This window comes from Topomyia yanbarensis, chromosome 2 (genome assembly GCF_030247195.1).
Source record: "Topomyia yanbarensis strain Yona2022 chromosome 2, ASM3024719v1, whole genome shotgun sequence".
NCBI classification, from domain to species: domain Eukaryota; kingdom Metazoa; phylum Arthropoda; class Insecta; order Diptera; family Culicidae; genus Topomyia; species Topomyia yanbarensis.
The window spans coordinates 315,386,609-315,497,977 of NC_080671.1; the positions used below are offsets into that span (position 1 = coordinate 315,386,609).

General features: G+C 37.5%; 1 protein-coding gene across 3 annotated transcripts; it reads right to left on the minus strand.

The window, feature by feature from the left end:
• Nucleotides 1-245: 245 nt before the first annotated feature.
• Nucleotides 246-110,818, minus strand: LOC131683647 (sodium-dependent phosphate transporter 2). Of its 3 annotated transcripts, none has more exons than XM_058965798.1 (7): nucleotides 110,186-110,818; nucleotides 13,782-15,086; nucleotides 4,826-5,251; nucleotides 4,178-4,769; nucleotides 3,749-4,108; nucleotides 3,505-3,690; nucleotides 246-2,696 (listed from the first exon to the last, which is right to left on the minus strand). In XM_058965798.1, exons 2-7 carry the CDS (start codon nucleotides 13,972-13,974, stop codon nucleotides 2,375-2,377), a joined length of 2,079 nt encoding a protein of 692 aa, XP_058821781.1. In that variant the 5' UTR covers nucleotides 13,975-15,086; nucleotides 110,186-110,818; the 3' UTR covers nucleotides 246-2,374. The 3 variants fall into 3 exon arrangements, with proteins under 3 accessions (XP_058821781.1, XP_058821782.1, XP_058821783.1); XM_058965799.1 differs by lacking the exon at nucleotides 110,186-110,818 and adding an exon at nucleotides 58,930-59,341; XM_058965800.1 differs by lacking the exon at nucleotides 110,186-110,818 and adding an exon at nucleotides 21,550-21,695.
• Nucleotides 110,819-111,369: the final 551 nt, after the last annotated feature.

A 111,369-nucleotide genomic window follows, 5' to 3' on the forward strand; every position in this document is an offset into this window, starting at 1 on the left:
CATTACCTAATTCAAGGAACTGGGCTCCACCATAAAAACATTCTGCAGAATAGCTTTCTAGGGTATGGTACCTTCTAGGAAATAGTACATTCTAGCGGATGGAATTCTGGGGACTATCTTTCTAGGGAATGGTATACAATCATTTTTACACCATAATCGAGGAAGGTTTAATAGAAAAGATCCATCACATTAATTTATTTTAATGGGACTCTTTATGATATATTTCGGAAATCAAAATGATAAACTTTTCGAATCGGGTTGAGATTTATTTTTGTCTGGTTTCCTTACACAGCTAATCACGTTACAACTTTTTTTTTGGTACAACTTTCAATGTTTCGTTACTATAATTAGTTCACGTCCGCAGCAGCAATGATCGCTCTCAAAATGTTCACAACTAAATGGAAGGGAATCGTGCAGATTATCAATCGCTGAAATATATTCTATAGCGTTTTCCCAGTCGTGCTGATCAATCTACATCTGATTCTAACCTCACCATCTACGGTTACTATAAGTACAAGTGTTAAGCATCTCGTTGACTTTGATCATTTATGCCTAAATCTTTTTTAAACGCTTAAAGTTCGAAACCGAAAGATGTTTTTGACGAACTTGAGAAGACATTTTTACCGTATGCTCTATTTTCATTTTAATTGACTCGACGGTTGAAAATTGTGGCATAACCTGGAACACCTCGTATTGTAGAAGTTTTTCCATAGTGCCCCATTTTGGGAGTTCCGGAGTGATACTTAAACACTAGGTAAAAATGTCTTCGTATCTTAATTGTTCTCGCTGTACTATTTGTAGGTTTGTTTGCCCTGTTGTCATTTCCTCTTTTTTATTTAATTTGAAGTATCACCCTAGCAATAATATAAGTAATTAATAATTCTAATATAGTTTAAATTTCACGATGTTTCTGTAATGTGCAGAATTTTGATCTGATTGGTAGTTTAGGTGAGGCTGCTTTATCACGTGTTTTTCTGCTGTCTGTGGGACGAAATATGCAGTGTAAAATGAAGAGAAAATTTGATTGGTAGCTTCTGTATTCAAAATAGGTATGGTTTTCGATTGTTTCTGTCTTGTAAAATTATGAGCTTAACCATACAGGAATTCAAAATTAGAACTACCATTCCATCGCTCGAAAAGTAGGAAAGTGTCATTTGCTCATTACCCCTGTTAATTTATTCACGGGTTTGATGGATACTAAAATCAATATTTAATGCCGAATGTTAAGTTGAACCTAAACCTATCAAATCACTCCATTACTACGAAAAAAAAAATTGAAATGAGAAATTTAGCGTGAAGCCCGTTAGAAAAATGTTTTGCTTTTCTGGTGGAATTGGCTCCAAGCAGAAGGAACGATGTAGGCTAACATCTAACGTCATTTGCTGAAACGGATCTGCAATCAGCTTCTATTATACATTTAGTCCTATAAGGATTATTTTTGTACGCTTTTGCGTTTCTTTGCCCACGGAACTACACAGCGTTTAGTCAACATTTAATGTAACAACAATTTCTTATGATTTAAAGGAATCCCACCAGTAACACATCCACGGATAAACTTTATTTGTGCTCACAATACCGCCTAAAATAGCATGTGTTTGTGCGCCTATACTAGCGACTGGTAGGATCCGAAACGAGCACCTCTAACAAGTTACGTGAGACAGTTTGTGTCACACTAACGAAAAGGACTGTTTTTGTCTTTCACTTCTCTAGTAAACGACATAACGAAAATAAAGCACATCGAAATGAAAAATTGTGGGTTGATAAACTTGAACATTAGTCCATCTATTAGATAGACAAGTTCTCAGGAGGATATCTTTACTGAAAATGGGCGTTTTCGTTGACAGTGGTTTAGTGGAGATTATTCAAAACAAGTGCAGTACTTCGGTTGTTTGTTTCTGGTTTCTCTTAAACATCATTGTTTATTTTGTTTTTAAACTATTGTTATCACTTCTGTTATTGAGAGACACACTTAAAAATTAATTATTATTTAATCGATCCGTAAACATGTTCAACATTGTTAAGAATATCTTCTAAGTTATTCATTCTTGAAGACCTGCAACAAAAAATTAAATCCGCTCCTTTATTCCATTGGAGATTTATAAAAAGAAACGAATCTAAAAACTATGAAATACTTTCGTTCGTTATTTTCCAATCAATCAAGTGCCTATACTTTCTTTCGCTTGATTAAACAAGTGCTGAATATAGCTCTATTTAGGACAAAAAGTATTCTTCACTACAAAAAGATTTTAAATTCCTCAAAATGAAAATATCTTAAAGGATTAAACGTTTAAAACTACGAAGAGATATCCTTCTGCTATTGGTTTGTTGTTGCTGTTGTAGTTGCTTATTCGGTCCTTCCGCTCGTCGATGGTGTTTATAGTACCAGTGCACTCAGGGCGTACATGAAACCGGCACTCAGTAGGCCAGCCACCGGTACCGTGACAACCCAGGCGTACACAATGTTCCGGAATAGACCCCAATCGACGGCTTTCTGCTGTGCCGTTGCATAGTGATGATGTTCATGCGGATTGCGCTGTTTCATTGCCCTTTCCTCGTCCGGCGAGAGTTTCTTCGGTGCGCTAGCTTGACCCACGAACACGACAGAGCCGACTTTACAGTGAGTGGTGGAGATCGGTAGACCAATTTTCGATGCCAGCAGAACCGTGAAGGCGGCACCTATTTCGATGGTAAAGCCTCTGGAAGCAGAAGAATAGAATTGAAACAGAGAATTTAAAAAGACTACAGTCAGTGCCTGAAGTCTAGCCATAATGCAGATACCTAGTATCAAAATATGACACCACCTATGTTATGTGTTCCAAAGACCCAAAATTCATAAATTCCTGAAATTCCATAAATTCTGTCTTCATATGCCATTTCTACCTAGATTCTTGAAGTTATTGATATCAGAATCAGATTGTTTCTTTTCCTCAATTTGTGTTCGTTTGTATTGGATGACCTATTTAGCTTGTGACTTATTATCTAAGTATGGTCCATCGAAAATTACTTTAACCTCATAAATTGATTAGCGTTTGCAACCTTGTTCTAGTATTTTTGTATTATAAGAAATTTTCTCCTTCTTCTTCGGCGAATAGACTATTTGATAAAATTTATTGGGTTTGAATTACTTCAATAGTACAACCATCAGTTATTTCATTTCTTGGTAAAAATGTGACAACAATTTTCAACCATTTTCTTGAGATTAAAGAGTAGAGTTTATGTTGTAAGTAAAGTAGCATCTTGCATGAAGAAACGAGATACTATTGACAACGAAATCAGGCCCCTGCTAGGTGACCATTTTTTCCGGCATCTGCCTTTGTTAAAATCAAAACAACCCAATGCAATAGCATGGGCGGCATGGGCATAAAACCGGCTAGACCCATCATATGTTGACTACTATCAGTCTGTATATTTCCATAGCGGATGACAGGGATGACACACCCCTGCACGAAACACACTGACGAGAACCACAATAAAGCCTTCTATATTTGACAATTTAGTACTTACGTTGATGGGGTAATTTTGGTGAGATCATTGCCAATCGTCTCTATGACACGACGGCCCCACAGCCACAGACCTAGTGAGATACCGATGCCACCGTACAGTAATAATGCAAGGGGAGTTTCAGACTTTTGCAATACTGAGCCTTCCCGGTAAATCATAAAGAGAGCAATGAGTGGTCCAATCGCGTTACTGAAATTAAATCGATTACTTTTAAAAAGAACCACAACCTAAACCGCGCGTCATTTACCTCACATCGTTACCACCGTGAGCAAAACTTCCGAACGTCGCTGTCAGTATTTGCAGGAACGAAAACAGGGCTGACACTTCTTCATTTTCCTCTTCCAGTGGATTGTGTCTGCTCTCTTCCGAACCTTCCTTACCACTAATTAAAGGAACTTTACTCGAATTCGGAGACAGGGTCGTACTGATTAGTGTATGATCCAGTCCAGCTGCATTTTCAATTCTTCCCATATCTTTCCTGAGATCTTTGCCGGTACTGTTCAGAACAATATTTGGCGTCGCCAGCGTGTAATCGGCTATCGGAAGAGTACTATCACTTTTGGGGCTAGTAGGAGACTTTCCATTCTGGATGGTATTCGATTGGTCTCTGTTGAAAAAAAAATTGTTTTGTAACTGGTTAGCATGACGTATCATTCGAGAAAAGACATTAACTTACTTTACTCCGTTGTTTTGCGTAGTTGAATCCGGTGACTTTGGTGACATGTTACTACTATTCCGACGATCAAAGTACGAGTTCAGAGCGACGCGTCCATTCCCATTAATCGTTGTCTGATACTCATCGATGTAATTTAGGCTGGTTATCGTCAGATCGGTGTTATCCAGGCTGATTTTGTTGGCCGAAAGTAGGTTTTCTGCTTTCTTCACAATTTTCGGATCAATCTTGTACGGGTTTGGTTTATTTTTAATCGCATGCGGAGACAGGTCAATCGAAAGCTTCTTAATCAATCCGTTGTGCTGGTGCGGAGAGGACAAAGCTACCAGTTCAGTCGTTTCGGTAATAGCTGGTAGAGTTTTTCCATCGCCTACCAAGGAAAGTGGACGTTTTGTTCGCCGCGGACTTCCGTTTGACGATGAATCACAGTCGGAATCACCGACAGTGAACTCAGTGCGTGTGACTTTGTCCTGATTCAGAATCTTGTTCTTCTGCCAAGGAACGACAAAAAGCTGCACGAGTACAGCAACCAACAGTCCTATGGAAACGCTAATAACTGCCGCCATCCAGGTTGGGATGTTATCCATGTAGAGCACTGAAAAAAGATGTGAGTTTAAATATTTTCTTATCACGTCGTTTGGAGTGACTTACGCTTTGGTCCATCGTGCACAATACTGAATACGTTAACTGCCAGTGTGGCTCCGTAAAACAGCGGCAATGATAACAACCCAGCCTTGAGTGGGTTTCTGGCGTTCAAAATGAACCTACGAATGAACCAGAACAACATCACGCTCATCATACCGCTGAGCACGGGTGAAATGAACCACGATCCGACGATCGTTCCGAGTGTGCTCCACTTGAGTCCCTGCATTCCACGGGCGACCAGACTGAAGCCGATAGTCGAACCAACGATGCTATGCGTTCCGGAAATTGGCAGCTTGAAGAAGGTTGCCACCAGCAGCCACAGGGCGGAGCTTGCCAGCGCTGATAGGCAACCCAACATCAGCTCAACCTCGGTGCCTTTGTACATTTCGACGTCCAGAATGCCTTTCCGCATCGTATCCGATACCTTGTAACCTGGGTAGAACGAGAAAATAAGAGTTCATATAAGGTTAGAAATTACACCTTTTCGAACTTTTTAATTTATTGTAAAACTTTCTGAAATAGTCTTGTATCTAAATCAAGTTTTGTGAAAATGCAGATCAAATTAAATTTTAACGTACACAATCTTGTTGGATCATTCCCACGTGTATCCAAAGAAGTGTTGTATACCCGTGTGATACAATAAAGACACGTTTGTGCATTTGCCTCTTCAAGATTTTCCACATTTTTGTGAGAGTGAAACCTAACCTTTTGGTGATTTTTGCTACTCAATGTTCCTTGCACATTCTTTGGGTGTGCGAAATAAAGACACTTTTGCTAAGTGATCCGTTGCTGTTTTGATGCTCCGCTGCCGGCGAGTCAATTGATATCAACAACGTACACCAGTAGAATGATTAACGATAAGTGTCCACCGCGCTAAGTATTCTAAACATTTCAATAGACCTAGCGAAACGATATTCGGTCACGTCTTAAATTTCAAAACTCGCTCAGATATGCTCAGGGTTGTGTTTTCAAATCTACAACAAGCAAATGACAATGATGGAGCCAAGATTTTTATAAAGAACAGTCGTGTTTACGTACCCACTCGTAAAGTTGAGATAAATGGTGTAGTTACCGATTCTTTTATCAAAATTTCGACAAGTTTCGTCTGCCTGTTCGAACAATTTACATAAGCTCTCGATGTAACCCACTCACAAACAACGTGATAATAAATTGAAGCGTTATTTTACGGAACGTTCCAAGCACTCTTATGCAGAAACGCTAAGGGGCCTTGCATAAATGACGTAGCATTTTGGAGGATAGGGAGGGTATACCAAATTTGTGACGAAATGTGACGAGGGGGAGGGTAGGATCAGAAGTTGTGCGACGTAGCATTAAGTTTAAAACCCATTGTTTAGAGAAAACATTTTAATAATCCTCTATTCCCAAGAGAAATAAATTTAAATTCAAACAAGTTACTTTTGATGCGTTTTTCTCATGAGGTGAATTTTACGATTCGCGGAATTGCAAGTTCGCAAAAATACAAAAAGATGATGTATGCGGATTTAACTTGCTACATTAGTCAGCTACTGTTGCTACCTGGTAGGCTTAGTTAGCGGTGGGTAACCGCTGTAGACACAGCCATTGCCTTACACAATGTAGCAAACCCGCTACGACTGTAAGCACAGTGACAATTTCTCATTGATGTGTATTGTTTACATGCTGTCAAACTCAAAATCGTGTTTTTCGATTCAACGAAAATGAAGGTAAACCAACGCGAGTCGAGAGAACAAATTCTTTCCAAACACCTGGAATTTCCTAACCTGTCGCACCGGCAGTGTAGAAAAATGTTGAACATTCACCATTCAACCGTCTCTAGAGTGTTGAAGCGGTTCCAGAAGCGGTTGACGTTGGACCACGCAAAGGAGCTGGAAGAAAACCAGAACCGGAGAACAAAAAGACGGAGGGAAAGGTGAAGCGGATGATTAAAGCAAATCACTAAGTCTCAAGCCGTGATTTGACTAAAAAGATCGGCATGTTGCAGAGCTACGTCCAGAATGCAAAGAAGAGAGCTGGACTACATACATACAAGGTACAGAACTTCCCAAACCGCGATGAGCGGCAACAATCGACGGCTAAAACTTGGCCACGGAAGCTCTACGAGAAGATGCTGACAAAATATGGCTGCTGTGTGATGGACGACGAAACGTATATAAAAGCCGATTTTAAGCAAATTCCGGTGTTGGAGTTTTTCACCGGCAAGAACAAGTTCTATGTGGACGACAAATTTAAGAAGAAGAAAATGTCGAAGTTCGCCTCCAAATATCTCATTTGGCAGGCCATCTGCTCTTGCGGACTGAGGAGTGAGCCTTTCGTGACAAAGGGCACAGTAAATGGCGAGATCTACAAATCTGAGTGCCTCGAGAAGCGCCTTTTGCCGTTCTTGCAGCAGCACGATGAAGCTCCGCTATTTTGGCCAGATTTGGCATAATGCCACTATTTTAAAAGTGTCCTGGAGTGGTATGAGTCCAATTCTGTCAATTTTGTTCCAAAGGACATGAATCCGCCAAACTGTCCGGAGCTGCGCCCGGTGGAGCAGTACTGGGCAATGATGAAGCGGGAACTTCGGAAGAGCAAGAAGACAGTCAAAGACGAGAAGGACATGTTAAGAAAATGGAAAAAAACTGAGAAACTGGTACCGGATGACACTGTAAAGACTTTGATGGAGGGCATCAAGCGAAAATGCGTTCAATTTTACGCTCAAGGCTCCATCGATTAGCTTTTCTTTTGATTTTTGAAGTAAATATATGTATAAAACTAGCCTAAAATTTTGGTTTGATTTTAAACATTATAAGAAAATTGGCATGACATTTTCGGTGTCGCAATAATTTCGTGTTCGCCCTTTAGTCTAATAAAAATCTATCCCGGCATTCGAAAGGCAAACAGAGATGAACTGCAGCAATCATCATTGATTGATGCTAATCATCGACAGGTTTTCAGTGGTGATCTTGTGTGGCTTAATTTTTGTCGGTTGTCACGATAAAGATGGACATGTCTGTCCATACCAAGACACATGCGAGTGAACTCGGGTGATTCGTAGTTATGCTGCCTAAGCTCGATCTTCATTAGCAGAAGACAAAAGTTAAGCCCGTAAAGACCCTGCCACTTCTAGTTTTCCGATCTGTTTACTTCACATCCTTGCTCTCACTTGTGTACTATGGCTCTAATTTTCATAACTTTCCCTACCCAGTAATCTCTAGCTAATTGAATGTCGTTGAAATGTAAAAAAAGAAAATGTGACTAACATAGTCGAAATAAAAAAGGAAAAAAGAAAAATTCAAAACTAATCTATCAACACTACATTTGTCGTGAAATGGGCTTATTTTGCACGCAATATGCTGTTATAATGAAAATGTTGATAAAAGCCGTCAAACATTTTGAAAGGACATGTATTTAAAATAATTGAAAAACATATGTAATTTTTTTCATCCCCGGGTGCTTTGCATGGGACGAGGGGGAGGGGTAGGTAAATCCTATGTTATTTACGATGGGGAGGTTAGAATTTTGTAACCAAATGCTACGAGGGGGGAGAGAGGGGTCAAAATCGCCGAAAAAAGCTACGTCATTTGTGTACGGCCCCTAAAGAGAGCTACGCCACCGACTAAGACAATTTCGTATGCTTTCTTGGATCAGATCAGAACCCCAGGACTGTGCGCAAAGAGAGGGTGGTGGGAGTTCAAACCCCTCCCATGAGATTTGAATTACTTTTGAAAATTTATTAACTTCCTGATATCAAGAATAAAAAATTTATACCGCGTGCCGTTTTGACACACAATGTCACTTGGGTTCGGTAATTCTAGAAACAGTTATTTGAAGAAACCTGTGTCCGATCCAGGGGGAGGGTCCTGGAGGTCCGGACCCTTCTTGAAAATTTCCATCTTGTTGTGAAATTTTAAATTAGTTTGAATTTTATGTTAGTTTCAAACTCAAAATCTTTTCAAGCCAAATTTGACCTAAATACTGATTTTCATTAAATGAGGTTTTTATGTATTACATATTATACAATGTTCATTTTAGAATAGAAATTTCGAACCCCTTCAGAAATGTTTTTCTGGATCCGCCCCTAGTAGAAGCCCTGCGAGGGTGTCTGTACAAGGATGTAGGACAAGTTGGTCGGCATCGCTGGATCGGCTCACGTCTCGACAAGTTCCGATATTAACAATAATTGTGAGTAGATCAGTTACACTGCAAAGGTCGATCAGCGAGCTAGCAACAGCAACCAAGAAGGAAAAATAATGAACGAATAACACGAACTCGAAAAAAATTGGGATATCCTTGTCCAGAGAAATTTTACCGTAGGTGATTTCTGCGCAAGAGTGGTTGAGAACCAAATTTCTGACATAAACGAGCATCGGTATCGGGAGAAATTTCGCCACCGGGAAACTCTCAGTACAAGTTAGTAGATCATTAGGAACGAGTATCGCAAAGAAGGAAGATGGTTGTAAAAAGATGTAAGTCCTTATGTTCGGCATCTCTGGATCGGTTCACTTCTCGGCAGGTGACGATCTTTGCAACTTATCTGAGCAGGTCAGATATACCACGAAGGTTGGACAGCAAGCAAGAAACAAAACACAAACGAAGGATGAAGATTGAGATAAACAAGAAGTTTAGGTTTAGTCTGTAGGCTTCCTACAAACCACCACAGTAAGAATCTAACACTATGAACCAGCAGGCGGTGGTGTCTGATCAAGTTCCTTCTCGAGAACAGATATTGTTCCGGTTGGTTGAACCAAGTCGACAAAAGACTCAGCCCTCCGGAACTCGGAAAAAACTTCAACGTTTCAGGGTTTCTATACCTTCCTTATATAAGGAACTAAAATATTCAAAACCCCACCCGCGAGAATTTTCCGCGCATGGGCCTGCAAAACCCTAAAAGGAAACATATTTTCCAGTGCTCAAAAGATAAAGGAAGAGGAAGAATATTTCTTCGCCTACCATTCCATATACTGGCCAAAAACTTCCCTTTAAGGGTTCAGAAACTATAAAAAATCGAGGAAGCGTTGCCCAAAGCCAAAGCAAATAACTCTTGATCTTGGAAATTTGAGACCAAACAAGGGGTTCCCAGCGCTACCAGGGGTACCAACATCGCAAGTATTTTTAACAATTGAGCCAAATGTTCAATCGGTTTGTGAAAAAGTCTACGGGAAGGGAGCTGAACATATTATAAATGTACATATACACAATATCGCTGCGGTTAGATTGTATGTAGAAGATAATCGCTGGCATCTACGGTAGCGATCATCCCCTTAAACAATCATTGTTTTTTATATAGCTTTACACGAAACAGAAACAACAAATCTTTCTCCGGAGTAGCACATAATTTTGGCTGGCTTGCTTCTCGATAAAACGCGTACCGTCCCCATCTTCTATCCCGTGGTGCGACAGAGTGAATAGACTTGAACGCGGAGGTCACTTCGGCGTATAAACACTTACAGGAGGCTAGAACGCCTTCATAAAATACGCGACATTGGAAATGAAAATGAAGAGATCGATGGTAGCCACTTCGTCGGCGCGAAACGAGAGCAACATCATATGCGTAACTAAAACAATACCAACGAAGACGAAGAATATTCCAACCGTTGAATTTTCAATTTCGTAAAAAACGTCGCGGAGTGTACCGCGTCGCGTTCCCTCGTGGTATCGACATAATGTTTTTTCAGCAGCTTTAGGTGCTTCTCGGTATTTCTTTTCAACCTCCTTTACTTTCTTGTACATGACAAACGAGTTTGGCAGGGTGTCGCCACCTAATCCTGATCTTCGCTCTTTGAATTGGTTTTTCACCGACAGCGAGGAGACAAGCAGATCTGGACCCTTCAATAATGATTAATATACCTTTGAAACGTTTTCAAAGGTGGCTACTGAATATCAAGTTTCTTCGGATTCAGCACGACAGTCAGCGGTAAAAACCGCGTCAAATTCTGCACAGTAGATTGTAACTCCTGCTGCGTCGTTTTGTGGCAGTCACCCTTTTGCATTCCATCATTTGCTTCTGCACGTTCTGCTGTAGCACTGAGTTCCTAGCAACTCGTTTTTTCGAGACTCTTCATGCGCTTCTTTGCCATACAAAAACTGTCCGGAAACCGAATATATTCTTCTCTCTACAAAAAACCCAACTGAAAGCATTCGTCGATGCGTGTCTTCTCCAATATCTCTCTGGCTCGGTGATCATCTTTCGATTCTGAAATCATGTCTACGGCCACGGCCGAATCATCCAGCACACAATGTGATTTTAAAAGGTATCTAGAGATCTTTGTTGGACAGGGTGGCACATGTATGGTAAACGATTAAGTTGGACTGAGCCTGCGCTTTCCCATGTGGACCCTATATAGTCCATCCCAACGTTGTTCATATCGCTATTGGCTCACCTGGGTTCCCAATTCGGGACTCTAATTAGCAAACAAGTGCAAATGCTTCAATCGAATTAAAATACGTAATGTTTCCATTGAGTAATCTGTCACCTAATGGCCTGTAAGTGCTGGTAGGTTTTCGTAAATTCATTAAACCACAACGTTTGTCTTGGGAGTTTTAGCTCTCTCACTGCATGTTCGTTTTTCACTTCGATCTGCCCATTTTCTCCGCCACAGGGGCTTTGAGTAGCCTGTAGGATAAGTCTTTGTCAAGAAACGCTAGAATTTCCACTGCCTAAGAACCGTTGTACACCGCCACTGGAATCAGACGGAAGATTACAGGTGACGGGAGTAGGCTAACGTGTGTGTTACACGCCAATTATACGTGTAGTTGATGTAGCAGCGTGTTTTATAATCCTTGGCAATCCCCGGATGTTTATTTTAGCTTTCGCATCTCCGTGTACGTGAAGGCAGCTTCTGCAATGTTCTCACCTATCTGCCGCCCTCAATTGTTGCGCTGGGTCGAGCTTCAAGAACTCATCACAATTTTTTTTCACACCGGACTCGCTTCTGCAGCTCAACTTCCCGATAGGACTACTCCTCGTCGTTATGAATATCCACAAAAGCTTCTTGCTGCTTCGGTTTGTTACGCTCTCTTTATCGATCCGTATTGGTTGCACGACTGCTACTACCCTGACCATCCACTAAGTTTACCGCCTCCGTCGCTATCGATACTATATTTGCTAGAAAATTCGCCATGATATGCAATGTGACTTCCCTACCACGGCTTTGCTCGTTGGTACCGAATCCATTCAATTTTTGTTATCGGTAAAGCTTCTTTGCCAACTCACCGATCAACAATGGATTTATCAGGTGTTCCTCCAAATGTATGACCATATCGTACCATATGATCGCAAAGCTGGTGAACAAACCAACCGAATGTGATGAACGAGGCAGGTTTCTCAGCCTTGGGTCTCTCAGCTAATCTTCACCAATAACGCTTAGATTGCCAAAACTGTTCTCGGTGCTCTTGAATCACTTTCGGAACGAACTGCGACAGTAGCAGTCGCAATCCTACCGCTTCCAGTCCCTTCAAGCACTCTTGCGACCGAACGAAATTCCCTAGGTTGAAGAAGCCACACGTATCCGTTGTCGTCTCGTAGCTAGTGATAAAGATCGATCACTTTTCTGCCTTTCCAGTGAACGTTGGTAATCGTCGTTCCGAGAACTGTCGCGCAGACAGCTAGCTTTCGATGGCGTTGTTTCTACACTTTCACTCCCAACAATCAAGCTGGAGTTACCATCGCTTTCACTACCGCTTTCCGGAATCGACTTATTACGCTCATTATCTGCCACGCGAGTTGAGTTTGCCTTGACTTTTAACGAGTTTTCCACATAATAGGAACCATTTCGGGCACCTTTCCTGAGCCTACCTCCTTTGGAGTGGATGTCTTTGTACCTATCGTAGTTTTGTTCCTTTTCTAACTATGGGCGAATGACCAAATGGTTAAAACCAAATGGTTACAATCTTTTCTAAACTCGACACGATTTAACAGAGCTCTGTTTAACCTGCATTGTAGCGAAGACTACATTTCAAGAAGACTGGCAACTCTGTCCAGAATCTGGAGACAGTACCCGGGCTCCAGTGACACAACCGATTCTAACTAGAATCGGTTGTGCCACTGGAGCCGGAATACGAACTGGAACCAGCCAGAATTCCAGTTCATTTCCGGCTGAGCTTAACTGGGTAACAGCAACGCCACTTGCGGGTGAAGGTAGTACTTCCCATTCTGATGCACACACATATACATTTTACATTAAGCTTCCTACCTTCCTCCAATAGAGGCGCTGTAACCTCTGTCGCTTCTCGTTTGTATGGGGGAAGGAAAGAGATATCAGTCTTTAATATGTAGACTTCGATTGCAGTATTTCTTGCTCTGCTTCCTTCGCTTTACTGAACTGTTCGTCAGCTGTAGTCCGTGATTCTAACTCCTGCTTTTTTATTTTCCACAGTGTGCCGCAGATAAATTCGCTTTTTCTTTTCTAACTCTAACTTTATATTTGCCATCCACTTCTTCCGCTCTTTCAGGGCTGACAAACGCTTTTGTTCATGTTGCTAGCATCTCTCTTAACTCGGCATTGATATTATTATCATCATGTTTATCAGCGCTAGCGGTACATACCCAATCCTGATCGGCTTATACCTCTAATGTCAGCTAAAGCGGAACCATTGCCGGAAGTGGTTGCAAAACACCATCTGATTTTCGTCATCATCCGGCAGGTTGCACTTGCTGCAATTGTAGGTGACCCTCTGACCCAACTTAGCAATCTGCAATTACAACCGTGATGTCATAGTATGAAGTAAGCTGACAAATGTCGCTTACACTTTACATGGGCTTCTTCTTCACTAAATCCGCATATTCGTTTGGCTGCAATTTTTCACAGTTCGTATGGCAGCATAAACAAAGCTTCACATCCGTGCTATACTTACAACCTGTAATTCCTACTCCATTGGACGGTACAGTAAATATTCGAAATAGTTTCACGGGGGTCGCTATTTGTTACACCATAATAATACAACAACCACATTCAATAATACTCTTAACTAACGTACTCACCAATCAGCACGGCTCCAGAGACTTCGCACAAAGTCGCCAACCAGCAAGCCTGACGCATTGACAGCACACCAGATCCAACGCTGGTACCGAAGGAGTTGGCAACATCGTTCGCTCCAATACCAAATGCCAAAATAAAGGCGATAATAAATCCAAGTATGACGAGCCATAAAATTTCCGGTGAGAATGGTTCCATTTTTGATGTTTTGCGTGTACTTTTTTATTTGCTTTGTAAAATTTAAAGGACTAAGAGAGAGATTGGTTCTCTATTCGGGATTTTGGATTCTATGGGATCTGTGGAGCCTTAACGAGATGTACCACCAATATAGAATTCAAAACGGTTAATTCATAAAAAAATAGAAAATATTTGAGATATAATTTAAGTAGCTTTCAATTAAGTAACGTATGAGGAGTCGAGAGCGTTTATACGCGGTACAAACAAGTACGTTTGCGCAAAGTATATGATAAAGATATCAGCAAACTCAAGTACTTAGATTACGCACTACAATAGTGGATAGTACTCGGCAAATTTTTAAAATTAAAATTATTAATTATTTATATTCTTACGAGTGTACTTTATACGTTAATTAAATAAAAAAGTGGATTTGGTGAAAAGACAACGATTATGCAAAAACTGTAACGGATATTGTACTTAAAAACGTTAAAATTAGTAAATTCTATATGTGAACTCCTCCAACTCGGGGATGGACAAAGTTTTTACTAACTAGCGTTTTAATTTAACAATATCGGGTAAGCATAGTTTTGTAAAAACAGCCATCATTTTTGGGGGTTTAGGTTGTTTGAAGAAGAGATGTTCGCAAGCTGACGCTTTCCTGCTCGGGTCAATTCAACGCGAATGTACAGAAATGAGAGGATCTAAGAGCAAGGGCTAAAAAATCGTCTTCCCGAAGAAGAACTTCAGGACTGCACGATATTTCTAGTGTGAAACTAAACAAACAAACTTTTTAATGTTTGATATGCGAGCCTGGTTAGCCGATAAAACTCCACGTAATAAGGATAGGAAAGGAAAAGCTAATTCGTCTCGAAATTTGTACTGTTGACTCCAATCTCTAACGTGAGTCGGTGAAATCGAATCAAAACTGATCCGTAATTTCTAATCTCCAAACGAAACCAAACTCGTGTTCAAGTGTATTGTAGGGTGTGTTGTATGTTGGTGCCTTAGGGATGCTGGATGTCTTTACAAACGTAGCGTTGATTAGTGGACTCAAACCGGTCAAAGCGGATGCTCTCTATATCGTATCCTGGGTGAAATCAGACAACGCGTGTCGGTCGAGGATTCGTTCATGTCTGAAAGAAAAACAAAAATACGTAAATTATTTAAGTGCAAACTCTTAGAACACTTGCAACAAATAGAAAAGTATGGATGTATCTACTGATACCACTAAAATATTGCGCAGTAGACTGACAGCTCGTGATTGTACTGAAAAAATCCTAATTGGTGAGCACAACATTTTTTGAAATTAGTATGGGAAGTCCCGCAAGCACAAAAGTTATAATTGTGATGATGATAGCGAATTCGATGTCTAGTTTTGGCTTGCAAGCCAATGCGAAACACATTTTAATTAATTCATTATTGTACATATAGATAAGATAATGAAAAATGAAATAATATTTTTAATTGACGAAACGAAAAGATAAATTTAATTTTTAAGCTGGGTAAAAGACAGTAATAAAGACTTAACTATCAATATTTGGTAAAAACAGCTATGAAAAAAACGAAATTGTTCCGATCAATACAACTAGAGATAGAGAAAATATCCATAGCAAAGTCTAGTTTATAATTTAAGAACTTAAGCATAAATTCGTTGACATTCTATTTCAATAAAGGGGTTTTTTTACTCATTTTAAATAAAATTTTTAATTTTTCACGAAAAATTCCACCTTTTCAAGAGTAAAAACCCCCTAATTAATAAATTATCACAAAAACTCAACGTAGGGGTTAGGTATTTTTTACGTAGAATGTGTATGCAAAGTTTGAAAGAAATCGGTTAAGTAGTTTTTAAATGGCAGGTAACATCACAAATCACGTTTTTTCCTTCGTCACCTGGTCGTTTGTCGATATTTTTGCTGAGAAAAAATACAGTTTTGATCGAAGTTCTGAAAAAAAATCGCAAAAAAAAGTGTTTTTTTTTCACGCTGAAACCCTTACCACCACCCCCCCCCCTTAAAATTTGACTATTCTGTGACATTCTGACAGTGCATGAACCTATTAAACAAACACAATAATATTGTAGACATGTCGGTTTAAAATTTTGACGATATGGGAGGTTTATTAATTTGAGTACAAATAGATTACAAAATCTGGGGTGCAAAATAACCATTTTCTCCATCGTATTTTGAAAAATTGATTTTTGAAAAAATCGTGCACAAAATTAATATCGTCTAACCAATTGTTAATATCGTTTCAAGTACCTATAGTTGGTTCGGAGAAGTTCCTACCTTTATTATTGCGCTTCTACGGATATACAGGTCTAGTGATTAATTCAACAATAAATGAAAAGCAAAATTTTTTTTCCATAGTACAGTTTCGACCCGTTTATATAAACTATAGAATTTATGCAATTTTGGGCGTAGTTGTGCGTGGATTGTGTAGCATCGCGAAGGGCTCGAGCGTTTGTATGTTAATGTGTTCGATCGTGTGGGCGTTTGTATGTCGCATGTGCTAGAGTGTAAGCGAAGACTGCATATCAAGAAGACTGGTAAATCTGTCCAGAATCTGGAGACAGTTACAGCAACGCCACTTGCGGGTGAAGATAGTACTTCCCATACTGATTCACACACATATACATTTTACATTAAGCTTCCTACCTTCCTGCAAAAGAGGCACTGTAACCTCTGTCGCTTTTCGTTTGTTTGTGGGAAGGAAAGAGATATCAGTCTTCTTAATATGTAGTCGTCGGTGTAAGTAACTTCGTGTGTATAAAATCGATTTTATAACCGTGCAGCTGTTCGCATATTCGCGTATGTTCTTGAATGATCGCGCAGACCGTGAATCTTGTACTTAATGATCAGTGTACGGTTCAGATGGTAGAAGAGAGGGAGTTTCCCCATATTGCTAGAGCTTCCGGATATGTCGCCCTGGAACGTGTTGTCAAGTGGATATGATCGTCTTTTTTTATTGACCAACTGAAGGCATGGACACTAGAGTGCCCAGAAAAATAATGAATTTTCTGAAACTCAATCGGATCACCCGTGAGTTGATTCCTAGCATACCAGGAGTAGCTGCTCCGAATTTGAAGCAAATCGAACATGTTTAGCTACCGGACTAACGCGCCTGAAGTTTGTATGGGATTTTTTGACAATTTACGTGGAGAAAAACCCACTTTATAGTATGTTCAGAAGAATTGTAGTAAGGAAAACGAGTCATGTTTTGATTAGAAAATATTAGTTCCACTTGTTACCGCATAGAGGGCGCCAACACTATCTTTTCATTGGAGTGAGATAGAATATCGAGATGTTCAGAAGAATTATTGCAAAATGCCTGTTCTACAACTTTGTGGAAGACACCAAATCTCTATCTCTTTCCGTTGAAAAGTTAGTGTTGGCGCCCTCTGCGCGGTAAAACGTGGAACTAAAATTTTCTAACCAAAACATGACTCGTATTACTTACTATAATTCTTCTGAACACACTATTGACCTAACGATTATTTCACAAAAATGTTTAGCTCGTGTAAATCGAGTACTGATACACAACCAGGCACTGCTAGGCCCCATGCAAAACTGACTCAAACATCACTTCGTTAAAAGTTTAATAACATCTTTTAACAAAGCCGGATTTACTAGCAGTCTTCGACAAAGTTGTAGGCAATTAAATTATATTTCTTATTTTCACTTACAGCGATAATACGATGCATACCGTGCCACCTAGCGGCGAAAATGCGAATTAGAGGGTTTTCTCCATGTAAATTGTCGAAAAATCCCATACAAACTTCAGGACGTTGGTCCGGTAGCTAGACTTGTCCTATTTGTTTCAAATTTGGAGCAAATACTCCTGGTGGGACTAGGAATCGACTCAGGCGTCGGCTGATAGGGGTCATTTTTTCCTGTCACTCTAATGGACACGGGCTGCTAGGACCGAAGGCAGGGGAAGAATCTGACGAATCCGAAAATCTTTAAAATCGTGACCGGTCATCTTCGATTCCGATGAAACTTTACACATTTCACCGGCATGGAAGACTACAACATTTGCACAGTCAATGAGAACATTTTAAATCAAAATTTGAAATATCAAGAGAACTACTACAATTTAGATTTGCTTGCCATGAGCATTTTGATTTGAAATGGCAGTTAGAATCATACTCAATAAGAAAATTGTATTTGTCAATGCAGCCAGTGTATATTTTTGACGCAGAAGTTTACATTCCCTGTTACTCGTTCTCATTTTGCTGTATATCGAATCAGTAATCGAACAAATTATTTTGAAAGTACTGCACGAAAAACTTCTAGGCCCTTTTAAAAAATCTCTCTTGAATTAAAATGCTGCCAGAGAAAATCATGGAGATTCATAAACCTAACACAATTGCAAAGTTTTGTTTGAATCGGCGATGGTCATATTGTGTAGTCAGCCGGTTTCTCATCGAATCGTTCGGAAACTTCCGGGAGTTACCGAGTTATGACCGCGCGAACAAGGTGTTTGTAGGTTCACGCTTGAGACCGCATTTGTAAATCTATAAGTGCTAAAATGTTCTCTTAGTCACCGGAATGTTATCATGTTTGCGAGATCGCGGACGCGGGGGTGCGTGGATGATCGCGAAGGGCTCAAGCGTTTGTATGTTAAAGTGTTTGTCGCGTGAGCTAGAGTGGACGTAACTGAGCATGTATAAATTCGATTTAATAATTTCGAGACCATTCACATATTCGAAAAATGAGTATCAGGCTTAATGTCCCACGCAATCATTCAAAAATATTTGAATGATTGCGTGGGACATTAAGCCTGATACTCAATTTTCAGTGTACGGTTCAGATGCTAGAAGAGGGAGAGTTCCCCCATATACCTAGAGCTCCCGGTCATATCGCCGTGGAACGTGATGTCTAGTGGATATGAGCATCATTTTTGTTTGTTAGGTCGAACTGAAGGCATGGATCTAGGCTGTTAGAACCAAGGGTACGAAGTTCCGGAAGTGATCGACACATTGTAGCGTAAACAGGTAGGTTCACGCTTAACAGCGCGATTTAATATACATTTTTATTCATTATTTCTAGGGTCGTGCAAATGAAGATATGTACCGAGGGTTGATGCTTCCAGGAGCGCGTGATCCGCAATCGTGTAAGAATTGGCGTTCTGTAATCGCAGTTGAGGTCGCGATTATAAATTCGTAGGTTGACTTAATCACAGGGGCGTTGCACAGTCGAATGGTCATCCTGAATTTTCAAAACGGACTAACCGCAAAAGCTAGAGCACCATGCTAATGGGACACGATCAAGAGGCACAGCAAAGCGATCAAAATCAGAAAATATCCTCACGCCTAATGGATCAGAAATGCATGAAACGTCGAAACCCGGTGCCATCTCGAAGAGAATACTTTCATCGAAACTAGCTCGTCCGAAACCCAGCAAATCTGTGAGGAAAACTCGAAAATACGGTATCCAACCCGGTATCACTACTGCCAAAATAGCACACCAGCTGAGGCGAAAAAATCTACATTTGCGCTCTCGAATCCAAGTCCCATTCAGACACAAAAGCCGTCCAAGCACCAAAAAGTCGACCCAAAAAGGAGATTCCCTTCGAACGACACCGGATCCCAATGTCCCACGCACACTAAAGACATCCGGCATCAAAAATACGGCTTCAACCCCGAACGACCCTCCACCCCCCGGGGAAAACCCATCAACATTGAAACACTTTACGGCCATGCTAGGTATTGGGGCTATAGCACGATACTGTTGGGAATCTGTAATGACGTCGTCACAGTTCCTTGGTGGCAGAGTTGTTACCGCACCCAATTACAGACTTGGAGATCGCAGGTTTGCTTCCTGTTTGAGGACGTTTTTAGTGCATCCAACAAAGAGGTGAGTTTTCACAGTATCTTCGCTCTGACCGTTCCGGTCATTCTTTCTCTGTCTGCATGCCGCTAGATACCTTGAAAAAACATGACATACGTAAATAAAATAAGAAAAATTTGTGAAGGTCACTTTTTTGTTGACGATCTGGCCACATGAATTAAGAAATTCTTGAAAAGTTTATTGATTTTAGTGCATTATTGGAGTGGTTTACTAAATACCACTATTAGTTGTGACGAATTGGAATAAAAAATCCGTCCATAGAAGTTTTGTTCAAGCAATGACCAAGAGTAACAATCAAATGGGCCTTTTTGATTTTGATTGATTTTGTTATAGATACTGAACTTCCACTACATGCCGTCGCATTACCAATCCGAGGACCCCTTGTCGGTCGAACCAGCAAGACTGAATACCCAAGTGAACTAATATAAAAAGCCCTTATAGTGTCAGTCTCACTACCAAACAGATAATAAAGATCATCATTAACAGCAACAAACAAATACCAAACATCAGACTGAGCCATGCGCAGCACGTTTAGCACTAGTACTCATCTCCCTTAGCTCTGGTCCACCAGCTCAAAGCACGGGCCCTTAGGCTGCCAAAGATTATCTAGTCTATTATGATTTTAGGGAACCCAGGCATGAGACACCCCAAGTTTACAGATAGCTTGTTCAATCTGGCCAGAACTTCACATGACTTTTGTGAGCCTTGACGAAATTTATCCAGGCCAGGCCATACCATTGTTTTATATATGATGAAAAGCGTGGTTTTGAATCCGCAGTTGCAAATTCCTTGCCAGATCATCTGTTTTCAGTCGAATTTATCAGCGAGAACACTAGAATTTCCTAGAGATATCGTCCAGTGCTGTTGCCGGATGCAACTTTCGTCCGGAAACCTGTCCAAGATCCTTCTTGCAATAGGTTTAGTCAAAAGAGTACATAAATTCTAAGTGAACCAGGCCTTACATAAATAATCGAATTGCTTGTAAATCTTATTTTTGTGTACTTTCTAATGCAGTAGGACTGAGGGAATAAATCAATCCATTTTTTTCGAATGGAAGATGCTGCAAACATTAATGGCATATGCAGATGGCATATGAACCAAGAATTGTAACAGCTCTTTAAAGCTCCTTAAACTCGTAAAATAACTACTGAAACAGATCTGGCAGATTTATTAGTACAAGAATATAGCATTCTGGGAGGACTCGGTGCCTTGGAGGCTGGAAACGACTTCTTGTTACTGCATATTCTAGAGAACGACCGTCGCAACGATTGAAAATGCAGAGAAGTGACGCCATTTTTTATATTAAAACTATCAATTCGCTCATCGCACACCTGTTCCCTCACGTTGTTTTGATTTAGAAGCAAATTGCACACTTAAGCAATGCAGCACGTGTTTGCATTTTCTTTCGTTCCTCTTTTGCAGACAGGAAAAATTAGTGCTCTAGTTTTCCATCTATCATTTCTAATTAGGTGAACACGGTGATACTCTGATACAGTGGGAGATGCTTTATATTTAATATTTATATATCGAGAATAGTGGAAAAGTAACATCTAATGCACTTTACGGGGTAACTCTCTTTATCGTTTTCTGTAAAAGAGAAGGGTTCTTTCAACTGTTCCTTTTAACAAGTTTACCGTAAGTCTCCTGATACTAGCAAAAATTATCAACCAAAGTTTAATTTTCAGCAATCAAAAATTTGATTTTTTGAAGGCAAAATAAATAATTCTCTCACTGATGATAGTTTTACCCTATATTCACGATTGATTGACAGGAACAGGGGCACTGACGCAAATGACAGTGAGCACTCCATCAGCATCCACAAGATCTATTCTAGGCAGCCGCAGGGCAAAAATCAATGCCACATTACGGTTCGCTCTACTGAAAAACACAAAGCCAGTCAAGCCATTTTATAACTGACTACGCCTGTCCGGGGCACTGCAAATGAGACCGTCCGATTTCAATGGATACATCAGAAAGGGTGGGAATTTCCTCGTGAACCTGACCTTCGATATTTGCAGCATAACATAGCAACGTAAATACAGCCAGCCAAAGCCCGGGGGGTTGATCAGCTCACCGGCTGCTGAAAAGGGAACCCCTAATACACGATATATAGTTTTATTCTACTCGCAAGCGGCAAAATAATCGCATGAAAATAAGAACTGCCGCCAAAGGAAGAAAAGCGGCTTGAAAGTACAGTGAGGTGCGAAAATTGTTGAGCACCTTCCGTTTTTCATTGAGAAAAGGGTCAAAATATCAGCAGTACAATTTCGATTGTTCTATCAAGTCCGAGCGATTTTGCACTACAATTTAAATATTTTTATTGTATATATGAAAAATCAAATAGACTGCATTGTCACCAACTGATTGCACGGCATTTTGTCACATCGTCTTTGAAATAATCGAGAAATCAACAAGTGAACTTCGCGGTCCTTGAAATATCTATTCTATTTTTCTTTTCTATCCCGTTTTTTCTCCCACATTCTTTCTCTCATTTTGTTATGGGAAACTAGAGAAAACATTTGATCTTATCCTAGTCGACTATTTTCAAATACGTGGTAAATTTCTGAACCTAGACATTCTATACACCTATGCACAGCTTTTATTTGTTCTGTCAAATTTGAAAACCTGGCTACCCCTGACTGTTGTACATTATTGACAATGCATACAATCATTTTTTGAAACAATAAGAGATGAAAAGATGTTTGGGCACTTGTTTGTATCGTATCTTCACCTAGGAATAAAACCCAGCACCTCATAAAGCTTTACCACCGTTTTACACATTGTTTTTCACATTCTTTCACCATTTACTGATCCTGGACATTCAGAAATTTGATCGGAAAGCTAATAATGCACGCGATGCATAAATTGCACATGACCACGAAGGTAGCGACAAAAGGTAAAAACCCCAGGAAAGAAACTCTATTAGTGTCGATGCCAAAACTTGGCCGCTTTATACAGGGTGATGAAAAATTATCCGCGATTAATGTTTATGTCATAACTTAATCGCTTGTGTTTGGAATAACAATGTAGGAATGCAGGTGGACTAATGAACTATTGAACATTTGAATTAATGTCTTCATTGATTGTGATACAGGCCTTCAATCGCTTAAGAAAAATGTCAACTGATGGACCAGTTCATGAACAGATATCGTATCTCAGGCTTTTGTCAAACTGACATTCAGATGATCTAGCGAGGTGATGGCTTAGTACGGACTCTGGACTCAAAAATGAACCAGACGGAGCAGTCCTTCGGATTTAAGTGATTTCTACTTGTGTTTCAAAAAATAGAGTATATTCGCGGTCTTTTAATCCTAGTTATAGTTTTTTGTTGATCTATTTTACCTATATTGTAGCACGTGGTTAAAGTCATTTGTAATAATTTTTATGTTTCAAAAGCTTGCAAACTGACAGTGATGTAGCTGTTGCCATGGATCACCTTATTTTAAACCTTATGCGCGGTGACCATAAAAAATCAAGAACAGCATCAATGGAAAAACTAATATGTTTTCGATAGTACATGCCTGGATACCGTTCGTGAACGAGGAATTTTACAAAATTCTCTTTTGTTACAAAATGGTACTAATTTTTCTGAAATTTTTGAATTTTGATGAATGTTAGTTTTTTTTAACGAAAAATAGAAATATAATCAAAACAAAAATTCCTTCGTTCACGAAGAAGCCATTGTAATAACAAATGAAATGGGGAAAATTTCAAAACGACCGGTTTAGAACTCTCTATTCTGAGGCCATACTGACTATCTTATGAGGCCGCAGCAGTGTCAAGAATGTCATTTTGATGTTAACGACATACCCAGAGCTCAAAAAAATTGACATCCCTGCGTGAACTTGAAAGAAAACGAAATTCAATTCATGCGCGGGGCGATGAATGAAATGTTTGGTTCGTTTCCCTCGTCAATCGATATCCCGTCACAGCGCATTCAGGGTCGGATATGTTCGGTTTCAGAAGCAAACTGAATTTTATTTCTGTGCTAGCTCTGAGAGGGATTATTGAGCAAAAGTGCACCAGATATAGAATACGCAGTTCACTTATGCTCGAAAATGTAGAAGATGCCAACTTCTGTCTTCAACTGTCCACATAACAACAAATAAATATTTTGGTTGATGAAGGAATTTATGTTTCCTCTGCACTCAGGCATTCGATTCTGTATGAAATTTCAGACAGTTGGAAAGTTAATGAATGAGGAAGGTGGTGAAGCTGAATGTTGGTTTCGGTAAATACAAGCAGAAATAGGTAACTGATTTTTGCAGCACTGAACATGCCATACATACCTCTTTAGTAGCATCTAGCCTCGTCCTCTTTTGCAACAAACTGATGGGCATTCGAACCACAAGATGCCCCAATACTTGAAAATTTTTAAAAACTGCAACATTCCGTTCGTTGAAAATAGAAGCGGAAGTGAAAGATACGACTCCGACTGGTAAAACACCCTCAGCAAGAATCTTTGGACTGATTTTGGTTAAAGTGCTGCCAAATATTCAACATTTTCAGTGTAAAACTAAAACTGCATTTTTCACGCTCAACATGTATTCTTATTTTTTTAATTATTATGCTATTGTGTTTCTCAGAAATTTTTACACAGAGAAACATCTAAAGCTTTAATACAACTTGAGCCAATCGCAAGATATAGTGATTTATACCAATCAACCCACAATTTCTCATCACGTTTCTCGCTATATCTCAGTAACCTAGCAGAATTTCACAATTCTGAAAACGCCACCTTGTAGAATTTTTTTGGACAAGTCATGTGGCATGCATCTGTAAAAAACACAGATTATTTTTGTTTACCCTGTAGTAGGAACCTATACCCCCGCTGAGTCCACGTGCCAACCGAGTGCAGTGAACAACAACCACCACGCCAGTTGTACAGAAAAGAGATTCACGTTAGCATGCTACGGGACTTACGTGGGACAACTGAGTCTCGATTTTACTCCTGCGGTAGAGTTTTTGTTGAACGAAATTCGGTAGCAATGCAATTTACTACTATCAAAATAATATGTCAAGCCGTCATATCGATGTATTCACGTGAGCTTTATTTGACAGACTGTTTTGTTCTAAACTAATGCGGATAAATTATAGATGTAGATTTATTTGGATAACACTATTTTGAAACAAATCAAGATCGACAGATCTGTTTTTTTCAAATCCATATTTTTATGCGTATGACGACTGAAAGCAGAAAATTAAACTTTTGCATTGGCAATACCGGTTTTGAATCAACTTTCGATGGTTCTAAAATATACGACTCCTCACCCTTTTAAAACAGATTCAAAACACGGCGTTGCACACAACCTTATGTGAAATTGAGCTTTGATTTTAAACAAGTCTCCGTTCCTTCGAGTGCGGTTTTGTGCAAAATAACAAGCAGAAGCGATTCAACCGGCTAGTAATGAAGTCTACTTCGTTTAGAATCCGTGCAATTTAATTATTCTACTAGTCGCGATTCAGAATATTTTACAGCGATTTGTTGGAAAAATTCATGTTTTAGTGGTGACAGTTTCGTCTCGATAGGTGCAATACTAAAAAAGGTGTACTACCCCAGTATTCTCATGGGTTCATACACCATATAACCCCATAAAAAGACCATCAGTATGATCCGCCCCAAATTTCACAACTCACAAAACACCATAAAATGGTCTCAAAAACCCATAAATAGACCAGAATATGGTTTTTATATGGGATCTTGAGGTGATGGTGTTTTCATTGATTATACCCATAAAACACTATCAAAACACCATGGGGGTGGGGGTGAATTTGGACCATGAGTATGGCGGAATTACAAGCCTTTTGTTTTCTCGGGTAGATGGATTGATTCTGCAATAAATTCCAAATATCGCGAAAAAGTTGAAAGTTGTCGTTTTTGCAGGATCTCGAATAAAAGTTTTAGTCCCAGCACCGAGTTATTTTCCTAGAACATGCAAGTTTGTTTCACTGACAAATTCGCCCGGACAATGATAATCTGGCAAGCAATTTACAGCTTCGGTCTCAAAACTAATCTTTCATTGCAAATAAAACGATAGACCCGAAACTGTATAAGCAAGAGTGCATGGAAAACTGAAAACTACCTTTCGCTAAGGCTCACTAAGGTGAATAGACGTTGGGACCAGCATTGACAAGCTGTCACTACTGCCTGGAGTGATATTGTAATAATCAGGTGGGTTTCGTCCACAAGAATATCAATGATCTAGCGAAAGTTTAGGGAAACTGTAAAACCAACTCGGATACTGCACGAACAGCTCGACACACAGAGGAGTAAATTAATTCAAAACCAGATTAAAAGTCACAAATCTCAAATGAAGTTTTAGCTTGTTTTTCAGTTGCATCTCATCCTCAAATATCGTCAGTTTAATTCAAAAATGCAGGGTGGTCTGAAGCGATTTTAATTCAAAACAATCATTGAAGTTGTAAAAGAAAGCTTGTAGAATCATATTATGTATTTTTAATTAAAAAAAACTTATCTTAATATTTACCGTGCAGCAAAGGCACATGCGTAATAAATAAAGAAATGAAAAATTTCAAATTCACTTAAAATTGAAAAAAATGGTTTTCCGGAAGTTTCTGGTTGAATGAAAGATACCGTATGAAAGTTCCTTGTTATAACAATGAAATAATATCTACCGAATGTTGCCGATTTCTCATTTTACACCACTTAGAAAATAGACAATTTTTATCAACTTGTATATTTTTCAGGATATGGCTAAACTATTAGGGTGGGTGCTCCTATAGTTGAAGTGTACCAAGAGTTGCAGTAGTGGGTTATACGCCTAACTAAAGTACCAACCATCAACAAATTTTTTTTTTATCGATTCATCGCACTGAAATTATGCGACAATAAAACTGTTATCCTTGAAATTTGCTCAACTAACTATTGAAAAAATTGATTTTTTTTTCGAATTTTGAGCTCTCTTGCACCTATAGTTGATCTAATGTACCTATAGTTGCAAGTCCCGTAAGAAATCAATGGGATTTGCAACAATGTGAACCGAAATTAGCGATTGAACCACTATTGGTGCATGTGTTTCTATAGTGGTACAAGCGGTTTTGAATACATAAATTGGTTATTAAACCATCTTTATATTTTTCCTATGAAGTAGGGATTGAAAGCTTTCGTTTAATGTATTAACATTGCCTATAGGTATATTCATCTATTTTTAACAAAAGTTTTCCTTAAGTATGCGACTATTGGTACATCCACCCTACAACCATATTTACAAGAATGCATCTTTGTGGTTTAATGGAGGAATGTTCAGAAAAGGGTGCTGCAAGTAATTTTACAATATTGCCGAAACACTTTTTTTTAATTCGTTCATTGGACACGGCTCAATGCGTTAGCTTAGAAGAGTCATGGGTCTTTTATATATTTACAAGATGTAAAAAATAAAAATTTCAATAGATTTTATTTTGAGCCTGTAAGATCCCGTGCGCGCTACTTACTATTGCGAAGGGAGATCTTTTTTCGCGTCGGTAAGATGTTTCTTCTCTTGCCAACTTCGGAGTTATCCATGTCTCTCTCGTTGTCATTTACATCCGTATAATCATTTTGATTACTGCCTTTATACTCGCGATCAGATGCTCTTCCTGGCTTCTTGCCCTTGCAGGTCACGAATGAGAACCCTCCATCATTGATGGTAGCTTCTTCACTGGCATTAGTTGTTAAGTTTGATGTACTTGAGGCAGCTCTTGCAGTTGTCATTATTGTCTTAACTGCAGCCACAAATTTGGCAATCGTTTGTGGTTCAGGTATAGATATTGGAGTTTGGGTTTAGGCATTTCTTTCTGCAGCTGATCTTTCCTCAGCAGTTTCTGGGCAGGGTTGTCCGTAGTGTGCCGTTTGTTCGCAGAATTGGCACGTATTAGTTTATCATTGATATGTACAAAGAGTTCGCTGTGTAAGGGTATCCCCCCTTTCTGTTTTGTACTGCAGGGTAAGGTAGGAGGGAATGGGTTGGTCTAACCGAATTCTCACAACAAAAACACCATTTGAAATACCTGGGAAGTAGTTTCTCCATGTGTCCTCCGTAATAGATTCCACTGCTCCGAATCTTTTAATTGCCACTTTGTAAATAAGTGGAGATAATTTAACTTCAATATTTCCATTATCCATGCTTATAGGGATCTTGATTTCAGCGTTGTCACAAACAAGCACGTGTTTTAAGTTGTTCTGCGAAATGAATCTTTTCGCCTGGGCGAATTTGTTGAAGGTTATCAGCACCGCATGCCTGACGTGCTCAAGCTGTATGAAGGTGACTTCCGAAAACCGAAGCAGCATTTTCACCTTCAACTGATGTTTGACCTCACGAATACTTGGTCTTATGCGAAAAGACCTGAAGTCAATGACCACTGTGTTAGGCCGAATAATCACGTTTTGTTGATGAGACTCAGTCATTTTGTTAGATCACGCAAGAATAAAATAACGGTATCCTTTGTTCTTCAGACAATGTACACAAGTAACTGAAGCAGCACACTGAGTATCGTAATCGATGTCTTTGATGGTTAAAAAAAACTGTGAATTGTATATTGGTGATTTTTTGTTTATCTTTTATTCGTATAAATGACAAAATTTTGAAACTAGCAACTTGCGGAACAGTCGAGTAGTTGGTTCTTAGTGTATCAGAGCAATTGCAGGGGAGGGTGCTGGCACCAGAAATCGACACTCTCGATTTGCTCTATCACCCACCGAAATCCGATGATAAAGGTTCAACTGAGAAAGCTTGGAAAAGCAACCATCTTGATAACGCAAAAAGCAGTTTTTTCTCACACCGTTGGAAATATCTTCATGAAAATTAATCAGCAATACTATACCAATACCACGATTTTGCTAGAGGCCGTATATACTACTGCGCACCGTATACCGTACGGATACCGTATGATTCATTTTCACGACTAGTCCGCCATACAAAAGATCCAAAAAGTACAGGAACTGACAGCAAAGCAAAGCAAGCAGGGGTTTTTAACGTGAATTGAATGCTGGAAAATGTTTTATTAAGGGGGAATAAGGGTTTCACCATGAAAAAAAAACATTTTTTTTTGCAATTTTTTTATAGAACTTGAACGTGAAGCGAAATGGACAGAACTTTTGTACATTATAATTTATCATTTCAATAACATTCTGTGATTTTTTTCATGCAAAAATATCTTCAAACAACTCGGTGACGAAGCTTTTTGTAGAACGTCTCTGAAAAAAACATGAGTTGCGGTGTTACCTGTCATAAACCGATTTTTTCAAACTTTGCATACACACATTCTATGTAAAAAATGCCTAACCCTACGTGGACTTTTTGAGATAATTTGAGGGTTGAACATAAATAAAGCAAACGACAGAAAATCATTGAACAGTTCGGCTGATTAAATGGTGACTCGTCGACAAATATCTGCTTCCGTGACGGTTTGGGCAAGAATTACCCGCAATGGTCGAACTCCATTGGTTTTTGTTCCTGAGGGAGTGGAAGCTGGATGGTGCAACGCTCCACGAAGTGTAGATTCAACCGCGAAAAACCTCACTGGCTGTCTCCACTCAGATATATTCAGTAGGAAATGGAAAGAATTCAGCGTTTCCAAGAGGAAACCTGGAACTATTGATAGCAATCCTTGACATACCGGTTTTGGTTTGGCATCGTCGTTTTTTGCCAACAGCGGATTTTTTGAAAATGAGAATATATCAAATATATTAAATCCCATTTAACAAGATCTCGTTTCACCTCTTTATTGCGTCGAGAATTTTTTTCGAAATATTCCTCTTTTCGTGCTCTACAGTGGTTTAAAGAATAAGACGGCGCCGGTGGTTGAGTGCTAATCGTGACCGCCACTCACTTCAGTTGGCCTAGGTTCAATTCCAGCCGAGGCCGTTGAGATTTTTCTGAGGTGAAAAAATCTGTGGTCACGTCTTCCTTCTGAAGGGAAGTAAAGCCATTGGTCCCCGGTCTATGAGTTTGATGGATTGATATCTAGTCCAGATAGTGAAGTCACCTTTCTGACGTCGGTAAAGAAGAAGTAGATCCAAATTCTATACTCTTACTAACAAAAATATCCTCGTTCTGTGATACTTGTGGAGTGCGCAGTAGTATATACGGCCTCTAGCAAAATCTACATTCGGGCCTGGCCGGCGCCGGTATTGATCAATAAACACTTTAGGATTACCAGGAGTTGCACATTGAAAGATGTTTCGCTACTCCCAGGCATAATTATCTACTTATTCTCTGTGCAACTTCAGCTAGTCCAGATCGACAACGGAGTAGCAGCCAGGGATGGTCGCACAAGCTCAAGCTCTACAGTGGTTTAAAGAATAAGTGCACCTCGGACACCAAACCGACCTGTGGTTATCCGATTTTCAGTATTGTATAATTTGGAGAAGCTGATAAAAAGGGGCTTTCACTGGTAATTCGTTAAATTCAATTATCAAATGGCCTGCGCTAAACCAAACCGAACTGAGCGTCATAATATAGTTCGGCTATTTTTTATGCATTTTTCGATAACTTACCATTAGCATAGAAAGTTGAGGAAAACTTATTTACTTTCGTTTGCTATCTCAAAAGATGAATAGATGTGGATGTTTCAAAGCTACATTGGATACGATACAGCATGTACCTATTCAAAAAGGCTCTTGGTTCTATTTGGCTTAACACGTGGTAACAAGTGAGCAATCCTCAGCTAAAATATATCAGCAACGATCTAAAAATTTTCCTGACTGACTAGTAGTGCTGACATTTAAAGAAAAAATACATTTTACTGAGTTACTTACTGAATGTTTGCTGCTTTTTTTTGTAAAACTTTTATTGTCCTGGTTTCTAATTTTTAATTACATGTCAAATAAAACTTATAGCTATTTACATTCTTCTCATTTGCTGGTACGCTTGTCATGTAGCATATCATTGACGAAATTTCTTTGAGGATTTGCTGGCGGGTGCGTCTATTTTGTTGTTGGAAAACCGGGTATATCCAGTCCTCATGTTGCAGCTGTAAAAGCCGTCGATCCATGCCCAGAAAAACGCTTCGTTGGTAAGTCCAAATGAGTTTGTTTTCGCTGCATTTAAATAGGTGGTGCTCGATGCTATCCGTCTGACCAGGACAAATGTTGCAGTTAGGATCAGCTCTTCTGTTCACCCTATACAAAAACTCGTTGGTTACAATTTTGCGATGTACCACAGACAACCACATTGATCGTTGGTGTGAGTTTAAAAATTTGGAGTGAATGTTTTTAAAGATTGTCTTCCAATCACGTTGAGGATTTTCCCGTACTATTTTTGGCTCCTTTAGCTGTTTTAAAAAGTGGTGGTATATTGTACTTGAATCCGGTGCTCTAGCTATTTCTTCGGTCAGGAATGCTGTCTCTTTGACTACTGTTCGGATGTGCTCGTATTTTCGTGGAATGCACGACAAATTTGGAAGATTTGCGTTGTGCTCCTGAAAACTCCACAAAAAGGGTAGATCCGATCCGATTTGTATCATGCGGTTGGTTAGCAGGGCCTTTGCTTTGATGGATGGTGAATGTAAATTTAAACCACCTTGGCATTTTGGGAGTATTAGTGTTTCGAAGGCAATTCTGGTCCAATTCTTCCCGTACTACAGGAAGGAGCCGATCCGCGAAATGAATTTTCCTGCGTATTTATTCGGTAGGGGGATCACTGATGCCGTGAACCAGATTTTCGACGTTATGAACGTGTTCAACAAAAATATTTTCTGTATGAGATTTAGATTTCTGGAGTTGTACTCCCCGTAGTACCGCAATCCAATTTTGTTCAACCGTGCTCGAGAAGTCTTCCGCGAAGTGTATTCCGAGAATTTTCACTGATGTCTGCGTTTGCAACCACTCACTTTGTGGTGTCATATCCAATAAACCAATCCTCAAGGCTTTTGTTTTCTGGGTGTTGAGTTTTGCTCCTGAAACAGCTGTGAAGTCAGCAAAGATGTTTATGATTGCGAGTAACTGAGATTCACTTTCGATGAACATAGAGATATCATCCGCATATGCATTTAATACTGCGCGAGGGAATTGTCTCCGCAGCTTATCAAGCAATGGTTGTAGGTAGATGACAAACAGAATCATTGAGAGTGGATCACCTTGGCGCACTGACCTTTGAATTTTGATCTCACTTCCCAATTTACCGTTGACCAGAACTCTCGAGAAACTATTATTCATACAGAACATGAGGAGGTTTATCAGTTCCGGATTGAAATTCATTTGTTCCATGGTTCTTGCAAGAAAGTTGTACTCCACTCTATCGAAGGCATGATCAAGGTCAAATGCTACCAACATCGAGTTTCCATGCTGTTGTTTTAGCTCACAAATGCGGTCCAGTATGCGGGCGGTAGCCTCAAAATGTTTCGCTTTCCGTTGCAGCATTTTTGATTTTTTGATAACACCAGTGGAAGGAGGGGACTTATTCTGTTCTTCAGTATCCTAGTGAAGATTTTGTAGTCAGCGTTCAGAAGTGAAATCGGCCTGTACGATTTTATGCTGTCGTCGCTTTTCTTCTTTTTGACTAGCACAATGACACCGTCAAAAAACTCCTTAGGGGCTTGAGAGGACAAGGCTTCATTTATTATAAAGGTGAACTCTCGCTGAATTACTTGCCACGATTTTAAATAAAATTCCTTTGGTAGACCGTCAATGCCAGGAGATTTGCGTGAGCTGCTTGCTTTAATTGCTTGTAAAATCTCGTTGGATGAAATTTCACTCACTATACGCTGGTTGTCCTCATTGTCGTTTGCGATGCGTTGTGTTGGGTTGAAATTTTCGTTTACTGTAGTATGCGTGGAGGAGTACAGATTCGCGAAATATTCCTGTACGCTTTGGCGTATTTCATTAGGCTCCCTTATAGTATCAGCGTCAATCTGCAGCGTTTTGATCGAAGTTTCAGCTCGTCGAGTCTTTTGATTTGCTACGTGGAATATTGATGTACTTTCGCCTCCGATGTATGCTTCGTTCCAACTCCTTGTTTGTTGTGCATAGTTTCGTTGAAGCGACAGCATTTTCCCTTTAATGTGGTTGATAGCACTTAGCTGGCTGGAATCGCCATAATAGCGGTCATAGGATGAACGAAGCAGAGCATAATACAATTCCATTGTGTCGCAGAAGGAACGTCTTTTTATCGATGCTTTCCATTTGAGGAAGGAAATAAGTTTTGGTTTAACGTATTTGATCCACCAATCGATCCAGGTGCGGAAATTCCTTCGGTTTCTTGTCCAATAAGAAGCACTGTGCGGATAATGTATGCTTTATGATCCGAGAAGGCGGTTGCAGGAAAATGTGCTGTTCTTATCCACTCGCGTATGTTGGGAGTGAGAAGAATCCGGTCTATCCTGGAGGCAGTCAGATCTGATGAAAGAAAATTCGACATTTTGACGATGTATAAGCTTCCAGCTGTCGTCAACTCCTGAGGCAACCATGAATCTTTTAAGCATTGGACTGTGTGTATTTGAACCGGTGGCGTCTTTTTGATTCACTACAGAGTTGAAATCACCCCCGATGATTGCAGTGTTCGTTGCATTGTAGAAGTAGTATGGTAGCACGTTGTTGTAGAAATTCTCCCGAGCGTTTCTATTTTGCGTTCCCGACGGGGCATAAACGTTAATGAAAGTAACATCATTTATCCGTGCGCTGATTATTCTTAAATCTATGCTTCTATCAATGTGAGTGAATGAGAAAAAATTTCGTGCTGCAATCGCTGTTCCTCTTCTGTGCTCGTCCACATTATACTCAATGCTGAAACCTGGTACGCTGGCTCGAAACCCCAGTAAAATTTTACGGTGTGAATTCGATACCCAGTCAAGAATGTTTCTTAGTGCCCAGTAGGATTGCAGCACTAGCCCTTCAATAGTCCTGTACACTAAGAATCGACTACGAAGTCTGTCGAAAAAAGTGATGTTCCGAAGAGAACTTAGAACCAAGACTGCTTTTTTATTAAACCAGTTTAGTGTTGTAGCGGTATTGTTGCACTGGAATTCCCAGAATTATGTAGAAGAAATTGTAATTTAATAATAAATTAGATTTGAATGAAACGAAACAAAAAATAGTACATGACGCTTTTACCATTTTCAGTTAGCACCACATCGTCTAGAAAGTCAGTTAAATCATTCAAGAAAACCACCCACACCAGGGTCATATTCACCAAAGAAGACATATGAGTTGCGTATATACAACTCAAACATTCGCAGCACGTCACGTTTCTTCGTTCGTCACACCAACTGACGTTCATATAAGCACCGACGGTGTTCATAAATTCATCTCAGCTGATTGTGGCCATCGGTCAAAAATCCCTAGCACGAGCGCTCGAACCGACGAACGAAAACGAAAAATTATCCTCTATCACACTTAAAACGCATGCACAAGCATTCACTAGCCGGTAGCCAGGTATGGCCGAAGCCCCCATAACATCGTATCAAAGCTGGCGTCGGAAATGTACGATATCTCCGTAGCTCTGGTAAATATAGGTGACAAAAGCGTAGACTTGGGTGATTGCGCTTGGCATCAACAATGATGCCTGTTAATATAGAATTTGATATCAGATGAATAACATAAACTGGTGCGCGGACGTTTATAAGTATAGACAATAGAATGTTTTCAGAGCATACTTTAGAGCAGTACATACTTTCCTTTAGAAGCTCTTGTATCACATACTAAATTGATGTTATGTCCACCCTTCAAAATTGTTGTGAACTTTCGGTTCAAAAAAGAAAATGATTTGCATACATCCAAGATTTATTTTTACGGTCATCCTTATCAATTTCAGGAACAATGTAACGGTAATAGATATTTTTATAATTCCTCCTTCCAAAAGTGCCCTAATTTTATTTCAACATTGATCATTATTTTTGCTATTGCTACTGATCGATGATGGAACATGTGTTCTCGCAAAAATATTGACGTCAACGGCAAGAGGGTTTGCGTCAAATTGACAAAAAAAAAACCTTTCCGGTGAGGTTAAACTTGTTGCCAGGCGCACTGTTACCAAAATATAAGAAAAGGCGCTGCAGTTAACACATAACAAAATATAAACATTTCCAAACAGCTATGGTACGAGTCACGTAGTGTGTATATAGAACCTATTAAGGGGTTATATAGAAAGTTGAGGTTCATGAAAGCGAACAAAACATTATTTTACATTCATAAATAGCTATCAACATCTTTGCTTCGCTCCTAAGAAGTGAAACAAAGAAAAAATTTGCCTGAAAAATGTAAAAAAGGTAAAGTGAAAAGTCGAGTACAACGCACTGATTCTCACCCTGCCATTCAAGCTAATACGTCAAACAGATATAGCAGACACTGCTCTAACTCATGTGCTCAAATGGGTGGGATGAATAGAGGTACTAAGATGAATTAGGGAACTGTTGCCCTACTTTCGAAAATATCTGTGCGAAATTTCATACAGATCGAAGCAATAGCACTAATTTTACAGCAATTGTTACATTGAGCAAATTTGGATTATTTTCTGTGTTATTATCTATAATTTCTAAAGCCTTTGATTTTACCAAATTAGATTCTGCCCCAGACGTATGCGAGAACCGATAAAATATTTGTTTGATGATAGGCACAGATTATATCCAGATCACTACTGTATACACGTTCTAGGTATAGTATGAATGGTTCTAAATATACCCTTTCGGAAGATCTGGCTTGCTTTACGTTTGATTATTGTCATCATAACCTGCTAAGTTGTTGGTAACATCGTATTCGTATACTTATTCGATAGCCCATTACCTTGCAAATAAGTCAGAATTCCTGGAAATTTAAAAAATTGAATTCTTATGAGATTAAATCAATAACACTAGCTGTATACTAGTCTAGTACTGATTTACAAGAACGACTGTTTGAAATATCGGGCCAAAATATAACTTGGAGCTTATAATTTGATTACATTTTGGAAGATGTAGTATAGGGTGAACACGAAATTACTGAGATTACTTACAACTGACTAACTTTTTTCTTACTGGACATGAATTTACAAATTTTGCAGTTTCTCTTTGAAAAGTATGGTTTACATGTTACACCCGGATGGTCAAGGCAAGAGAAGAGTTGGATACTTTTTTTCAATAGGTCCAATCTACAAAAGAGAGCCTCTCATTGTTTATTTTCTCTTCGGCGAATTACTCGGTCACGTTTTTGATTTCCCTTCAACTGTTTGCGCAATAAGCTAGAGCAAACCTTGGTCTTTCGAAACATAGCTGTTTTACAGTTTTGCAGTAATAATCAGAAGAGAAAGCGAAAAAAGAGGGCTATCATTTGCAGATTGGACCCAATGAAAAAAAGTCTTCAATTACATACAAGGTTGAAAATTTTCCAAATCGCGATAAACGTCAGCGCACTGACCTGCACTAGCTCTACACGAATATGTGGACCAGATACAAATGCAGGGTCATCTATGATGTAACACACGCAAAAATTTCAACAAATCTGGACAGGAGTTCAACGTCAGAAATGGAAAGACGTTATAAGTGGACGATCGTTTGAAAACAAGAAAATGTTGGAATTTGCTGCAAAATGCTTTTTTGGCAATCAAGCTACTATCAACGCTGAATAGTATAACTGACGTTCACCTTATCACGTTTGCGAGATCGCGGGTGTCGGTTGCGTGGATGATCGCGAAGGGCTCAAGCATTTGTATGTTCACGTGTTTGTCGTGTGTATAAATTCGATTTTATAACCGTATGCCCATTCGCATATTCACGTGCTTTGAGATGATTGCGCGGTCCGTGAATCTGATACTTAATTTTCAGTATGCGGGTTCAGATGCTAGAAGAGAGTGGGTGCTCCCATTCAACTAGTGTTTCCGGTCATGAACGTGTTGTCCAGTTAATATGAGCGACATTTTTTGATTGGTCAAACTGAAGGCATGGGACTAGGATGCTAGGATCGAGGACGGGACTGATTCATGATCGCGCGAACATTGGGTTAATGCTTGAGATCGCGTTTGTAAATTTATAAGTGCTAAAACATTAACTTAATTACAGGAGTGTTTTAATGTTGGTAAGATCGCGGGCGCAAGGATGTGTGGACGATTGCAATTGCATGTTTGCGTTTGTGATTAGGTTTGTGTTATCGCGAAGGTTACGAGCGTTTGTACTTCTAGAATGGGAGAGATTGTGAGTGTATATGAGAGAATTTAGTGTGTTAGTATGAATCTGATTTAAGATATAGTAATAAAAGAAAATAAGTCAAGAAAATATAGATGGAGGTAAAACACAAATATAGATTATTTTTAGTTTACACGGCGTTAGGGCAGAGTACATCTAAAAAGTGGAAGAATATAGAGGATTTCTACACTATTGAGTAAATGAGAATATATTAGCTGCAGATAGAATAGATATTACATGCATCTAAACTAATGTGGTTTGGTAATGCGTGGATTGGATTTCTTCAAAAACTACGTGTTTCAATTTATTATGTTGGGCTAGTCTAGTGGCCGAACAATATGTTTAAGGAAGATGTTCCATCCATAAGAGATTGTTGTCCCTGTTTCTGTAAACAGCGAATCCGATTCGTTATAGACGAGTGTTACTCACCATCTTCACGAGCCAGAGTGACAGTTCGAGCGAGTTAAGAGATAAAAACACCCACCTTCAGTCTGATCAACTCCTATAGATGACTATGGATATCTTACCGACCAGTTGCAAAAGCACGGGAAACCTGCGGACGCGGGTTATATGGGACAGCGCCCAGCCATGTTCAAAGCTCCCGGAAAACTAAACTAATGCGTATTTTGTCAAAACCTTTTAAGTGTTTTTGTAACATGTTTAGAGTAGAAAGATGCAAAACATAGAATTTTTGAAATAACATTTTTAGAGCACCTCTTCCAATCATTGCAAACAAATATGTGTGAAAATTTATGAAAGGTGGCAGAGGAACTTACATTCTGGGACGTTTCGAATGAATAATTATTTTTGACCATACCATCAACGTTTTGTTAACAATACACCCACAAAATCTTTTCGCTTTAAGCGAACCAAATTGTTGCCCGCACCCAGTACTCTCAAATTATTTGTTTCTAGGATTGTTATTAATTATAACTGAGATTTTGCTTTGGGAGGCAAAAGATCATCTTCTCATTTGTTTTACGACAGCTGTGATAAACAGCTGAAAAGAATTAGGGCCATATTTTTGCAATTAAACATTCTTATTTCAATTGCGACAAGCAGCGTCAAAACCCACACAGCATTGAAAGCCACTTAAAGTGAAACCTCAGCTCAGCTAAAAATCAAAAAGGTAATAAAATGAAAGTGACATAAATCAGATTTATATTTTGCCAAATACGCGCAGTAAACAAAATACAAGAAAGGCGAGCAGTGTGATCGCAATATGTACTATTATTCACCGACCTCGCCAACGACTTTATGGTTTATCGTCGAACGTTCGTGTAGAAAATCAAAACTTGTTGACAAAATGCTTCTGCTCTGACTGAGGGAGCAAAAACCCAATAGAAAAAAAAACAACCCTTTCCGACCAGAAACACATAACAAAAAGATTTCAAAAATATATCTCGCTTTGTAGCTTCTTACAATTTTCTGTTATTTTAACTACTAACGAGACCAAATTCATTACATAGTATGTTACGAATATTTTATTCTGTTATACGCTTGTTGTTCCATTCTGATCGGATTTCAAGGCAATCTCCATTTTATTTTTCATTCTTAGTGGTAATATGATACATAGAGGCTAAAGTTTCTAAATTTTTAAGTTAACCTTCTTATAGAAATGGGTTGACCTTTACATAACAAGACTGTTTTAATGTAAATTGCAAGTTTTTAAAAAATATCTTCTTCGCCTTGTTTGGACAACATAAATATACTGAAAAATATTTCATGGTGCAAAAATCGTGCTGACTTCCCTTATTGCAGATATTTGAAAATGTCTTGATGTTGATAAAAGCGCTTATAACCTCGAAAAGAGATTATTTTTTGGTTTGTTGAAACAATGTTTCAAAATTCTTTTTTTTTTCCAATTCTCAAGTTGCAAGTTGAATGAAACCGTTATTATCACAAAATACCGATAAAAAAGGAAATTTATACGTAAATGAAAAGATACGAAATAACACATTTTGATGAAATTGAATTATTTTTTATAAGAAGGAATGTATGCGAATTTGACATATTGCATAAAACAATGCAATAGTTTTGCGCTTCGTTCCAGGTCTTTAATTCACAGAAGTTTTGGAATTTAGTATCAATACCCTAATAACAACTTTCCTGATACACCACCATACCAGCACATATCCATGTTTTAACCAAAAAAATCTGTCAACGTTTCCGCACAACCAACAAAACCATCAGCAGCGTCCCGGACGTTTTGTGTCACGTTTTCTTTCCGAGGAAGATGATGTCTGTACTGTGCAATTGTACACTTACCATCATCGAAATTTTCCGCCAAGACGAAAATAGATTTTGCCAAGAGGTTATCCATTATGAAACAAAAAAAAAGCGGAAAAGAAAACAGCTGGTGATTTTGCTTATAGACTCAGACTGCCAGCAGTGAAATTGATGTGTTGTTGATGTTTACTTCTCCATCGATTCTGCTTTTGGTCTATTCCGACCGGCCTAAAATATTCGCTAATATATATTGGGGTATATAGGGTAAAATTAGGGGACTGACTACGCGAAACTGACACGAAACAATTACACAGTACATATCAAGCAGAAATTTGGTACTAGGGGAATTATGGTTAAAACCGACACCTTAAGCTTAACACTTTTTCTGGGTTGCCACAAAACCAATAAAATTATAATTTCTATGCAGAATTCTTCTTCAGAAAACTCTTAACAAGGCCTAATTTTGTGAGCGCTTCAACAAATCCATTTCATTAAAAATTATTGGTTGTAAAACTTGGAAAACAAAGAAACTTTTTGTAGGCACTGCGGGTAAAACCGACCCCCCTTTAATTTATTTTCTCTCCACTTTATTAAAATCTTCATTTTTATTAAAAATGAGATATATGCGTGATTAATAAAGTGTGAGTATGTGTGATGCAAATATGTGCTTCTTATAGCTTCATCATGTAGTGAGGGGAAGAAAGTTCGAAAGCGTAGTACTATAAATAAGAGTATTTCATGCTATAGAATTATTTCTTGATATGGGTATTTCCAAATAATCCTTACGCACATCATTGCAAGCTTCAGTGTCATTTTATTTCGTAAGAGAAGGTTCTACGTTCTACTAATCGGATTCATTCACTTATAAGTGACATAAACACTTCTTTTTCAGATTTGATTTTTCGGATTCTGATCATCAACGATCATTGTCTCATTGTGATAAAATTCGTCTATGACAAACCAAGAGAACACTAGAAATTCGGTTTGATGAGCTTTTCGCAGAAATAGCAAAAGCTTCAATAGAATCAGATAAGCAAAAATTCCATTTTTTTATTTTTAAAGAGACTTACAAGAAATAAATACAATAAAATTATTTCCGTGTATTTCTGCTATTACTATAGTGTGCTGATAGTGTAATTGAAGTGTCACAAAGATCCCCAGCATTTTGTAATGAATCGCAAGTAAACACAACCATCTTAACAGCGTGTCGGTTTTACCCTAACCATAGGGTGTCGGTTTAACCCCAACAGTGCACATTTTTTTTAAAAAAAGCAATTAAAAATATTGAATTTCTCAAACTCGTCTTCAATACACCTAGTTGATCATAGGAAAGGCCGATAATAGTAGGTACTGAAAAATGTGGTGATTTGAAAAGCTTTTGTTCGGTTAAAACCTTAAAATCTACCAACAAAATTTAACATCCAGACGAGTATGAACGCTACTCTCGTATGTTTTGTTTATTTTTATGACATTCGTCGTACTAACTTGAATCCAATTATTCTTCAAATGCTCTACATAAACGTACTAATAATAAAGTATCATTATGAAATGAAATAAAATTTGATGTCTAGGAAAAGTTGTGGGGTGTCGGTTTTACCCACAGTGTCGGTTTTTCCCACAATTCCCCTACATCCCAATTCGGCATTCGATAAAATTCGCAGTCGATTCTTAGTGTACAAAACAGTTTCATGGCTAGAATGCTACAATCCCACCGAAGGATCATGAAGAGTAGAAATACACTGATTACTTTCGAATCACACATTCGGTATTTATTTAACCAATAAGCGTCCGACAGTGTGTTTTTTAAGCTTTTTGGATTTTAATCTATTAAATTCCAATTAGCTAGTAATTCGAACTTTGCTACACCTAAGAAAAACACTAACCTCCTTTGAGTCGATATATTAAGGAGTACTTGGGGAAGTTCTCTCGATGTGTTACCCGCAAACCAAACTGAACATAATCACATCGGAACTGAAAACCCAGCTGCGGGAAACAACGATCCGATAATGTTGAAATAAAATTCTAAAATCGAACGTACGGTTCCCAATGGATTATCGAAATAGTTTGCACGGTAATAGCCCCTTAAGGGGCCACTGAGTAAAATTCAGTATACAGTGAAAACCCGTTTTTATCAGCCCCTTGGTGAATTATGGGCTGATAAAACAGGGACATTGACCAAATCGGGACATATATTTTTCTTTCTTTTTAAGAAACCGAAGCTCTCAAAATATTCTTCATTAGTCCCTAGATATAGCCTCATAACCCTTTCTGATTATTTAATTTAAATTTCCCTTAAGGGGGTCTGATATTGCAAAATTTAATAATAAATTAAAATTTTTATTTTTGCATCTCTAAGATAAAAAAAAATATGCTCAAGAAATGATTTACTCGAATTCAACTTGATTCGTCTGCTAGAGCCCATCAAACTACCACCTATCAATTTTCATATGAGGCTGATAAAATCGGTTTAACACGCTGATAAAATCAGGGGTAGAGAAAATCGAGGGCTGATAAAATCGGATCTTCACTGTATTTTCATGACTTTAGCATATAGTTACGGTTTCACCCAAACAGGTAAATGGCGGATCCAGTCTTGCATCAAATGTTACTTTTAGCGGTTGTCAACTTCTATTTTACAGTTTTCACGACGCCACCCGCTTTCTGGTTTGGTAAGGCTGGTGTTGAAGGGGGTCAATGAAGGTTGGATTAAGTGTTTTTGATAGATAATTCATAACCGTTTTACTCAAAAATTAGTAAACAGCCTAGATTGATTATTCGAATAGAATATTCGATTGTGATGGGATATTCATTTTTTTTTTCGTCTCAGATATTGTAGCATACGCAATATATTTTTCGACGAACTATTCCAAATATATACTATTCCAAATCTCCGCAAATCCGTTAGTGGGTTATATCAGGAAATTTTATGCAATCAGTTTTGGTTGTAATTGAAACCAAACAAAATCATAAGAAAAAGCACTGTACTTGTTTGTGTAGGAGTTAAGAATAGAAAAAATATAACTCCCGGAGTGGAGTTAGAACTTTTGAAGTGAATGATTCTTAGCAGTAAACAAGTATATTAAATTGTAATACAATTCAGAAAAATATAAAAAAAGACTCAAGAAAATTATTTTAATTACACCAATCACTTGAAACAAACGAAGAGCATTGTACAGATTGAATTAACAGCCTAGAAAGCTACGTAAATTGAACCAACAAATAAATTCACTAACAATTTTTGATCAACAATATAAGACCAAATTTGAACGAAATCGATAAAGTAAACAAATATTTGCAAATAATATCATCCAAAATGGCTACGGTTTGTCTTACCCCGGTTTCTCTATGGGATTGCTTATTCATTCGAAAAAGGGAAAATGTGCTAATGACGTCCACTAGATAAATCTGTCCACTATTTTCTTTACACAGCACACGTTCAAATATCGCTGAGTGCAGATAAAACGAGAAGCTGATGAATATTCGGTTCCGGTTCGTTGTAATTCCATTATGACACAATAATAGTTGCGTTTTTTAACGAAGTGTATTGTGAACAGATATTTTTTCCTAGTCCAAAATTCCTCATTTCCTAAGTGCTGTGCGTAGAAATCGCACAGCAATGATAAACGACCTTAAAGCCACATGAGTCACGTGTAGCACTCACAATTATTACTTATCAATCCAAGCAAGTATAATCAAAAATTCACATCGATATGCGCGATAAACAGGAATCACAGAACACCTTATAGGAGCTTGATTTCTGCACTTTGATCAAACACATGATTAAATTATTGGCAGACTATCGACAGTATAAATGTGCTAATAAAATTTAGCGCGGTAAATCAATCTCCATTTTTTGGTAGCCAATAGTTCTAGCTCGAATTCGAAAAAATAACTTTGTCATACCAAAGGTATGTAATTTACAGAGTAAAGAGCACTTTCGAATAAGCTTCTTTTGTAAATGTTTTAAATGTGGGTAAAAAAATGTTAGTATTGTACTTCAAGAAAAGTCTCGCACAATCTCGGTAGCCCCGCTGATCTTCTTTTGTTTTAAACAGCTATGGGTTTCAATGATTTCAAACTATTGGAAACTTTAATGGCGTTTTTTCTCGAAACGGCATAAAATTGGCGAACACGATAACTCAAAAACTATTCAACGAATTGACTTGATTTTTTCATGAGAATACAATATATGTGTAGCTAGTCGATGAACCACGGAAAAACTAAACAAAAACTTCCCCATTTTTTTTGAAGAAAAGTAAGCAAATTTTATTTAAAAATATGTATGATATTTGTAGGTTTTGCCAAAAGATTCGACCGAAGTTCGTTCGTGTTTGATTGTCGCTTATTTCACGAACATTCCAGCCCTGAATCGTGAACTGTATATTCGTGGAATCAGGATGTGAATTCCCAGTCCAAGTGCCGTCACAGCATTCCGGTTATGTCCTAGACCTACACATTTTGCACATGCGAATGAAACAAAGATGTTTTTATGATCTATTGATTAAAGTCAGATGACCATATTTTTGCATTACTTACCCTGACTCGTCTTTCAGTTTATTATAACTCCTGTAATTTCTATCTCTGCCGTCGTATGAAGACCCAGCTTCCGACTTCTAATTTAAATCATATCTGAGCTTTTTTCGGATCAAAGATAATACGCTAAGTATTCCAAAGATTTCGATAGAACAAACAATTTCAACAGTGACAAATATCACGAAACTACGCCCAGATAAGCTCAGAATTGTGAATTTGTCTATATCAAGCAAATGACGTTAGTGGTGACAAGGCTCGTATGATACAATACTGCGTCTACGTGCCCGCTCACAAAATTGAGATCGACGGCGGGATTACCGATTCGTGTTTGTCATTGATGGATCTCCTGAAGTATGGAGTTGGCTGTTGGCTGTATCCCTTCAAACTTAAATCGGGTAACCATTGGCTTTTAACTATGTCTTCTTCGAAAAGAATTGTCCGTCTGTTCGAATGTTTCTACCGCACGTCATGCATTGCAGGATTGCACAAATACAAGCAAATAGTTCATTCTTGTAATAAAGCTCAGTATGAGACTTGCGCAGAGAATCATGAGGATTATGCTTGCATTAGGTATGCTGAAAAATATGCCTATTGTAGGAAGAGTCCATATGATCTAGTTCCATGCCCCGTGTAAAAACGGCGCCCGAGGAAGACGCTCTTCAACACTCCAGCAGTCGCGTTGTTAGATACATCTACTACCGCCTGGAGCTCTAAGACGATTTCTCTAGAATTGGCTAACAACGTAGACTCTGCACCAAGCGGCTTCTGGGCGGTTAATGTGGGAAAAAATTAGAAGTATTATTTTGGAGAATTGATTTTTTTAATTTTCAACTAGAACTTTATATGAAAAAGAAAGTTTATTTCACAGTACCTATAAGAATTCATAGGTGTGACTGTGACCATTGAAAATTTGACCGTGTTGAGAATGCATTAATCTGTAAAATGCGCAGTATAAACAATGCAACAAGCTGCACAAGTTAAACAATACTTAGTCAGGCCTTAACAGTAGATCACTTTCATTTTCATCGCCTCGCTAATATGTTGATTGAATGTTAACAGATAAACGGCGGCTCAAATGTAAAGTAAAATCCCGCGGCTCTGGATATAATGCAAATCGCGACCAGATTCCTGGCGCAATTGTTATTGAACCTGTTTTAATTTCAACTTCCTTTTGAGTACATAATTAATTACTAGCGACAGTGGTTCTCTTTTCGCACCAACCGATACGTTAGTTATTTGTGGAGATAAAATGATTGACTTGTCGCCTGCGAGGTGGCACTAGGCAGCAGGTTAAACTGCAAAATTCCGAAGAGGGCAATGCGGTATTGATAAATTGTTTGCCCTCGGGTAACCATGTTTACTGAACAGCTTAAATGAAAAAAAGCAACTGAGAGGGTGTGTAAATTGTCACGTGAAACAGGTTATGTGAAAAAAACTACCACTTTCCATACGTTATCGCGGGTTATGATACATTGCAGTACAGAAGCCGCCACCATTCGACGTGGGTGTAGTATTCTGGATTAGAATTTTGCAGGAAGCTAGCTAGCGATTCAATTGAGGTATATAACAGGGCAGCTTGAAAAAATGACTCATAGTTCGAATTGCTATGACAAGTTGCGTGCCAACTAGCCACAACTCGACTGAAATGGACAACGATAGATGGGTTCGGAACGTACAATGTTGATACGCATTGTAAAATTGAATAGTATTGCTTACATGCCGATGTTTGGAATCGAAACAATCGATAGCGGTTCAGTGGGGAGAAACACGTCCGCTCATATGACTTTTAATGTCAATTTATTGCATATTATTTGCATAAGAGCTTTGAGGACTTTTCACCTTGTGTTTCAGCGGGCTTCACCACAAAATAGCATCGAATAGAATAATTACAGATATAGTGAAACGATCTTACTGACACTCCATTCTGGTCAGAATGGATAATAAGATGACTTTATCGCCAATCGATGCATGACAGGTTTTATGCAATGCTCATATAAGCAGCAGCATCTGTGAACCTTTCGAGAAAGTAGTATATGTGGCTTTGCTTTATTTTTTAAAGTATATAGTTAAAGTCTCAACCAAGTCAGTTAAGGAGTATCAGATCCGAAAAAATATGCTTATAGTAAAATTTGACTGCAGTTGTCCCGATATGTTATGGGCCATGCATAAATGACCTAGTATTTTAGGGGGTAGGGAAGGGGGGGGGGGTGTATACTGAATTTGTGACGAAGTGTGACGTGGGGGAGGGTAGAGTCAGAAGTTGTGCGACGTATCATTAAGTTTAATTTTTTTAAGGGCATTTAAACCCATTGATTAGAGAAAATAATTTGCTGAATAGATTGGTATTGAAATGATGCAAATCCACCAACAATTTTCAGCGATATAGTCGTTTAAAATTATACATTTTCGTGACACGAATCGAATCTCAAATTTTAGTTTTACACCTAGCTCCAGCCCTATATAGTCGAGTAAAGCATTTTCAATGCTAAAACTCGTTCAGAAAAAGTCATGAAAAGTTTTGCATAACTCATAGAAATACTTTACTGCGCAAAGAACGGCGTCACTAAAGTAACCCAATTCTGGCCACCAATAATTCCTTCCCGTCGCTCTTATGTTATCTTATGACAAGTGCCATTTTGCACATTTCAAGAAAAGGCATCACCTTCGACATAAACGATAAACCAAATTAGTGCAACAGACAAAATATGACAAACTGACAGAACTAGCTCCGTACGCGCTTGTTCGAAAGGCTTATTAAATGAATTTTATTTACACAAATGCATGCACGCATTCCTTCTAATGCTAATAAATCAGCAATCTTTTTAGAATATAAAAACTTGTTTTTATCATTGTTATTTATCTGATAGTTTAATTGACATAGCTTTACACTAGCTCTTAACTCCTACAAAAATTAGGGTTTGAACCAGCCACACACATAATTTTAGCTTCCGCCGCACATTAATTACAATGTGATTCCGCACAATGATTGCGGAATTCGAAAACTGGCTATTTATCACAGAAATACATCAATTTCACATAACCTCAAGGTCTGTAGATAAAAATCCTCACTGTGCCCTACTTTTTTTCTCTTCGTGGTTATGAAGTCATAAACAAAATTTCAGCTGGTATCCCTTGCCGCTTCGTGGGTTATTAAAATTTTGTGGGCCATATTTTTTCAATATTTCTGATGAAAACACCCTTTAAATGTTTTGATAACATTTATCACCCTTTGCAACTTTTTTATAATTGTATATTTTCGAAATTTTAGAAATAAAAAAATGCAGATTTAGAAATAAAGAAATGTAAAAATTCATTTTTTCGAGCATTTTTTTAAAATATCATGTTGCGCTATTTACATAGGTTATAGAGTATAAGTGTCTTTGGTACATAGGTTGAACATATCAAAACAAGCAACTTTACCGAAGAAAACTTTTTGATAGGACGCCCCTGTCAAAAGATAGAACTGATATAGATCAGTTTCTACTTATCTAGATCAAAACCAGTTGTCAAACTAATGCTTATTTCCATCCAAGATTCCGTGCTGAACACCTATCACCAAGATTCCGTGCTGAACACACTGATCCTTCGAGATACATACCCAGGGCGCTAGAGGTTTTGAGCGTCGAAAGTAGCATTCTTTCCCACTGTGTAACGATCGTCCTTATAAAACGATAGGTTTATGAAAGCGATGTGGGAATAAATTAGATTATTATTGGTTGAAAAGTAACAGTTCGCAAATATTTTGTATGGGAGATGAGAAGAGATGTCTGCATAATTTAATTGCATTTTCGTTTTGACTGGTGCTACACCAGTGCACAGTATTCGGAAATGCCAAAAACGTGAACCTAATTCACTAGAGGCCAAACCAGCGCGTATATTCACAGGGTGTCTTTGGAGCAATTGTTCGTATGAATATTCCCCACAATCTGATGAAAATTGAAATTAGGCATGGCTTACTATGATCGAACTAAAAAAAATAACTTTTTATACTGACGAGGTAGAAAGTTGGTGTCTTCGACAAAGTTTTAGAAATGCTCATAGTGAAGAATTTTGTTGAAGAACTTGAGCTCATAGGACTAAAGATTATCGATTTATAAGGCGTTTTCTATGGCAACCCCCTTAAATCTAGTTTCTTTAATATAACTTTTTTCATTGTGACTTTTTGTGCAAACTAGACAAATGTGTGGATATCTAAACTACATAATATTGTCCAAGACTGTATGTAAAATTACTCATTCGTTTCAAAGTTTTTGAAGATTTTTACCTTTTTTTTACACCAACTTCAACTACGTACAAGACAGAAAGGTGCAATCTAAAATGCACAAACAGGCACTTTTTTCACTGTCTAAACTATGTATAATAAAGGTTTGGTGCGTGGCACTCTAGAACCCTATGAATAGGGTAAGCTTACTTTATCATGTTTTTTTACTTTTTCCATGGCAAAAATTGCTACTACTACTAACCGTCTCGAGAGGATTCCCCTATAACGTTGGTTACGATCGAAGGAATCCCTGATGAAATATTTTAGCCCACCAGTCGCTCAATATTAAACTCTTTATGATGATTCGGTGGTTTCAGAAATTGGAATACTGTAGTTATTTGTGCAAAAGTATACTAATAAAAGCAGTATCAACTGCAATTATATACGCTTCTAGGAACTCTACCAGGCATTGCAATTCTCTCTCACTCACGCGATAAGCAGTTTATCCGATGTCCAAATTTTCCGGGATAAGATAAGTCGCGAAATTCTCCATCTCCATAAATAGCGTGGGAATATTTTTTCCGATGCAATTTTCCAGATTTTTTCCTTCTCACCGGAGAAGGTGGAAATTAATAAAAGTGCAAAATATACACTTCATTGCAAAGAAAACCGACGGAGAAGTACATTAGACTTGTTTTGTCGTGTTTTGAAATAACACCAGCAAGGCAGCGAGTGCAAAAGGGATAAACTCATTCGCTCATTCTCCGGCGGTTTTACTTATCCGGAGAAATAATGCGTTGTATTTATCCGGAGAAGTTGTGTGAGTGTCAATAACTTTTCGTGTGAAAATGTGAGTTTTTATTGTCGGAGTGGTAAATTATCCGGACTCATTTACTCGTGTATCACTATATCGATTGGAGATGCGGTATGAAAGATGAATATCTCGACAAACATGCCACTATGCTGGCGTTTGAGATAGGAAAATATCTACATACATCGAACGGTTACTACTAATAAGACTAAATCTAGTAATGGTAATAGCTAACACATTAAAAACCTCTCTCTACCGCATTGATGTAAAACTGTACAATATTTGTCTTTCAGTATATGGTAAGTACAATATGCGTTGGGCATAACATGCAAAACGAATAGAAGATGGAGGAGGCCAGGTATCGATTTTCGCTACACGATACACAAATGTTTACGTATTTGATATCAGTTTGGACGCGGATGTGCGTGGACAGCTATAGAATAAAAACAATCAGATTAAAAAGCCTATACCAAGTACTACGAAACCGTGGTGACTCGGACGCAAGTTAGGTTTACCCATGACAACTTCATTCATTGAAGCAAAGATTTCATCAAGTTTATATAGCAGAATAAAATGTTGATCGAGTTTGGCCAGTTTCCAGTGTGAATCTAAAATATCAAAAAAGTGCAAGCATTCACTCTCTTACCCCCGGACCCGGAAGCCATCACCACCGAAAAAAGAGTTCCTTGGACTGATACAGCAACATGATAAGTTAATCCTAACGTCCATTATATGCAACGTATATCTGCCTAATGGGGTACTCCCATTGGTTGGTTAGTTTTATTATAAAGGTTTGACACTGTATGGGTTGCTTTAGTAATAAACAATCGAACAAATGATCACAACAAGCATGTCGCAAATAGCTTTTGTCACTAGAATGAACATATACCATTCTGATAAATGATGAGATCATTCCAACGTTCAAACTCACGTGCTCAATCACACTTAGTACGGTCGTCGCGAACAGGTCGTTGCCCACATTACGTAATGTTGATGAAACACATTTCCGAAAAATTAAACAACTCATACCGTCACTATTACCGCTATTATTGACGCACCGTTATTCGAAGGGAAAGTTTTTCAGTAGCAAATCGCAAATGATTTCATGGTCAGGCGAAAGGGGATGTCTTTCGCAAATGTATAAATGGCAATAATTGAAATTAATTACTACTAATTTAAGAGTAACAATAACAACAATAAAGATGAATATGTTTCGTAGCAGGTGGAGTATTTAGTATAAATGGAACTATGTTACTATTATAATATACCTAACAATAACTAGATATGCTTATGCGGCATTGACATTCATCCACTCTCACGATTTGGCTTAGTGGATCACTCCTTTAAGTCATGACACTAGCCTTATCTGCTCATAATGTTTGTTGCTAACTTATAGGTATACCCGTCAGTGATGAACGATATTCTGCAGATATCGTATATGCATGCAACTACGTTTAAAGGCCATTAAAACGAAATGTTGTTGTTATGACTAATGCAACATAAAACTGTTGATATGGTAAGTCAGCAATATAAATAATTAGAATCCAGTACCGTATCTAATTTTCACCGACAACAGCTTTAAGTATTATCATACCACCCAGTGATTGGCAATGCAAAAAAGATTACTTTTGCTGCTGAAGCAGCAGTTTTTCTTCGATCAAGTTGAGCATCGTATCGAAGCAAAGTAGGATAGGTCTAGCATTTTCCAACAGGGCTGCAAATCGAAATTGGAATAGTTTATGTTTATATTAATAGCCAATAGCTTTTGAACTGACTTTCGAGCTATTATGCCAAAACTCCCGATCGCTCAGTCTCAAACTATGCCAATATAGAATCAGCAAGCTTCTTTAGCCTGGCAGAGCGCTGCTCTTAACGGTACTTGAAAATTTTGACAAAAATTTGTTTACAGATTTCAGCTATTTGGCGACTGTCCTGATACCATGCGCATATGTCTAAAAAATTTTACTGTAACTTTATTCACAAGAAAGAACAAAGCAGCGTCTTCTTTGGAAGACAGTAAACGATTAAGTTGTTCTTGAACGCAACACACCAAGTCGTAAAGTAAATTAGTGCGGCATAAAGTACAATGTTCATTATGGAATCTGGTAATTTATCTAGAGATCTTTTCACAATAATTCAGCATATGATTTTGAATGTTAGACTTATAAAAACCTAAAGTATATAGTGTGCTACCTAGAAACCTTTCAAGAAAAAAGACCATTGCGGATATTTTCTGTTTGATTCGGAACTCTCTCACTACGTGGCGCTAATAATGAATTTGGATTATCAATTGATTCTGACTGTCCATAAAATTTAGTTCGTGTGGATAGCAAGCTGTTTGGTTCGGAATTCTACCATTGCGTGGCTCTTGTGTACATCGGAATTCATGAATTTATTAACATGACCCTGACCACCTAACCACTTTGAATATTCGCGTCTCCAGCGAAGATTCTTAGTTGGTCAATTCAATGATGTGAAGACGAGGATCTATTTAGTTCTAAACTGTCATTAAGTCGCAGTATTAAGTAGTGCATTTTTAACTAGTTGAAGTTCGACTGTTTAACAATCGTGTCTTCAGCTAAGTTATCCATCGGGTCATGGCCATGCAAATGGTAATTATTTTGATATGGAATGCTTTTGACAATGTGTCCTTCCGGTCTATTCTGGAAGCGACGCGCGGTCATGGGATATCTGTATTTGCGGTTGTCTTCAGGGTGGCGTTCTCTCACCTTTGTTATGGAACTTGGTTGCTGATGGCTTGTTGAAGAAACTAAATGAGCTTGGATTTCCAACCTACGGGTTTGCTGACGATTACCAAATACTAATCACTGGACTTTGCATCGGAACAATCTTTGACTTAATGCAACAAGCATTAAGGGCTGTCGAACAGTGGTGTCGACAAGTTAAATTATCAGTTAACCCAAGCAAAACTTCAATGGTTCTTTTCACGAAAAAGCGAATAACAACCGGGGTTAGTCCCTTTTAGTTCTTTGATTCTGAGCTACTGTGTGCAGATCAAGTCAAATATGTTGGAGTTATATTGGATTTCAAACTGAATTGGTCTGATCACATTGAGTTCAGAGTCAAGAAAGCGTACATGGCCTTCGGGCAGTGCAGTCGAGATTTTGGAAAGACCTGGAGTCTCAAACCTAAATACATCTATTCGATTTACCCGACAATTGTACGTCCAATACTGTCATACCTTGTGTGGTGGCAGAGGGGAGAGGTGATGACAATCCAGTCAAAGCTAAACCATCTGCAAAGAATAGCGTTCATGGCGTGGACTGGTGCTTTAACCACAACTCCGACAGCTGCTCTTGAGGCACTTCTAAATATCAAACCATTACACCTCAAACAAGAAGCACTATCATGTGCATACAGACTGCTGGTTACTGGGCTTTGGAACAGTAACCATGTCAATCTTGCTACCAGTCATACGCGATTGTGGTCACAAATGGTTACATGGGGGTGAAGATATTCTTGCTCCCAGCGATATTACAATCACATGTATTTTTCCTTACAGGACATTCCATGTGAAGATTCCCTCTCGAGAGAAGTGGTTGTCTGGCTATATGGAAAGACAACAACAAACGCAAGTAATCTGTTACACTGATGGTTCTCTGATGGACGGACGTGCTGGTGCTGGTGCCAACTGTCGTGAAATGAGATTGGAACAATCTCACTCACTAGGTAGATACTGTACTGTATTCCAAGCAGAAATCTTTGCGATTATGTGCCGTGTACAATCGGCCCTTCAACTGAGTTTGTCCGGCAAAGTTACATATAAACTTCTGCTCCGATAGTCAGGCAATCAAGGCGCTTAGCTCAGATAAATCACGGTCTAGGCTAGTGATCGCGTGCCGAACCCAAATCGAAGAACTAAGCATTGTCAACACTATCTACCTTGTATGGGTACCCCGACATTCTGGTATTACTGGAAATGAATGCGCTAACGAATTGGCCAGGGCAGGTTCAGCGATTAACTTAGTTGGTTCTGAGCCCTCCTTCTCTTTTCCATCCGCTCAGGAAATGATGAAAACACACGGCAAGGCACAAATCCCCGACTACATACGTGGAACGTGCCATTTAAGTTAATACATTCTGATTCCTGATTGGTTCGGAATTCTACCATTGCGTGGCTCTTGTGTACATCGGAATTCATGAATTTATTAACATGACCCTGACCACCTAACCACTTAGAATATTCGCGTCTCCAGCGAAAATTCTTAGTTGGTCAATTCAATGCTGTGATGCCGAGGGTCTATTTGATTCTAAACTGTCCTTATGTCGCAATATTAAGTAGAGCATTTTAACTAGTTGAAGTTCGACTGTCCAACAATCGTGTCTTCAGCTAAGTTATCCATCGGGTCATGACCATGCAAATGGCAATTATTTTGATGTGACATTATATCATTTCGTGGTGAAGCAAAGTTATTACCTAGCAGTTGTATCACTGTATATAGGCGTACTAGCACAAGTGACCAAATAGGTCTTTTCTGAGGTGTTTTGGTTAGTTTCATTAATTTGTAACAATTTAATTTTTCAAAATAGGCAAGACACGCGATAAAAACGCTATCAGCTGTTTAGTCGCAGGTACGCATATGTGCGTACTGTCCCCTTTAGGTATATTAAATTAATATCACTACTATTAATAACTGGAAAATGTAGTGGAATAGATCTGATATCACTTTTATTTCTCAAGTTGAATGTGAAGGTTAACCCTAAATTTATTGTAACGAATTGATAAATTGTTTTCCACGCGGCGTATTTATGATTTAGTTTTCTCGGAATATATTACAGCAACGGTTCTCAACCTTTTTCGTACTACGGACCCCTTAGAAATTGCCCTGGGTTGCTGCGGACCCTCACGGATAAACATCGATTTTGTATGCTATCAATATGCTATTTTCAGTTTGTTAGGAAACAAGACTTGAAATTCCAATCTGCACTCGGAAAATATATTTTTCTTCGCGGACCACCAGCAATGACTTCGCGGCCCTCTAGGGGTCCGCGGACCCCAGGTTGAGAATCACTGTACTACAATATTGATCACTGCCTTGCATACCCTTGACATACGATTGATAAGCGGTCAATTTTTTCTTCATTTATATTTGTCAGGCATTCTTTTAGAAACTGCCTGAAATGCATATAGTCAAATTTTTCCCACTTCACAATCCAATGCATCCCAAAGAAGCTCGATGGGATTTAGAGGTGGATAGATCATATTGACCAACATTCCCTGCAGCACAAGATAATTTATGTAGCCCCTGATAGGAGAGATTTTTGAAACACTGGGTGTTACAAAATTCATCATTTAACTTGTACAATAGCACTCCGTGGTGGCAGAGTTGCTATGTTATAAATTTTTCCGGAGTAACGAACTTTCTATATAGTTAGAATAACTTGATTGAAAAAGTTCAAATTCATTATTACACACATACACTAGCGCCACGTGGAAACAGCGTACCGAACTAAAATTATTGTCATCTGCACGGACATGTATTATTGAACAACTTTGCTGAAGACACAGCCAAACCAAGTTTCGATTTCATTCATTCTCATCAGCTTTATCAGAGCTCCTTTTCTTGAAGATGAAATAGTGTTCATTGTTTTGGAACTAGCGTCAATCCGGTGCTAACTTAGTTCTGGCATTAAGTTAGTGTCGGATTCTGATGAAACCGAAACGCAAATTTCAAAACTAATTTACAATCACCTTTTGCCATTTCGTCTCTTTTGAGATTACAGTCCATAAAAAGATGACATTATGAGAAACATAACTCAATATTCTATTGGTGCGCATTATAACAATTTAATTCAATACCTTCAACCGTCGATTAAACAAAACGTCAATCGAAATCAATCATAATTTTGTAGTATCCAACATTGTATTTAACGATGAACTAATTGAAGTCAACGACAGCTTAATTCCAATTGTTTGTGTACAGGCTGAAACGGTAGTGTAACGGCATATGCGGTTGCATCCAGGATGAAACAAACGGTACAAAAGGAGACAAGCGTTTCACACATTAACTCAAGTAAGCCTTTTAAATGTTGTTCGAAGGCTCAATCGTTCGTTGAACATGACTGAGGCTGACAGCATAAAAAAAACAACACTGGTTAACAAAAACTCAGTTCGCCCAAATATTAACTAGACGAAATAAAAAAATTAAACTACTTTTTTGGTTGAAATTGAGATGAATTGGTATTCCGTGTATACACACTTTAAAAAAATACACTCATAAATTGAATATATAGCTGCTACATTCCTCTAAAATATTCTGAAAAATATTAAACACAATGTGTCCATGGCACAATGAATATGTAAATAACACCCAATGTGTTCGAAATTTTCATTTGTTTTATGAGTAGCTATAAATTTACTAAAGACATTAAGCCTCGATTGTCATTAGTTTAGAAAATCAATTAAATATTTCTCACGCATTCATATATCAAAAACTTATTTATAAAAGTAGAAACCTGATGTAAGGTCAAAACAAAATATAGGGGGAACTGGGCAAATTCGGATCTAGTAAGGGTTTATGAGCTATAGAACTGAAACGTGTCAACCGAATCACAAATAAATATTTTTTCCTAAAAGCCTGATCAATTGCGCACATTTTTTTTCCTAAGGCGACTTTTTCCGATCTTTTACCGTATTGTGTATAAAAGGTTCTGCGAAAAAGTACATGAAAGGTCCGAATTACCCCAACCCTGTGCCAATTCGGACCACCCATTTCTTTTCGATTCCTTGTAATATAAATGAATTCATATTTTGGCCTAAGTAACAGTTGATAGTCTCGCCCAAAACAGGGTATAAATAAAAGATATTATCCAGCAGATCCAAAATCACGATAATGCACTTCATTTAATTAATTGTTGTTGCAAACAAAAATCTTGCTTTTCTTACACATTTTTCAAAAAAGCGCTCCGAAGCAACATTCGCTCCTAGCATACGCACACGAAAGCTGGGAACCGCAAAATTTTGCGAGACAGAACAGAGCTACATGACAGCCATGAAAATGATATATACGCTTTTCATAATATTACCATAGCTGAGAAACGGCTAGGGGTCCGAATTGCCCCACTTACACCTATGGAAAAAATTAAAAAAATTGGAAATTTAACAATACAATAAATTTTAAATAAAAAAAATAAATTTAAAAAACAAAATTTAAGCTAATAGCCTTTTTGGTACCTTTCATGGTTAAGGGCCACATTACGAAATTGGAGATACATCGAACAACGACCCATTTCATTGTTAAATATTAGATTTAAATATTTTGAAGTGGATATTTTCACACAAAAAATTCATGATCCGATATTTTTGCTGTACAACTAGCGGTTAACAAACAATACTTTTTTTTTTAAATAGGCTCTTTATTTTAAATATTCTTGGGTCAAAATCATCCGATTGGTTGTGGAATATATTGAGATTCATAACACTAGCACAACTACATATCAATGGCATTCACAAGAAGGCGAAAATTCTGAAAGGAATAGTAGTGCCATGTCATCTAGTCACTGTTGTGCTATTTCATGACAAGCACTTTTTGAGAAAAACAAAATTTCAAAGAATTTTTAAATTTTGGGATCTTGATCTATCTTGAAAATTATCAATAGTAGAAATATTTCGGAGAAAACAATCGATGTTTCTATCATCTATTCCTAATAAATGTCTGATTCATGCCGAAGATCGATTTACTATATTGAGATTTTGTTCAAAATATAAACAAAATCGCCCTCACACGTGTCATACACTTATGACGACAAAATATGTATGACGTGGCAGAATTAGGAGAATATTTTGTATCAGTTAACTCTTCCCCTGTTCCAACGGGTGGTCCATTTCTTATCGATTCTTTGCAATAGAAATGAATTCCTATTTTGGCCTCGTTCCTTTTCACCTAGATTCGAATTGTGAAATGAAAAGTTCTCTTTGATATACAAAACATTGTAGTAAATATCCAATAAAAAGTAAGAGCTGGGCCAAATTACCTAAAAATAGGTTATGAGATATAACGTCGAAATCTGTCAACCGATTTGCGAAAACTTATGTTTTCCTAACAGCTCGACCAACTGCGCAAACTTTCCTCTTAAACGGTCTTTCGCGATCGCGTATCGGATCGTATATACGGCAAAAAGTCAGAATTGGACCAACCCATATTCTATTATTCACAGACCGATAAAACTAAAACAGTTGATAGCCTCGCCCAAAACAAGATATTAAATAAAATGTGTTATCCGACGGATCCAAAATCACGATAATGCACTTGATTTAATTAATTGATGTTGCCAACAAAAATCTTGTATTTCGGCCTACATGCACACGAAAACTAAGAACCACAAAATTTTGTCACATAGACCAGAACTACGTGACAACCACGAAAATGATTTATGCGCTTTTCAAAATATTACCATAACTGAGAATCAGTTAGGGGGTTCGAATTGGCCAGCGGTCCGAATTGGCTCACTTCCCCTATAGATTAGTTAAACTAGATTAATGGGAATGGATACAACAAAACTCATCACAGTATATATTGGAAATCTTGAATCATTTTTGGACTTTTTTACTGAGCAGCTTTTTGTTGTGTATTAAGCGTACATAGTGTATGGTAAATTCGCGTAACACCAAAAATAACTATGGCAGTGTTCAAAAAATAATCAGAACCACCTCATAAATCATGTAGCTTCCGAACGCAGATACAAATCTTTACGTTTACCTTTGTGACTAATAATAGCTTTAATTGCTATAGACAGCGCACTTTCAAATTAAATATAAGTACTAAACCCGGGTACATCCGCAAGGTGTATGGCAATCGCGCACATTAAAAAAGAGCCGGTAGGTATCCATCCAACACATGCCGGGTATGAGTGTCAAGCCAACAAATATTGCAAAATAGCACACTCCGCCGTCTTATGAATGTACAATCATCAATCGGCGAGAAAGAAAATCACGGCCAGGGCAGAAGTTGTTTCCCGCTGGTGTAGCATCCTTGTTCAACGGTCTCGCTTTTCATCCAAAGTTACTACATATGTGGGTGCAAAGATGTAAATACTCCCAATGGATAACGTGAAATACTGTGGGGAAATGACTCGCCATGAGGCCATGGTGTCCTTCTACACGAAATAACGACCTCATGCCAGTAGATTGCCACCAGTCCATGGCAAAATAATTGAGAAAAACTCTCATTATTTGGACATGAAAAGAAACACGACTGGAGATTATCCCGGAAATTAACACAAGGAAATAGGAAATCATTCCACACATGAGTCGATCACCTTTGGAACTTACAAGAAGCCAGAGTAGGGAAGTACCTATAATGTTTCCATACCAAAAACATTATTAACATACACCTTACACGAAACGTAATGAACATTTTTAAGAATGTTGCTCAAAGCCCTCGGCGAATGCAACAAATTGCTGAATAAGTGTCTGTCCGGGAAAGCTAAATTGCAGAAGTAAGCATCTCAAATTGCATAGCTTCATAAGTAAAACGGGTTGTTTTTTGTCGAGAAACGAGTGAATCATATCAACTAAAAAGGCAAGCTTGGCACTTGATGGCTTGATGTTTTGTCAAACTGTCAGACGCAATCACCAGTTTTATAAATAATGGTACCACTTAGTCCGAAAGTTCATCTATATGATGATGATGATGGTCCCACCTCATACCCCCACAAAGGTGTGAGCTGAACGATTTATCTAAAAGATAATTAATATTTTGATCCATAACAAAACCAGTTAACAAAAAGAGGGACTGGTTCAATTTGCAGACATAGCTTTCCTTCAAAAGAACGTAACCAGATACATTTCGAATATTCTGCCAACAACCAGGGTCCATCAAGAAAATTTCCATTCCGGGAAGATACTTGATAGAATCGGGAATTGAACCCAATAGCTTCCATTTCCGATAATTCTCTGTAAGACTCCTCCCGCCTGACCAAGACATCGGTACTACCACCTGCTAAGGTGAGCAGTGACGAGCCTAGTGGCAGTGCAGATTCTGGTCGAGTTATATCATCCACATCAGACCCCTTTATTGAAAGTTTCCTACCATTAACCCAAGGCAATCAAGGGATACTCCTATCCGAGAACATCCTTGATTGATCAGGAATTTAGTGATTAATCTATCACTACAATCAATTTTTATTTCAAATTAGATCAGAAAATTTAGAAGTATGCTTTACATAGGTTGTTAATTAGTGCTATCATACATCTTCACCTCAAACGTTGACGATGAAAAATTGCATATAAAAACTACACTTACATTCCTTCGCACTGGGAGATCCCAGAAATAGACGATTCAACCAATTACACAACTCTTCCGTACTGAAGAATTATCGCAAACAGTGCATATATGTTTCACTTTTTACGCGTCTTTCGTGGCTTGTTTCAAACACTGTATGTTTTGCTTCGGAAAATGCAATAATAAAAAGCAGGTATAAAACCCAATATCTATCACAGTTGACCACAATTTTAAAACAAATCGATGATAATATCACAATTGCCGGCGTTCGGGAAAAATATAGTATAGTTAGGTAACAACTGTGAACTCGCGTGACTACCTCGTGCAAAACTTCAACTTGAAATTCATCCAAACTGAGGCAAAAAAAAAGTTTGGTTACTATCTCTCTCGTGTATTGCGCGCGCGACTTGGTCAGTCAACTTCATTCAACTGAATTTTTCGAGCACCGCATTTTGCAATTTATTTCAGATTTTCCTGACGCCGTTGTATTGGTAAGTCGAGCAGAATTTCAATATATTGCGGTAGAGTCGTGCCGGCAAACCTAACACGTTGGCGTATGTGTGTACACACATGTCTATCTCCAACACGCAGTACCTATAGCTAGTGCTGGTGTTGTTCACTGTTTTCGCGCTGTCTCGCCGGGCATACAGCGCCACGATCGAACGAGGGGCTGGATGATGAAATGGTGCTACGTTAGACCGTGTTATCGTTAACCGTTGAGGGACGTCAAGGTTTGGTGTAACTTGGAGTATTTCAGAATTAGTCTGAATGTAAATCAATTTAAATTTCTACCTGGGCGCCAGGTCCTGTTTATTATTTTTGCGGTAATTTTAATTTTCTCGTTGTTATATTCGTTTGAATTGTTTTTAATCTAACATAAGGTAAAGTGTCAAAAACATAACGGTGGTGAAATAGTATACACTTTAGGCTGTTTATTCGAATGTATCTTACATCTAATGAGTTTTCTTTTAGCCACAAAACAATGCTGTGCTAGAGTCTTAAAAGAGTTGATAATAATAAGTTATAATGGAGGTCAATTTTATTTGATTTAGAATAATTAAACAGTTCTTGTTTAAACCATAGCTATATACGCCAGCCTGACAGCAAAATCCGATAAGAAATGTTGGGTGTTCGTTGAACAAACGTAGAGTAAACGAGTCTAATACGCCCTCTTAAGCAGAAATAGCTATATTTCAATGTTGGGCACTATGATCGCCGCAGGAACTAGTCTAATTTATTGCTATATTAAACAGAAATTTTTTTTTTGTTAAAGGCATGGGAAGCAAAAATATTATTACACATTTTTCAAAGATGCTCAAGTTCTAGTTTCTTTGCTCACTCAGGGCGGAATGCCCCCAGTTACAGTGTAATATGCCCCACAACAAAAGGATAGTATGTCTCACAGTAATCGGTGAGTATGCCCTACAACAATAGGGTTATACTGACCATAATCGCATGTCAGTCCCACGTTCTATAGGATTCCTTATCTACATGGGACTGACTTCTGATTATAGGCAGTTTCTTAATCGAATTATTGAAACTTTTATCATGCTTAAAAAAGGTCATACATTGTATGAAACCTTGGTTTACCTAAAGAAAATCAGTATTACTATTATTTAATGTTAATAATTGGCTCAAAAGTACCATCCAGAACTTAGTGGGGCGTGATGAGCTGTTGTGAATGCATGAATAATTCTACACGTACACATATTTTCAAACCATTTCAAAAACTTAGATATGAATTTATGTATTCTAATAAGTTGCTCGAAATAATTCTACCAAATCCAACTTTTCCCAATTAGCTGAAATGATTATAGAAAAATTGTGCGAACTTACAACGAAATTGCTGTTTTGAAACTTTTACGTATATTGTTGTTTTGCGGAATATTAAAAATGTCAAACTAACTTAGTACATTGATTTCAAGAAATTATACTGTTATCAGTCATTTATTAGGAGTTCCACGAAGATACGTCCGAAAATCTTTAAAATCCGGACCGACCATCTTAGATTCCAATGAAACTTTACACATTTCACCGGCATGGAAGACTAAACATTTTCCACAATCAGTAAGATTATTTTGAATTGTTCGATTACTGTATTTTATACAGCAAAACTTTCTGAGAACGAGTGACAGGGAATGAATATTTATGTACGAAAAAATATACACTGAAAAAATTTTGTGTCATTTTTCATAAAAACCAAAATTTATGTTAAAAATTCAAATTGCAAAAAACCCATTTTTTTCTAATTTTTTATATTTTGTCAACAAAAACTTAAAAAAAAAGGAATTTTGAATGTGATTGTAAGATAGAGAACTTATCGGTAAACAATAATTTCTAACAATAATTTTATACATGTTTATAAATTCCATACTGGTTGATATACAAAACTGTAATTTTATAACTGAATATAATTCTAAGTATTCGAGATATTTGGAATTTTGTTCCAGCAAAAATAGTTAATTTGTGTAATTATGACCTTTCTAAAAGTTATCCGCGTTACTCCATCACAAAATGTCAAAAATCTCATGTTTATCGTTTTACAGACGAAACAGAAACTTTTTCAGCGTATTTGGATCATGGAGAAGCTTTCAATAAAAAAGTTTTCCTATCAACAACTTTTGACATATTTTTATAATTCATACTATTTGCTGTCAAAAATACAATTTTATTTTTGAATATTTTAAATCAAAATGCTAATAACAAAAATTTTCTGAAATGTAGTGCTTCTCGAGATATTTTAAATTTTGTTTTAAAAACACAATTCTTTTGTTTTATTACGACCCTTTCAGAAGTTATTCGCGTTTCTCCATCAACAACAACAAGTTTTTCAAAAGGTCCATAACATTTTCTGTAGCTTCTCTTTTGATATCAAGACGATATTGTAACCCATTCGAAATCTACATAAAAACAACCAAATATGATCGAACTATTTAGTTCAATCATCAGACGCTATGGTTGAATAGTATTTTGATTGTTTTCGTATAGCTTTCAAACGGTTTACAATATCGCCTTGATGTCAAAGAGAAAGTTACAGGAAATGTTATGGGCCTTTTGAAAAACCTATTGCTGTTGTTGGAGAAATACGAATAACTTCTGAAAAGGTCGTAATAAAACAAAATAATTGTGTTGTTAAAACAAAATTTAAAATAACTCGAGAAATACCACATTTAAGAACATTTTTGTTATGAGCATTTTGATTTGAAATGGCGTTTGGAATCATACTCAAAAATAAAATTGTATTTTTGACAGCAAATAGTATGAATTATAAAAATATGAAAAAAGTTGTTGCTAGAAAAACTTTATTGAAAGCTTCTCCATGATCCAAATACAATGAAAAAGTTTCTTTTACGTCTTTAAAACGATATACATTAGATTTTTGACATTTTATGATGGGGTAACACAAATAACTTTTAAAAAGGGCCTAATCACACGAATAAACAGTTAATGTTGGAACAAAATTCCAAATATCTCGAAAACTACCGCATTTTGGATAATTTCTGTTAAATGCATTTTGATTTAAAACTATACTTAGAATTATATTCTGTAATAAAATTACAGTTTTGTATACCAATTATATTCAAAATTTTTCTTTTTTCCTTAGGTTTTTGTTGACAAAATATAAAAAATTAAAAAAATGGGTTTTTTTGTAATTTAAATTTTTAACACAATTTTTTGTTTTTATGAAAAATGACTCAACATTTTGTTCAGTGTATATTTGTTTCGTACAGAAATATTCATTCCCTATCACTCCTTCTCGTTACCGCGTAGGACTCGAGCGTTTGTATATTAACAGATTTGATGGCGTGGGGGTGTGTGAGTCGCGTGTATAATTTTGTTGTATAACCACTTGCACATTCGCGTGGGCTTTTTAATGTTTTCCATTGCGGTTTTCGTTTTTGAATTTCGATGTTTATATGCAAAACTATTGGAATAAATGAGAACAGTCTTTCAGAAGATACTAAATATTGCTGCAGTCGAATTAACATTCATATTCAAAAATTAGGAAACTACCTGACCTACCTTTCTTACTCAAATTATTTTTGATTTTACTGCTTATGTTGAAAACTTCAATAGAGAAACAGCGACGTAATTTGCTGTTAAATCATTGAAAGAATGCTTTGAATCGTCATTTGAACCAGATGTAGGATGCATATACAGTCTGGAATCTCAACTTGCTCAGCTCAAACTAAAATTCGCTCCGTTGCTATAGCAAGACGAACAACAAATCTACTCATGTTTCGTTTTGTCTACTAAGAAAAGTCAAATATCATTCATTCTACTTACTGTGTGAAATGCAAATAAAAAATGTGTGACCCAAGCTGCAATATGCCCCAATGCTGATGAACTGTAGTGCTGTTGATATTTCGTCTCAGGGAACCATTCGTGAAGTGAAATAATTATTTAAGGAAAATTTGACGCTTAACATAGCGTTAACGCAATTCAATTTCACCATCAATATCAAGTGAAGGGGGTGGAGATAGCGTAGTTGGTAAACAGATTGCCTTCTACGCATCTCACCTGTGTTCAATGCCCAATCCCGCACATAGATTTTTCTAAAGAAATTTCTCTAACCCGACAAAGAGGCGAATGACCCTAATGTTAAAACCTCTATAATCAAAATTAAAAAAATATCAAGCGACATTAATTATGTTCTAAACCATTACCCATGCAGAATCATACACTTCGCAGAACAATCCGTCGAATGTAATGACATTTTATTCATCTTCCCAACACATATACTGCCCATGATCGCATATCAGTCCCATAAAGATAGGAAATCCCATAGAAAACGGGACAACTATGCGACCATGGGTAGTATAGTCGATGACACTATTGAAGTAAGGCTACATGACCTGGCACTGCGTACCAATGCTGCCGTTATCAAACAACATTAGTCAAAATACGAAGAAGTGGATACTCCTTGAGTATAATACTTAGGGGGAACTGGGCCAATTCGGACCTAGTAAGGGGGTATGAGCTATAGAACTGGAACGTGCCAACCGATTCACAAATTTTTTTTTTTCTAAGGCGACATTCTCCGATCTTTTACCGCATTGTGTATAAACCGTTCTGCACAAAAGTACATGAAAGGTCCGAATTACCCCAACCCTGTTCCAATTCAGACCACCCATTTCTTAACGATTTTTTGCAATAGAAATAAATTTGTATTTTGGCTTAAGTTATTCCTACTTGATTTTTATTATATTTTGTATTGTGAAATCAAAAGTTCTATTTGATATATAAAACTTTTTAGTAAATATACAATAAAAAGTAAGAGCTGGGCCAAATTACCCAACAATATATTATGAACTATAACGTCGAAATCTGTCAACCGATTTGCGAAAACTTCCTGAAAGCTACTTTCCTGAAAGCATACTTTCCTTTCAGACGGCTTTTCGCGATTGCGTATCAGATCGTACATACCCCGAGTAAAACTAAATAACAAGATTATAACACAATAAAATTTTCGTAATAGATTGTGTTATAAATTTGGTCTCGTTAGTAGTTAAAATAACAGAAAATTATAACAAGTAACAACGCGAGATATAGTTTTGAAATCTTTTTGTTATGTGTTTCTTATCGGGACGACAGAGGATCCGAATTGGACCAACCCATATTCCATTATTCACACACCGATTAAACGAAAAGAATTGATAGTCTCGCCCAAATCAAGATATTAAATAAAAGATATCCTGCAAATCCAGAATCACAATAATGTACTTGATTTAGGGACCATCCATAAATGACGTAGTATTATATGGGGGAGGGGGGAGTTTTGTATTTTGTGATGATGTGTGACGACAGGGGGGTAGGTGGTCATATCATGCTACGTAGCTTTTTAAAAAAGGAATAACTAACATCGTTTTTTTTATTTATTTTTTATTTGCGGTGACAAGGGGGGGGGGGGGAGAATTACCGTCAAGCTACGTAATTACTAGGGGGTATTTAGAGGTTTGTGACGAAATGCTACGATGGGGGAGAGGGGTGTTAAAAATCACTCAAAAATGCTACGTCATTTATGGATGGTCCCTTAATGAATTGTTGTTGCCAACAAAAATCTTGCTTTTCGGCTTTCGCATTTATCAAAAAAAAACGCTCCAAAACAACATACTGCCGCCGCTGTTGCACTATTGTGGGTGGCAAAAGTTGCTGAGAAGAACTCTCTTCGATCAATCCGTAAATTCGTCTTTATTCTCCATTACTGTATTAGTCAAATCAATGCACTGTAAAGCAGAATAACACTGATAACGCTGCAATATACAATACAGTTGCTAACAATTATTTAGCTTATTAATTGATTGGAATTTGAATAATAAAAATTCATCAATTTGTACATGACAAATCTAAACTCGTTGAAATTATCCCGCCATTTCGTTACTCTAAAGTCCTCATTTCACAATGCCACCAAGTCCCGATTATATCGAGTGAAACATTTTCAATACATAAAATTGTACACTGGAGAGCAACGTAAAAATTGCATCACTGAAACAATTTGATCATTTGTGAATCTAGGTTAATAGTGCATCACTTCCGATGACAATAAATCAAGAACCACAACGAACGGCAATTTAAACTGATGACTACCTCTTCCCGGTCTATGGATCCCACCGGGTCCAAAGGAAATATTTTCCCCCCTAATTAGCCCTGTGATGGTACTCTGCTCACTTATTCACGCGGTACACGTTTCAAGTATTTATTCAATGCCGTTTGCACGTGACTAATTCATTTCATATGAAAAACAATGTAAGTAGTGCAGCGGGAGCGAGGGTATTATGCATTCATTTTTAATCTTTTTTAATTGACTTCTGCCACATTCCTGGATACACATATCTTTTTAATGAAACCATGACGAAAGGTCGACAGCAAAATGGTCGAAAGGACAAACACTGATAAAATAAACTCGTAAATAGAACGAAAATGATTAGGCAGTTGACGAATTCATTCATCGTTCACTGCAACGAAACATTTTTGTGACTTGAACGAATATTTTCGCGATTTTATATATTTGGGCACGTTGCACGAAATTTTTCGTCGATCACAAAACTATTTTTCGTGATTGAAATGAAATGTTTCGTTATTTTACTGTGTGTTTTTATATAGTTCGAGTATTTTTGGAGACGGCGAATTTATTTTTCGTTTCGCTCGATTTCACTTTCGTTCAACTAACAAAAGCTTTCGCATTTTCAATGTTATTTTGTATCCGATTTTTTGGGATCGATATTTGATTAAAAAGTTCGATTTGACGAAATGGTTTTCAGTTCAAGGTGCTCACCACTATTATGTACCAGAACTATTGCGGCATTTTTTTATCTTTTCTTGTGAAAAATATTGTAGGGATTTTTTGGCAAAAAATGTGACTAGCGCAAAACAAATTTCTTGGGTTGATCACGAATCTATTTCGTTAATAATAATTAATCTTTCTTAGTGATGTGCATTTTGAAAAAAAAACCGATTTTTCCAGAACAATATCTTTAATAGACGAATTTTGCGCCAACTCGAACAAATGTTGGCAGCAACCTCTCAGATTTTAATGAGATTTTCTGTACATAAGAACTTTGTCACAAAAAGCCACTCTGCATACTTTGTTTTTCCAAAAATGTTCTAGACTGTCTTTTGAAAAGGGTCAAACTTTTTTTTACCAATTTTTTTCAAATGGATTTTCACTAAATTAGTCAAATTTTTGAATAAAAATATTGAAAAAATTCTTCATCGACTCCTGCACTGAAAAAAATCGATTTTAAAATTTTAAAGTCGATTTTCAAAAAAAAACATTTTTGATTTGGATGAAATTTTGTTCCAAGATAGGTAATTATGTTCACTACCTACCGTCAAAAACTCAAGTTGGGCACTTTCAAGGAAAAAAGTTATTTTAAAAAAACTTTTCCTTGTCCAAACTGATTTTTTTTCTGTATACACTGCCATTTGAGCCAATGCGTTGAACAAAAATGAAAGGCGCTGCTTTAACCAACGACTTTAAATAATGACAATAGACCCAGGACGAAAATAGGCTCATCATCCTATTCACCATGCATTCAATACAATGGATTCTTCGAAAATCGTTCATATTACTAGATACTCGTAAATAGTAGTAGACTTTCATCGAACATTTTTGAAATATTTAGGATCATCTTTTAGTAGCATATTATAGTTAAACAAAGATTTTGTTAAACAATGTTATATATATATATAATTAAACCTGTCAGATACCAAATACAGTTCGATCAGTTTGTAAATAGTGTAACTGATGTAATGAAAAAATAAACCTTTCGTCCCTTTTCGATCTTTTGTCTATTTTACCTTTTGTTATTTTCAAATATTTTAAAAATCACGTGCGAACGCAATCATTTCAAACTGTTGCTAAGCTCGAATAGGCGTTGATCACATGATATATATTTGTGTATATTTATAATGCTGTTAGAAAAAATCACTGCCAAAAAATGGTCAATCGCAATGTCGCAACTCGCCAAATAGTTTCACAATCAATCAAAGCGATATCACAGTAGGAAGAACTGTAAAAATAAACATCGTCATCGTTCAACTTGAACGAGCTGTTCTTTATTGATACAATTTATTCCCAATCAATGCCCAGTCTCGGCGACAATTATGGTTATAGATTGATTATTTGAACGAAGCACACAAGCAACGACTTCGACAAGCACATGTTCGCGTAATTATGCCGCCTGTTTTAAAAGGTTAATTTATGAACACTCTGATAACAGCGTTCGCGATATTAAAATCTCTGTTTGAACTAATATATTACGTAGTAGCTGACCAATTAGCAATCTAGTGGAAAGCCTGAAGTCCAATTGCATGATAAAAAGAAGTAGGTAGTAGTGTGAATGATTTGCTTATTTTGACCCTATTAGGCATGATTTGCTATTTCGTTAATTATTCCGCCTACAATCGATGGAATCCGTCGAGTATCAACAAATTCGCTCTGTTTCTAAGAAACAATATGCCTATATAACAACAAACGCGGGGTGAATATTTTGAAATTCACGTTTTTAAGAGGAGCTACAGTTTGAATCAAGTGCCCGAATCTTCACTTTATCATTTGAAGCAATGTGGTGAACATGGATGATATATGAGAGTAAAATGACACTAGAACTGAGTTAAACGCTCTGCATACGTTATTTTGCAAAATTAATCGGACAAACTCAGCCATTTTCTGTAAACGTGCATATACAACAAAAACCATTAATTACGAAACAAAGCTTAAAAAATAGGTGAAGAAAAAAACTAAAAGTACCTGAAGTTTGAAATCACTGCACAGTGGTTCAGAATTCAAATTTAGCAGGAATTTTGAGATTTTTCAACAAATCAACCACTTAGCCTTAGTATGTCTTTGGAAAAGTTTTCGTAATTTGCAGGCACCTTCCTTTTGTTAAAACAACAGTTAGGGTGGCTCTATTTTTCCGAGATCAAAAATTTAACTTTTTTCATTCTAGATAGAGCCATACGAATTTGTAGAACAAGTTTTAGAAAAGTTTGCTGAAAACATGTATGCTTTATATGTCATTTTTTTTCGTTTCACAGCAAACAGCTTTAAGGGACACAATTTTTTTCATGTCTAGCTATCATCGTTGGAAGGTTATGAGCACTTTTTCGAGTCTTCAGAATACCAATATCACTCATTTGGGCACTCAAAAGATATTTTTTTTTCAACTACATATGATCAATGTTAAGTCAGACCGGATTAAGTCGCAAAACATAAAAAATGAGATAATGATAGCACTGGATAAAGAATTTTTTCAGCTACCATAAACCGGGGTGACATTGATCACTTTTCGAAGTAATCATTACATATTTTTAGACGCAACACATTTTTTTTCAAGTTTAATATTTATAAACCATGTACTGATGTATGGAGAACAAGATTGAATGGTTTTACCTAAAATTCTCCGCTTCCAACAATTTTTCCAAAAATTGTTTCAAATTGAAGTCCGTTTTCGTATTCCGGGGTGACTTTGATAACCTGCATGTTCACCCACATTAAATTATTGATGTCAATGTTTTTCATTCAAATGTTTGCTTAAACTAATTCTGGAAAGATACTCATTGTTAAATAGATGTTAATTGGTATTATACAAAGTATTTCAATGTACTTAAAATTCGTGTAACCAAAATTCGTATAATTTGTGTCCAACTAGAATAAAAGATTCTGAAAACCTTTAAAACTGCTAAAATTATTTTATTTCAGTGCTTTATCAATGTACAAAAAGTTTCATCCATTTTAACACATTGGAATATTGAACAATAAAAAATGTTGTGAATTTTAGATTAAAATAATTTAAAATAATTGCCAACTATTTTTACCAAAGAATGTATTTAAAATAAACAATCTCTTAAAACTAAATTTGGCATATCCCAATCTAAAGGAAAATAAAAACTCGCTTGTAATGTATTACTTTTGTTCAAATCTGAGATTTATTTGTTTTATAAAAAATAAACACTTTACGATGCTTCGTAAAAATAAGGTAAAGCCAAATTTCGGTTTTTTGAAGTTTTTGTACCCCAAAACCGAACAATATGCTCAAAAAGTATAACAAATCAGTATTTTAAATGTTTAGAGTAAAAATCATTCTAAATTAAAATGATTCGGTCGACTATTCTGGTTTAATAAGCGATCTACGAAAAAAGTTTAGAGTGATCGAAGTCACCCCGATGATCAAAGTCACCCCGGTTTACGGTACATTAGACTCTTATCAGATTTGAAATATGCATCAATAAAAAAGAATTATGGCAAAAATTAATTTCCAATTATAACGTAAAGGATGCTGGGATTCAAACTTTAAGCTCGTTTTTCTCGAAATCAATATATTGTCACTTCGTCCGATCTGACTTAACACCGACCATGTAAGGTCATGATTTGAGGTATAATTGAGCAAAAAATGGCGAGTGCGATATTTTGTTTTATTTCGCAAAATTTATTTCAAACAAGCAATTTTTACACACCTAGGTTTTTTACGCGGGGGATACGTACCGCGTAAATTGGAAAATCCACGTAAAAAAATGCGTTAATTCGAAAATCCGCGTAAAAAACGCGTTAATTCGAAAATCCGCATAAAAACCCTCAGCAAAATACTATTTTTGGAAGTTTTTTTGGGCATTGATTTCGCTAAAATATTTAAAATCATTTTGAATGCAAAAGACAGACTTTTCCTGAAAAAAAATCCAAGTCCTTTTAAATGCAAAGAACTTTATCAGTTTTTTTGCGCGTATTTCGCAATTAACACGGTTTTTGCAAAGAATATTGAATGTAAAAGACTTAGAAGATTTTCGGAAAGATGGAAGAGACGGGCCTGGAAGACTCAATATGGCTTGCACCTTAACAATATGAGTATTTTCGGAATGGACTTGACGAGTAGGTGCCAATAATTTTGACGGCATTTTGAAATCCAAGATGGCGACTTCTGGTTTAGCGAAATTCACTATGAGCCATGCAATATGGGTATTTTCGGAATGGTCTTGACAAGTAGGTGCCAGAAATTGATTTTTGACGCCATTTTGAAATCCAAGATGGCGACTTCCGCTTTAGCGAAATTCACTATAACCCATGCAATATGGGTATTTTCAGAATGGTCTTGACGAGTAGGTGCCAAAAATTAATCTTGGAAATCCAAGATGGCGATTTCCGCTTTGGCGAAATTCGTTATAACCCATGCAATATGAGGTATTTTCGGAATGGTCTTGACGCGTAGGTGCCAGAAATTGATTTTTGACGCCATTTTGAAATCCATGATGGCGACTTAACGAGCAGGTGCCGGAAATTGATTTTTGCACCATTTTGAAATCCACGATGGCGACTTCTAGTTTAACGAAATTCGTTATAACTTATGCGAAGAGTATTTACGAAATGGTCTTGATGAGTAGGTGTCAGAAATTTATGGTTGACGCCATTTTTAAATCCAAGATGGCGACTTCCGGTTTAACGAAATTCGCTATAACCCATGTAATATGGGTATTTTCGGAATGGATTTGACGAAATTGATTTTTGACGCAATTTTGAAATCCAAGATGGCGACTTCCGGCTCTCTACAACTCAATCACTCAACGGACTAAGCTAGCGCCGGATTGACGGACGAAAACACTGTTCTTGAACAAACACCTAGGCCTGCGTGATGTCCCGCAAGAAAAGCAGATAAAGATGAAGAGAATTGAGGCTCAGTAAACTTTCTTTGAGCTTGTGTACGAATGAAACGCTTGATATTATGAGTAGAAACAATACTGTACAGCTGTACTACCGGATTTAACCATATAAAACATTTACTAAGCTATAGAAAAGAATATCAGTCAATTTATTGGATTATCACGATTCAAGTAATGCAAAATAGTTGCTGGCAAAACAATTTACCGAGCGGAATGGTGATTTTGAAACAGTAGCTTTGGTTTTTTCACTGGAAATTCAACAAATGATCATCGAGTCAAAATGTACATGCCCAAATCGTTTACTCAGAAGTAGGTATAACAAGATAACTCTGGGCTATTCGCTATCAGCCGTTCGCTTGAAAATTATGTGAATTAGGTTACAATATGTTAAAAAATTAAATGCATCTGAACTGGATAAAACTGGCTCAAAATAAAAAACGAGACGATTTGAACAATTGTCTGTTAAGCTGTAGGTTATAAATAAAAAGTGGAAGAATCCAGTTTAAACAGAAATGTTGGCATCGCAACAACAGCAAAATTTTGACAGCTACATAATACCCTGAGTATTGCGAAAAAATTGTTGCGAACAATATGATGAGTTTTAATTTTCACATTTTAGTCTATTTTTACCCAAATACCCCTCAGTGGACTGATTTGATCAAGTGAAAGATTCCACAGAAAATTAAACAGGCTTAGTTGGGGCAAAACCGGAATATTCCAGATGTGAATGGAGAACATGAATTATATTCTCTAGTGCTGCTTTGCACAGCGTGGTGTATTTCGTTTCCAAAAAGAGTTATTAATCGAAGTGAGAAACGCTAGCCACTTGAGTAGGGTAATGAGCTTATTTTCACCCAAATCGTTTTATCACCCTACCAATTTGAAAACGTTGGTTAGAGCAGCTTCTTCCATCTGTTCAACGCTTAAATAGTAGGGTTAAAATAGGGGCATTCGATTTGAGTTTTCAATGACCTCAGACAAGAGTATTTCATCATTTTATCTTTGTTTTGAACTGATTTTTTTTGGAACAAAGCAAAAATGTTCATTACAATTTATAAGTATTGGGGTCAAAGTACACTCATCACCCTGTATATTCGGGGAGCATGAATTGGCAAATTTAACACGAATGCTGATATTGATATTTTTCAGCTCGTAAACACATGCATTTTACTGAGCAAAAACAGCATCGCGCACGATCGGTGGTACAAACTCTTCCGCGCTTCACCTGGTGCCACTCACTCAGTAGAGCAGTAGAGCAGAACGAGGGTTCCCGAAGCAACCGGAAAATGTAAAATGATAAACTTCTTGGACATCATTCTTGAAGTGCTTCAGTCTGTATTCAAAGGCATTCGATCGTGCGATTGTCCGGAATCGCTTATTCATAAATTTGGCAAAGGAAGGATCACTGCGCGTGCACGTGACAGCATTCTGTTTGTGGGTTGCTGGTAGGGAGGTTGCTTGTGCGATCATGTACCGAAGGCGTGTTGGCGATCGAGCGTCTCCGACGTCTGCTACTAAATCATGATCAACGAAAAATCTCAAATAAATCATTGCGGTCAATAAGGTTCAGTATCCACCAACAGACGAGTTATGTGGTATCCCAGCGGGTTAGGAAGCGAAACATGTTTGTTAAGTTAATTTAATATTTTCTTAATTAATTATATAGATCAGATTGGTTGCTGATCTTTCAATACATCTCAAGGTTATCTGGTCAGTGATAAGTAGTCGTTATTCCATATAAACAACACAATAGATAAGAGAATGGATTAGGACAGATTTTTCTACAGCTGTTTGGTTCCAGGCTACTCCTATATCGTAATTCTCACACCCTACTGAATCGCGATTTTATGTAATTATGTTAACTTATCTTCCCTGCCTTGCAAACAACTTGATTAGCTGCATCGTTATCTAGTTTAGCACAACGCACACAGCCCACCCAAAATTCACAGGTAGCACTACCTAACATAATCCAGCACATTATATCCGAAAATACTTGCTGCTACCAACGATGAGCTCCTGTCGAGGAAATATGCAAACTGATCGTGACTTTATGATTTTCCGAAATTCTGCTACGCATCAGCCATATGACTGACTGCGGTATATTGGAAAACACGTAGCACTGCTAATAAAAATGGAAATTACGAAATGAAGAGATAAAATTCAGTCGACTGAACTTTGATTTCATTGCGGCCCATGACAACAAAGGAATTTGTCACGTATACAAGACACACCTTCTTCGAAAAGAAAGGTTTCTGAGGTGAGGTGAGTCATGAAATGAATCGTTGAGATAGGGTAACTGCTTCAATATTCTATTATGACCGAGTTATATCTTTTTTCGGGGAAAATTTTGGTAATTTAAACATATGTAATGAGCAAATACAGTATATGTTGGAAACAAGTAGCCAATATTTACCTTGATTTTACGTTGATAATTTCTGTTAAATATCTGCGCGCCATTGGCGTATTTGCACCTTGATAAAAGCGCCGCTCCGTCGAATCAATTTCGCAGACTCATGGTTACGTAGAAGCAGCGCTACTGCGGCCGAAAATACAGCATTGCGCAATCACGCATGCCAGTTTCTATATTATCAGGTACTACTCGCCTAGTTGGAACAGAGGCGCACTCAATGTCATATTTTATAGCAACAGCGAAATGAATCTTTAGGAGTGTATGCTCATGGTTTCACTAGTAACAGGCTCCGTTGGATACAAGCTTCTGGGATAATTAGAGATTGCCAAATAATCAGCATACTGCGTTTGTACAGTATTGTGAGTCGGTCTATAGTATGATTTTTTTGAAAATTCCTAGTCAACCAATGTAAAGGGTAGATTCCGATAGTACAACCTCGAACAAAACAACCTTCGCACATTGGAGTACGCAGTGCGAAAACATGACCAAAATTATTTCAAAGGATTTTTAATCCGCAAATGCGTCAAAGAGTACAAAGAAGCGTTTATTTATAGTTTATACACTTGTTAGCTCATATTCTACACTAAGTTTTACCCAGCAGTCACATAATTGCTTTCTGATATCAATTTTATTATGCTTGAGTTAATCTAATAAAACATGAAAGTGTCAACTGAAATGTGCGTATAAAAGGTTTCCTTGGCGTCGTATGTCCGTTCGATAGGCGGTACCTGTGTTAATGTTTGGATTGAAATAACACCTGTTACCTAACGATATAAAACATTTATATCAGCAAACTGCGATTCAAGGCTGGTCATTGGAATAACTCTTTTCTAGCACAGCATTTCTGACGTTCCTTCTGTGATTCCAAATAATTGTGCACGTTGTAAGAGCAACTGGTTGCTCCCTGGTCTTTCAAAGTGTGCACAGTTTGTATGAGAATTAGTAAAACTAGTTTGTTGCATCTCCGCTCATTCATATAACTATTTTGCGCATATTAGAAAACCAATCCTATGAAAATGTTGTCCAGAATGTGTTGAACAACTTTATCAGAAACAGTAGCTTTCTAGAATTTTTGTCAATGTGTTATCACAATTTAACCCTTTATAAGGCCCAGAGTTTGGGGCTGTTAATGAATGTTGTATTAATAGAAACACGGTTCTTCCACTTAGTTTAGAAGATATTTACATTTATTTCGTAATAAAAACTGGTTTGAAAATATACTTGATACCGCCCGTTAGAAAACATCAGTCTTCGTAATGTTTAATGTATTTCCAACGAGATCGGTGCAAATATAAAGACAAATCGAGCTGAATCAGAAATTCAGAAAGAAATTAAGGTGGGTTACTGGTTATTACCTTATTAACAGTAAATAACCCCTGGATTCTAAGGATAAGTTGAAAAATGAGACCACAGCATATTACGACCACTCAGGCCCGCTGGACACAACTGAGCTGGGGAGCCCTATAATTGAACAGGTATAAACTGCTGTAGAGTAGCATGATCAAAAAATGATCCCCAGCATCAGGGAGCCATCTATACCACCTTGAGATTTATTTTTCAAATTTGAGCCAATTCATTCAACCATGTGAAAGTATTAAAAATACTGTAAAAATCAAATTATACGGGAAAAAAAAATTAGATTTCGATCACTATAGGTGGCATTGTAAATGTCCAGGTACCGTCGAAAAACGGAAGATGATTTTGTTAGATCTTAAAAAGATATTAGCATTTCTGACAAATCTGACCGAAAGTGGCAAAGAGCCTAACACACTAACTATATGCGGTTGTGGGAGTTCGAGGTGAGTTACGTACAGTGTAATGGACTTACCAGCTGCACTATTCCCCCATATAATATAATCTGACCTTAATAGATGTAAGATACTGTTTTGAGTCTGAAGAGTGCCTCCGTCAATAATGAGTAATGATGAAATAAGGCGGGTTAAACGTCAACACTACAATGTCGACGATTCATTCAATAATTGTCCTTACACTATAACAATTTTGGAAAAATATTTAGCAATACAGTGAAAACCCGTTTTTATCAGCCCCTTGGTGAATTCTAGGGTAATAAAACAGGGACATTGATAAAACAGGGGCATATATTTTTCTTTCTTTTTGAAAAACTTCTTGAAGTATTCATCTTTAGTCGCTAGATATAGCCTCATAACACTTTCCTGATTATTTTGTTTAAATTTTCTTTAAGGGGGTCTAACAGCGCAAAATTCATAAAAAAATATTTTGCATATTTCGGATCTCTAAGATAAGAAAAAGATGCTCAGGAAAGATTTACTCGAATTCAAGTTGGTTCGTCTGCTAGAGCCCATCAAACTATCAATTTTCATACGAAGCTTATAAAATCGGGTCAAAAAGCTAATAAAATCGGGGGTAGATAAAATTGGAGGCTGGTAAAATCGGATCTTCACTGTATGGCAATAAAATTCAACTTGTTAAAAGATGACGACTACGTGATTTACAAAAGTTGCATTGATTCGTACAATGTTGTTTACAATTTCTTACTGTTCCTGATATGATGCAGCTGGAAAAAGTCAATTGCCAGCTTTACAAAAAGCCACATTTTTTCTATCATAATTCAACTACATTTACAGATGACAATATTGAATATTTCAGCCTTTGAAATCAACCGATATTATGTCGAATAATTCATTTTAGATATTCGCATTTTTCGCTTCAGGAATAGAACGATTCTTTGGCATAGTGTCTCACTCTCTTCATGCACAAATTGTTGATGAGATAAATTTTTGTTACATATTCTGACAGAAGTTTTGTGCTTACTTTTATAGTGAACGGTTCGTAGAAGCGAAGATAGCAAACAAGTACATTACAAGTAATATTAATAAGTTCATATTCAATGAATTAGTATCTCAATCAGGGATGCCAACGGTACCGATAAACTACATTTTTTTCGGTATATTTACATTTGCACAAGCCGTACAGCCCGCTACAGCGACGCATCACTACAGCTCTTGCCAGAACGGTAGCCAAAACGAGTACATTTTCCCGTACAGCAGTAGAATACATTTTTGTTTTTCTGCTGTACTCCGACTACTCGGTGAGAGTGTGGCGTAGTAAAGTTTGTTCTCTCGCTTTGTACATTTTTCTCTGCATAGTCAAAGGGAGAGGCCCGCACACGAAAGCGTTGATGCCGGCCGTGGCGTAAATGAGCCGCCTTCATTGTCGTCATTTTTGAATAAAAATATTAAAAAGATTGAAAATATTAAAAAATGTAAAATAAGGAAAGAGAAGCTGTACCGCTCGCGTCTGGTGGCTGTACTGGGGACAGTAGTTTTTTGTCATGTTACTGCTTTGGACACAGGCAGCCGTACAGCGCTGGGCGTCCTGCACTAGCGAAGGACAGCAGCATCGCGAGAGAAATGAGAATGTAGGCAGAAAAATTACAGCCGCAGAAAAGGTAGGCATTTTGCATCCTTGATCTCAATGACGGCGCCAGTAGTTAAGTGCCAAGTCTAATGTTTTGATGGTGAAGTCACCACTCCGGTGTCGTTGATAGGCATACAGTGCAGAAAGAAACCGAATGATAAAAAAATAATAACAATAATTGTCCTTTTCAATTTTCGAAAGCACAGATGTACAAAATCAATACCTACGTAAACAAATATATATAGTAATATTACTACGAAATCACTCGAACCTATTAATATGAGCAACACAATTCATTTCAATAATTCGCTACCACAACTATTAGCAGTTAATTCATAACAAACAGAAATGAAACCATCTACCAACGACACTCACTAAAGGCGAAAAGCAAATGCTATATCACTTAAACTGCAATATTATACATACCCATGGGTTTACATACCCAAACATACATGAATAAAAATTTAAGTTAATATACTTTTCGATATAAAAAATCCATTTAACAAATTTTCTATTGCGATTATAATTATGTTCACCTATTAAAACATGTCAAGATATGTCTAATGAACAACCTTTGATGATATATGGGTATGTAGGGCCTATCAAATCAGAGTGTAAGTGTGATCTTTCTATGGAAACGTAGCAAAAATAGATTTTTGATTGGAGACACCTCTAAATCATGTCCAAATTAAGTCATTTTTGGCGAAATTTTTTTAATTCACGCCTAGAAAAAAAAATCTGAGCTGACCCACGTATATTTCCAAAAATTTTCAAAATGTGGAGAGGTCTAATGTATCGATTCAGAATCCCTGATGTGATGAAAAAATAAAAATTTACCACATCCACGATCCGCTTGCCAAACAAGGATTGTGTATCGAATTTCGACATCTTCTTCCACTTTCTGTACAACTTTCTTGTGCAAATTGTTTTTGATTGCCGCTCCTGCTTGGTGCCTTTCCAACTTTCTATACGTGTTGTAGAAAACATTTCTTTATTTTTGCTCAAAATGAATTGAAACTTGAATCGAAATGTTGGATTGACGTTTGCATTGGTCTAATACTATCCTGGTCATGCAGTGCCTCGTTACCACTACCATCACACCGCTTGATTATCCGATGCTCTTCAAACGTCACATGGGTGCAATGTGTGAATTCGAGCAACTGATCCATTCTTATCTACACGATAAATAGTTATAAACAATTGAGTGTTACTTTTTTGGAACATAACCTTCAAAATGATTCAATATTCATCCTAAGTTGGAGGCCCCTTAAAGCCCGGGGCCGCTGGCCCTGACCCAGTGCACCCATGCGTAAAGACGGCACTGGATCACAGATTACAGACGTTAATTTATTCATTTTATTTTTTTTACGATTTTCACCACTCATAAACCAAATTTTTGGATTAAAAATAGTTATTTTTACAAATTTGCATCAACAACTTGTAGGGTCCACAGTTTTTTTCAAAATCAAGCTAATTTTATTTTCCAAAAGGAAATCGCTGCATTTTTTTTTCAAAGAACTCTTCACCAATCTGACACTTTTCACTGTATCTCAATACAAAGTAATAAGAAGAGTAGACGGACTCCTAACAAGTAGATTTCATAAGATTGGAACACTTCTCACTTCATATGGCACCGCCTTATAGAGGGTTAAGGATAGAATTGAATTGAAGATAATTGCGGAATTTCTTGCTTCTGTACTGCAAATGTACTAACATCAAAAGTTGAATTCTTAATATCTCAGAACATGTTCATCACAAAGACTTGGATTTATTCGAAAGAATTGTTCAGAATGATTCACTGAGTGACATAAAACCGATTTAATACATCTAACTGTGAGATCGAACCATTCTGGTGCCATTCATCGAATGTGTTTTTTTTTTAATTTGTTCAATCAATTGACATTAGCTGGAAAAACAAATCTTACAAATACGCCGTCTTTTGTTTGAGTTCCAATCACTAAGAATTCTGTACGATGCCATTATTCACCAGAAGCATATAAACTAATTAGGGAACTTTAATACAAAACTTGATATTAGGATGTTTGTCACTTCATTCGTATTTATCCGAGCCGTTGCAAAGGAATAAGATTTTTTTTCGCGAGTTGTTCTACTGGAGCTGTAGAGCTAGGTTCTCGGAAAGGCTCCCCGTCAGAATCACACACTACAATTGCAGACAAGACAGGCAAATGGCGCCCACTAATACACTGTTTTATGCCAATTGCAGCAAGCCGTGATTCTGAATGTGATATTCATTGTACGGTTCAGTTATGTGCGGGCTTAGGAACTTCGCGATCGCGTGTATCATCGCGGAGGACTCGAGCATTTGTACGTTAACGTGTTCGATCGACTGTGCATTTGTATGTAGCGTGCGCTAACGTGTATGTAACTTTGCGTGTATAAATTCTATATTAAAACCGTGTGCCTTTCGCATATTCACGTGTGTTCTAGAATGGTCGCGCGCGGATCGTGAATCTGATACTTAATTTTTCGTGTATGGTTCAGATTCTAGAAGAAAGTGGGTTCTTTCATATCACTAGAGTTCCCAGTCATGTCGCCGTAGAACGTGTGATCTAGTGGATATGAGCTTTATTTTTTGAAGTTGCTAGAATGGAGGGTAAAGATTTCCGGACGTGACCGATTCATGATCGCGGGAGTGTGCGGGTTCGCGTTTGAGATCACGTTTATAACATCACAAGTACTAAATCGTTCACATTATTACCAGAGTGTTATCAATTTTGCGCGATCGCGGCCGTAGGTGTGCGTAGATGAACGCGAAGGGCGTAAGCCTTTGTATATTTACGTGCTTGTCGCGTGTGCTCGTGTGTATATGACTTCGCGTGTATAAATTCGATTTTGTAACCCTATGGCCATTCATATATATGCGTGTGTTTTTGGATGGCCACGCGGACCGTCATTCTGATATTTAGTTTTCGGTGTACGGATCACATTCTGACAGGGAGTGAGTTACCCCTTATCACTAGAGTTCGCGATACACCATTATCGAGGCGTATTTTAATCAACATCTAGAAGCGATCTTCTTATATAAATCAAATCCTAAGTAGTCATAATGGTTGGAGGATTGTTAGCATGAGAACTAATTAACCTCTAGTAGTAGAACTTGGTGCTAAAACTAAAAAGAGCGAAGGCTCTTATATTTAGATAACTTTATGGAATCTATTGTGGCTCGATGATGTTTACAATACCATCAATCCCATCAACCTGCGAGAGGGGATAAACTACTAATTAAAATGTATCTTTGCATTCAAAAATTTTTAATGTGGAAATGCGGAAGTTTTTCGCGTTTCCTGTTAAAAATTTAAAAAAATGGGTTCACCCCTTTTGGACGCCAGCCTTTCAAATGTTCGGTATTAATTATTTATAAAGAAATCAATTTACCTATTAAGTTGGCTTCATTAAATTTAACGTAGAATTAAGTTCAAATATCTGCAATAGATATGAGTTTAATTTCAGGCTGTGCAACTAGGTGCACGCTTCAAAGTCCGTTTAATAGTCTCTCACATGTCACTCACATCAGTGAAAATTGACAGTTGTCATGTTCGGTTGCCCATCATTCTCTATCATTAGGGTTGACAAATTGAAAATCTGAACCAAAGCGTTCCATAAAAGGTGTCTACATCTGTGCCTCGCGGTGCGCTCATTTGGGCACATGTGACGACTCCAGAATTCTAAATTCAGGTATTCCATACTAGCACAAAGTGTCACAGTGACTTATGACAAAAAAACCCTCAAAAATCACGTTTTCTAGTTTTCTTCCTACAACCCAATAATTTGCTACCAATATCAATTGCATTAAGGAAAATTTCATATATTCCGTTTATTTCGCAAATCGCTCGATGATGCGGAATGATTGGCATGAAGCAACAGCGTTTCATGCCAAAACATATCGGCAGCTGTAGAGCGACATCTCCGTAATCATCCTTCGTAGAACTTTACATGATGTGCCTCAGCTACTGACATATATGCAAAGTGGGAACAAAAGTGAACAGCTTTCCGCATGCAAAATCCAATGTGTATACTGTCGACAGGACACTAATCATGCAGATGATCGGCCCTCCGAATAATTAAACACGAATATAATTCAGCAAAAGCGAATTGCAATTAAATATTTGGTATTTATACCAGTTACAGTATGTAAAAAAAGTCTATCCACCCCCATCACAAAATCAGTATTCTTGACAAAATCGTTTAAAGATACGTTTTTATTTCCATGTTTTATTGTTTATGCATTACATAAATCATCAAATGCAATACATAAATACTTGCATTTTTTGCGAGAGTCTGTGCTAATCTCTGGATTTCTATTATTTAGCCTATCTCATGCTTTGTTAGTATAAGTCAGCCACACTTATTGAACTTGTGTGTCACTTTTGCACTAGATTTTTTACCAAATAGAAGCATCTCGGGAGTTTCGTTGCCATTTTTCAAGCTTTGATGGATTTTTACCTAGAAATCTGAGTAAATTTTTATGCTTACAAGTCAAGTGATGATATAGCTGTTATGTACAATGGATGCATTGAATAAAATGATAACAACTCGCTTGTGTATCCTTGAACGATTTTGTTGTAAATATTGAACAAATACTGATTTTATGTCGGGGGTGGGTAAACTTTTTTTACATACTGTGCATATTTCTGTCCGACAGGAAATTTATGTTCTCGGGGGACACGTAATTGACAACGACGTAGTTGCGATTTTACATCTCAATGTTTCTCTTTTTATCGATTTGTTTTTATTTTCATGAATGCTGGCAATGTGCCAGAACGACGACATGAAAAATATATAAGTTTATTGGATCAGATACTGTGAGCATTCAATTGGTGCAATTAACATGCAAAACAAATAAAATAGTCGTCGATCGTGTTTAGACTCGAGAGGCTACTTTAGATAATTCATTTTGATTTCATTATCAAACATATAAATTGTAGTAAGTTAGTGACTTCAATTTTGTTATGCTTCGGCTCCACAAGGTTGTGGCTCCCCTCAATAACTATACTTCATCGAAAGCTGCAATATTTGTCCATATTCGAAAATGCTTTACACTAATCTACAGTCAGGGCGCCAGAAGGCCTATCCAGAGGTTAGGAAACCACTCTTTTAGGACGAAAATATATTGTCAAAAAAAATTCCTACAAGAAGCATCGCACCAGAGGACATATTTCGATCGACCGAATAACGTATGGAACCTAGATAAATGGGTAATCATAGTCAAATCTCTTGTCCTTATAAATAAAATTGTACAGTTAACGTATGTCGTCAAATCACAATTCATGGTTGTGAAAAACCATTTCTACTCCCGATTGTGATATTGAGTGTACGATTCAGATGCGCGGGCGAAGGGACTTCTCGATCGCGTGGGAATTGGTGCTAATAGGTGCTATAGCGCTCACTAAATCATCGGGGCGATTTTGTGTTTGTGAAATTTTGGGCATAGTTGTGCGTAGATAATCGCTATTGTTGTTCGTCTTTGTATATCGTCGCGAGGTGTTCGAGCGTTGAGCTATTAACGAGTTCGATTATGTGGGTGTTCATATGTCGCGTGTGCTAGTGTGTATGTTACTTCACGTGCATAAATTCGATTGTATAACCGTATGGCCATTCGCATATTCGCGTGTTCTTGAATGATCGCGCGGACGGTGAATCTGATATTTAATTTTCAATTTCAATTTTGTATGATGTCTTTTTTCACTCGATTATCGCAAAAAATCGAAAAAATTTCTAAAATAATCGAAAAATCAATAATCGATTACAAGCTTTCGGTATAATCGAGCAAATCGAGTAGCTGCTATCAATTAATCGAGAGCAAAATTAATGAGGGATGTGCGTTAAAAATGAAAGTCGCAGAACAAAAAATATGACAAGACTTCTCCAAATTTTTCAAGATGTGTCCAGTGACCTTTTTTGGTTGACAAACTAAGATTTACTAAGTAATCGATTATTGATTTTATTCGATTATTTTGGTTGATTAATCGAATGAATTAATCAAGCTCTCAAAAGTTATTCGGTTAATGGATAATCGATTATTTACAAAAATCAGACATCACTAAGTGTACGGTTCAGATGCTAGAAGAGAGTAAGTTCTTCTATATCACTGGAGTTCCCGGTCATGTCGCCACACTGTAAATCTGCTACGAATAGGTTTTGTCGAGAGGGCTTTTGTAAAATATGCGAATTTTTATATATGATGAATCATTTGTAGTTCTAAGAAAACGTTATTATTAGAAAGGGCATGCAAAATAAAAAATTTCCAAAAATATTTGCACTATAAACATTAATTTTGTAAAATAACGTAATATTTCGTATCATCTACGAAAAATAGTTTCGTCATCGACGATAAATTTGTGCAATGAACATTAAATATGTAAAATTATGAAAATTTTCGTTCATCAAGCCACTTTTTTAGTTCGTGAAATGTTTGAAACTAATTATTTACAATGTACGAAAATATTTTGTTGCAGAAAACGACGAATGATTTGGTGCATTGCATAATCATTTTCGTTTTAATTACGTTTTTTATCAGTGCATGGAACGTGTTGTCTAGTGGATATGAGCTTCATTTTTATTGGATCAACTGAAGGCAGGGACCTAGGCTGCTATGACCGAGTGTATGGACTTCCGGACGAGACCGATAAATGATCGCACGAACACGCTAAAACCACCGTTTAATTACTGAGGTGTTATCATGTTTGAGAGATCGTGGGCGTAGGTGTGTGTGGATGATCGCGAAGAGCTCAAACGTTTGTATGTTAAGGGGTTATATATGTTGAGGTCGGCCAAAAAACGGAAATTTTTTTAATTCTTCTATCATAAAGCTCAGGTTCTTAAGAATGTTACGTCGAATTTTTATGGAGATCGGAGCAGTGGATGCAAAGTTATAGCGTTTTTTATCTTGCTACCTTATGGAGGTGTTGCTTATACTTGAAACTTTAAAGACGATTATCTCGAAATCATGTTTCCCAAAAGCGTCTTTGCGGTGACTACGATTGCCGGAAAAGTTTTCAGCCGATCTTAAAACTTTTTTTGACTTGTTTGTAATTTAACTGCCATGTCCTTTGACGATTCCATTTTTTCGTCAAAATTTTCATATTATTGTTATGAATTTTTTAATATTTTTTTCAGGTGAAAATAGTGATTTTTTTTGGAAAAATCGTCCCCGTTTCCAAAGATTTTTTTTAATCGATCGTTCAAGGACACCACAGGTACATGTACTAATGATTTTTTTAGTTTGATGGTTTCTGTTGAGCTGTTGGACTGGAATCGTAGTCACGGCAAACCTCTTTGAAAAAACGCGTTTTGCGGAAATTGCTATAGCTTCGACAATTATTAAAAAAATTTATTTTCTCAAGTGGATTTTGAAAATTGGACATTGTACTACGCTAAACGTATAACAAGTATTTCATAAAAATATGGCTACAAACCTTTATAAAAATTCAAACTTTTCCCTTTTTTCGACCGCTCGTGAATAAATGCGCGGGCTGTGAGACTGATACATAATTTTCAGAGTACGATTCAGATGCTAGAAGCGAGTAAGTTTCCCCATATCACTAGAGTTCCCGGTCATGTGTTGTCTAGTGGATATAAGCATCATTTTTTGTAGGTCGAACAGAAGAAATGGATCTAGGCTACTAGGACCGAGGGTAAGGACTTTCGGGCGTGACTGTCTCGTGATCGCGTAAGTTTGTATGTTCGCGCAGTCGATATTGTAATATAGAATTTTTTTATTTATATATATTAAGGTGGTGCTAATGAAGGTATATACCAATGTTTGAAGGGGGGCTTCCGGTCTTTTGGGAGTTGCCATTTATATAATCGCAGCTCAGATCGCGTTTGTATATTCCTAGGTTGAAGCATTTATAAATTCGTTGCTCTAACAGGTTTACTTAATCTCCGGGACGTTTTTATGTTGGCAAAATCGCGCGATATACAATAGGGCCACCTATAAAAATATAGGATATATAGGATGACCTATGGATTTTCCAAACGGACTCATCGCAAAAACTAAAGCATATTGAGTCCGCCAACCCCGAGCCCAATCGAACTCAATTAAGGGGTACAGTTTGAAAATTCGAACCCACGAGAAATCACCAAAAATCTAATACGCATCCTCACGCGAAATGGATCAGCAATGCATTAAACATTGAAACCCGGTGCCATTTCGAAGAGAATCGTTCCCCTGAAAATAGCTGCATCGGAACCTAGGAAATCTCCGAGGAATGTTCGGAAAGGCGTTGTCCGTGCTTTTCCCCGGAATCACTACTCCCTAAACTGCACACCTGCCGGGCAGAAAAATCAACATCTGCACCTCCAAACCCGAGTCCCATTCTGATCAAAAATCGTCCAAGCCCAGGGGACATTCATACAAAACATACATACTAACGCGCCCACATTTTGACGTAATAGTAAAAATCCCCGTGAAAGTTGAAATCCCCTATTAATTTTACCTACAATTCCCCTAATTTTGGCACAGATTCCGGTTACTATAAATGCATCTATAAAAAGACCAATCAATTCACGCCTATAAAAATATCAATCAATTTACACCAAGGAATACCTAATCGGTCCAGCGGCAGAAGTCCAAAAACCGAATTGATTGGGTTTACTTATCTCGACAGTGCTCAAATTAAAAATTGATTATCAACTCAAACACAACATTCCAGGCGACAAAAGTCATTGCTGACTGGCTTTTTCCAGTGACGGCGCTTAGATGACATCTCCATGTGATTTTTACCACCACTGTGGTCACGCGTGTAACTGATAATAAGACACGTTTTCTATGCACATTGTTCAGTTAGGCACTGTATGGACAACTGAACAGTCATCGAAAACAAATACCCAATCCCGCTGAGGCAATGAACGATGCGTTTGTGAAATCAAACGAATATGATCAGAAGACGACAGTTTCATTTCGCTCTATTTGAATTCATAGATACCGGATGGAATCGTAATTGCGAGGAAACAATTGTTGTATCTGTTGAATGCTTGGCATCATTTTGATTGCTGTTCGTTATGCTATAATTGACTCAAGTCGAGCTCAAAAACTAGCCGAGGGGTTATTCACATATTACACGAAGACTTTTCTTTAGAATTCCCTATTAAATAAATTATGTACAAGATCTTAAATACTAAAAGGTACTAACAGTTCCGTAAAAACTTATATCGAAGATAAAACTGTGTACCCATGTGAAACTAAATTTCGCAGTATATAATTGCTTCCTAGAAAAAGAGGTTGCATCTCACCCGCAGTGTACCGCTTTCATTTCCTGAATAAAATCAATATCAAACGAGCGGAAGCAGCTCCGCTAGGTCTTGTTCTATTGTTTGATAGTTGTTGGCTTACCTGTAATGAAATAGAAACAAAATATAATTAATTAGCGACATATATTAGGTAAATAAAATTCTAAAGAAGAACAATTATAAACCAACCGATTTGATATTTATTTATTTACACCAACAGACCCCTTGGCCCCAATGGTGGTTCCTTATACTAGTTACAATTACATTACATACAATTACAGTTACATTTACATTTCATATAGGACAAAATACAACAATACAATTCAGACGGGACAAAAATATTACACTTATCACAAAACATTCTTGCATTTGGAAATAAACACTAATTATTGTAAACAGCAAGAAAATCAAAATCGTCAGTAGTCAGCAAAGTGTTGTTCAAAATCCAGGTTTCCACGTCGTGTTGTTTCGGTTGCCAAATTCACGATAGCGGACGTTTCGAGGCCAAGTCGACGCCTGCAGGGCTAGTGGCTTCCACTTTCCATCAAGCCCTATCCTGAACGACGCATAGTCAACATCATCGACAGACTTCCACCCAGGAACAAGTTTTTTGATGTCAGTTCTGTCATTTGAATTGAGTCCGAGACACTGTGTAACTAAGGCACTCACTTCGCTTTCGGTAACGTGAGGTTCTATATTTGACAGGAACAAAGAGAACTCCATATCACTTCGATGTGCATTACCAATTGGTGAATTAATTCCACTTCTATTCTTCGATTCGTTCGGTGAATCCACAGACGAAACCGGGGTAGAATTTATTGGGCATGAACGCTTCTGTGGCAATAGTTGCGATAATGTGTTTTGAATTTCATCAATTTTTGCTTTCATATTAGCCACCTCGTACTCGATGTTGTTTGAAGAAGGGTTCGGCTCTGGCGACTCAGTCAGCGAGGTAGCGACAGTTTCAATGAATGCTTCCAAACACGTATCGCAAAACCAAATAATATTTTTTGTGAGTGCATTAATATTAGCCTCGTTCAATCCCACACATTGAGCATGAAATCGTTTACAGCAGCTTCCCTGGCACACGGTAATAATATCGACTTTGCAATCGATCGCCGTATCACACACTTCGCAAACCATTCTGTACAGCAAAATAACAATAGCGACGCTTCGATTAGATGAACAATGGCACCTCGGTAGTTGAAATAAATCAAATAAAACAGTTTAGCAAAATTTTGTAGAATTGCGTTCGTTTTGCTCGTTAATAATCGCAGGATATACTGCGCATGAAATAATTCTTGCAGCTCGACACTTTTTATCAACGGGAAAGATGAATGTTACGTTATAAAGCCAATGTATACGGAGAGCGAAAACAGAACCAGCGCGCGACGATCAACAATACCGTTTTTTTCCAACCATTGGCATTCAAAGAATAAAACAAATAGCTAATCATTTTCGCACCATGAATACGGTTGAAACATTGGACAAATATGCGACTGTCAAGCTATATACATATGTATTAGATATAGAAAAACGATTCAGCAAGCGCAGCCACTCCTAGTCGCATTCAATCAACCCGTAAGCAATAAATTGCACTGGAAAACCTAATGAAATTTAGACCTTGGCGAACTACTAAGACTGGCCGGCCGACAGTGAATCGATAACTTTGTAGTTCAGTAAAGTACCGTTCTGCGTCTTCGTCGTACTACAGTTATCCCTACCCCCCTTGAAAACAAATCCACATTTTGTCTACGATGCAGTTTTATGAAGCGTCATTTCACCATCGTCCCAAGCGAAGGCATAAATTTTGACGCTGCGGCAATCTAATCAGTCTATGGGTAAATACTAAAACGTGGAATTATTTCAACATATGCAATTGAAATGTACTGTGGCAATGGACGCTACTCAGAATGGCCAATAGAAGATTCAACGGACGTAATTTAGAATGCGTTGTTGTTTCAAAATTGATACTTTCACTTAATTTTAGTTTATCTAAGGTGTGGCAATAATGCTTATGGACACTAGGTGAAGGTTAATATTATTTACGATTGTTGTATGAGAGAAATGGTGATGGTGATCGATTTAGTAGGAATAAATCTCTCGTCGTAAGTCAAAAGTAAAATGACTAAGGTTAGTCAGAGCCGGTTTATATCATAAACAACTACTTTCCGTTTATATTTTCATTCGAATAAATCTTTGCGATTAAAATAGGCTATTGAACTTCAAATTTATTTCTAATATTCATATAATACGTTAAATGAACATGGAGTTTGTTTACATCAGGATTTTCATTTTTTACTACTGTTATGACAGTGACAGTGATACTCAAAATCAATCAAAGATAGAGTGGAAGACGACAAAATAAAAACGTGCCAAATCCGCGCGAGGTTTTGCGCGGTTCTCAAACCAAATAAATACAGGTCGGACTCGATCATCCGGGGATTCAATTATCCGGGGAAAATGATTCGATTATCCGGGTGTTTCGAAAAAAAATTTAAAGTTCAACTAGAATGTCTGATTATAGTGCTAATTCGACCATTGCAGTCAACAAAACTTTTTTTCGGGAGGTCTAGGGTTAACCGCCTCACAAATTTTGGCCTGCATCAAAAATAGCTTATATATGGGTGATTCCGCGCAAAGTGGCCAAAATTTAAAAATGGGGTCGGAGAAATTGTTCATCTACAACCAATATATAATATCCTAAATTATTGTGTCATTTTTAACCACCGCTCGGTCCACACTCCTAATTTAAACTGATTGTTTCAAAAAAATAATTGTTCTTCGGATTACATCTCTGATACTGTTTGCACTAGAATCAATCAGAGATTTTTGAAGGATTTGTTCAATGAATCTGTAAAAAATGCTAGTTTTTACGGCATTGTTGCCAAATGTGCTACTTTTTAGTTTTAAACTAAAAGTACATTTTTCTTGTATTGCACATATCGGTTACTGCAGGCCTTTTTTACACAAATATAGTTACTTCAACTTACTCCGTCGGTTTCTGGCACTCTCTTGGGATAATGATGACATGATTTTCAGGATTCTGTTTGAATACTTTCTAGGATTCTGATCGAAGTTTTCTTAGCATTCCAATGGAATCTATTTAAAATTCCGATTGAATCCTTATCCGTATTTCTATGGTTTTTCTCTGAATTTTGAAGCAGGATTCTAGAGAAAAGCTTCTCACAGGTCTGGTGGAATCCTGCTCAAAATAGCATTCTGCTGAAGATAATGATTTTTTCAAGATGCTGATAGTCATTTTTCTATTTTCAATGAAATCCGATGTAAAATTCTGATGAATATCCTGATCTTAGTTCCAGTGGACTTTGACACAATATCGCTCTTATTCCATTATCCCCTTCAACAATTGATTCCTGCTCAGAATTCCAAAGGCATCTTTAACCCATTCATGCCAATGTTGTTGATAAACATCCACGTTTTTAAACGACTATAACTTTTGGTTTACACAACGTATGTTTACAACGACAAGTAAGCTAATAGCTGGGACTATTATCTCTCATTCGAGCACTAACAGTTATAAATATTATGAATAGAACAGAAGTTATTACAATTAATCTTAATGGGTTCCGCTAAAACAGTGCTGCCAGGGATAGTTTCTGTTAATGGTGAAAGTCAAATTTTGGAATATTTTCGTAGCCCAATGTATGTAAATATTATTTGAAACTAATAGAATTTTCTAATTTAGACTACCTTCAACTACCTTTTTCATGAAATTGGACTTGATTGGAAGGTAAATATTGAGCAGCTTCTAGCACTGCGAAAGAAGCACCTATCTTTAGTAAACCAGGTTTTTCGTATTTCATGACAACAGTTCTAAGAAAAATTGGTTTTGGAGCCATAATGCGGTAGAAAACAGTTGATCAAGAAATGGTTAACAAGATTCTTATAGGAGACCAGGCAATCTCTGGAGACGATTTCAATTCTTGGGTAGCTCAAGCAAAAATGGATGTTAGGCTATGTAAAGAGGGCGCCAGCAGTACTTCTTGCAGAAGCCGCCGAGCACCCATCGTCTACGTAATCTTCTGTAGTGCTTTGTTGGTCACAAACATGAATGGGAGAGTTTCCGAAGACTACATGCATAGTGATTACTTAACAATCCGGTACATTGGTAAATGATGCTGCAAGGACAAGGACAAAGGTCTCTTTGTGGAGGCAACGTGCACTCTTCTAATTAGAATGAGGGTTGAAAGAAATGTTAGCTGGGATATGTGACACCACTACGTACACTAAACTGGTGCCGAGAACCAGACGACCCGCAGCTTACTTACTTACTTTTTTTTTTTCTAGTATACGAGTAATCGAATCATTTACCCCGAGAAATCGAAGCCCCGTTTAACCGAGTTTGACCTGTATTGCAGAATACACCTTGTTAAAAAGTTTGTCTTGGAATTCTTGCACAAAAATCTATAAACAACTAATACATGCCGTTAACTCGTTACCAATATAAATAATACATGACAACCAACTAAAAATACAAATCACACCTTGAAATTCTGCAAAATCGAGTAGGGCAAAAATAGGTACATTTACATTTTCCATAATTGAAAAATTTACCCTGATCCTTTTATTTCCAATTTCTTCGCAAACAAAGCTTAAATTCATAAAATAACACAAAAAAAAGTTTGATTCGATTATCCGGGGTGAGATTTTTTTGAAATCCCTGGATAATCGAGTCTGACCTGTATTCTTATAGATCTTCAAAACTTGCAATGGTTTCTATTTGAAAATTCTAGGAAACTTCTCATCTACACATATCGTGTCTTGGTACTTGAAAATATTCCTAGCTTTCAGAGTTATTTTGAAATATTGCAATACAAAATATTTTCGACGCAATGTTATAATTATTGTATTAACGAATGTAATTTGGATCGAAATTGACACCCGTTTGATTATGATATGTCGTTATTGAGAATGCAAATCACATTCGTCCCAAAAAGCGATATACTGCATAATAAGGCTGAATAACAAAGATAATATGCACAACAATATATTCTGATTGCCTTCTTATCGCACCATCAGATCGTGCATCCACATGCTTCTTAATCGACTTGCGAACGATGAACGATTGGCACAAAAATGTATGCATGAGACTTATATAACTTCCCAATTTTCGATTTGGTCTCTTAGGATTATGCACCTGACGGCTCTGCCAGAACTAACAAATATCGGTTTTTTCGCATCACTTTCGGAATTTTTAGCGCTACCCATAGAAGTTAATACAAAATTGGTGACTATTTTTCCAACTGATTGGTGCAAATATAATGTGATTCCGTTCAGTACAATAAAAGTTACTAACGTTAAAAAACCTCCATTTTTTCACGAATTTTAAAAGGGTCCTACATATTGGAAGGTAGGTCGCAGTCACGGCCAAGGAATATTAAAAAACTTGGATCAGAGTTCCCAAAAGTTACTAGTAATTATTGCATTATTTTTAATAAATTTGGATAAAGCGAATTGCTCAAAACTTTTGTACATTATAATTTATCATTTCAATAACATTCTGTAATTTTCTACAAAAAATATCGTCAAGCGTTGACGAAGCTTTTTGTAGAACGTTTCTGGAAAAAAACACCATTTGCGGTGTTAGCTGCCATTACAAAAACTACTTAACCAACTTCTTTCAAACCTAGCATCTACATTCTATGTGAAAAATACCTAACCCCTATGTTGATTTGTTGAGGTAATTTTTCAATTAAGTTGGTGTTCACGCTGAAACCCTTATTCTCCCGTTAACCAACTTCCACCTATGAGTGGTTTAGAGGTTGTAACTCAAGTTGATGTGCTACAAAGAACTGTTTCTTCGCTGATGAACAACAAAACGCGATTATCCTTTGAAAACCTACTGCAACCGTCGTTAGAGGGACTCAGACCAGATGTTTAATTTAAAATAATAAAATTGTTTATAAATTATACTAGATTTATTATTTCGTCATCTGATGCTATTGGCAGAATCCGTCTTCGAGAAGGTTGCAAATATCGAGCAATTAAGTAACTCATCCAAAGTCTCGAGTATTAAACAGTGGCCTAAATCCAGGCTGCTCGATCAGGTGCAGATGAAACTCGATGGATATGTTTTGATTAATCCTATGCGATAACCGATTTCAAACAAATTCAGTTGCTCGAATTGTTCGCCGATTGGATCACCAAAAATCATGATTTGGCAAGGGATCTGTTTCTGTAGCAAAAAAACCAGCGTTTTCGGGACAGATAATACTTCGAGTTTGGAAGTAAAGGAAGTTCTTCAACAAACGGATGTTAACGTTGCGTTGCGTTGCGTTTTGACGATGATTTTGGCGGATTGCACACTGACTTCATCATGTTTGACTGCTGATTATGTAATAAGAGTTGCTTAGGAAATGGTAAGTAGGAATTCAACCAATCCGACCCATATTAAAACCTCAACAGCATGATAGCCATCATTGCCGGCCGCCCCCATCTCCATCGTTCACGGGGAAGGATAAAGGATAAGGTAGACAGGAAGTGTTGATGCTCCACCTACTTAACGGAAGGACGACGATTCATCAGACTCTTCCATAGGTGTCGCGGAGTTGGTAGTTTGGAAGGGTATCAGGTCTAGGATTCGCCCCAAGCAAGAGATGCGACCTGTAAAGCATATTTTATTAGGTAGTTGTTTAGTTAGTCTTCGAGTGCACGATCACTCGAAAAAGAGAAGATCTTGTTTAGTTTTTGGTTTTTTTAAAACTCTGGGCAGCCGGCTACCGAGAGAATACTATGTTCCCTAAACGAAAGCCATTTGAACTCCACACAGCCGACCGTGGAAGTATTGTCTATAAAAGCTAATCTTATCTGCGTAATGGGCCGGATCACTATTTATTGCAACAGTATTTGGACAGAATTCGCTACTTCTTCTCTACGATATATTTATTGGCTTGAAAACTACCGAGGCAAAAATAGCGCGAGATGTTATAAATCAAGGAAAGTATTTCTTATTTTCCATATCGGATTGTTTGTGGAATACAAGTATACGAGCGTAATAACGAACACTGAAAGGAAATATAAAGGATTGTTAACCTGATGCACGGGCTTGTTAGCAATAACGGAGCTTGAAATTAGGTTCATAAAAACAGACGCGGCGAATTTTTAATACGTATTGACCCGTGATCATAGATACTAGTCAGATTAATCGTATTGGGGCTAATTTCCGATCAACTATTCATTTTTACGGCAATGTTTTCTCGATTAGATCTGTTCGCACCCTCTCATTCTGCTACTATCCGCAGAAGGCTGATAGCACCCAGTCGTCGCCGGTCTAAGGACCAAATGTCATCAATAGACTTAGACTCGCGTGGAGGCATGAGATAGGAAACTTGTGAGAATTTTGTTATCCCACCGTTTGACGACCTGTTATGATTTTTCAAATAAAGTACTCAAAAACTCCCATGTTTTCCCCAGGAAATACAAAGAGTGCTTTTCATGCTTCATCAAACGGAGAGCCTCCTGTAACTGTAACGATGTGGGCATGGTCGTTGATAGATCGGTGATGGTCGTTGATATAAAGCCATCAGTTTTGTGGGGAAAATGTTGGCAGCGCAGCCACTTTTATGATTGCACTCATCACTACTGTCATAATAATTAGCATAAAAGCGATGCATAGCTGTTAACATATGACGAACATTCCGTATATTCCAATCACAGGATGAATCGAATACACAACGTAGGTCCAAGCCACGAGACGAAACATTGTTTCTCTGATGATCCGTCTATTAATTCGTCGACGGACCTGTGCCCAAAATCGCGTTTTTCAGCTTTCATCAAGTATATTGGGAAAAGTTCGAGCGATCCGACGTTCAAAAGTCCCTTTCGCGTACAATTCTAAACAACCTCTGCCCACCACGAAGTAGGAGACTATTCACGGTTATTCGCGCGCGTCGGTTACTCGTTTCGTGTGACCTTTAATCGTAGTGCAAATGCATAGTGTAAAATCTAGGGGGAAATGTTGGGACTGAAATATAGGGACACTTTTCTCTTTCGGAAATTTATAGGCACATTTCCTCTTTCGGAAATTTGGCCCCGGCCAAAAGATTAAATTTTGGAAGAGCAGATTCGCCGGAATATTCGAAATGAGGCTAATGAAAAATAAGTTGTTCTCCTTCATTTTTCCTGAACGTAATTGCTTGCGAACCAGAATTTTCACTGGCCGAAGCAAAAGGTTCTTGAAGGAGCGAACCCCATACTTCGCAATTAAAGCCCCTGTTTAAGACTACACCATCAATCTCTACTTCCCGGGCGGGTACATCGACAAGATTGTTCTTCGTACACGGCAAGTGGTACAAGTGGTATTTAGTTAAATCTCGCATATATCGATGATGTTAAATCGCTTATCTTTGCCCTCATTCAAGTTTGTTATGAATTACTGATACTTTTTGTATGTATCAGGCAACTAGCAGTTGGGAAATTGGATTCTGAGATGATTATGACTTTCATTGGTTTAGTTTTCGACAAAAATACACTGAAAAAAAAATTCAGCTTGGACAAGGACAAGTTTATTTCAAATGAATTTTTTTTCATGAAAGTGCCCAACTTGAATTTTTGACGGTAGGTAGGGAACACAATTACCTATCTTGAAACAAAATTTCATCCAAATCAAAGATGGATTTTTTTTTTGTAAATCGACTTAAAATTTTTAAAATCGATTTTTTCAGTGTAGGATTCGATGAAGATTTTTTCAATATTTTTATTCAAAAATTTAGCTAATTTTGGACTATAGCCTTTTGAAAAAAAAATGGTAAAAACAAGTTTGACCCTTTTCAAAAGACAGTCTAGATTATTTTTGGAAAAACAACGCATGGAAAGTGGCTTTTCGTGACAAAGTCTTCATTTACAGAAAGTTTCATTAACATCTGAGAGGGTGCTGCCAACTCTGAATACGATTTAGCGCGAAATTCGTCTATTGAAATAAGGAATCAGAAAAAGTTTTTTGCACCAGGTTGAAAATTACGGGAGATAGATTTCCGGCCGTGGACCCCTTCCATAAAAACACGCTTGGGGAAAAATGCTACACAGCCGCCATCTTGTGATGAAATTTCTCGAAAAAAAAAATTGTGTGATTCATTACTTATATAATAAATTGCACTTAAGAAGATCTGTGAATCTTTATTGCTACAAGAAAAAATCCCGAAATATGCCCATTTTTTGTGCTCTACAGTAGTGTAACCCCTTAAAACAAAGCCGCTTGTTAATAAAAGAGTTGAGCAATTTTAATATTTTTCGTGAAAAAAATGCAAAATAATGCATACTTTCGTATTGTTGTTACAAAACCGCATAGTATTTTTAACAAAAAATGATAACAAAGCATACCGTTGAAAGGGCTATTTCAAAAACACTCAAAAAATTAAAAATTGGTTGACAAACACAAATTTTCTAGTACCGTAAACCGGGTGACATTGATCACTTTTCGAAGTAATCATTGCATATTTTTAGACGCAACACATTTTTTTGAAGTTTAATATTTTTAAACCATGTACTGATGTAAGGAGAACAAGATTGGATGGTTTTACCTAAAATTGTCCGCTTACAGCTTTTTTTTTCCAAAAATGATTTCAAGTTGATGTCCGTTTTCGTATTCCGGGGTGACTTTGATAACATGCATGTTCACCCACATTAAGTTATTGATGTCAATGTTTTTCATTCAAATGTTTGTTTAAACAAATTCTGGAAAGACCCTCATTGTTAAATAGATGTTAATTGGTATTATACAAAGTATTCAATGTACTGTAAAATTCGAATAACCAAAATTCGTATAATTTGTGTCCAACTAGAATAAAAGATTCTGAAAACCTTTAAAACTGCTAAAATTGTTTTATTTCAGTGCTTTATCAATGTACAAAATGTTTCATCCATTTTAACACGTTGGAATATTGAACAATAAAAAAAAGTTGCGAGTTTTAGCTTAAAAAAATTGAAATAATTGCCAACTAGTTTCACAAAAAAAAGGAATTTAAAATAAACAAACTCTTAACAGTAAATTTGGTACATCCCACTCTAAAGGAAAATAAAATCTCGCTTGTAATTTATTACTCTTGCTCAAATCTGAGATTTATTTGTTTTATAAAAAATAGACACTTTATGGAGCTTCGTAAAAATAAGGTAATGTCAAATTTCGGTTTTTTGTAGTTTTTGTACCCAAAACCGAACAAAATACTCAAAAAGTATAACAAACCAGTATTTCATAAGTTTAGAATAAAAATCGTTTCAAACTAAAATGATTTGGTCGACTATTCTGGTTTAATAAGCGATCTACGAAAAAAGTTTCGAGTGATCAAAGTCACCCCGATGATCAAAGTCACCCCGGTTTACGGTACCGAAAGTCCCGAAAAACAGTTGTTTTTGCTATGAATCAAGATTATGAGAGTATATTAAATTGATCAACCGTTATTTTATGTTGTATTTAACCAGACCTACAACCTTTAACAGATCAGTTCAAAAGTACATTTAATTTCTTTTATTTTGTAGCACTGTGTTATTTGTTGTGCTCCAAGACATCAGTTTTGGATAGCGATGACTGCAGCGAAACAACTCATATTTTAAGGTAGTAAATTTGTACACCAATTTCAAGTTCAAAGTGTGTTACCTTAAACTGAGAAGATACACTTTAGTCCGTTTAGGGTGGATTTTCACTCACTTTCCAAATCAGAAAACTGCTGATAAGCTTGTAGGATGTTTTACATGTTCGGATGGCTTTTCGTATGAAATAAATTCTGCTACAATAAACGCAAGCCTCGAAGCACCTATGCTTAATCGATTCATTTGAATATAAGGTATAAAATGTATTTATTTAAAATATGTAAATTATTTGTACCTTTTAATTGAAGTTTAATTAACACAGTGTAATTGCTATTTGTTCAACCGAATAAACAATATATTAACTCAACTTCATTCAACATCCTAACATACCTGGTTAAGAGGTATTCCATTACCAAGATGAACTTAACCGTCATAAACTTTGTATTTGAGTGGTGAACGTAGTTCTTACACTCCCCTGAAATCGCTCCTGACCAAACATTAAACCAAAATTAACTCTAGTCTTTTCATTGACATAACTTCGCGCCATGAATCCCAATAATTAACTACAGTGAATAAACAAATTATTATACGCTAGTAATAATAAAAAAAATCATCGTAGCAAGGAGAAACCAGGGCAAGTATGCAAAAGGGACATGTTAGTAAACCGCTGACCTTGACTAGTATGCTTCAGGGTAAAGCTGAATCTGACAGTAACAATAGGTGAGAAGCCTACTGGTAGTAACCGAGAGTGAACAAAAAGTTTACGTGGAGAAATTAAACAAACTAGTTTTTCACACTTTCGTACATTGCCATGGTGTTGTGGCCTTTTTCATTGGGAGACCAAATGCGTAATGGTTTAGCGATAGAAAATACTACGTGTCACATCTACGTAGAGAACAGTATCTTTTGAGCCAGGTTAAATTTGTGAAGTTCATACATAGGATAAAAAAAAATAAAATAAAACTATTCATCCCATTTTTAGGAGTGACTTATTATTCATATTAATTCAATTTTCTCGGTGTATTGTTGACGAGCAGCTTAAGAAAATAGACTGCGGTATTCATTAGCGAAGTGTTGTAAATCAACAGATAAAAATATGATTTATGAGAGTGCCCAAATATAGCATAAACGGAAGTTCTCCGTATACGATTTCCACGTGCAGTAAGTCTTGGAAATACCCAAGCTTTACTTGATAATATTGAATAACTGATAGCAACGGCGACCTTCAAAGTTTAACGAAGCTGATTGCGAGTACTTTACCGTAATTGAGAACTGAGCAGTTTATCGACAAATAATTTACATTAATTAGTTGAAGAATAATTTCTTCTTTTAATAACTTGTCGTCAAGTCTGTTTCATGTCCACTCTTGCAGCAACTGCTCCGTGTGTCGGTAAGCATTTGGGCTGGCTGGCATATACTCATATGGAAAAAGATAGATGTCATTGGTTCTGGTTATTGATCTGTTTAGCTCGGTTTGCGTCACAACGGTGGAACGCGGTGAGCTGCTTTTGCGGGAGTATTTATAGTTGCGTCTCCTGCATGCAATACCCAACCGATGCCATCTTTACAGTTGGTTTTTTTTTTCAAGAAGTCAAAACGCAATTGATAGTTTTTTTCCGCATAAGCCATGGAGGTTCTGTTATTAAAACAATCAATAATCATATTATGAATACAATACGATTAAAAGACATTTTTTCAAGTTTACTTCAGTGTTGTGTATTTCTTCAATTAATGCAACATTTGTACAATATTTTACTAAATTTTGCTTGCAAAATATCGAAAATTGAGCGAACGACAGTGAATCTCCGGAGGCGCACCGAAAAAAAAATGTTTTGCAGTGTACATCACATCCCAAACCCTACTGTACCCAATCATTTTGAAATTTCGCTCAATACTTTTTCAGATAACTTCATATAGCTCCCGTCTCATTTGATTTTTCCGTACCACTGATACACAAAAACCCGATTTTTGCTGAACAAAATCGGCAAATTCATTTCTGTGAAAATAGTGCTTTTTAAGCCCTCATAGTTACCTTGGAAAAATGTTAAGAAGAACTGTGCAAAATTTCACAAAGATTGGGCAAGAGTTATGGATTACACCCCATTTTTTCTAGATTCCACCGGAGAATCACTCACTACAATTGCAGACAAAACAGGAAATGTCGCTCACTAAAACACTGCTTAAGGCCAATTGCAGCGGGCCTTGGTTCTGAATGTGATATTCATTGTACAGTTCAGATATGTGCGGGCGCAGGGACTTCATGATCGCGAAGTGCTCTAGCGTTTGTGCGTTAACGTGTTCGATCACGTGGGTGTTTGTATGTAGCGTGTGCGTAACTTAGCGTGTAAAAATGTTTTTATAACCGTGTTTCCATTCGCATGTGTTCTTGGGTGATCCCGCGCGGACCGTTAATCTAATACTTAATTTTCGGTGTACGGTTCAGATGCTAGAACAGAATGAGTTCATCAACATTATTAGAGTTCCCGGCCATGTCGCCATGGAACGTGTTGTGTTTTGCGGCATTTTGTTATTGGTCCAACTGAAGGCACGGACCCAGGCTGCCAAGACCGAAAGAATAGATTTCTGGACGTAGCCAATGCATTACTGCGCGAACAAAGGCGTTTGTAGCTTCCCGTTTGAGACCCCCTCCCCCTTAAATCACCGAGGTGCTTTCATGACCGAGACCACGGGCGTAGGCGTGCGGGGGTGATCGCAAAGATCTTAGCGTTTGTATGTTAACGTGCTGAATGGTGAAAGAGCGTGAGATTCCCCATATCACCAAAGTTCACGGTTAAGTCGTCTTGGACCTATGCTACTAGGGCCGAGGGTAAGGAGCTTTCGGACGTAACCGATTTATGATCGCGCGAGCGCATGTGCTTGTACGTTTGCGCTTGAGACCGTGTTTTTGAGTTTATAAGTGGTATAACATTCACTAAATCCCAGGGGTGCTTTCTTCTTTACGATCGCGGGCGTAGTTGTGCGTGTACGAAGCTCAAGCGTGTGTATGTCAACGTGTTTGTTGCGTCGGACAGCGTGTATGTAACTTCGCGTTCATAAATTAGATTTTATAACCGTGTGGCCATTCGCATTTTCGTGCGTATTCTTGGATGATCGCGCGAACCATGTCTCTGATGCATAATTTTCAGTGCACGGTTCAGATACTACAAAAGAATTCCCATATATCACTAGAGCTACCGATCCAATCTGATCTTGCCGAATGAATCGAATCGATTGTACTAATTAAGCACTGGAAAAAAGCGACCAACGAATCCTAAGTAGAATTACCCTCTATTCTATCATATACGTCAGTTCTGCATCCGCTCCCCGACCCAGCTGTTACAAACACTCAGACGGACACATATTCAGATAAACATACGACAAGCACATAGCAATTGTACACTAATGCTAAAACTACAATTATTACTACTCTAACACTAATAAGTTTCTACTTTTACATTTCTTTAATTAGCTTGTGCGCGACGACGAAGCCGACCGATATATCGACACACAATGATCTCCACCGTGAGCCGTGTCCACCAACACCGATATTAAGCTTTGGAGCCATGTTTGCAGACACCACTATCGAGGCGTAATGCAGTAACCATCTTAAAGCAATTGTCTGTCAGAGGTTCTTTGAAACTGGTGCACAAATATGGATGATGATGTTTGCAATACTGTCAAAGTCATCAACCAAACTAAAATGTTTTCCTATCAAGCCGTTTTGGTCTAAAGTACAACTTTGCTGAAGAGAGCAAAGATGTAGAAAATCAGGATTCCGAGATACAGCATCATGAATTCATCCTTTCCTAGGTGATGCTAAACTTTTCGGGAGGTGTTGCAATATTCAATATGGGTGTTGCAATACTTATTAAAACGATTCCAAACTTATGACAGGTAGTGTATATCGTTCGGCATATCTGCCGTATAACGAGTCACATTCTTCTGATGATGTCAAAAGCGTTATATCATATTTTAGCGGAAATGGGCTGCTACTCATTATGGACAGCAAATCATTTGGGGCAGCTCAGAGATCAATTTGTGAGACTCTGATCTGATGGAGAATATAAGTAACATATACCTACATATTCTGAATATATCAATAAAGCAACCAACTTTTGCGAGGTCTGGAAGAGCGGAGGTGTTAGACATTACACTTTGCTCTGAAAGAGTTGAGCATGAGCTGGGAAATTGGCAGGTACGAAATGGAACTGACCCGTCGCTATTCCATCATGAATACACTCAGGTTTTTTTACGCGGGGGATACAGGCCGCGTAAATGAAAACCGCGTAAATTTCAAAATCCGCGTAAATTCCAAAATCCGCGTAAATGAAAACCGCGTAAATTTCAAAAACCGCGTAAATGAAAACCGCGTAAATTTCAAAATCCGCGTAAATGAAAACCGCGTAAATTTCAAAATCCGCGTAAATTAAAACCGCGTAAATTTCAAAATCCGCGTAAAAAAACCGCGTAAAAAATACCGCGCAAAAAAACCGCGTAAAAAAAACTTCAGTGTATATATATATTTTTCAACCATCTTAATGTCACCTTATAGGGTGTTGAGCCCATTTTCGCCATGTTTCTATTATCACCCTACCCATTTAAAGCCGTTGGTTAGAGCAGTGTCGCCATCTTTGTTCAACGCATTGAGTCAAATGGTAGCGCAACAATAGGGGCACTCGATTCGAGTTTTCGTTGCGCTCAAACATGAGAATTTCACTGTTTTGAGCCCATTTGTGTTATTATATTGGTTCTTAACAACGAAGCAAAACTGTTGATGTCAATTTTTTCGCATTCCATTGATTGTAGGCCGAGAAATTAATGAATTAGTGAGGCACCCTGCTTAGTATGGTGAAAATGGGCACTTTACAATATGTGGTGACAAATCCTAAATCTACAAACTGAGGGCTCTTTATGGAAAACTTGGTGACTAAATTTTATGGACATTATCCAACAATTAGTCAATTGGATGACGTCGTGGATACGACCAATGCTTTCATAGTAGCATCCTACAAAGAAGCTTGTCCGCTTCGTACTGTTAAATCAACAAGAGGAACCCCCCGATTGAGGGCTAGGCTTGAAAGAGTGAAGAAGGATATGAGTAGAATTTGGAACTGGCGTCAGCGTGATGACTCCAGGGATTTCAGGTCAGCTCGTAGTGCATATAAAGATGTCTTAGTTCTGCAGAGCGGGCTGGCTGGCCAAACTTATGCACTCATGCATCTAGTCTGGAAGAGGCAAGCAGATCAAATAAAAATCTCTCAAAATCGAACGATTTTCAAATGAGCTAAAAAAAACATGGGCTTCTGCCGACGCCACAAGTGATTAAATAAAATCGGTCTATTTCACTGGAACCAGATTGACACAGATTCAATCTGGCGATTAATATGTTGACGAAAATCGTTCACCGACGAAACCAAATTTAGTCGACCTCGAAGCACCCAATTTAGTTGATCGACTGGCAAATTTATTAACTGTCAAATTTTCTATGGAGTCATACAAGACTGTAGTCACAGATGGTTACATGAGGTGAAGAAATTCTTTCTACCAGCGATATTACACTCACATGTAGTTTTTCTTACAGGTTATTCCATGTGAACATTCCCTCTCGATCTGGCTATATGGAGAGACAACAACAAACGCAAGTGGCCTGTCACACTGACGGTTCTCCGATGAAAAGACGTGTTGGTGCTGGTATCTATTGACGAGAGATGAGATTGGAACAATCTCAATTGCTGGGTATATACTATTCTGTATTTTAAACGATTGTGTACGAAGTACGATCGGCATTCAACAGAGCTTGTAAATGCGCTATAATATTTGGTCTGCGTTGATGCATTAAATTATGAGTATGAAACATATGTTGCATTAACTGTGGTTTGGGCATAGATAGAGTTTACCAACAGGGTAACAAAAATGTTTGTTTTCCTCGACAAATCCATTCTGCTAAAACTATTGAACAGAATCACAGTGATTTAAATAGGAACTCCAAGAGTCTTACACGTTGAATGACGACAAAAATTATTGTTCAAAAGAAACGACCCATCATTTACCGAACAGGATTCATATCAATTACGGCGTACTAATGCAATACACCACAGGAACCTTCTATTATATAGGAATTTCTGTACTTATAAAAAAGCAGAGAAAATAAACTAATGACTATACCACACACGGTCGACAAATATATGGACAGAGAACCCTTGGAATAATCCAATTCGAAGGGTTATAACCTCAACAATAAAAACAACTACTCAACCCTCGAATTTAATGGCATTTTCGTTTTTGCGGTTGTACTACACCGGTGTAAAGCCTATTATTCTCTCAAACTTGGGTGTAATAAGTTCATCTCTTTCTCTCCCGACTCCGATGTAGCACCATAGTAAAAATGAAAGCGCTATTATACTGAATCATCAAATACGATTGCATAACAGTTGAATCACAAAATTCTATCAATTTCCTGCGCTGTACGCAACTACATTGTGCAGAAAATCGCATGTTTATCCTAGCCCAAAGGTTATTCATTACTCCAAGCTCAATGTGTTCTTGTTTTGCCACCAACTTTGCCTATCCACCACTTTCGCCAGCTGTGCACATCCATGTTTGCAGCCGCAAAAAAGCAAAGGTGCAGGGGTAATCCATTTTTATCATCTAACGAGGCACACACGTGGGACGGTTGTCGCTTTGATGCCTCTTTACTCCATCAAGACTCGACCGGACTGCGAAAGATACGCACGCACACCATCGCGGGGAGCCCGCACGGCTGCGGACCAGTGTTGGCAAACAAATTGGAGAATGAATAAAACGTTGAAACGTTTTGAACCGTGCAAGGCCCTGCTACCGATCAACAAACAGTCAATTTAGCTTTCACAAATTAAGATTAAAAAATAACACTAATAGATCTTCTTTTTCAACTAGAGTATTTAAACCACTACTGAGGAAAAATACGCAAATTAACAAAAGAATTCACGGAATGTGAAAATAGCTGAAACGCACAACTACTCTAGAGGGCCATTCACCGATCGACACAAATAATGGGTATCCATTCATCGATCACTTGTTATTGCTTGCTTCTAACCAATCAACAGTTTATAAATGAGAATTTTAGTATTTTTAAGGATGTTTTCTTCATCTGAAAATCTACATGTAATAGAGGAAAAACTTATAAATCCATTTAACAGTTTAATGAAACGTTGTATCATAACATGTGAGTTATTTGTATAATTGATTATGAAATTGTTTTAAATTTTATCAACTACACTCAAGCAAAAAATACAGCGAATTTCTTAGGAATATTGTATAATTTTTAGCCACAAGTATGTAAATCATAAGATTATCTTATGAAACGACATTTATTTTTTTAAATCGGTTTGCTATGATTTCATGTTCCATAAGGTATCATAAGACAATATTATATATTTCTCTTATGTTTTTGAGAATCATAAGATGCTCGTATGAAATTTGTACGACTGGCATATGCAATAACTTTTAAAATGTTAAGGTAATCATAAAAGTCGTACCTTTTTCATATAAATCTTATGAAAACATAGTTTTGTTACGCTTCTATTCATCATAAGATGCATCTAATGAATTTCGCTATGAGTTTTGCCTTAGTGTAGGAAAATTCATCAATTCACTTGACTGGGATTACGTGTGATTCCTTCTAGTTGTTGAGGCTTTTGACCTTGAGTGTGTGGTTTATTCAGGAAACGAGGGCGGAACTTGCACCAGACAGTGTAGATATTATTTAGGTGCTTTTTCATTGTTTCGCTAAACCAATAACCCTGGTTCTTGTAAATGCCAAGTCGCTTACTCAGGTTGATGTGTCTTATTCAAACCCCAGTTTGTTCAGACGGGCATACGCTTCAAACAGATTGGGTTCTTTCACGGGAATAGTCGTTTACCATGTGATATTTATAAACACTTTCGCAGCAGAATTTTTTTCAACTGGAATTTCTCTGTCAAAAGATGGAGTTGACCTAAGGTCAGTTTTTGCTTATCTATATCAAAGTTATCAGTCTTTTTTATCAAACATACTTTGCTGAAGACACCAAGCTTCCAGGAAATACAGCGACTCAAAAAAGTCGCCATACAGCATCAAATTTGGAGATATTTCTTTTGAACTATAGTTTGGGCTCAATCCAATCATCCAGCACACAAATAATTGTTTCTTTTTGTTCGACATTTATTAAAAAATCAAAATTCAATTTTCCAATCCAAAGAAGTGTTCATACAGTGAAATAAGTTTTACGAAAATAGTTCGCAACAAAAAAAAATAGTATTTTGTAGGACCTTTTCGATATTCAACACACGCCCTCAAGCGGTGTGGCATGGAGTAACAATCGAGGAATTTACGTGTAGTTTTCGTTGGCATTTTTATTCACGATTCTTGAAGGGCAGCTTTCAAGGCTCCAGCACTAGACAATTTTTGGTTTTGGATCTGTCTATACAACTCATCCCATAGATGCACAATAGGATTTAGGCCGGGCGATTATGGCGGAGAATGAAGCTGTTTTGGGGTGTTATACAACAACCACTCCTTGACAACGTTGGCTGTATGCTTGGAATCGTTGTCTTGTTTGAAGATCAAATCATGAACAAAGCCTAATTTTTTAGCAGATTGCTTCAGATTAGCGCACAATATGTCCAAATATTTGAATCGATCCATGATGCAATCAATGATCACCAAATTTTTCAATCCTGCCGCCGACATACAGCCCCAGACCATTACGGACCGAACACCATGTTTTGCGGTTGGCAACAAATTCTTGGGTTGCATGGCTGTACCGTTATTCCTCCAAACTTTCACTTTTCCATCGGACCCAAACATATTGAACTTAGTATTGAAGTCCGTGAAAATGATGCGATTTCAGTACAACTCATCATTAAGATACAACTTCGAGAAAGTCAGACGTTTCTCCATATTTATTTTGCTTATGGGTTTTTTTTTGGAGAACGGTTGAAGAAAATCATTTTATGCAGCACATTGCGAACGGTTTGTGCATTAACATGTGTGCCGGAAGTGTCATGATTTTAAGTAGTTCCACAGCAGTTGTTCTCGGATTCTGTTCGACTTCTCGCAGTATTTGCAGTCTGTCTCTACTTGTCAGCTTCCTCGTCCATTTCTAGGCGCATTTTTGATCATCACGCTCCGAACAATATTTCACGATAGTTTGCACCGTAGCTCTTGGTTTTCCAGTGATTGCTGCTATTTATGCGTAACTTTTGTTTTCTCGGCAAAGTTTTAAAATGTTTTCACGTGCTTCCACTGGTTTCCTTGCGTTTGTTTTGGTTATCCATTGGTATCAGGCTTGCCACTATTTTTCAAAGAATGTCTGGCAAAATCTGTCACTTAACAGCGACCTCAAAGTCATCGAAGCTTATCAATCGATTTTTGTTAAATTTGGGAAAATATGCTCCAACAAAAGGTGTTTGTAAACACTTGCATTATTTAAAAATCTAGCAGAATGAGAGGTTTGTCTTTTTTGTCTGGAAGCTGCAAAAAACTTTGGCTGTACCAGATAAATCTGGCATAATGATTGGTACTACAATTTTTTTTTTCACCTGGGCACTATAAAGCAAATTGTAAACATACATACTTATGCTGACGGATCCCACAGTGTTACCAAAAGAAATTACATGTTTTCAGTTGAATTATTTGACTGCAAAAACAAATTAGTTTCGCGTACAAGTGGGGATATGAAGAGTTTTTTGAGCATGTTTTATGTAAATTTATTTATTAGAAGATTCAATTTAAAAAAAATCGTACTAATTTTTTTTATCGAGATGTAGCATCATGTGATAGTTTCAGTTGGTTAGCCCCAGTTAGATGATAAGATGGAATTTGATAGCTGTATGAAAACTTTTTTAAGTCACTGTATACCCAGAGCACAGGAAATTTCGTTCATAGAATGTGGTATCCTACCTCACTGTGGCCTAGCTACCTTTAGACTCGAACCGTAGTTCGATTCGAGTTATTCCAAAAACGGGGGAACATTGATCACTTTGGCAAACGATTTTCGAATAACTTTCTTGATATCAATTGGATGTAATTATTTGTATTTTTAAAACAAGTGTCACCCAACACTGCTTAAGGCCAATTGCGGCGGGCCGTGATTCTGAAAGTTATGTTCATTGTACGGTTCAGATATGATTGGGTGCAGGGACGTCGCAATCGCGTGTACCATCGCGAACGGTTTGAGCGTTTGTACGGTAACGTGTTCGATCGTGTGTGCGTTTGTATGTTGCAGGTACTAACGTGTAGGTAACTTTTGGATTATCGGTGTGTTTTTAGATGATCGCGCGTGGACCGTGAATCTGATACTTCATTTTCGGTGTACGGTTCAGATACTAAAAGAGTTAGTTCTTCCCTATCACTCGAATTTTCGGTTATATTGCCTAGTGCATTTGAGCATTATTTTTTTTATTTCTCCAACTGAATGTATGGACGTAAGTTACAAGGACGGACGTAATTGGTTCATTATCGCACGAACAGGGGCGTTTGTGGGTTCGCATTTGAGAACGCGTTTGTAGCTGTGTAAGTGCTAAAAGGTTTTTATTACCTTTATTACCGGGGTGTTCGCGCGATCTCGGACGTAGGTGTGCGTAGATGATCGCTAAGGTCTTAAGCGATCGTAAGTAAACGTGTTAATAAGAGCGTCATTTTTTGTATGGTCCATCTAAAGGCATTGGACCTATGCTACTAGCGCCGAGACTAGGAACTTTCGGACGTAACCGATTCATGATCGAACACGGGCGATTGTAGGTTAACTCCTGAGACCGCATTAGTGAATTTATAAGTGCTAAAACGTTCACTTAGTCACCGGGGTGCTGTCTTGTTTGCAAGATCACGGGCGTAGATGTGCGTGGATGATCGCGGAGGACTCAGGTGTTTGTATGTTAACGTCTTGCTAGCGTCTATATAAATTCGCGTGTATAAAGTATTTTTTATAATCATGTGGCCATTAGCATATTCGCGTTTTTGAATGATCGAGCGCGAACGAATCTGATTCTTAGTTTCTAGTGTATGTTTCAAATGTTAGAAGAGGGTGAGTTTTCCCATTTTGATAGTTTCCAGTCATGTCGCCATGGAACGTGTTGTCTAGTGAAGATGAGCGGCATTTGGACCAGTAACCAACCGAAGCCATGAGTCCCGGCTGCTAGGATCTAGAGTAGAATCCTCTGGGCGTGACGGGTTGATGATCGCGCGAGCGGTGGATAATGCTCAGGACCGATTTCCATACATTTTTTCTCGAAAACAGTAAAATTTAATGTGCCTACTTTATCATTTTTTTGCTGAACAGTGAATTTGAATTTTACATGCGATTTTATTGTAACTATGAGAACTCTGCGTTGAAATGTTGAAACAGTGATAATATCTATTGTTCTGTGATTTTAGGGTAAATACTATTGTAAGATTCTAGATCTAAACTGTCAGAAACACACAGACGAACACATACACAGGTAGACATATGACTAACACATACAAATTGTACACTAGTACTAAAACTACAATTAGTACAACACAACCTCCAATAGCCCGAGCAAAGTCGAACATCAAAATGACAACAAGTATAATTCATATTTTGATAACAGCATCATTTTTTGTAGGCTGATAGGACTGCAGCTTATAGCAGCTTAAGGGATCTCGATCCGTCCCGCGAGACAAAATTTGCAAAATCGAATGAAGTACGTCCATATATTCAGTTTGTTTGATAATCAGAAATAATTTAAATTTATAATAGTTACAAGTATGTCACAGAGAAGAGATATCCAGTTTTCAACAAACAAGTTTAAAATACTTGTTTTGTCTTTTGAACAAAATTTGCTAAACCATTACGACCACCATACTGGCATATCCCAATATAATATATATAAAACGGTCACTTGGCGCATCAATTCAGTGGAAGTCGCTCGCGAAACGGAATGACGACAGAACCACCTCTGGTGGTAACATCTCAATTACCTTTGGATGTGCCTTTTACTCAACTTTTTCGCTTGAGATGGAAGTCTGTTTTCTGTGCCTAAATTAGTGTTGCTTCTCAGTTTTGCACAACCCAGGGGGAACTTGGCCTTATTCTCGCTGCTCTGTCTTCGATATTCGTTATGGAACATTGTTTGTTTGGGGTCCATTCATAAACAATGTCTCGCAGAAACAAGTCCAAAATTCACTTCACTTCCAAGCATATTGCAAATTTTTGTTGGTTTTATTAACCCTGCTCCACTACTACTCTCATTCATTGCTATAGGTTTATGTATAAAATGTATGTCAGCGCTCTAAATTCAAAATATTCACTAAATAATCAAAATTTCAGAAACCCAGCAGTTTTTAAATTGTATGAAGAATTGGCAATGAATTTCAAAAACTTGTTGTTACGGTATTTAATTAGCAAGGGACTGGAAGGTGAAGTATATTTTTCAATATTAAGAGCCATAGTACTCAAGGGAGAGCAAGGAGTTGAAGGAAGAAAGTTTAGATAAGCGTGAAAAGGGTCATATGAGCAAGCTTAGAGTTTACCGGCGACTTAACCCTTTGTCTGCTACCACGGGAGTCAGGATCTTTTGGCATTAGAAATGTGAATCACCTGAGTCTATGGCATGTCTGAACAAGCGTCTCACTGTTCTTTAAATTGTAGCCTACATTAATTGCAATCGATTGATGTATGCTGATGTATATGACATGGCATCGAACTCCAAACTATTGACAGAAAATGTATAGTGCAAATTAATTTTCTTAATACAATTGCGGACAAAACAATAAGATCACTGCGACACTCTCATTTCTTTTTGCGCCAACAACCTCCATGTTATCATTAAAATGTCATGCAGTGGCTGACATTAGCAACGATGTGAGAATGAGCGTTTCTATCTTGATGGCGTGAAAAGTAATGTAATGCAAATAGATTTAATAGTTTAAAGGGGATGCTACAAAAACCACCCAACATAAAATAGGACAATATTCGTTATCTGATCGGAATTTTAACTAGAGCAAAGAAAAATGAAATCTTATTTTGATCTCACACGATGACATATATCCCCAAATTTGCATCTCATTTTGCTGTTCTGTTATCAACAAAAAAAATCAACATCTGAAAGAGTTCCTCAATTTGCTCTCGCTGAATAGTTTTCTGTTTAATGTAGAAACATTTTCATATTCTCGATTGTGTTTATTATTGTTTTTATGTTAAAACGACAAAAGCGATTAAAAATTGATGCAACATGCAACACTACATTAAGTTTAGTTTTTAATTAATTATCATACGCTGTCAACAAAAATAGTCGCTTTGTTGAACAAAAATACGCAACACAACAAATTCGGGCGCACTGCTGCTCGGAAGTTGCTTGAGGTGAGGATGTGTGCTCAAACACATACGAACGCTTGTTGTTGGAGTTGGAGACGAGCAAGCCGCACTAGCTGCACTTTTCTTACCATTATATGGGAAATCAATTTGAAGCACGTTTTCACTATATTTTATAAGAACCAGGTTGAAAAAACGCTCTAAAACTATCTAAACTTACTTGAATTCTAAGTAGATGTTGTTCTTAACGGCTCCTGAAAAGTTTGTCCCTTTTAACTGGATATTTTTTCAGTCAAATTTAAGGTCCTTCCTTTTCCACGTTCGTACAAAAAGCAATTGATGTAAAGCTTTTGAATGTGTTTTACAGAAGCAACTACGATACGATTATTGCACCACTGCTGATTAATTTTCACGATGAGGAAAATTTGATTCCGTGTTACGACTCACACCTCGTCTCGCCTCTTCTCGATCAGCTAACACACAGATTTTCCCTGCACGGAAACAACTTGATTCACACTTTAACAAGGACTCTCGTGACGATCGGAAAACTCTCGTTCGATTTTCCTAATGGATCGTCCCTAGACAAAAACTAGGTGAGAATCGCTTGCCTTCCCACACGCGAAAACGCACGCACTACAGAGGACAGAACTAAAAAAAACGCGAATCGCACGCGATTTTTTCGAGAACAGCTATGCCGAATGATGACCACGGTCGAACAACGAATGGGCAGAAGGGGATCGGTCGATTTTGGTCGAGAGCCAGCGGCTGCGATAAACGAAGCAAAAGCACGGTATTTTTACAAATTTGCACCACACAAAAACATTACTGATTCCATCTCATTTTTGCGTTTGCGCAACTGGGTGCTGTATCTCGCTCATACCCACGCAAACTTACGGCAACAGCCTACGGTTAGCTGTTACCAGCTGGAAGAAACTGAAGAGTGTTTTGTTTTGCGACGGCGCGCCGGCTTTTTTCCTCGCTTTTCTCATTTTCTTTCCTTTTTCTGTCCTTTATCCAATCCATTACAGGGATGCCAGATGGCTTTCCGAAAAATCAGCCTGCGTTTTTAGGTTTTAACCTATTCATGCCCATGTAGTTTGTGGACAACAACGTTTTTAAACAGCTATAACTTTTGATTGAGCAAGGTTTGCTCACAAAAACAAGTAAGGCTAATAAATATGACTATTGGTTTTCATTTGAGTACTAACACTTACAAGGATCAGCTCTAGAGCTGAAGTAATAGCAGATAGTATGATTGGATTCCAATGGAGCAGTGCTGCCAGGGACAGTTTACGTTGACGACGATAAATGATTTTTTCATATATTTATCTTCGATATGTTGCAATTGAGTTCTTGTCGTCCGGTCTCACGAACACTTCTGCAGCTTCCTGGTTGAAAACAATC

Coding starts and splice junctions, on each gene's coding strand:
- LOC131683647 (XM_058965798.1), bottom strand. CDS start 13,974: ATGGAACCATTCTCACCGGAAATTTTATGGCTCGTCATACTTGGATTT. Junction 5,252..13,781: donor CTCTGGAGCCGTGCTGATTG/GTGAGTACGTTA, acceptor CGTTCTACCCAG/GTTACAAGGTATCGGATACG. Junction 4,109..4,177: donor ACGCAAAACAACGGAGTAAA/GTAAGTTAATGT, acceptor TTTTTTCAACAG/AGACCAATCGAATACCATCC.